This window comes from Gymnoscopelus braueri (assembly GCF_963280865.1).
Source record: "Gymnoscopelus braueri genome assembly, chromosome: 18".
NCBI lineage: Eukaryota > Metazoa > Chordata > Actinopteri > Myctophiformes > Myctophidae > Gymnoscopelus > Gymnoscopelus braueri.
The window spans coordinates 7,761,088-7,888,093 of record NC_137618.1 but is presented as its reverse complement, the minus strand read 5'-3'; the positions used below and the strand labels follow the sequence as shown (position 1 = coordinate 7,888,093).

Sequence of the window (127,006 nt, the reverse complement as noted above, 5' to 3'; positions counted from 1 at the left end):
GCGGAGCCGCTGCTACTAGTGTAACAGAGTGGTTCACTACCTCAGCTACCTAACCTGATGGCGTGAAAGTCTAATATCTCCTCCGAGTAATTAAGATATCCCTTTGGCTTAGCGGTTAAGATGTTGGCTTTCCACGCGGGAGACCCGGGTTCGAAACCCGGGCGTTACAATGGTGCCGTGACCCGGATCGGGTTTCCCTGTGGTAGGATGTCAAAAGGGGGGTGAGTGTAACAGAGTGGTTCACTACCTCAGTAGCTTCGATCTCCAGGCTTTTATTGTTTAGTTTTGCTAAAAAATAAAAGCCTGGAGGAGTGCGTCGGTGTACCCGGTATAGGAAGTGTTTCATTCAACCAGAGTGCAGTGGGCGTCGCTCGTAATGTTGTGTTAACGGGGCGGGGGTTGACGGACAGATCGGTGAACCAATGGGATCAGGCGCAATCTCTCCGCGCCTCTATACACCCGCCCCTCTATACACGAAAACAGGAGCGCTAGTGCAGCCTACTACCTCAGCCTGATGGCCTGAAAGCGTGCGTGCGTGCGTGCGTGCGTGCGTGCGTGCGTGCGTGCGTGCGTGCGTGCGTGCGTGCGTGCGTGCGTGCGTGCGTGCGTGCGCTCTGTCAACTCTCCAGCCGTCACCAAGTTCATATCAGCCTCGGCACAGAGGACGCTCTCACGTCATATCAAGTGTTCCTGCTGATGGACACACACACACACACACACACACACACACACACACACACACACACACACACACACACACACTGCCTATCAGCCTCAACGGAATGTGATGAAATTCCTGCCGCATGATCCTTCTATGAACAGTACATGTTGTGGTGTATGTGCATGTGCGCGTGCACACTCACACACACCACAGCGCGCTTGCGTGAGTAAAATTCTACTATGCTGCCACCAAAATGTGGAATGACCTACCAAAAGACAAAGGTTCTCCACTCCCTACGCAAACTCAAAACTAACATAAAATAATTCCTGTCCTCAAAATACAAGTGAACATAGTTTAACAATTAAACTATGTTCAAGGAGTTAAACTTAAACTCCTTGAACAACTTGATAGTAGAATCCTCAGCCCCCCCCCCCCCCCCCCCCCCCACCCAGCTGTTTCTCGCTAGCCTGGGACCAGAAGAATCTGCCAGTGCAAAAAAAAAATTGTCCTCTGCGATTTGGGTCTGGCACCGCTTCGTTGTGAATCCATATCCTGCTCCCGAAGTCTGGGGTGACAAATCAGGGCCCAGTATTCAAATATGGGAGACTGTAATTGGTAGTTGGTTGTAGGTCTAACCAATTGCGTCCAGAGCCATTCTTTTGATCCCGCCCCTTGGAAAGAAAACGTCCTCATAGAAGCACCAGACTCATATCCACGCAGTGATATGGTCTGGCCACGCGAGTCTAGTTTCTCGCCCCTCCCGTTTTTATGCGAGAACTTCTGGGAACTCAGACTACTCCACCCCTTTTCTCTTTGCAGATGAGTAAGGCTGGGAACGAGGCTACCCCCCCCCCCCCACCCCGTCTTTCTCTGTAAAAAAATACAACATTTACTGGTATGTTCTACATTTACAAAGGAGGGAGTACATGGCACGTGAGGCCTGCTTACACAACTCTTCAATAGCAATCTTAAATGAACCATTATAATTCACAATAACTCTAAGGTATTTAAAACTATGAACGACCTCTAGGTTGTCTCCATTACAAACCAACTGTAGTTTACTGGTCAGCTTTTCTACGTCTAAAGACTGTGACCTTTTTTTCACTGTTGATCTTCAGTTTCCATTTTTCACAAAAAACACACATAAGGTACCAAATTGCTCAAATTGTCACATAAGAAAGAGGCAAACATTGTGAGTCGTTGTGAGCAAACTAAATGTAATGCCTACACTTCCAAGTACTTGTTAGGATTCAAATAGGATTACTTTGGGGGGGTCGCGGCCTGAAAGGTTTAGGAACCCTTGCCTTTAATGACCCCCGTCCCTCGTCAACCCCCTTGCAAAATCATCTTGACTTTTTCACCGTATTCTGTGGCAGCAGTAAGGTGCTGCGTTATCACGGCCTGCAAAGCCTTTTGTCCCTTTATTACACAACACCCAATTCAGTGGGTCTGTTGTCTGCAGCCCACTGCTCACAATAGCAGATATACAAGCTCATAGTGCGGCACGAAGTGACACGCTATGAGCTTGTATATCTGCTATTTAAAAACAATCTTAATTTTTTTGTAAATCTTTGAATATATATATTTTTTTTTAAAGCGAACCTTTTAACTCAAATCTTTGCTTTTAGAGGTCAATGGCACAAAACATTTTCAGATGGGGGTCCGCGGGCAACTGTGTATACATTTGGGGGTCCTTGACATGAAAACGTTTGAGAACCACTGTCTTAGAGAACTGGACTTCAGTTACAACTGTACTTTGACCACTTTTCCTGTCTACACCGAATCTCTCCCCCCAAAAAATAGCTGATCTACAAGCTCACAATGCGTCGCAATGCGACCAGGTGTCATCACCATGGCAGCTTGTGATGGACATTTTCATCAATATTTCATTTTTGCCACGGACATGCAAAATAATCATTTTACCAAAAACACATTGGCCTAGCCTTAAATGTATACTAATGGACTGGTGTCATAGGGTCTATTCCAACATTTTAAAACATTAGTACAGTATGTCTGCATTAACTACTGAGCCACTTAACCACCCAAAAAAAGAATTCTATTTATCATCGCAAAAGGGCCACTTAGCTCCAAAGGTGAGTGGGTGCTTGTGTACATCAGTGGCGGCAGTGGCTCAGGGGTAGAGTGGACAGTAGAGAGGCCGGATGGCAACCGTGAGGTTCCCAGTTTGATCCCGCGCTCCCCAAAAGTTAGTGTCGAAGTGTCCTTGAGCAAGACACTGAACCCTTAATTGCTCCCGACGAGCAGGATGGTGCCTTGCATGGTTTCCTCCGCCTTCGGTGTGTGAATTTAATGCACAATCTATGTAAAGCTCTTTGGATAAAAGCGCTATGTAAATTTACTATTTATATGGCTATTATAGAGATTGCTGGCTTTTCAAATGACAGTGTTTCTTGAGGACAGAAGGAGATCAAGTTCTACCAGCTGAACCTTGTTTGGTTTAGTTTGGCAAGGTAGCTTCAATAGTTGTGGTTTCCCTTAAGGTGTATCAGGTATTCTCTGTTGATGAGAAAGTCCAAGGCATGCACATGTAACAATGGAAAAAAGGCACACACTACAAGCTACACTTGATTTGATTTGATTTATTAGACATAATAATTAAATGCTTCCCACGGAAACGTCAAGAATAAAATGCCAATGGAACACTGGAACAAGGAAACTTGAGAGACAAAAAAGATATGCACAATATGAGTGATTAATGAAGGGCATGCCAGGATTTTTTATTGAATGCAGTGTCACAATAGTTTAATGCGAAGGCACCTAACTTTGATCAGAGGTGAGATAACTTTTAGGTTGGAGGAGGTCATAGGCTGTGGGTGGAGGGTTACCATGGATTATGATGGTGGAGTGTTATTATAGTTGTTATTGTCATTATTGGACACTTTGAAACACTGTCTCTCAACTAACGGCAACCAGCTTTACTTGTCCAATTCTGCCCTCCTTTGCCGGGGTAGCAAATAGCTTCTTCTGAACAGATGACATGCCTTCTGTTTTTGCTCTTTTCCTGCACCATTTTTTTCACTGTGGTCTCTCGCATGGCGTTGACTTTAATTATTTCCCTATCTGACGACACCACATACACTCCATGAATCTGTTGTCTTAAAAAAAAGAAGAAGAAGAAAAAAAAATACAAATACACGTAGTGGAGTAAAAGTACAATATTTGGATCCGAGATGTAGTGGAGTAGAAGTAAAAGTATTGGAAATTGGAAATACTCAAGTAAAAGTACAAATACCTCAAAATTGTACTTAAGTACAGTACTTAAGTAAATGTACTTAAGTACATACTTTATGTTACTTTCCACCACTGGGAATAGAGAATGTTTGAGCCATTCATTCACAGAGGCACCACACAGTGAGTTTGTTGCTCTTAATGTTACTGCGTAGGAGCAGCATGGTTGCCAGGATACCGGGCCCATCAGAGAAAGTCCTTCACCAATTATACACGCGCAGCTTGGAAAGGAAGAACGAGGACAGGAATTTATATGGTCACATAATGACACTGAACACCATTATATCAGCTAGCTTGTTATGTATGGTCACGTAATGAGACTGAACACCATTATATCAGCTAGCTTGTTATGTATGGTCACGTAATGAGACTGAACACCATTATATCAGCTAGCTTGTTATGTATGGTCACGTAATGAGACTGAACACCATTATATCAGCTAGCTTGTTATGTATGGTCACGTAATGAGACTGAACACCATTATATCAGCTAGCTTGTTATGTATGGTCACGTAATGAGACTGAACACCATTATATCAGCTAGCTTGTTATGTATGGTCACGTAATGAGACTGAACACCATTATATCAGTATAGCTTGTTGTTCTAATTCACTCATCTCTCCGCCAGATGCGCTGCATGGAATGACAATTGTATTTGTATACGTGCATATCGTCACTGTCAGGGTGGAAACCTTATATGTCTTTTAAGGAAATGGGGGAAAAAATATATTTCCAATTCCAATGCAGTGGTTCTTCATGTCAAGGACCCAAAAATGTATATGCATTTGGCCACAGTATCGACCCCCATCTGAAACGGTTTGGTGTCAGGGGCCCTCATAAGGGAAGATTTACGTTAAAACAAATTATACATTTAAGAAAAAACATTTTCAATATTTTTTAAAATAGCAGCTGTACAAGCTCGCGCAGTGACGCGCTGAGAGCTTGTAGATCTGCTATTTTTGAATAGCCAACATATAAATGGATAAAGTGGTTAAAATGACTAATATACTGTATATAATCACATTAGACTCTAATGTAATTACTCTGGTGGTTAGAATTCATCGCCATAGCAATGACTCCAGCTGAATATTTCATTTTACAGTATGTGTGTGCAATGTGCAGTATACAGTCTATGTTTATCAACTATGACGTATCAAAAGACTAAAACAGAGGCCTTTGAAGATAAAAGAACCATTTTGTGAGGAAAATACATGAGCTAAACATGTTGATGGAGGCCTGTGTACTGTTGGCCACACACAACAGGTAGTTTGGTTGCATGGCTCAAATGATGGCTATTTTATCTGCTAGTGTCATGGTGTATTTTAAGTGAAATTCATGACCCTGATAGACAAAGAGCACTGGATATCCTGAAACCTCGGAACCCCTGATCACCGAACACGTATCTATACAAGTACATTATGAAATGTATTCGTCGCTGTCATGCAGAAGCCTCTTATCTCCATATTTTACTTTTTGTGTTCTTTTTTTTCTTCAATTAACCTACTTGATCATACTACAGGGTCACACAAAATAATCCAAAATAGCAGATCTGCAAGCTCGAAACGCGACGAAAGCGAAGCGACGAGTTTCAAGCTTGTAGATCTGCTACTTTTTTACTTTGAATCCTAGTTTTGGACTTATGAGGTTTCCACCCGACAGAGACAATAATTATGTCCAAAACTGTTACTTTTCAGGAAAAGGAATAAAAGAACCTGTGGTTCCAATGGATCCAGATTCCAGTCTAGTTATTATTTAGTCACAAGCGCTTGTTAATACTTTTCATCGGTTAAACATAAAACACACAGACAAACTTAAAGGTAGGGTAAGTGATTTGCTTTGGTTAAAATAAGTGTTAAATAGCTCTATATTCTGATAGTACTCATTGCTATAGAGTGTTTGTTCAGTAGTGTAGTGTACAGGAGTGTCCTTGTCTCTCCACCTCTTTATTAAACAGAAAATGCATTTTCGTTTCAGTTTCAGTTTCATTTCCAATTTTATCCAACCAGGACAGAGAACTCAATCAGGATACAGATTAAACAAGTGAAATTGGAAGTGATGACACTAAGAAATGAGCAGCCAAAATTTGAACTGGAACACTATACAAATTAAGCTTAAAAATTGGTACTTTCTCCTGATTGGCTGAGATTTTGACACCTACCAGAAAATGTATTTTCTGTTTATTAAAGAGCTGGAGAGACAGGGAGACATCTGTTACTGAAAAAACACTCTATAGCAATGATTACTATCAGAATATAGTGTTTTAACCTTTTAACAAAATACTTTTTGTTTTAACCAAAAAATATCACTTGCTGTCAGGACCACTGGTTAAAAACCACTGCACTATTATAGGCATTTCCAATGGCTGTTCTCACAGTTTCTTTGTTTGTTTTTTCAGTTGGGAGACAGACATGGCATCTAAAGGCGCTTAAAAATCTTTGAAAGCGTTCGCAGTGCACCCATCTGACCACTTACTGTATAAGACGGCAGCCGGATGGACTTTTGATGTACCCCCCCCCCGTGTTTCAGCTGGGTTTCATCCTGGGTTTCATCCAAAGGTTTCATCCCACCCCAGAACACATACTGCTGGAACTGAGATCTAGGGTGCTGGGCGTCATTTTGCACTTTGCTGATCCGGTCTCTAGAGTGGATATAACTTTGCGCCATCAGGCGGAAACCAAGAGAGCCTGACCTCCTCCTAAATGATTCTCCTCGGCCAGCCAGAGGCGTCATCATTTATTTATCCATCCATCCATCCATCTTCGGGTTGCGGGGGGGGCAGCAGTTCCAGCAGAGAGCTCCAGACTTCCCTTTCCAGAGCAACGTTAGCCTGGTGACGCGAGGTTAGGTGACTCTCAGTAGGGCTGTCACGATTACACATTTAAGTTGACAATAAATTTTCACTCAAATAATTGTGATTTAACGATTTAATTGTGTGTTTGGCACTGAACATTGGAACATAAGAATACAAAATTATCTTCTGTTTACCTTTTAGGCTTCATAATCAAGAATTGCACAGGCCAGATATGACAAATAACTTGATAAAGACATTATTGACATATTTAATAATTTTATAAATTTGAAAATAGCAGAAATAGCTGATCTACAAGCTTTCAACGGGTCACCGTTGTAAGCTTGTAGATCTGCTATTTCTGTTTTTTTTATATTTGAAAATGTGTGAACATTTGTCAACATGGAAACAATTATGATGATTATGCAAAAATAATTGCGATTATCGCAAATAATTGCAATTAGGCGAATAATATTGTGTGCACCTGTATCATGGTGGAGCAGTGGTTAAGATACAGGCCTTGCAACCTCTGGGTTGTTGGTTCAAATCCAGCAGGGATATTTATCCAAGTTTTATCTGACTCTTGTGGTCTGTATCTAATCTTTCACTGAAGAGCGTGCAAGAGACCAGAGAAAATATGAACCATGGTGGAGCAGTGGTTAAGATACAGGCCTTGCATAGAAGGTTCTGAGATCAAAAGCAGCAAGGACATCTTTCCAACTTTTACCTGGGGCTTTTACCTTTATCTAATCTTTCACTGTAGACCAAGAGAATAAATAGCAACAGAATAAGTAAGAACCACTGTGGTGCAGTGGTTTAGATACAGGGCTTGCAACCGGGACTTTCCCAGTTCAAACTCAGCCAGAATGATTTTCTAACTTTTACCTGGAGCTTTTACCTTTATCTAATCTTTAGTGAATAGCACGCAAGTGAGCAGAATAAGTAAGAATCACTGTGGTGCAGTGGTTTAGATACAGTGCTTGTAACCAGAAGGTTCCTGGTTCAAATCCACCCAGGACATTTTTCCAACTTTAACCTGACTTTTGCACCTTTATCTAATCTTTCACTGAAGAGTGTGTAAGAGACCAGAGAAGGTATGAATTGTGGTGGAGCAGTGGTTAAGAAAAAGGACTTGCAACCTGTGGGTTATTGGTTCAAATCCAACAGGGATATTTTCCAAGTTTTATCTGACTCTTGTGGTCTGTATCTAATCTTTTACTGAAGAGCGTGCAAGAGAATGAATTCAACATGAACCACAGTGGTGCAGTGCTTAAGATATGGATCTTCCAAAACAGAAGGTTCTGGGTTCAAAACCGACAGGCGTTTTGTAATAATTGGGACAGGCCTAACTGTCACTGCTCCTAGCAGTTAGGAAGGGTAAAATGCAGGAGGAGGAATTTGACCCACAGGGGTCAATAAAGCAGAACTCGGTTTATGCCAGTGGTTCTCAACCTGTTCAAGTGGGGGGCCCACTTGAACATCATGAAAGCGTTCGCGGCCCACCCATCAGACCACTTAACACGGCAGCCTTGGGCCGTGTGCATTTTCAGAGCCTCTTTATTTGAATGATCGCTGTATTAGACAACGACAAGTTTCCAGTGGCAGTTCTCTGCAGTTCCTTGTTTTCGGCGGAGGAAGACAGACGTGGCATCTATAAGGTTACTGTTTGGATTCATTCATTCGTGATTCTTTATTTCCTGCGGGGACAAAAGAAAGATTATTTATCCAGGAAAGGTTTCCTGAACATGTACTGCTCTGTTTTTCTAATTCAGAGCTGGAAGCTTCCCAAACTAGACAACCACAAAGTTATGGAGCTGTTTTGAGGGAATGTGAATTTGACTGCTGACTGACTATTAAAACTTTTATACGTCATTGACCTTTGCTCTATGCTTGGTCCCCTCCTTGTTTCCCTCTACATCAAATATGTTTGCCGAAAAAAGAGGCTGTGAACTTGTCGACTTGGCTATTTTCACGAGTTGCCTTAGTATGACATGCAGAGGCCTTTCTAGTTTCCTCTTCCTTACTTCCTTCACAGGTCTTACCAATGATACTAATGAAGGCTCTGTTCCATTCTGGTCAAACAGAGTCAGGGTGCTGATATTGTGCATGTGGGCTCACTGGGAACACTCTGCTACACCAGTGGGTCACAAAGTGTGGTCCAGGGACTCTCGTGGTTTCTTGGGGGGGGTTCCTTAAATGGCCCCTTATGAGTGTGTAACTCGAGTTATGGGGGTCCTTGAAATTAAACAGTTTATTGTTCATTGGTAACACCTGTTAAGGAAGTAAGAAAGAGGCCCAATTTCTTTCCAATATGGCTACTGTGCATTATGTGTACAGTATAGAGCCTATTTCATTTTTTTGCTGTATACTGCTCCGTTACTGAGAGTCTGTGGGCTTTCCTGAGCGTGGATGTGCTGAGGATATTTCCAAGAACAAAGTTGAGCCTGCCAGTCGAACAGGAACACTAATGTTAACACACAGCTCTCTCACATAGAGAGAGTATGCCCTCAGGCCCTCATGCAACTGGAAGGCTAAACAAACACATCACTTAAAGGTTATGTCATAACCTATAAATTCACATTGTACACATAAAGGTTATGTCTAACCTACATAATATCCACATTGTACATGACAGCTTCTGTCTTGTTTAAAGGTTTGGGAACCCCTGTTTTAACCTACGCTGCAGGAACATGAAACAAGACAATCTCACACTGCATGCTGGAACCTGTTGCATTAAAAATAAACTCTCTCTGCACTTTTAAGGAAAACGACAGATAATAAATCAAAGAAACATGACTGAGTCATTGATCTGGATAGTATTAATGCATGGCCTAAGGCAGGGCTGGGCAACTTTGATGATGGAGGGCCACTATATACTTTGATACAGCGAGGGCCACTATATTTCCACACTCACTCCAGAGGGCCACATTGCATATACTGTCGGGCCATTCTATGTCACAAAAAAATAGCAAAAATAGCCGATCTACAAGCTCAAAACGCATCGCACTGCGACACGGTTTGAGCTTGTAGATCGGCTATTTTTGCTATTTCTGAATTGCAATCCTGAAAAGTAAAAATGTTATGTAATTTCAAATGCATTTAGTTATTCTTATGTTAGCTTTATAAACTTAAATCAATATTCCGATATTAACATGCGGGCCGCATTAAGTGAAGGTGGCCGGCCGCATGTGGCCCCCGGGCCGCCAGTTGCCCATGTATGGCCTAAGGCAGTGTTTATCAACCCTGGCAAACGTCCCAATTTTGGGCCGGGGCTACTGCTGAGGTGTGCCGCGCCGTTTGAAGGTGGTTTGAAAAAATATCATTTTGAAAATAAAAAAGGACTTTTTATTTATTTTTATTTTTTTATTTTTTTTTAACAATAATAATAATCAGGCATGCAAACAGCCCCGAGGTGAAAAGGGTGACAACATGCTGTTTTTTTTCGGGTCAGGTGTCACACTATTGCCCTATTTGGATTCAAAACGGCTAGTGGAAGCTGAAAAGCTACAAGTTTGCATGTCTGAATAATGCAAAAACAGAAATATTTGTTTGCATTTGCTTTTTTTCTCCCCCATATATTTTCATGATAAAAAAGTGCGTATCGTATCGAAATCGTATCGAAGTTGTGTGCCCATCGTATCGTTTCGTGAAATTAGTGTATCGGCACACCCCTAGTGTGTGTATATAGATATACCGTATATATATAAATAATTATATATATATATATATAATATATACCGTATATCTAGGTGTGCCCTGGGATTTTTTGGCTATGCCAGGTGTGCCTTGGCACAAAAAAGGTTGATAAACACTGGCCTAAGGTGAGAACGGTAATTCGACCTGCATGTCTTTGGGGTGAGGGGTGCAGCCTATATAAGTTAAAGGTGCAGTTCACCCCCAAAAAATCTTATTTTCTATCAATTACACACCCCATGATGCCTTCAATTCATGGATTTCTTTTGCATTCCTGAGCCAAAAATGTGATGACCGGCGAAGTTCCCGATAGAAGTTCCCGATAGGAGAGAATTTGGGAATAATTTGAACCAGTGTTCTTATTATCAGCTGGTCTGGTGGGCTGCAGTATTATACGTGTGGGAAGAAAAAACGGTGAATAACTATTTGTGGGGTGCTTGTAAAAAGCTGCTCCAACACACAGCACTTCTCTGCTAGCATGATGGCCGTCCAACAAAAATAAAGCCGGCATCCCAGCCTGACTTCCATTCAGAGTGTGGAAGGCTCCGGCCAAATTTATGCTCCGTTCCGCCACAGTGCCGCGCGGCGGTATAACGGCAGAGCTACAAAGCTCACAACGCGTTGCGGATGCGACGTGTTTGGGAGTTTGTAGATCTGCTGTTTCCGGCGCGCGGCACAGTGGAGCGACGAAGCATGAATGGGGTTGAGTGGACACAAGGCCCAGACAGAGGGCCTGGGAGCGGCACACACACGCTGCCCGCATCACTGGGCATGGCACTGCACTCTCCCATGGGACTAAGCCTTTGTTATTTCAGGGGATTATTATTTATTTTTTTACAGTGGTGGACAAAGTACTCGACCCCCCTGTACTTCAGTCAAAAGTATATAGATATACTCCCTGGTCAAATATTATTACTCAACTGCAAAGGCTTCACAGTTAAATTTGTACTTGAGTTAAAGTACCGGAGTACTTGCTTTAGTATTCAAAAGTACAAAGTACAAATTACCAAGTACAAAGACATATCAATATCGATAATAGTGCAAAATAGAAGATCTACTGGCTCACGGTTGTGAGCTTATAGATCTTCTATTTTCTTCTATTTTCACTATATTTGAAATAGGGCTCAAGTGGTTAATACATGTACTTGTCCCCTTCCTAGTGGAGTCAAAAGTACAATATTTGTCTTTGAAATGTAGTGGAGTGAAGTATCCAAAAATACAAATACTCAAGTACAGTACAGACACAGACATATTTACTTAAGTATAGTACTCAAGTACTGTTCACAACTGGAATTTTACTGTTACTGTATGCCATTGCCACTCTACTGTTTAATAGCTCCATTCCTCTCTGTTCAAAAGTCATATTTCAGCTTATATGACAATTTCAGAGTCATGTTAGCAGGGGAAACAAATGATTGTTTTAAGTAGGCTTAAGTTTTGAGTTACATAATTATACCCCTCAGACACAATTACTCCTGTTTTCCTTTTATGCTTGTGCACAGTAATGGCACACAGCATGGCCAATTCATGGCTCACTCATGCAGATAACTTGACCCATGTACATTTCAAAGTTGCAGACAGTTGCTGCATTTACGTATATGTTAAGAATGGCTGGAAGTGGAACTGAAGGAACATCCTAGTGTATCCTAGTGTTTACTCGTCACAAGTTACGATTAAAAACTGTATAACTACAATAACCTTGGTATCAATTGAACATGATTGTTGTAATATTGGGGGTACAATGGTCCTGTTCTGTGTGTGTGTGTGTGTGTGTGTGTGTGTGTGTGTGTGTGTGTGTGTGTGTGTGTGTGTGTGTGTGTGTGTGTGTGTGTGTGTGTGTGTGTGTGTGTGTGTGTGTGTGTGTGTGTGTGTGTGTTTTGTTGTAGAGTGACAGTGTGGTTTAAAGCTGCTGACAGGACCAGACGCTTACAGTGCACTGCAGGGCTCTCTCTCTCTCTGTCTGTCTGTCTGTCTGTCTGTCTGTCTGTCTGTCTGTCTGTCTGTCTGTCTGTCTGTCTGTCTGTCTGTCTGTCTGTCTGTCTGTCTGTCTGTCTGTCTGTCTGTCTGTCTGTCTGTTGGTTGGCCTGTCTGTCTGTCTGTCTGTCTGTCTGTTGGTTGGCCTGTCTGTCTGTCTGTCTGTCTGTCTGTCTGTCTGTCTGTCTGTCTGTCTGTCTGTCTGTCTGTCTGGGCTGGACTGGACTGGCTACTGTCTATGTATGGGTATGGGTATATGCTTCATCGTGTCCCCCTCTTTCTCACTGTCACTCTTATATATACTCAAAATATCTCTCAAATATTACTCACTGAGGAAGGCTTGACGCCAAAACCCTTTATTTTTTTTCCCCTTCCTTGAAATGTAGAAGAGTCAGTGGAGTCAAAAATATCAAGTACAGATGCTCTGATACTCTAAAATGTACTTAAGTACAGTAGGTCTACTCAAGTAAATGTATTTTGTTACTGTCCAACACAGATTGTCAGTAACTTTTTTAGTGAAACAGAAATCCTTTTATTGCCAGTATGCCTACACAGAATGTGTCTTGGCGAGGTTGGTACATGATAGTGATAGCGACACTGAAATATAGAGATAAGCATAAAGGGGCTAGAAACTATGTGTGATATGCAATATATATTGTACACTATAAACAATAGAAGCTGTTATAGCACCATAGATAGATAGATAAATATTGATTATTGCACACAGAGGGTAGCAGCATAGTACAGTACATTCCACAATGTATTGCATGAATAAACAAAAGTGATTGTATTGGGACTTGTCAGGTGTAGAAACACTGAGGGAAGCAGCATGTACGCTCCTCACATTCTGCTCTATTCCTGGAAAAAAGCTTCTTCCTCTCCCGTCTTTCTCCTGTCTTGTAATGTTGTCTGCTATATTGACCCTTATTTTTTTCATGTATCTTTTTCATGTATCTTTTTTCTCTTTTTTTTTCTCTCTTCTGCATTCTCTCATCCCCGCGCCAGTGGCTCAGGTGTAGAGCGGCCGGTAAAGCAGCCTGATGGGAACAGCAAGGTTCTCAGTTCGATCCCGGGCTCCCCCAGAGTCAGTGTCCAAGTGTCCTTGAGCAAGACGCTGAACCCCTAATTGCTCCCGATGCGCAGGTTGGTGCCTTGCATGGTTTCCTCCGCCATCGGTGTATGAATGTGTGTGTGTGAATGTAATGCACGATCTGTAAAGCGCTACATAAATGCACCATTTAACATTTTACCCCTGTCTGTCTCTTTCTCTCTGTCTCTCTCTCTAGAGAGCCTTGTCAGTGTGGAGCGCTCCTGTGGGGCCCTTGTCGTTTTAATTAATAGGCAGGTGGTTGTGACTGTGCCAAATAAGCACTGACTGCAGGAGAGGAGAGGAGAGGAGAGGAGAGGAGAGGAGAGGAGAGGAGAGGAGAGGAGAGGAGAGGAGAGGAGAGGAGACGAGAGAGGAGAGTGCAGAGGAGAGGAGAGGAGAGGAGAGGAGAGGAGAACTACTGTAGTATTTGTTGTTGAAAAAGGTCTTTACAAAACAGAATCTGGACTCTATAGTGGAACAGAAAATGCCAGACAGATCGTTGAGGTGTCGATAGACAAGCCCGTCTCTTTTCCATGTGGAAGTTCAATGACCTGTAGTGGAAACTGTTTGGACAACATTAACAGGCTCACAAATCTGTTGTAGATCGGCTATTTTCAAATGGCCTAAATGTATACAGGGCTGAAGTGGCTAATGTATATTTTGTAATAATAATCTAAATCTACAAAGTAACTAGTAACTAAAGTTTTCAAATACTTGTACTGGAGTAAAAGTACAATATTTGCCTCTGAGATGAGTAGTTGAGTAGAAGTAAAAGTACTGAAAATTGGAAGTACTCCTGTAAAGTAAAAGTACCTCAAAATTGTACTTAAGTATAGTACAGTACTTGAGTAAATGTACTTAGTTACTTTACACCACTGCTTTACACAATACCTGCGTGTAGAATAATCCTCAGTACAGTCTGGTCTCTCGCTCCATTCTGTCTGCAGAGAGATCTAGCACCTCTGTGTTGCCCACAACACAACACTGTGTTGTGATGTTGACATCCAAAACATCCATTTTAGGTCAAAAACCTTTTGTTTCATTTGCATTATTTTTTGCTAAACAATCAGTCTTTAACTATATATATATGTATTTCCCCCAAATAGTTGTGTTATTTGAAAACTGCTTGAAACTACTACTCCTGTGGCATTTATCATAGGTTATAGTATTTATCATATGGTTAAACTAATAATTTCACATAGGGTTTCACGTAGGGTAAGTGATTTACTTTGGTTAAAATAAGTGTTAAATAGCTCTATATTCTGATAGTACTCATTGCTATAGAGTGTTTGTTCAGTAAAAGGAGTCTCTCATGTCTCTCCAGCTCTTTATTATACAGAAAATGCATTTTCAGTGCTCTCTCCTGATTGGCTTAAATTGTGTCACCTACCTGAAAATGTACTATATTCTGTTTACTAAAGAGCTGGAGAGACCCCTGTGACCGAACAAACGCTCTGTAGCAATGATTACTATCAGAATATAGTACTTTAACCTTTTTAAAGGTAGGGTAAGTGATTTGCGTTGGTTAAAATAAGTGTTAAATAGCTCTATATTCTGATAGTACTCATTGCTATAGAGTGTTTGTTCAGTATTAGGAGTCTCCTTGTCTCTCCACCTCTTTATTAAACAGAAAATGCATTTTCGTTTCAGTTTCAGTTTCATTTCCAATTTTATCCAACCAGGACAGAGAACTCAATCAGGATACAGATTAAACAAGTGCAATTGGAAGTGATGACACTAAGAAATGAGCAGGCAAAATTGGAACTGGAACACTATACAAATTAAGCTTAAAAATGGGTACTTTCTCCTGATTGGCTGAGATTTTGACACCTACTGAAAAATGTATTTTCTGTTTATTATGAGCTGGAGAGACAGGGAGACATCTGTTACTGAAAAAACACTCTATAGCAATGATTACTATCAGAATATAGTACTTTAACCTTTTAACAAAATACTTTTTGTTTTAACCAAAAAATATCACTACCCTACCAAAAAACAAATTACCAAAAAATATCACTTACCCTACCTTAATTAATAGATTATAATAATATCATCAAGTTGGTAGAATTGTCAATCTCTGTAAATTTAAGAGAAGGTCTTGACCTGTTCTAAATTGTCAGGATTATTTGAAACTATATAAATACATTAAATGATTGATTGATTGATTGATTGATTGACCAATTAAAGGCAGGGTAGGTGATATTTTGGGGTTCAAAAAGGTTAAAGCACTATTATTCTCATATAAACATTGCTCTATGTGTTTATAAGGGTCTCCCCGTCTCTCCAGCTCTTTAATAAACAGAAAATACATTTTCAATGGGTTGCCAATTTCAGCCAATCATGAGATAGCCTATAGTACCCATTTATCAGCTTCAATTGTATAGTGTTCCAGTTCCAGTTTTGTCTGCTCATTTCTCTGTGTCATCACTTCCAATTTCCCTTGTTTATCCTGTATCCTGTATGAGTTCCTCTCCTGATTGGATAAAATTGGTATCCTGACCTGAAAATGCATTTGTTTGTCTAGGCTACTAAAAAGCTGGAGACAAGGATACTCCTGTTACTGAACAAACACTCTATACAGTCTATAGCAGGGGTCTTCAACAGGGGGTCCGGGACCCCTAGGGCTCCTCAGAGTTACTACAGGGGGTCCGCCAAATCTTTGTGTAATGATGGGGAACATTAGCCAAAAATAGCAGATCTACAAGCTCACAACGCCCTGCGCTGCGAGGAATTGTGAGCTTGTAGATCTGCTATTTTGGAGAGTTGGTGTGGGAAAAAAATAAAATTAAAAGGTTAACTGTCTGAAAATACACATTAACATGAAGCCAACATATTAATAGAAAAGATAATGTATGTCAAACAAGTCTATGAAAAGGTTTAATATGCAATACAGTTTTATTTGTTGTGGGGGCTCCTGCTTCATCTCTCTCTCTCTGCTAAGGGGTCCTTCCTTGACCTGAAAAACCTTGAAGACCCCTGGTCTATTGCAATGAATACTATCAGAATATAGAACAATGTGACACTTATTTGAACAACAACAACAACAACACAAATCCCTTACCCTACCTTTAATTGATTAATTGATAAGTAATTGATACAATGCAATGCTGTCCCCTCGCCTTTGCGGTTGGCCTGACAACCAACCAACCAACCAACCAACCAAAGCCAATCACATGTGACCATTCCTCCAGGCTATGGGAGATATATCGCCTCCCCCACCCTCAGACTGCTTTATGTCTGTCTGTCTGGCTGGCTGGCTGTGCTCTCCTCTCCTGGCTCATGCGCGTGCCGTCCGTCGCCATGTTACCGAGCCCGAGCCCGCGCGTGCGTGTGAATGTGTGTGTGTGTGTGTGGTTGTGTCGGTGTGTGTGACGGGACTGGAGGGGAGGGGAGGTGAGCGCGCGCCGCCGTCTCACAGACACACGCGCGCGCACACACACACACACACACACACACACACACACACACACACACACACACACACACACACACACACACACACACACACACACACACACACACACACACACACACACACACACACACACACACACAGAATACAAGAAAGCTCGCCCCAAAACACGCTCGCCCCGGGTCTAATCCATGCAGCGACCTAGGAACGGTTACCATTACACCATGGGCAGAGGAATTCCTAAACGTAACCTCAGTTAAACTATGCCTAATAAACTTAACCTTATTCCTCAACGTAAACCTTATTCCTCAACGTAAACCTTATTCCTAAACGTAACCTTATTCCTCAACGTAAACCTTATTCCTAAACGTAACCTTATTCCTCAACGTAACCTTATTCCTCAACGTAAACCTTATTCCTCAACGTAACCTTATTCCTCAACGTAACCTTATTCCTCAACGTAAACCTTATTCCTAAACGTAACCTTATTCCTCAACGTAAACCTTATTCCTAAACGTAACCTTATTCCTCAACGTAAACCTTATTCCTAAACGTAACCTCAGTAAAACAAATACCCTAATACAAGAACTGCTGGGGGCGAGTGAGCGGTCCACGGGAAAATGGAGAGGTTCTAAATGGGGCTAGGGCAAGCCCCCAGAGTTGCTGAGAAACATTGAAGCTGCCACCCCAGTGGCCAAAGCTGGAACTGCAGGCGGGGAGAAATACATGCACGCGCAAAACATGCTGAGAGATATTTATATATATAGATATAAATATGTAAACATATTATACATAAACACATATGCATTTAGTTATACATAGGCATCTCGAGTGTATTTAATAAATATATCGCGTTCAATCCTTGACACACGGGCTGCCGTAGAACGCAAAAAGGACACTAGTGCGCATGCTCATAACTCTATGGGGGTACAAAATCAAACCAATAATTCTACTTCCGGCAGGTTTCCGGGTGCTTCAAAACGCCACTGAGCACATTCATTGAAATGATAGCTGGGGGCGGGGCAATCCGCCCTCTAGTTATATTATACCTCTATGGGCTAGGGGCGAGTGTGTTTTGGGGCGAGCGTTCCGGTTACCCACACACACACACACACACACACGCACGTGTCAGGGCTCGCGCACAGCGTCGCTGCTGGGTAAGGCTAGCTCCAGGCAGAGGGAGGAGGGAGGTGGAGAGCAGCAGCACAGTGATACAGCAAAGATTGGACTAAAAAGGAGAGAGATAACACAACAAAGTGGATTAAATTAAAAGCTTTTCTTCTATCACGGACGACACGTATACCTGTCTGTCGGACCCACCAACCGGGCCTCTGGATAATAAGGACTTTATTTATTTAGTTTTTTCCCCTTCTTTTCCCCCTTCGATAGATAATAATAATACTAATACTAATCTTCTAGTGTTGGTTCCACACTTCCACCACACGGGGGGATGGAGAGTGTTGTGGCGGCGGCGGCAGCGGGAGCCACATAGCAGACCCTGACGTTACTTTTGCTGTCACTGGCGTCGTTTCCCACACTGCCATTCATGGTAAATTCCCCCTTTATGTCTTTGCCTTTTGTCTTGTTTTAACGCTCGTTAACTCTGGATATATAATAACGGTTTATTTCTTTCCCCCCCCTCCCTGGTTGACAAAGAGGAGGATGATGGTGTGTGTTTGGGTGTAGCAGAGGAAGAGGCAGCAGCAGCAGCAGACAGCGACGCTAAAGCAGGTAGCTTCTTTTAGCCCAGCTAACATCTATATAACGTCTGGCATCAGCCCTGAACACCCTGGGCTGGCATCAGCTGACGTTAGCCTAGCTATAGAGCTACTGGTAAGCCGAGCCAACAGCAACACTACTTTATTTATCCCTCTGCATTGTACGGTGTACCGTTTTCTCTTCTCTACTGGATCCGATCGATCTGCCATGATGCACATGCACATGCTATACTGAGCGATACCCCCGATCCACCCAACACGGGGGGTCCATAACCGAGGAGAAAGTCTCTCTCTCTACCCCCGGCCGGGAGGAGGAGAGGGATATAGGGATTAAATACTTTTTTTTTTGATCCGAGTAACGTGACGTAAATTACACGTTATCGTTATTTATTGAGGTCGTTTTTGTTTGGTTCTTGGGGGTTTACATCGCAAGCTTTGTCAAAACGGCGTCGCTAACGGACTGCAACGTTACCCCCGACCGTCAGAGAGGAGGAAGTGCCGCCGCCGCCGCCGCGACCCCCCGGATTTTACCGAAATGCATCATCCGGATCCTGAAGGAGACTCTGGCGGCAGCGGCAGCGTCGGGAAGATGGCGATGTTCCCCAGGACGGGGAGCGTCGGCACGGGCGGCGGGAGTGGCCCCGTGGCCACGCTGTCCACACAGGCTGCGAACGCGGTTGTTAACAATGTCAACAACAGCCACGTCCCGGCGGTCGACGACTATCAGTCGTCGCTGCTGTTCCAGAGCCAGAGCCAGACCCCGGCCGGCTCGTCCTCCCCCGTTCCCCAGCAGCAGCAGCACCCCCCGCCTCCCCAGAGCCTTAACCTGCTGCCCCCGTCGGCGGGGGTTCAGATGAAGAAGAAGAGCGGCTTCCAGATTACCAGTGTGACTCCGGCTCAGATCTCCGTGAGCACCAACAACAGCATCGCGGAGGACACGGAGAGCTACGACGACCTGGATGAATCCCACACGGAGGACCTGTCCTCCTCCGAAATCCTGGACGTGTCTCTGTCCCGGGCCAACGACATCGGCGGGGCTGACCGGAGCTCCTCCGAGGAGACTTTGAATAACTTTCACGAGGCGGAGACCCCCGGGGCGATTTCTCCCAACCAGTCCTCGCACCCCCACGCCTTGAACCAGGTCTCCCAGCACGGAGGGACTCTGGTGAATGGGACTGTGCACCACCTCCACCACCAACATCAACAACAGTATCATCATCCTCATATTCCCCAAGCCCAGAGGCACCCTGGCTCTTATGGGCACGGTGTCGCCCCTGCTGCCCTCCCATCCGGAGCTATACATAGCGTTGCCCAGAAAATGCCTTCTAACTTGGGGGCCGGCAAGGAGAATATCTCAGTTGGCCCTCTGAATGTCACTGCTCAGCCTGTGGGGGCCCTGGCCCCCGGATCTGTCCCTGGAATGCACAGCGCTGCCACAGGCACCACCATTAGCATAGTTAATCCCCTGACCAGCAATGTTAGTAATGTGAATATGTTGAGCTCTGCCAATGTGCCTATGAAGGGGGCAGTCGGCACCAGCGCTAGCAGTGGCAGCGGTGGTGCGCCCCCCAGCGTGATCAGCAGAAGTGGGGTGGGTGGAAGCGTTGCGATGTGGGGCGCCCTCACTAGTAATCCTCAAGTCAACTCCGGCATCACCGCTGCTGCCAGTGCCTCTGGGGTCATGGGTCCCTCCGCCGCGACACAGGGAGGAGTAGGATCTGCGTTGACCCATCCCGGGGGTCCCTCTGCACCGTGTGTGGCCCCAACCCCTATATCATCAACTTCGTCCCAGCCCGCCCCGGCTCCCACCACCACCACCACCACCACCACCACCAGCTCTCGCTTCAGGGTGGTGAAGCTGGACGCCAGCTCTGAGCCCTTTAAGAAGGGCAGGTGGCTGTGTACCGAGTATTACGACAAGGTGGAGAGCACGCCTAACGTCCCTACGTCTCTGTCGTCGGAGGCTGCGTGTCCTCCTCCCGGCCCGCGGCCCGGGGAAAGCGTGAGGCAGTTTAATCATGAGACTTTCGTCGGGGGCTCGGGGAGGGAGAGCACCAGCGGGGGCTCTGTGAGTAGCACCGTCAGTACGTTGAGCCATTACACAGAGAGCGTGGGCAGCGGCGAGGCTGGGGGGGGCACCGTAGTGCACCAACAACAACCCCAGGATTACGCCCCTGCTCCTCAGGGCTTTCAAGCGCAGCTCGCCAGTGGCCTAAGTATGGGAGTGTCCCACAGCCAGCCTCACATGCACGGCCAGACCACCATGGCCCCCTCCGCTCCTGGAAGCATCCACCACCAGTCTGTCTCGATGACAGGCCACCAGACCACCGTGGGCTACCCTCTGCCCGGTGTGGCCCCGCAGCAGCTCACCTATGCCCAGGCGGTTGCTAGTCCACCCCCAGATACCACCCATGGCCTGGTGGGGGTCCAGCATCAACAACAGCAGCAGCAGCAGCAGCACATGGGCTACACGTCTCTCCCCCAGCAGCCGTGTGCCACCCCTCAGGCGGCGCAGGTGAGACCTCCAGAGTACACACATGCTCACCCTGGAGTCCCCCAGCCCGCTGCTTCCCAGCAGACTCTCTCCCACCAGGCTGGAATGATGCCCGCTGGCCCTGGCAACGGAGCCGGCCACATGATGGCGGTTCTTCAGCAGCAGGCTGTGAACTCACAGCAGCAGCAGCCACAGGTCCTGCTCCAGGCTCATCTCCAGCAGATCTCCTCTCTTCAGGGCACCACCTCCGCCATGGTCCCTCAGATGGGGGTAGCGGGTCTCAGCCAGCCACTCCCGAGCCACTCTGTCGCCCTGGATCAGCAGCAGTCGCTCCAAGCCCAAATCCAGTCCGGTCCAGTCCACCAGGTAGCAGCGCCTCCCAACACGCCGAGTGACCCCCAGGCCCAAGCCCACAACGGGGCGAATAGTGGCGGGATAGGAATAGCCCTGTCTGTCGGTCAGATCCAGCCGCCCCACGTCAGCATGTTCCAGGACTTCGCCAGTGCCCACGTCCACACTCAGACAGCGCAGGCCCTCTACGCCAACCTGCCCAACTTCACCACCACTCAGCTGGTGGACGCCCAGCGTCTGCTCCTGCAGCACCAGTCGGCCCTGTTGGGGCTCCCCATCATCTCTGGGGGCGGCGCCATCCAGGGTCACGGCGCCGAGGGCAGCGCCGCCGCGGTCAGTGCCTTAACCGCCACAGCCGGCCTCCTCAAGACTGTCGACGGAGAGGAAGACAGGTAAGACTACTTCATTATCATTATTGTTATTTTTTTTTAACCTTTCTTCAGGTGATTGGCTGATTTGTTTGACTGCTGAATGGGGTAAAAGGCTAGGTCCTGACTTATAACACGCCCACTATGCACTGTACAAAGTACAGTATTATTGAACAAGTCATAATCTAACCCGTCTCACTCTGAAATAGCAATAGGTACTGATGTATCTTTCCCATCTATATACAAATTGTAATGAAGGCCTAGGTGTTCGTTGTTTTTATTTGAACCATTTTGTTCATGTGTATTTCTGCCGTGACTGTATGCAACCCGTTGCTTTGTACCTCTTGGTCCTTGAGTCTGTTATATTGTTGTGTTTCAGTCAGTGGTAAGGACTGTACATATCACAAGCGGAGTGCGCCTTTTATGGGAAACGTCCAGAGTCAAATGACATTACTAACAGACAGCTGGTTGCTCTCAGCAGCACTGTCTGAAAAAGCTTCAGGCTGTGTAGTGTAACTGTGTGCGTGCATGTGTGTGTGTGTGTGTGTCAGAGTGAGAGACAGCAGCGATAAATGGAAGACAACTGTTGTTTTTCTCTTCTGACGGTGTCCACGTCAGGTGGTCTGTTCTCTCTCAGAGGGACATGATGCAGGCCTCAGCTGGATGCGACTTGTTTCGTCTTCATCAAAGAGGCTGCAGTCAGTGACTCGGCATTTAGCCTAGCAGACTGTCTCTACCCCCCTCCTCCGTCTGCTGTACGGTGCACAAAATTGTGCTGGGGCACACAAGCTCGCCGTAACACTCTCTCAGCACATTGAAACAGTTGAAACAAGGGTTTAAGTTGCATTGAACGTGTAGTGCAACTCTGGTTTTGGCGCACAGCAGCTGAACTCTTTCGTTGGAAGTCTCATGTCACTTTTAGGCCAAATATTTCGTGTTGGGTTTTACAGTTTGCCTGAGCCAAGTGAACAATTAGGCGAGGTCCCGCCACAGCTTTGCATGATTTAATCCCATAATGCTTCATTTCCATCATGAGGACCTAAGCGTCAGCTCAGCTGTTACCTTGTTCAAGCCGTATTTCCTCCTTTGCGCTAAAGCCTATTGATTTCTAAAGTGGTCACTGTTTCTCTCTCCTTATCCTTTCTGAACTGGGTTGATGGTTAATGCTGTGAAGAAAAGGGGAAAAGCCAATGGAATTTCCTTGTCTTATTAAGTTTCAAGTGCCGGTTTTGAGGTTACCGGTGAAAGAATTTTAATCACGTTGCAGCAACATGAAATTACAAACTTTTGAGTTAGCTCTTACAAACCTAAGCTATAACTTTGTCTCCCTTGAGAACATTTTTTTGTAATAACCTAATAACAAGGCTCTTCACCAAGTGTGGTTTATGAGTTACAGTCGAGTACTGACTGAGTAGGAGAAACTAGACGGGTTGATAACTTTACTGTATAATTGTTCCTGCTGTATGAGGCTTAACGATGAAGACGGCAAGGAGGACAGTTGACGGGTCCATTGATCATATTACGCTCGGCGGCCATTTTGCTCTTACATCATACTCAATTTACTCAATTACTCGAGTGGTAGTTGTGTTTCTTTAGCGGGCCACTTAGGTCGGGAAAACGGAAAGGATGTCTTTCTTGTATTATTATCACGTGTCAATGCCGGCTCCGAGGAATGTCTAATCTACGGGGGGATCAGTTGGATTATGTCCCTTTGATAATAAAAAGGCAGCGTTTGAGCCCCATTCCCCTGCAAATGAGACCGTTGTCTGGCCGAGTTAGTGTCTGGGCCCTCACCACCACCACCACTGTGGCACTAAGCCTGTCGTCTGAGGGTGCTATCCCTGGCACAGAGGCCGTTGCTGGCCTCGTCTCCACTGATGAATGGAGCCGTGACAAGGCTGGATGGAGCCCAGGCTGGCCAGCATGCTGTAGCTACTGGTCCCTTTCCACATCACTGTCCTGGTCTCTGCAACTAGGCCTGTCACAGTTATTACATTATCATCTAATCGCAATTATTTGAGATAATTAATCACACTTATTTTTGCATAATCGTCATAATCGTTTCACACCTTTTAAAAAATATTAAAAAAAGCAGAAATAGCAGTTCTACAAGCTTACAACGCGTCACTTCGTGAGGCGTTGTAAGCTTGCAGATCAGCTATTTCTGCAATTTTTACGACGACATCCGCTTGATTTTCGATGCACAGACTGTTAGTATCTGAAATTTGTGTGAGCTAAAAATCTGTCTCGAGAGGGCCCGGGCGGCAAGGGTAGCGGTCCGGGCACCTGTGTCGTGGGTTCGAATCCCGATCCCGACGACCTTTGCTGCGTGTCACTCTAGTGCTGCACGATTCTTGCTCAAATGTGAATCACGATTTTCCTCCATAAGAATTGAGATCACGATTCTCACACGATTCTCACACAATTCTCTTGTAAATATAAATTTAATTTTAATTGAAAAAAAAATCGTCATAATTTAAAATCGAGATCGTGTCTGAATCGAGATCACGATCTTTTTTCGATTAATCGTGCAGCACTATGTCACTCCCCATCTCTCTCTCCCCATTTCCTGTCAGACTAAAGTACTATCTAATAAAGGCAGAAAAAGCCAAAAGAATATCTGTCTCAAGAGACTACTGTCCTAGTGTCCTACTATCAAGCAAGCAGGGACTCTCCTCTGCCTCCAGACATAAAGAATGAAGGTTGTCTGTGACTGTAAACTGGTTCATACCCTCCCTCCCTCTCTCAGCTGTAAGGCAAAAAAGCTCATAGTGCCTGTGTTCTGTAGCTAAGCCAAAATGTGATGGATCACATTAAAGAGCTGAATGGGAATAGCAGATATCGAGAACATTTCCACATAATTGCGAGAAAAAAACTCTTATGCTCACTTGAGGTGGAAAAAATGTTTGTCGTTAAAGGAATTAAGCGATACAATTGTGATAGAAAAGCTTGTAACTTGGTGCTGTTGACATTTTGACCAATAATATGTTTTTCTGGTTAATTTCTGTGTTTGGTCGGTACAAAACAAGGGTTCCATTCCCGGCCCGGCCGGAGCATTTTCTGGATGTCATTCCCCTACATTCTCTCTCCACATTTCCTGTGTCTCTCTTCACTCTCACCGGCACCTCATAAAGGCTAAAAATACCTCCCCAAAACAACGTTTTAATGACAGAATGAATTACAGTGGTATTGGATGGCATTTATAAGACCCCCTGGTGTTGGCATCTTCGCTCATGCGCCCAGTGGACATTTCCTACTCGGCCTCAGATGTCTTGATTACTGGTTGCTAGTTATTGCTTATAGGTATTCGTTACTTTACCCCTTTACACGTTTTAATAGGTCTCATGTGGCTCCACTTTTATTGGCACAATATGCAAAATGTAACCAAAAAGTCATTCATTGACTTTGGTGTGTTGAACATTGTGAGATATTAAGCTGTGTCACCATTTTTTCTTTATTAATCCTCCATAACCTCCTCACAACGTGGCGCACCGACACGTTGTGACTGAAGTTGTACTTCTGCTATTTTCACAATTTCTTTTTTAACCCATTGAGACCTGAAGCCGATTCTACATGTCTCCTAAATCTCAACAGTATTCTGAAAAACGTATGTTTCTATATCAGTGGTGCTCAATCTTTTTCATGTCAAGGACCCCCAAACTTATATGTATTTGGCCGCGGACCCCCATCAAAATATTTTGTTCCAGGGACCCCCAGAAGCAAAGATTTTAGTTAAAAATGTTTGCTTTAAAAATATATATATTCAAAGATTTGCACACATTTTCACAATTTTTCAAAAATAGCAGATCTACAACATGAGCTTGTATATCTGCTATTTTTGAATAGCCCAAAGTGTAAAATAATGCTTTTTGTGTGTGTGTGTGTTTTTAGCTCAAATTTTTAAATGACACAGTTCTAGGTCTTAATGGGTTAATAATCACTAACCAAGGCAGAAGTTTGAAATGACCGTGATACTGATTTGAAGTCATTGGGGGCTTGGGGGGACATGGTGTTTGAGAAAGGGGGACGTGTGTGTGTGTGTGTGTGTGTGTGTGTGAGAGAGCACATCCCAGGAATGCCTCTCGTTTCCAGGGTGGTGGTGGGGGGGATGGGGGCAAGCAGTAGACGCCACCGGGGAACAAAGAAGGTCAACTGCCAGTGACCCTGCTCGCTGTGGAACATTGTAGCAGTCCATGTACCCTAGGCCATAAATTCACTTTTTTTTATTGTTGCCTCTGCTAATATGTTTGGGCTTTTGTCCTTTGTGTTTTAATTGCATAGGAGTCAGCCTCTTAACCCCCCCCCCTCTGTATTAGCTGACTTGGTTCTTTGTCCTTGTAGGAAATTACGAGCGTGTTCTGACCAAGCAGGCCGTGTCCCATATAGTTTTTGTCGGGCAGAAACCTTGTATCTTCATATTTCCACTTTTCATCTTTAAAATGTTAAAATTTTATTAGTATTTTATTTGGAAAATGAATGCCCTACTTTGTCGTACAACAGTGTCTCGCAAAAGTAGTGAAAATAGCTCACCGACAAGCTCACAAGCTTGTAGATAGGCTATTTTCTAGATCCAAACGCGTCGCTTTGTGCCGCGTTTTGAGCCGTGTTTTGAGCTTGCAGATCTGCTACTTTTGATGCTGTTGTATGATAGCCTGGCTCCAGCCCCTGTGTGTGTGTGTGTGTGTGTGTGTGTGTGTGTGTGTGTGTGTGTCCTCTGAATCCGCTGTGGTTCCTGTCGCCATGTTGTCTTGTGGTGTGGGAAGAACCCCCCCCCCCCCCCCTCCATCAATCAGTGCCCCCAGCAGAGTTGTAAAACGCCCCACCAGAGGATAGAGCAGTTCTCTCTGGAATGGATGTGTGTGTGTGTGTGTTTCTGAGTGCATGTGCATATATGGCTGACACAGACCCTATGGTATGTTTCTTTGGCTGCTGTTAATGGAATCTTTTTTTCTAAAAGATGTGTGTGTGTGTGTGTGTGTGTGTGTGTGTGTGTATACACTTGTTTTACTACACTTCTGAGGGCCATACGTCTCCACAAACATAGTAGAATTTGAGAAATAGATAATAGGACAGTTTTACTGGTCCTCACTTTGAGAAATGGTTGTTTAATGGGTTAAAACAAAAGGTTGGTGGAGGTGAGGCTTTACAATTAGGAAAAGATTCAGGTGTAGCTGGGGTTAAGATGAGGTCATTTAGAGTGGTGGTTTTCAACCTTTTTCATGCCAAGGACCCCTATAGCAGATCTACAAGCTGACGCACTGCAAGCTTGTATATCTGCTATTGTTTTAACAGCCAATGTATACAATATGGATAAAGGGGTGAAAATGTATTAACACCTTTTGCTGCGGACCCCCTGTAGCCCCCTCAAGGACCACTGGTGGTCCCCGGACCACTGGTTGAGAACCACTTAGAGGTTAAGCTCAAGGTTTAGGGCGGGAGTTATGCCTGATTTTTGCTCAGTTTCACACAGTTGTCACACACCGAAGATAACTGATCTACAAGCTCACAGCGTGTCTCTGCGACACGCTGTGAGTTTGCACCGGCGTAGATCAGCTGTTTTCAGCTTTAGTGGCGTTCATAAAATTGCTGTCCTAAAACGTTCCTGTCCTCACAAGTATAGTAATGCATACCTGTGTGTCTTTCCCTGGAATCGCATACTGGTGTGTGCAGGCAAATGTGCGTGTGTGTGTGTGTGTGTGTGTGTGTGTGTGCAACAGGTTGTTGTATGTGAAGTGGAGATACGCTAACTATTGTGTACTTATAGACAGACACTAAGTATGTTATTTATAGATGGATAAGTACATGTGTTGTTTACTTGCAGACATACAGTACCATATGCTAAGATGTGATTTACATACCATATGCTAAGATGTGATTTACATACATGTAGGCCTGTCACAATTATTACATAATCGTCTCATCGCAATTCATTTGGCATAATCGTCATTATCGTTTCCATGTTGAAATTTCACACATTTTAATAATATTAAAAAAGCAGAAATAGCAGATCTACAAGCTTAGATCGGCTATTTCTGCTATTTTTACATGCATACCATTATTAAATATGTCAATAATCTCTTTGCATATTTCAGTTATTTGTCATATCTGCCCTGTGCAAATCTTTGATTACGAAGCCTAAAATGCTTCATAATGTTCCAATGTTCAATGCCAAACACACAATTTAATCGTTAATCGCAGTGATTAACGATTAAATTGACAATTAATTTAAGTTGACAATTAATTGTCAACTTAAATTTGTAATCGGGACAGCCCTACATACATGCAGTGGTGGAAAGTAACTAAGTACATTTACTTAAGTACTGTACTTAAGTACAATTTTGAAGTATTTGTACTTTACTTGAGTATTTCCAATTTCCAATACTTTTACTTCTACTCCACTACATCTCAGAGGCAAATATTGTACTTTTACTCCATTACAATTATTTGAAAACTTTAGTTACTAGTTACTTTGCAGATATAAAGTATGATATTATGAAACATACATTAACCACTTTAGCCCTATTTTATACCTAGGCTATTTGAAAATAGCCGATCTACAAGCTCACAACGCGTCGCATCGCGACGCGTTGTGAGCTTGTAGATCTGCTATTTTCAAATATTTAGTACTTTTACTTTTGGTACTTTAAGTACATTTTGATGCCATTACTTTTGTACTTTTACTCAAGTAATTTTTCAATTCTGGACTTTTACTTGTAACAGAGTATTTTTATATTGCAGTATTGGTACTTTTACTTAAGTAAAGAATTTTAGTACTTTTTCCACCACTGCATACATGCCAGGTTTGCGCCTACTTGTATCCTAGTTATTTTGTCGCCCATTCTGTGCTTTCAATTGCAGTCTTATATATTGGAACTTTTAGGCAAGCCTATTGTTTCTGTTTAGCCTACTGTACATGATATGAGGAAACAATTGACAGTTTCCCTGTTATCATAGCTGATGCCGTGCTAATATGTTCCATACCAAAGATGACACCATTTCGGCTCGAGTCCATGACAACCGATACTGTATTCCCCCCCCCCCCCCCCCCCCCGCCCCCCATATCTTTGGCCCCTAGGCTATCGAACGCTAACATTGGCAAACCGGGCTAAATTATTAACACTGTTTTTTTAGCCAGCGTTTTCAATTACCTGTTGTCCTCGACGAAGGAAGAGTGGCACTCGTGACAATAAACCTTGTCATTAATCGGTTATCAATTCACACAGTACTTTCCCCTGTGTGTGCCTCTCCTCCAAAACGCTCAGACTTGTTGTGCTCCTGCTTGTACAATGACTTTGCAAAATGTGTCAAAATCTCAGTAAGTCGGTATATCGTCTCTGTCGGGTGGAAACGTCATTATGTCGCTTCGCGCCGCGTTTCGAGCTTGTAGATCTGCTACTTTTGATGCCTTTTGTGTGACGCTGTAGTGTGATCAAGTAGGGCGTTAACCCATTACGACCGGTAACGCATCTGTGTGTTTAGAATTCCTTGGCTATTCAATCAAAAAAATTGCAGATATACATTTGTGCAAATCTTTGAATGTATACTTTTTAAAGCGATTTGTAACTCAAATCTTTGCTTCTGGAGGTCCCTGGAACAAAATATTTGACAAATGTTCGGTTTAAAATATATATATATATATATATATTCAAAGATTTGCACACATTTTCATGATTTTTCAAAAATAGCAGATCTACAAGCTCATAGCGCGGCACTCGGTACCACGCTATGAGCTTGTAGATCTGCTATTTTGTAATAGCCAAAGAAATCTATAAAATTACACCGATGCGTTCCCGGTCTTAACTCATTAAGTGCCAATGACGTCGCAGACGTCACGTTTTTCATAAGCCCAGAGTGCCAATGACGTCTGAGACGTCATGAAAAAAAAAAAAAAAAAAAAAAAAAAAAACTCAAAAAATAATCTTTTTTTTTTTTTTTTTTTTTTTTTTGAAAAAAAAGGTTCAGAACCCAAGATATGATGATTTGAAGATTTGCTGCTCCATTCACTTCTTGTTTAACTTCTTACTGAAAAGGCTGTATCTCGGCTCCAAAGCACTTTTTTTTTACAATGTTTTTTTGGCCTTGGCACAGGGGTGATATAGCCAGAAATATTTTTGGCACTGAATGAGTTAATGGGTTAATTTACGAAAAAAAACACAAAGTTAGAACATGGATATAAAAGGTTTCTGCCCGACAGCAACGATATGATATGTACTTTGCTGTAGTTCTGAAGTTGATATTCCTGCCATGGATCAGCCATGCTGTATGTACAGTATGTGATTCCCTCTTGAAGCATGAATGTACCGTGACATTTGACCTAAAAGGTTAACCTAAAGGTTTTTTTGGTCGATAAGTGGAAGGGACCTTGTACTTATAAAACCCTCTAGGCTAGTGGTTCTTTAAAGTGGGGTCTGGGGACCATTTGGGTTCCTTGATTGTGTTCCAAATTGACCCTTTCTAGTAACTCTGAGAGTTATGGGGAGGGTCTTTGAAATTAAAACGTTTTGAGAACCACTGCAGCGCCAGACCTCATAAAGAAACTGTACCCAGAATCAATTTGGGAATGACCTTGGTCTCAGTCACAAAGCAAAGCATTCTCTATCCTACAATTGTGTCGAGTGCCGCGCTATGAGCTTTGTAGATCTGCTATTTTTTTTTAATCGTGAAAATGTGTGCAAATCTTTGAATAGATTTATTTTTTTTTAAGCGAAGATTTTTAACTCAAATCTTTGTTTCTGGGGAGGTCCCTGGAACAACATATTTTGAGATGGGGGGGGGTCCGCGGCCAAATACATATAATTTTGGGGGTCCTTGACATGAAAAAGTTTGAGAACCACTGATTATAGCAACGTAAGTGTTTCAGAAGGATTTAGTCAGAAGACATTTGTAGAATCGGCCTCAGGTCTTAATGGGTTAAGTTTGAGGCCATTAACATTAGAGAGAGAGAGAGAATGTTGAAAGTTCCTATAAAGATGCCAAAAGAGATTAAAAGGCAGTTAGTGAAATAGATAAAACATGTACAAATAAAGAATAAAAGCTAATAAAAAGACACACATCACATAAAAGTAACTTAAGTCTATAAAAATCTGTTTTAAGAAGTGATTTCAAAGAAGTCAGTGATTTTGCAACTCTCATGCCTCAGGCAGGTCATTCCAAACAGCCGAGGGGCTCTGGCAGTAAAAGTAGCTGACTGTGTGCGCTTTGTACATGTGTAGGCCTTTATTTATCTATTACATTATTACATAATCGCAATTATTTAGCATAATAGTCAGAATCGTTTACGTCTGTATCTGTATGAATCAATCGATTCGGTTGAAAAATGCTCACACATTTTAAAACATTAATAATAGCGGAAAGCTCTCGATCGGATATTTCCACTTTTTTTGTTGTTGAAAGTATAGAATGATTGAATAATGTAAAACCACTTTAGCAGCAATGGGAAATGTGCAGAATATGGGGGGGGGGGGTGCTTACTCTGCTTAGTATCTGGATTTATAGAATGTGCGGCAAAGTATTCTATATACATAAATACATTTAACCCATTAAGACCTGGAATTTGAGCCAAAAAGCATTATTTTACACTTGGGCTATTCAAAAATAGCAGATCTACAAGCTCATAGCGCGGCACCGAGTGCCGCGCTACGAGCTTGTAGATCTGCTATTTTTGAAAAATCGAGAAAATTTGTGCAAATTTATATATTTATATTATTTTAAAGCGAACATTTTTTACTCAAATCTTTGCTTCTGGGGGTCCCTGGAACAACATATTTTAGATGGGGGTCTGCGGTCAAATACATTTAATTTTGGGGATCCTTGACATGAAAAAGTTTGAGAACCACTGAAATGAAACCAAATGGACCCCGTTTCACACTGTCAGAGTTATGGGTGCGTCTGTGGTCTAAATGAATACCAAACTAGGTGTTTTTCAGGCCAAGAACCCCTTAGCTGAGAAAGAGATGAAGCAGGGACCCCCCACCACTGCATGTTGTATTGGATTGTGTTGCAGATTAAACATAGATTTCATAGATGGCTTCATAGACTTGTTTGACAGCACTATCATCAGTGTTGTGTTGGATTCATGTTAATTATTGTATATACTCTGGCATTTAAAGAGTTAATGTGTATTTTCACCAAACCTCTCTGCCGGAAATAGCAGATCTACAGGCTCGTAGATCTGCTATGTTCGGCTAATGTTCTGCTCCTCAGAATGGGCATGCTAGGGTTCAAGTGGCGGTTAATGTAAACAAAACAAAGTTCCTATCGCACAAAGTAGTAACTCTGAGGAGCCCCTAGGGGTCCCGGACCCCCTGTTGACCCCTGCTATAAGGATCTCATGTGTATATTACAGTAAGTGTACTGTATATATATATACTATAGAATGTAATATATAATGTGTATATATAATGACGTGTTACAGGCTGGTATATAGTCTGATGGCTATCTGTGCTGCTGGATGTATTTTATATGCAGTGGTGCCCTCAGGCAGTGGTGTAAAGTAACTAAGTACATTTACTGTACTAACATTTCAAGGTATTTTTTACTTTACTGGAGTATTTCCAATTTTCAGTATTTTAACTACTCTTGCTACACTTTTTCTACTCCACTACATCTCAGAGGCAAATATTTCACTTTTACTTCAGATATAAACTATTATATTATAACACATACATAAACCACCTCAGCCCTATTTTATACATAGGCTATTTGAAAATAGCCGATCTACAAGCTCACAATGCGTCGCATTGTGAGCTTGTAGATCTGCTATTTTCAAACATTTTACTACTTTTACTTTTGGTACTTTAAGTATGTTTTACTCAAGTAACATTTTGAACACAGGCCTTTTACTTGTAACAGAGTATTTCTACTTTGCAGTATTGATACTTTTACTTAAGTAAAACATTTGAGTACTTTTCCCACCACTGCCCTCAGGCTGTGTGTGTGTGAGTGTCTCGTTGTGCAGGGATCGGGCAGATCCACACGGTCGACAACATCAAAGATTTGCACAAATCTTCACGATTTGTGAATAGCCAAAGTATAAAATATAAGTTATAGTGGTTACATTTTTTGCGATGAACAACTTTTGCTGGACCTGATGGAGCCAGACTGACTGAACCCACTTGTGATTATGACATAATCATCTGATTATGTCATTTAATATCTGTCGCAATTATTTATGTGAGATATTTTTGCATAATCATCAGATTTGTTTCAATTTGTGGAAAGAAGGGCAGTCAGTCCGCACACCGTTTCTTAGCTCCCAGTAGAAAACGTTTCAACCCATGTGGGTCTTCATCATTTCTATTGTTTCAATTTGTCTACATAAATCCATCAGCTGAAAATTCATGTTTTGTGTGTGTGCGCGTAGGTTTTGTTGTTTTTGTGGGTGCGGCGGTGTGTCTGGACACTCACCATGCGCTTTTAAAATGGTTCTGTTTGGATAATGGAATATGAGAACCATTACGTTGGGAGTGAATGTGGCTGTTTCAGAGCAGCCTGCAGTATGAGACAGAGTACAGACGCAGACATGGTAACAGTGGTGGAAAGTAACTAAGTACATTTACTCAAGTACTGTACTTAAGTAAATGTTTGAGGTATTTGTACTTTACTTGAGTGTTTCCAATTTCCAATACTTTTACTTCTACTCCACTACATCTCAGAGGCACATATTGTACTTTTACTCCACTACAATTATTTGAAAACTTTAGTTACTAGTTACTTTGAAGATATAAATTATTATATTATGAAACATACATTAACCACTTTAGCCCTATTTTGTACCTAGGCTATTTTCAAACATTAGTACTTTTACTTTTGGTACTTTAAGTATATTTTCATACCAATACTTTTTTACTTTTACTCAAGTAACATGTTGAACACAGGCCTTTTACTTGTAACAGAGTATTTTCATATTGTGGTATTGCTACTTTTACTTAAAATATCCGAGTACTTCTTCCACCACTGCATGGTAACAATCCTAATCATTGGCCCAATTGTTTGTTTTGTTGTTGGTTCAATAAGAAAAAAGAAAAAAAAATCTCACAGTGAGACCAAACAGTGTGTCCGCATAGAAAGTGCTTTATGAGTGGAGGAGCGCCACTGCCACTTTTGATGCTTTTGAATTTTTATTTGAAACCTAGCTGAAACGACGGTAAACATCAGGCCGTAAATGACCGGGTTGTCGTCAGACACTGCCAGGAGGATCAAAAACCTGGCACTTTAACTTTAACTATTTTATGAAGAAGACATCATCATGAAATGGCTTTATTGCTAAACTCAAATGTTTTCAGACACATATTTGAATGTGCTGTTTAAAGCTGATACAAGTAGTTTTCTGCTGACATAAGCCGATTTTTTGGGCGATTGTTTATTTTTATTTTTTATTGTATTATATTCAGACAGCCAACAATGCCTAAAGAAATCTAGTCTCTGTGACACTTCTAGGGGCCGCAGTCTGCCTCCAAAACTATGCTGTTATCTGTGAAAAGTGTCACAGAGACTAGATTTCTTTAGGGAGCATTGTTAGCTGTCTGAATAGAATACAATAAAATTAAGCAATCGCCCTGCTTATGTCAGCAGAAAACCGCTTATATCAGTTTTAAGTTTAAAACGAGTAATGCACTGGCCGTCATCTTGAGTTGTCAAAAGAACTAATGAATATCAGGTGCGAGTGGAGAAACGTGAGCTGTGGAAAAATCACTGAGGTGAATGAAATAGTCATTCATATTATAAGGGCTTGCCTGTGTCATCACACAGTACATTTACGTTTGACAGGAAATAATTCAAATTTGACTTTTAGGGACTTTAGTCATAAGAATACACACACACATGTGTTTTCTTTAACCCTTTAAGACCAGGAACGCATCTGTGTGTCATTTTAAGATTTATTTGGCTATTCAAAAATAGGAGATCTACAAGCTCATGCCGGGCTGTGAACTTTTGAAAAATCTTGAACATTTTTGCAAATCTTTGAATAAATATTTAAAAGATATATTGATATTATAGCAACATACGTTTTTTCAAAAAACATTTAGGATTTAGAATACATTTATAGAATGCCCAGAAGCAAAGCACTCGGTGCCACGCTATGAGCTTGTAGATCTGCTATTTTTGAATAGCCCAAAGAAATCTAAAAATGATAGAGATGCGTTCCCGGTTTGAATGGGTTAAAATGATTTGGCATCTAATGTGATGGTATGTTCTCATTATGACCACAGCTCTCTGCCAAAAAAACCTGGACTCTGAATTGCACTCAAGCGCTTCTTTTACCATAGAAAAATGCATGACAGAAAGTATGTACCATAGACTTGCATGGCAGAAAGGTGCTGACAGCTCATAAAATGCATTCTGTAGACACGGCCCCTAACTGGGTTAGCAGCTGCTCGATGAAAGTTGAGGAAATGCAGTCAGGTGATGGGCAGCAGCGTTTTGGGCCAAGTGGTCATACTATTCTGTCACCAACATGTCATAAGTTCAGGCTACACAATGGACCGCATTTTCATCAGTCAGTCCTCTCACGGTGTCCCTTTTATTGGTTGCTTGACCTTGCCTCCAGGCTATGGGATCTACGCTCACCAATGGAGATGATAAAAGGACAAAACAGCAATGTTTATTTCTCAATAATTTTGCCCAATAATATCGGTCCCCACCCAGCTAAATTTGTGATAATTACGAACCAAATGGACCCTTACCCTTTCAGGTCTGTAACTCAGAGTTTGTAAGGTTCCATTTCTACACTCTCCGAGTTATGGGGGAGTCCATGGCTTATCAATGCATATAGTTTCATTGAAATGAAAAAAGTGCTTGAGAACCACTGCTAATGTTGAATCTAACCGAACTAGTAAAACCGCCATGTTTGACTGCTTGGCCACAGTATGGGTGCAGGATGACAGGCTATACTGTTACTGTTTGTTGTGTTTGTTTAGCTGAGCGCCTACAGCTTCTGTTGGCAGTTGTTTGCTTGTCGGGAGCTTCTTTCATGTATTTGGGACAGGATGTCAACGTGAAGCCTGTGTGTCTGGTTTCCACCTGAAATGTCAGCCCTGCCTGCTCTGCACTGGGCCCAGCCCAGGGATTACATCAAAGGCCAGGGCCTGGTCAGAAGTCATCACCCTGGTCGCACGCGCCTCACAACATACACCCAGTGGTTCTCAAATCTTTTCCATGTCAAGGACCACTCAAAATGACATGTATTTGTCCGCGGACCCCCCCCCCCCCCATCTCAAAATATTTTGTTCCAGGGACCCCCAGAAGTATAGATTTGAGTTAAAAATGTATATGTTACAGTATGATTGGAGAACCAGTACGATTGAAGAAAGCGCGCTCGTTTTTACCACCCACCCAGCAATTCTGTAGAAGCAACACTAGAGCACTAGAGGGAGCCACAAGCCAGGCTTGTGCACAAACATATATGGCCACGACCACACACACACACACACACGCACACAAGCGCACACACACGCGCACAAGCGCACACACACGCGCACAAGCGCATGCGCACGCGCACGCGCACGCGCACGCGCTCATGCTTTTTTTGGTTTATTGAAAGCAGGACTGTTAAGATACTTTTATTGTGTTCTGGCTTTTGTTTTACTTTCTCCCTGACACGCGCGCACACACACACACACACACACACACACACACACACACACACACACACACACACACACACACACACACACACACACACACACACACACACACACACACACACACACACACACACACACACACACACACACACACACACACACACACACACACACACACACACACACACACACACACAGTGATCCATGAAAAGAACTATTCTGTCCCATCGGTTTACAACTCAAACGGCGCTGAGTCGACTAGTAGAGCATCGGCCGGTCAGCGCGGGCACTCGCGCGCGCGCTTCCTCGGCCTCAAGCTCTACTGAGTCGGCGCGCCTCCGTCGTGGACAAGCGTGTGCGTGTGTTCCTGGTTGCTATGTGGGGGGGAACAACAAAAGACAGGTCTGCGTCGGCACATCAAAGCCCCGCCTCTCCGCGTTCTCCTTCTCCTCCTCGGAGGAGGAGAAGGAGGACGGTTTATTACGCGAGGCTCGCGAGGAGGAGCGCGAGCCTCGCGTAATAAACCCCCGCCTCGCAGCGCCGCGTCCTCCTTCTCCTCGCAAGCCTGGCTAATAAACCCTGTCTCAAAGTCCCGCCTCGCCCCGAAGCCCCGTGCCTAAAAACGAACGCTCTGTCTTCAATCGTACTGGTTCTCCAATCGTACTGTGACATATATACTGTATAACTAGAAAATGTGGAGGTGGTAAAAGAAAGTACTGTTCCTGATTAATCCTGTCTTACCTATTTATATTACATATTGTGATGTCACGTGAAGCTTGACCAATGTTAGCTGTGAGTGGACGGACACACACACACGGACGGACAGACAGAGGGTAAAACATACTCTCCACCATGCCTTCGGCCTGGCGGAGACAATAATTGCCCTCGGCAGATCTGGTCTGGCCCCAGCTCGGTTGTGATTGGATTTTGCTGCCCCCTAGGTTGTGGGTTACCAATCAGGGCCCAATATGCAAATGTGGGGCTGTACCATTATTTGTAGTTTTTTGTCATGGCTGCCAGTTCCCACCTGATGTCGTGTGGGAGTTCTGACTGCTCCAGACCGTACTGAATAACTGCTAGATTGCATAGCGTCTTAAGACTAGGACTCAAGTCTAAGATGAACAGGTCATCGTCGGGTGTGTCTTCTCCTTTACATCCTCCAAAGACGATGACCCGGTTTCCCACCATGCAACAGCAGCCGTCATTCATCCAAAACGAGTCATTCACCTTGGGCTTAACCTCCTTCCAGGAAAGGGTCTCTGGACTGAATCTCCACATATCCGTCCAGGTCACTGTATTAAATGCATCATCCATGATGTGCTCACCACCAAATATGTACAACTCTCCATTGTAGGCAAAAGCTGAATGTGACTCACGTCCTTCTGTAGGAAGCTGTGCAGAAGGTCTGCTCAACCAATAGTTGGTCTCTATTTCAAACACACTGACATTGCTGCATCTCTCCTCGTCCCCACAACCCCCGAATACAAACATCTTTGTCCCGATGATGGTGGCAGAGTGACCTGATGAAACAGGCGGCGGACTGCCTCTGGTAATAATTACAGACCAGACCATTGTGCTGGTGTCCAGCTTGTAGATGTCATTAGTGCGTCCAGTCAGCTTGGTCGATCCTCCGTAGACATACATGACCTTCCCCAAGGCACAGGCTGAGTGGTACCACCTCGCCTCTGGAGGGGTCCCAGAAACGTCAGAATTGATCCATCTGTGGGTGTCGACGTCAAACGCATAAAGCACGTTGTCGCAAAGTCCATGCACATTCTCTCCTCCCCAGATGTAGACGATATCTTCAATGAGCACAGCTGTTTGGTAATAGCGACTACAGGGAACCCTAGGGGGAAGTTCTCCTCTTGTAGTTGTCACTGGGGGCAACGCAATCCATCTCAGAGACACTGTGTTGAAGACGCACACATTGATATAATCTTCTTCAGTTTCCATAGCGTTCTCATCGTAACCTCCAAAAGTGTACACTTTGGGTCCAACTGCTACAGCAACATCACCATAGTTGATATGTGGATATCCTCGCAGCTTCACTGTACAGTAAAACATTTTAACACACCAGCACCACACTGCATAAAATCAGATTTGCACGTAATGTTCTGTAAAACAGTCTTACTGCACACGCCTACACTTATATTGGAGGCCAGTCTATGACGTCAGTACTATGATGTCAGTAGGGTGGCGTCATAGCATCTGGAAAGGTTTCGGCCCAGAAATTGACCATTACGGGTCCGTTTTTGTACACTCTCAGAGTTAAATAAGCATTTAAAAGTTTAGATTGGGCTTCCAATACAGTTTAGTTAAGTGATTCTCAAACGGAAGGATCCTCAGTTCGATACGCATCAATCCATGGACCTGCATTTGATATAATTTAAAAATGTTCTGATGTTGAGAAACAATGCAATACTAAGACTATTTATTGTCTAGTATTGCTGTTTGTTTAAGTCACAGGGGCCTCCCTGTCTCTCCAGCTCTTTAATAAACAGCAAATACATTGTCAAGTAGTACCAGTCGTGGAAAAAAATACTCAATTGTTTTACTTAACTCATTCACTGCCAGAATACATAAATAAAGAAATCATCCACTCTACAATTTTCTTACCTTTTCATGTAGTCACAGAATATTTATCTCCAGTATGATCGTTCGCCTGATGGTTGCTAATCACGGAGGGTTTCACTGTGCTTCCGCGGGGAAAAAATGTCATCGCGACCTCACGTTCGCTGTTTTACGCCGTTGAAAATAGCATGTCCCGCCAAAAACACATAGTAAAAGCAAGTCAGTGAAGCAGTAAATCTTTGGATCACGTTATCTCCTGGTTCTGTGTGCAAAAAAAGTTTAAAAAAAACACAGATCGTCGTCAAAGTCGTCCTTGGCAGTCTGGGCCTTTTGGAAAAAAAGTTGTCAAAGTCGGCCAGTGAATGCGTAGGGTCTTCGTGTTTTAGTCACACACAGGGCCTTCGGGTCACTTTGACCCGAAGGCCCTGTGTGAAAATTTTCATTTTCATGAAAATGAAAATTTTCATTTTCATATCACATGTTTAGTACAGTAAATAAGGCAAATAGAAGAAGTTTCATAGAGAACAAAAAATGTTTACATACTTTTAATTAATGTTGAAAATGTTAAACCGGGTCAAAAGGACCCGAGGACCCTACGAGGGTTAAGAAAAAGTATCAATACTGCAATTGGAATACTCTGTTACAAGTAAAAATTGTACGGAATTCAAAATGTACTTGCGTAAAAGTACGAAAGTATCAAAATTAAAAGTACTAGTTACCCAGAGTTTTTTCACAAGTTTTTAAATGTATACAATTCACACAAATCCTTTGAAAATAGCCGATATACAAGCTCACAATATGTTGCATCGCGACGCATTGTGACCTTGTAGATCGGCTATTTTCAGATGGCCGAAATGTATATATGGGCTGAAGTGGTTAATGTACAGTATATATTCAAAGATTTGCACACATTTTCACGATATATTTTAAAAAATAGTAGATCTACAAGCTCAAGCATGGCACTCAGTGCCGTGCTATGAGCTTGTATATCTGCTATTTTGGAATGGAAATCTTGAAATGTTTCTGGATTGAATGGGTTAAAAGCATAAAAATTATTCCAATAATTTTTTCCAAACAAAAACAATCTAAAATAGCAGATGTACAAGCTCGCAGAGCGCCAGGAAGTGACGCGCTGTGGGCTTGTCAGTGTTGGGTAACGTGCGTTAGTAAGGTAACGCCGTTACGTAATATATTACCGAATTGCGGTAACGGGTAATATAACGCATACTACAAGGAGAAGCTGTAATATATTATTAAAATGACACTACGTTACTTTGTGCGTTACCCACCAAAGTGAAGGTGTTTTTTTTTATCCACCCACAAAGCCGCAGCCTACAGCAAAGGCCCTGTTAAAACTAAGCGTGCACCTCTCTCTAGGCTATCATTGTCAACAAATCTCTGTGATTCTAATTTTACTATAATCAGCTGAAGGGAGAGTGTCAATTCCTTGTGCCAATTGTGTTTATATAAGATGGTAGTCTATTTAATTTATTTAAAGAAGGCAAGTTAAGCATCGCACAATGCAATGTTCCAATTTACACACGTCAGTTTTATTCATCGATTACGCAGGAAATAATGAACTGATTACAAAAATATAAAATAATCTCTGATCAGTAACATGTAGGTGATATTTATGTCTATTAAATGTGGTTTTATTGAAAGGCAATTAAAGTCCAGAGCTAAGTTAGAAGCCAAACATCGGGTGTGTGTGCTCAATGTAAAATACCCACGGTGCGGCTGCAGAGTTCATGTCAGAACTCGGAACGTGAGCAGTGTTGCCAGATTGTGCGAGAGGAATAAGCAACTAGGTCTATGAAAACAAGGCCAAAAGAAGCGACTATAATAGGCCACATGAGCACTTCAAACCTATATATATGTCGTCCATTAACACATTGAATGCCAATCGCGTAGATCTACGCGAACCTATTTAAAGCCGCAGCGTGCCAGTCGCGTAGATCTACGCGAACCGCCGATTCCCATGTTAATCGCCCAAGGTGCACTTTCCGAATTTTTTTGATCCATTTCCGTTTCCGGTTTTCGGTCGGAAACGGAATTATTCGGGTTCCGGTTTTTTCGATCGTATCCGCTTCCTGTCTGGGATCCTGTTTAAAACTCGATTTTCTCGGTTTGTTGTTTTTCTCCTCGCTGATCACTGTTTAGCGTGTATCGGCTGTAGCTTCAAGATGGCGGCTCGCATTTGGAAACTGTTTTCGCTGGACGTTTCTCACGGATCCGCTGTGTGTTTAGAACCAAATGAACGCGCACTTTTAACTTATTTAGCGAGGTCTGTGGCGACATGATAAAAACAAAAAAACAACAATAAAACGCTGGCACTGGTGAGTACATTATGAGATTAAACTCTGGCATGGAATGTGTTAAACAATGTGCATATTTATATATGTTGGCTATTTGAAAATAGACGACCTACAAGCTCACAACCGTTCTACCATTATTTACAAGCAACTTCAGAAAAACAAGCCCAATGTGGCTTATAATAATCAGACCAAGCAACACTGCAGACAGGGAGATAGGAGAGCATAATATGCAATATAATATATTATATTATATTGGATTGGGGATAAATGGCTAGCGCAGTCTATTTTTATTTAAAGAGTAGCCTACGGTATAAATATAATTGTATAGAGCTGAGTTCTTTGTAGACCATATAAATGAGTCTTAACTAACTGTCTAGTCAATTTTTTAAACTCATGCCATGTCTATCTAAATGAGTGTCGGCTGGGAATGTCAAAATGCTGTGTTAAGAGATTTTATTTGCCACTTTGACCACACATGGATGGAGTTTAGATCCCATAGGGATGGTTGTGTTACTTAAAATTGGCTAGTTGTTGGTTGTCAAACAATCAAAGTGGTACTGTAGGTCAAAATGCATGTTGTTATGATGTGTTATTGGTTGACACAATGACACTACAGTAATATAACTGTTCACTGTTCAGAGAGGTCAAATTTTGAACAATTAAATGACCTTAACTATATTTCTATGTCCTTATCTTAATTTCATAGGCTCAACATTCTATGCTGCTCATGCAGTCCTTGTTCTGTGGACTTTAATAAAAAAAAAAGGTATACAAAAGAGGCTTGTGTCTTGTCATGTCATTATAGGCTACATTATAAGATAATCCTATCTTATAATTTAAATGCCTGCCCATCTGCCATCTCTGTGTCCCAAAAATAATTTGTGGGCTAATAATAATACAAAATATAGATTGTTCAATTTTAGCTTAAAAAAAAAAAAGTAACTAAAAAGTCATATGTAATATTAATATATTACTGTTGCTCAGACAGTAATATGTAACGAAATGTATTACTTTAAAATGAAGGTAATAAGTAATAGTAATATATTACTAAAATAAAGTAACTTGCCCAACACTGGGGCTTGTAGATCTGCTATTTTTGAAATAACTGCCGACACGTGCGTGCATGTGTGTGTGCGCGCGAGTGCTTGTATTGCTATTCTCGTGAGGGCCAAATGTCCCCAGACCATTTGTTTCCTGGTCCTCACGAGGAATTTATTATGGTTTAAAAAAAGATTTTTGGACTTAGGCTTACAATTAGGATAAGATTCAGGTTGTGGTTAGGATCAGGCATTTAGGGGTTAGCTTCAGTGTGTTTGTGGTTACTTAGAGTTATGCCTGACTCATGCTTAGTTCGCGCGACGACAGTGTCGTGCACCAAAAATATAACCCTCGTTTCGGTTCACGACGACTGCCGCCATCTAAGTATGAATCAGGCTTTACAGTTGGTCGTTTAGAAATGGTAAAGAAAATGGTCAAAATGGCATTTATAAAAACGATGTCCTCACAAGTATAGTAACTGTGTATGTGAGGGTGGGCACTGCTACAGGATGTGTGGATCAGTGAATGATGATGAAAGGAGGTGTATAATCTCTGGTGTCCAGCGTTTTGTCATGACATCATGGGGTGTGTGTGTGTGTGTGTGTGTGTGTGTGTGTGTTCCCACGCCCGTTTTCCCTCCTCTTCTTTCCTCCTCGATCTTCCCAGGAGGCACATGATGTCACCACCATTAGATCCTCTTCTTTCTCTCTGTCTCCCTCTTTCTTCTATCTGTCTCTGTCTCCCCCCCCCCAAGCCTTTTGTTGTTTCCTCCATTCTTTTTAGAGACAGATTTTTGGGTGCGATGCCGATTAGAATTTTGGAGAGTCCTTGACCAGTGGTACTCAAAACATGTTTTAATTTCAAGGACCCCATAACTCTTGAGAGTGTGCACTGCAGTTTCAGATCTGTGAGGGACCATTTGGACCCCACTCTGAGAACCACTGTCCTAGACCACCAATTACCCATGTTTTTTTTACCCATATTTTGTCAAGAAGTGCAACATTTTCGAATCAATTTGAAAAACTCAAAGAAGTTTCTATTTAATTAACGTTAACTTATAATGTAAAAAAAAATAGCTGACGCGTAGATGTCCTATTTTTGACAATTTTTACAAACTTTTTGAAGTTTTTCCCTAAATAGGGTCGTCAGGTTGAAAGTGGAACAACTATTCAGAACACATCGACTGCAGATAACGATGTCGTTATAAAAAGTGAAATAATGGCCCGATATATATATCAGCCAAAACTGTTACATATCGGTGTGTTTTCTTTTTGTCCTGTTTTTTTCTTCTTTTCTAAATGAGAATGAGATAGAGTGAGGTCAGACAGAGAGTGGAACAACAAACAAGGAGCTTCAGTACTCGGTACCTCTGAAACGTGAGAGCACAAATAAATCTCTTGTCTCTCAATCACCTAGGCTACCTCTGTCTCTCTCTCCTCGCTTGACCTCGCTAGCTCTCCTGTCTGGACGACACGGTCGGAACAGAACGGTCACTTATCCGCACCGGCGTGCAGTGATGGAAAAAGTGAAGTAAAAGTATCAATACTGCATGTATGTAGAAATACTCTTGTTACAAGCAAAAGTCCGGAATTGTAATGTTATCAAAATGTACTTAAAGTACCAGAAGTAAAAGTACTCATTAGGCAGAATGTCCGATTTCACAAGTTTTCAAATGTATAAAATCTTTTGAAAATAGCAGATCTACAAGCTCACAACGCGTCACGATGAGCTTGTAGATCAGTTATTTTCAAATGGCCGAAATGTATACATACTAATAATACTTAATGTGGTTAATGTATGTTTAGTAATAATACTCAAAATCTACTAAGTAAGTAAGTAAAGTTTTCAAATAATTGTAGTGGAGTAAAAGTACAATATTTTGATCCGAGATGTAGTGGAGTAGAAGTAAAAGTACTGGAAATACTCCAGTAAAAGTACAAATACCTCAACATTGTACTTAAGTACAGTACTTGAGTAGATGTACTTAGTTACTTTACACCACTGCCGGCGTTTGTCTTCTCTTAGATTGGTTCACAAATACAGTCTTCAAGAAGAAGGCCATTGTTTGTCCTGTTGTGCGGTTTGCTGCTGTCTGCTGCGTGCATGTAGGCCCAACTCTGGTCATTATTACAAAGTGGAGTGGGGATGCTTGTTGGGGAGAATGTTCTCCCTTCCTGCATAAAAAAAACAAAACACATTGCCTTCCTTTCTCTGCTCCTGTGCTTGTAAAATAATTGTCAATGGCTTCAATCAGTGGGCTGTCAGTCGCTCGCTTGGGAAGGGTTCCTTGGTTCGAGGCCCAGCTTCCCTGTGTTAGCGTCGAAGTGTCCTTGAGCAAGATGTGTAACCCCCTAACTGAGCCCGATAAGCAGGTTAGTGCCTTGGCATGGTTTTCCTCTGCCGTCGGGTGTGTGAATGTGTTCGAATCTTGTAGGAAGAAACATTTTAATTAACCCTCCGGACATTACAGTGCAGAACAGTATAGTTGGTAAGACCTGTGAAGGAAGTAAGGAAGAGGCCCAATTTCATTCCAATATGGCTGCTGTGCATAGAGCCTATTAACTCATTCAGTGCCTGACTTATTTATGGCAGTTTGGCTCTGAGTGCCAGAGCCAAAAATACATTGTAAAAAAAAAGTGCTTGGGAAGTGAGATACAGCCTTTTCAGTAAGATGTTAAACAAGAAGTGAATGGAGCAGCAAATCTTCAAATCATAATATCTTGGGTTCTGAACATTTAAAAAAAGAAAAAAGATTAGATTATATATATTCTTTTTTTTTCATGACGTCTGCGACGTCATTGGCACCCTGGGCTTATAAAAACGTGACGTCGGTGACGTCAATGGCACTGAATGAGTTAAGCTGCCTGTAGTCAGACTATAGCCTGTTTTTTTTCTTCGTAATTGACTTTTTAAGAATTGAATGTATTCATTTTGATTCATTCTTTGAAATATCTTGCCTATACATGATGCCCAAAATGGGGGACGGACGGCCACGTTGAAAGTGGTTGAAAATGTTGCTAGTTTCCAAAGTGGAACTAAAGCTGTTGTAGTGTTTTATGTGTGTGTCTAAGCCAGAGTGTGTGTGTGTGTGTGTGTGTTGCCTGTCATCGTGTGTGTGTGTGTGTGTGTGTGTGTGTGTGTGTGTGCTGCAGTTGGCTGCCTTTGGCACAGCGTTTGGCTAAAAAGGTAAACAACATTCGTTGTGCTGACACCCCACGCCCCTCCCTTCCCACATCCCACACACACACACACACAGACCCTGCCAGAGAACACCAGAACACAGTACACACACACACACACACACACACACACACACACACACACACACACACACACACACACACACACACACACACACACAGCCGCCCCACGTGTGTGTGTGTTTGTACTTGTAATACTATATTGTGAGGGCCAAATGTTACATATACGTGTTCCCACACGTATAGTATTTTTTTTTTTAAATACACACCATTTTCCTCACAAAGAGCAGTGGTTGTTTTATGGATGAAAAAACTATTTGTGGAGCTAGGCTTTACATTTCAGGAAAAGATTCAGGTTGTGGTTAGTGTTATGATTTAGACATTTAGAGGTTAGGTTTGTATGTTTTTGTCGCATTTTGTCGCATTCCTAAAATACTTTTTTTCCATCATGGAGACTTGAATTCATGGATATCTTTTATGTTTTTGTCGCATTCCTAAGCCAATGATTTGATGACCAGCGGACCGGTAGACAGCGGTTCCGGTAGGAGACACAAAGGAGACTCTTTGTGTCTCCTACCGGAACCGCTGCCGGTCATCTAAGTGACTAATAGATAGAAACTATCGATAGAACGATAGAACTATCCCTTTAGATTGAGTGAGGAGGGGGCGTGGCCGAGGTTCCTTGTGTCCAGGCTGTGCACGTGTACAGTTAGTGTCATTAAACGCACGCACACGCACACGCACGTTTGTGTTATTCTTGTGAGGGCATCGACATTTTGGGAAGGCAATTTGACGAATTACATTAATTTTTTTAATAATTCTTTAACCCTAACGTGGAAATTAGAAGATTTACAAGCTGTGAGCTTGTAGTTTGGTTATTTCCAGTGTGTGACAAAAGTATAAATCAGGTACAACTCTTAACCCCAACCCCCTTAACTAAACCTCTAAATGCCTGATCCTAACCCCAAACTGAATATTTTCATAATTGTATCAAGCCTAACTCTAAAAATCTATTCTTCACACACACACACACACACGCACACGCACACGCACACGCACACACACACACACACTCTTCATCTCTCATTATTATGCTTCAAAGGCAGCTGTGTGTCACAGATAGATTAGTCTCTGTCCTCCTCCTCTGCGATGATGCGTTTTTCTGTCGATAAACGGGATTGATTCACTTAGTGTGCGTAGAAAAGCTAATGGTTCGTAATGGACCCTCTAATGGCATTGGTGTTTTAAGACTAGGCTACCTTTCATGTGCAAGAGAATATCCCCTCCCCCAACACACACACACACACACACACACACACACACACACACACACACACACACACACACACACACACACAATATACTGTATGGCATACAGCACTATGATTGTGTAACCTCATCCACTGCTTCTGTTATTTTGTAAATTGTATTTACTCATTTGGTTGGTTGACATACTACTGTATTGCCATATATTTTCATTTGCACTGCTATAGAGTTGAACAATATGACTCAAAAGTGTCATCATGTCTAGAGACCAAACATTTGACATTTCCAAAAAATATTTATATAAATTAATTTAAGCGTAGAATCAAGCCCTCCAGGGTCCTGGTGAATCATGACCATAAAACGTTTGATTCTGTGAAAACTTTTTTGAAAACGGCAAAACAAAGGGTATTTATTAAATATAGTATATCATATAATTAAATATAAAATAAAATAAAATAAAATCACAGAATCAAACGTTTTATGGTCATGATTCACCAGGACCCTGGATGGCTTGATTCTAGGCTTAAATGAATTGATATAAATATTTTTGGAAATGTCAATGGGAAAAATGCATTGAATATTTTGAAGTGGAACCAGAAAATGGCCGCCACTGCTATGCCCTATAGAAGTACGCGCAGTGACAAATATCACCCTCCCTGCCCGGCTTCCCTCCCACGAACACGGGCCAATTGTGTTCGTGTAGACGCTCGACAAAGCCGCTGTGTTTCTAATGTAGATCCCAAGATCCACATGATTTCCTATATTTTCATGTCTGAATGTCTATATTACTGTCAGGTAATTTTGCACATCTTAGAATTTTGCACTTGCGTTGGAGTAGGTTTAAGTGCTTTGGTGCGATTTAAGAGATCACTCTTAATCTCATGGATTAAACTCTTGAGATAATAGAGATCACACGTGTTCACTTCTTGCTTCAAACCTTTTTTTCTAGAGAGATAGAAATGTCTTTACATTTTTGTGGTCACCCACACATACACATTGGAATTAAATAGTGCAATGCTCAACAATAATCCACATGCAAAACCACAATTATTTTGTCAGCAACTTAACTGGCTTAACGCTGCCAGCGGGCGAGAGAGAGAGAGAGAGACGGAGAGAGTCAGGTTGATCGTCATACAATCCATCATCATACAATATTCTTGTCAGGGAGCAATTGAGCTTCCCAGTTAAATTATAATGATGACAGGAAAGGATTAGACAAAACAGTCACGTAGTAACGTGTTCCTTAGCAAAATTGGAGTGCAGCAGTCCTTTGGAAGTGAAGCATTTACCACTGGCTCCTCCATAGTCTACTGCAGCGGTTCTCAAGGTTTTTCAAGGACCCCCCAAATCAATATGTATTTGGACACACACTCCCATCTGACACACCCCCCCCCCCCCGTCATATTTATTCTGCCAAGTGAAGAACATAAAAAATTAAATTACATTTTTAAAAATGTTTGAATAGCCGTAATATAAAATAGGGTTGAAGTGGTTAAATTGATTGCTGATTGATTGGTGATGCTATATGAAACTAAATTGCTGGGGACCCCTTGGACCCTTGGGGGTCCTCGAACCCCACCTTGAGAACCTCTGGTCTATTGGATAAACTAGCAGCCAATATACCGTATACGCAAAAGGAACCAAATGGGTCCATAAATGGCTCCTTTAGCACACTCTTAAGGCCCTTACACACTGGGGCGAATTCTTCATGCGAATAAATACGTTTTTTTTTTAAACCTTATAAAGTCAATGCAAGCGTCCACATCAGTTTCGCGAAGGGAAAAAGCGTCTTTTAATTATTCGGAACGAGTCAGAATTTTGCGTATATTCGCATAATCACCGGTGTGTAATGACCTTTAGAGTTTTGGGGGTCAGTGGCCTAATGCGTAGTAGACTGGGGGTCCTTGAATTGAAAACGTTTAATTGCACTTTAACTTTAGTATTATTTCAGTATTTTGCTTATTGACCAGGGGCAGGCGTCTGTTAGTTCTGCTTCTTATGCTGTTCCTTAATGACTTCATAGCGAGTCGAGATGCGAAGATGACGGAAAGCAATTTCATTACGTAACATTTCTATACTTAATTACCACTGCTGTGTAACAGATTCTCATAATGGCATCTTGCTCAGCCAGTGTGTTTGTGTTTAAATGCTGTAGCGGTCCACTAGCTAACCGTAGCTCTCCGCTGAGCAATGCCGACAATTTGCTGAATCATGGCGGGCATTCTTGTGAACAGCGGGCTGTCCAGTGAGGTCCAGGAATGTAACAACAAACACACACACACACACACACACACACACACACACACACACACACACACACACACACACACACACACACACACACACACACACACACACACACACACACACACACACAGAAATACAGAGAGAGGGAGAGAGAGAGAATGCTGGGGATGACATTGCACATCAGACAAGTGCTGCTATCACTGTCAGCTCAGTGTGTGCCGTCTGTCTGTCTGCCTGTCTGCCTGTCTGCCCGTCTGCCCGCCTGCCTGTCTGTCTGCCTTTCTTTCTCTTTCTCTGCCCATCTATTCTCTTATCACTCTGTTACTTACTCTGTTTATTCATTCTCCATATCATGTCATAGAATTTACCGTTTACTCTTGCCTCACACACCTTTTGTTCCCCATTACCGTCACCACAAAAAAAAAACTATATACTGAGTTATTATGAAGCAAGGCCAAATAAGCAACACTTTAGAAACAAGCCCCAAAAAAACGCAACCCCCGCAACTTTACAGAAAAACAAGCCCCAAAGTCGCTTATCGGGGAGGGAAACCTCATGATGTTTGAAACTGTTACTTTTCAGGCTTCAATTTCAAAAGTAGCAGATCCACAAGCTCAAAACACTTCGCGCCGCGTTGTGAGCTTGTGGATCTGCTACTTTTGATGCTTTTGCGTGCCGCTGTAGTAGGATCAAGTAGGGTGTTCATTTCAGTAGTGTAAAGTAACTACATTTTGCGGGATTTTTTTACTTTACAGGATTATTTAAACTTTTCAGTACTTTTACTTCTACTCCACTACATCTCAGAGGCAAATATTGTACTTTTACTCCACTACAATTATTTGAAAACTTTAGTTACTAGTTACTTTGAAGATATAAATTATCATATTATAAAACATACATTGACCATTTCAGCCCTATTTAGACTATTTGAAAATAGCCGATCTACAAGTTCACAACGCACAACTTCTCCCAAAAAAAGTAAAAAAATACGGAGATAATAGGTTTCTGCCCCCGACAGCCAGCGGACGTTTATAATATAAGCAGACATGGCAACGCTGCCAGCGGCAGAGTGTTGTTGGGTGAGTGCCACGGTGTGAGCAGACACAATGACATTTCCCCTCCTTGTGTGACCCGCCGCTCGGCTCCGCGGCGGCAGCGGCCGTATGAAAAGAAGGTCAGCCTCTCAGACGCATCGCAGGCCCCGCCACAAAGGAAGTCAACCCCCCCCCCCCCCCCACACACACACACACACACACACCCCACCCAACCCATCAACCCTGCCCCTTTTTGTCCAAAATAAGAAACTTTGGTATTAGCGGTTTAGGAAGTGCAACAGTTAAATCAAACTCATCACTTTAATCATGTTGAATTAAAAAGAAATGTGATTTCAGGGGAAGATTTATCTGCTATTTTTTTTAATAGCAGATCTGCAAGCTCACAAAGTCTCATTGCGACACATTGTTCTATTTTTGTTTTGTTGTATTAGGAAGTTAGATTAATCTATCAGGAATTGCAGTTTTTAGCCCGTTTTATGCTTTTATCTAATCTCCCTTTCTTGTTTGTTTGTTTTTTTATTGACCTGGTTCAGCACTTTGGTCGACCTTTGGTCGTTGTAAATGTGCTCTATAGATCAAGTTTGAGTGTCACATGACCCTTTCACTCGTAAACAATATACCGTATTTTCAGCAGAAAAACGCCGGTCGTGTGACTAAATGAAGCCTTATATCGGGTTAAAACCTACATACTAGGTTGACCGGGGACCCCTAGGGGTCTGTACTCGGCCCTCTCCTATTTCCCCCCGCTCTACATCGAATCTGACAGCCGATCTACAAGCTCACAACGGTGGCAAAGTCCTCTGTTTTCGTCGAATGTTTGCCTGTCTTAGCCCAATGTTCACCTGCAGCAGTGCGGTTCTCAAACCTTTTTGGCTTCAGTAGTATATCATATCAGATATACTAATTCACATTCATTTGGGGGTCCTTTGACATGAAAATGTTTGAGAACCACCGCGCTGGGGGGTTCATGTCCCAGAATATGGACGCTAGGGTTCATGTGGTTAATCCATTCAATCTGGGAACGCATCTGTGTCGTTTTAAGATTGCTTTGGCTATTGTTTTGAAAAATCGTGAAAATCTTTGAATATATATATTTTAAAGGGAACATTTGTCATTTGTCAAACATTTGACAAATGTCTTCTAAATCCTAACAGTTTTCTGAAAAACTATTGTTGCTATATCAGTGGCGCTCAAACTTTTTCTTGTCAAGGACCCCCAAAATGATATGTCTTTGGCCGCCGAACCCCATCAAGATATGTTGTTCCAGGGACCCCCCCAGAAGCAAAGATTTGAGTAAAAAAATGTGTTTAAAAAAATATATGTATTTAAAGATTTGCACAAATGTTCAAGATTTTTTAAAAATAGCAGATCTACAAGCTCGAGCTTGTAGATCTGCTATTTTTGAATAACCCAAAGTATAAAATAATGGTATTAGCAAAAAATCTAAAATGACAACAGATGCGTCCCCGGATTGAATGGGTTAAAAAAAGTGTGTATTTTCTGTGGGTTGTTCAGCTTGTTGGACTCATATGTGTGGAGCTGCTCTGTCATGGTGGTGATGATGATGATGATGAGGGAGGGGACATCCAGCCCAGGGTCTTTCTTGTCCGGCTGGGTTTGATAGCCATTCACACTCACTTTGTTGGCGCTAATCCCCCTCCTCTATGCCGCGTGGTGCTCCGCCAGAGGCTTTGTCTCCTCAATAGCACGGCCGCTACGCTGCTTCATGTGCTAGCGTATAGCGTACATCTCACAGCTTTGCTTTATCATTCATTTATAGCAGTATATATGTCACAGGGAAATTGGCATTCCAGGGAAATTGAAAGGGGAGCGCTTGTTTTTAGGCGCGAGGCGGGGCTTTGATGCGAGGACGACGACGACAACATGAATATACATACATACCGGCCTCAGTGGCGCACTTCGATAATCATTGGACTCCCCATCCACTACCACTGGGAGTCTGGGTTTGACTCCCGCTTGGGACATTACTTTTTCAAACAACCGCGGACTTTTTTTCGCCGATAAAGTATAGTTTTGGACCATGACGGAGGCGCGCCGACTCAGCAGACCTTGAGGCAGAGGAGTCGCGCCCGAGCGCCTCCAGGCGCGAGTGCCCGCGCCGACCGGCCGATGGTCTGCTAGTCGACTAAGTGCCGTCCGAGTTATGTACCGATAGGCACAGAATCGTAAATGATGTTGTGGGGACTGCGTTTGCCCCTCTATGGTTTGCCCCAACTGCCACTCACTGCACTAACATAGCCCGCCAGCCCCGCCCCCTCGCCCCCTTGTGCTTCAACTGCATGGAATAAGGCTGTTCGCGGGTGTGTGTGTGTGCTCGCGCGTGTGCGCATGCGTGTGTTCGTTTGTGCGCGTGTGCATGCGTGCGTGTGTGGTGTGGGGCTCATGTCTGGCTTGCATTGCCCTCTAGCGTTGGTTCTACAGAATTGCCTGGGGGGCGGTGAAAACAAGCGCTCCCCTTTCAATTTCCCTGGAATGCCAATTTCCCTGTAACATATATATATCGTTGCTGTCGGGCATATATGAACTTTTTCATTTTTTTTTCACGTACATTAGTGCCCTACTTGATACTACAGCGTCGCACAAAGCAGATCCACAAGCTGGAAATGTTGCTGGAAATGTGTCGCGAAGCGACGCATTTTGAGCTTGTAGATCTGCTACTTTTGCTATTTTGGAATTTGAATCCTGAAAAGTAACAGTTTTGGACGTATGAGGTTTCCACCCGACAGAGACGATATTTATTTATCTGTCAACCTTTGTATTTTCAAGGACCCCCAGTTTGATATGCATCAGGCCCCATCTGATACAATTTGTATCTGGCCCAATCTATAATACTGCACAATCCTCAGTGTTAATTTAACTCTGATAAGACCTAACTGGTCCATTTGCTTCCGTTTATACACTCCTGAAGTTACAGCCACATAAAGGGGTCCATTTGGTTCCTGAACAATCAAGTCATTTAGCTGAGGGGACCCCTGGGGGTCCTGGCCCCTGGTCTAAATGTGTGTGAAGCCCAATTTGTCCCAATTTGATAAACAATTCTCATCACTACTTCTCCTTAAAACCGCCTCCATATAGTACCTGGCTTTCTGTGCCAGTGTCACTGTCAAAGTCAAACCAACCTGTATATCTGGCCTCCTTGCTCTAAAGTGGCCAGTCATTAAATAGAGATGTAACTGGCCCTATTTAATTTAGTTTGTCATTGACTCCTCGTTTCCTTGTGAGTTCAGATTACAGTTAGATCTAGAGAAGGCTGAGACGTATTCCTGTCTGTCTGTCTGTCTGCGTACCTGTCATCAAGTCAGTGTCATTTCTCTCCAGTCTAGTGGAAACACATGAGCGACACGTTGTGAGCTTGTGGATCTGCTATCTGCGTTTTTGGAGAGAGAGAGATAAAATGTATTCATGTTTTTGTGGTCAACCACATTGGAATTAAAAAGTGCAATGCTCAACAACGATCTGCATGCTAACCACAATTATTTTGTCAGCGGGCGACCAAGTGAAAAAGACCTCGAAAACTCTCCATCAGCTTTTTAGATATGCTATTTTATGGGATGTTCAAGTGGTTATGGTGGCTCCTTGCTTAAATAGGCTAGAACAGTGGTTCTCAAAGTGGGGTCTGTGGACCCCCCCCCAGGGGCACTTGAGGGGGTTCCAGGGGGTCCCCACCTAAATGATTGATAGTAGTTTGGAACTGTAGTCTCTCTGTCTGTCTGCCTGCATGCCTGTCTGTCTGTGTGTCTGTCTGTCTGTCTGTCTGTCTGTCTGTCTGTCTGTCTGTCTGTCAGCCTGTTAGAACGCGTGACTGGCTGCTTGGCTGGCATAAAGCTCCTAGCACAGCCATTCCACAGCCAAGAGTGACTACATCACCGCTCAATGAAACTCTCTCTCTCTCTCTCACACACACACACACGCACACACACACATAGAGAGCACACACACAGAGCACAACACGCAAGACACACACGCGCGCACGCGCGCGCGCGCGCGCGCACACACACACACACACACACACACACACACACACACACACACACACACACACACACACACACACACACACACACACACACACACACACACACACACACACACACACACACACACACACACAGAGAATAATGGAATAGGCCCAGCTGACAACCTTTTGCACTTGTGGTGTAAGCAGTGGTGGAAGAAGTACTCAGATTCTTTTACCAAAGAAAGTAAAATTGTTCTTTTGAAAACAGCAGTGGTACAAGTCCAGTGATAGGGCTCTGTGTTCTGATAGTAAGCATTGCTATAGAGTGTTTGTTCAGTAACAGGAGTCTCCCCATCTCTCCAGCTCTTTGATAAACAGAAAATACATTTTCAGGTCGGGAGAGAGAACTCCTACAGGATAAACAAGTGAAACTGGATAAAGAAAATTGACTAAATTGACACTGTTGACTCTATAAAATCGACGCCGATGAATGGCTTCTCTCTCAGGACTGCATCTGATTGGCTACCCAACTGAACATGTATTTTTCTGTTTCATTAAAGAGCCGAAGGGAGTTGTGTGAACTCGCAGAGAAGGGTTCAGGTGGTTAAGTTTGTCAAATGAGCCGACAAACAAATACATTAATGTTGCAATGCTCCCAGGAATACATTTGTGTCTGCCTTGTAGCTCTGCTTGTATCCAACGCAGAGGTAGTGGAAGTCAGTGTTGCCAGACTTTGTGAGAGAAACAAGCAACCAGGTCTATGAAAACAAGCCCAAATGAAGCGACTATTGGCCACATAAGCATGCACACACACGCACGCGTGTGTGTGTATGTATATATATATATATATATATATATATATATATATATATATATATATATATATATATATATAGCGGCTATTTGAAAACGGATTGAGCTTGTAGATCTTCTATCTAAAAAAAAGAAAATGCGAATAAATCTTGTATGGGGGTCCATAGCACAAAACATACTTTCAGATGGGGGTCTGTAGACAAATACATATTAATCTGGGGGTCCTTGACATGAAAATGTTGCTTTGAGAACCACTGGTTTAAGTAACATTAGGAATAGAAAGGAAGCCCAAATAAGCAACTACACTTTAAAAGCAAACGGCAACTCCCAATATTTAGAGACTTAACAGAAAAACGAGGCCGAAGTCGCTTATAATAGGCGGACATGGCAACAGTGATTGAAGTGTCGGTGCAGTAATGGGGAGCAACATGCTGTTGGCTGTAGTTGTGACAGCGTTCAGTGTTTGCCTGGAGGGCTAGCTTACCTGGGCTCCATGCCCTAGCACAGCTCTGCTCTGCTCTCCAAGCTGTCAGCTGACTCTTAGGGCTGTCCTCTTCTCTCCACTCTGGGTTATAATATGTACTAATTACTTAGGCCATGCGTTAATTCCACCGTGTAAAGTTTTAGTAACTGAATAACATCTTAATTAAAGGAGCACTTCAACCCATTTGAAAACGGGCAAATGCTCATTCTTACAATGCTCATTATTATAAGATGGCACAATTTCCGTCTACTCACTCTTGTGTCTCATTGGTGCGCTGTGGACAGTTCAGAAACCTGTCTGCCAATGACGTCATCGATGGGGATTCCACGCGAATAGAAACTATACATACAATACTGTATGTGTGTGTGTGTGTGTACATATAAACATCGCACAACAAGTGTGTGTTTACTAGATTATTTCTCTTTTAACGCTACTTGGCAATAATGTTTATACTGTTGGAAAGCCTGTTTGTTTACCTTTTTAAATGGTGCCCCATTTGTGGGTTGAGAAGCACAGCTGAGTATGTGGGTTGCGCCCATGTGGTTTGCCAATGCCAAACAGCTTGTTTTGAGCTTCCTACCCCAGGTTTACCATGGGGTACATAGGGTACCTGGGGGGGCGGCTCCGTGTCTCCCCATACTAGGATCCCACTCTAACAGACCTCCAGTCCACTAATGTCATCCGAGGGACAGGCCTTCATTGTCCCATACACCTGCTGGCCTGAGTCCCTCTGTTTTCATGGAGGTTTTTTCCCCTGAGAGGGGAGAGGGGAACAGCCCGTGCTCTGTCTCTCCCCATAGGATCCCACTCTAAACAGACCTCTGTTAGAGTGGGATACTCTGGGGAGACATGGAGTCTCCATTTACTCCTCAGGTACCATGGGTAACTGGGGAACCTGGGGTAGTAAGCTGAAAACGAGTCAATAGCAACAGCAGATTAATTGTTTTCCCCACATTTTTCATGGGTGCAACCCACATACTCAGCTGCACTGCTCATCCCACAAATGCATGTTCCCTACAAATACGGCACCATTTAAATGAAAAATCACACCCAGTGTGAAGTGGGCGGTGTGGTCATCACAGTGGTCATCATAGTGATGGAAGCTCACTTTTAAAAAATGGATTTTTGGAAGTGCATAATCCTATTTATAGGTTATTAATGTCATCATGTGTCTCGCTAGCCAATCACAGTGCTGAATAGAGTCAGCCAATAGAGTCAGCCAATCACAGTACAGGAAAGTGGGCCAAGTGGGCCAATCACAGTGCAGGAAACTAATACTAATGAGGTGTCCCAACCCCACTTATAGGGGCGGCTACACCGCCCAAAAATAAATATACTGTTTCCAACAGTATATGGATAAATAACGCTTGCCATTCCAGTGTTGAACCCTCTGAATAGGTGTTGATGAAGCACGCTCGCCACATGAGCCACGTGACCGCATGGCGGTAAGATCACAGAACTCTCTCAACGGCTCTATAACTACACCAAGTAGGCTAATGGGAAAGCTGTAGGATACAATGGAGCTAGTGTCATTTGAGACGCAGTATGTATGGTACCTGCCTGGTGGCTGATGACAGATCCAGCCACCACACTGTCATATAGGCCAGTGGTTCTCAAAGCAGGGCCTGTGGAGGACCTCCCAGGGGTCCTTGAGGGGGTCCCCAGCTACATTGGTTAATGTAGCATCAAAATCAGTTGAACCACTTTAAACCTACATACAGTACATTGGCTATTTGAAAATAGCTGATCTACAAGCTCTCAACGCATCACGACACGTGATGCTTGTAGATCTTCAAAAAAAAAAATCTAGTCAAATAATTATTACATTTTAGAATATTTTTGAAACTTTTTAACAACACAAATCTTGTATTGGGTTCCCTGGCACAAACTATTTTCAGATGGCGGGGTCCACAGCCAAAATACATATTCATTTGGGCGTCCTTGGACATTAAAAAGTTAGAGAACCACTGCTGTAGACCCTAGTAAATGGTGCATTTATATAGCGCCTTTATCCAAAGCGCTTTACAATTTTCATTATGTTCACCCATTCACACATTCATACACCGACGGCGGAGGAAACCATGCATCGGGAGCATTTAGGCGTTCAGTCAGTGTCTTGCTTGAACTGATTGAACTATGTCACTTTGTAGTCACTATGGGAACCTTCCGTTTCCTAAGCGGGCGGTCGCTCTACCTCCTGAGCCACTCTGCCGCCCTGTGCTAGTGTCATTTGTAGAAGCAGGCGGCTGTGCATTCACTTCTATACCGTATGTACCTGCCTAGTGGGTGATGACAGATCCAGCCACCACTGTGTCATATAGGCCAGTGGTTCTCAAAGTGGGGTCCGGGGACCAAATTAACTTGGGAGTCTTTGACATCATCAGTTTACAATTCAGGCATTTAGCAGACGCTCTTCGTCTTATCCAGAGCCACTTACAATAAGCAAGGTAAACACTTGGATCAAATGCAGAGAGACAGTGTAGTGCCTCAGTAAACTAGGATCACACTGGTAAACCATGAACCTAGCATCAGTCTAAACAATATTCTATCAAAATAATAATCTGTACATTGAAACTATAGGATACCAGGTAAACAATGGACCTAGCGTCAGTCTAAATAACATGCTATATCAACAACAACAAAAATTCATTTTAACATGTAGTCAAACGTGAAAGAGACATGAAAAAAAGTTTGAGAAGCACTGCAATAGAGCTGGGGCCCTATTTTCGCCGGTGCCTTTATCCATTATCCCTAAACTTCTTTGCCAATTTTTACAATTTTTTAAAACATTTTCAAATGGTACAACTAGCCGATCTACATCGACACGTTGTGAGCTTGTAGATTGGCTATTTGAACTATTTGAAAATGTTTAAAAAAACTTTCGCAGGAAAGTAGCAGATCAACAAGCTCACAACGTGTCGCAGCGTGACGCGTTGTGAGCTTGTCGATCGGCTATTTTCCTGCGAAACCTTTCCCCACACAATAACCCGAAAACAGAAAAGACACTAGCATCGAGCCCAGAGGGACTCCAGTGCTCAACCATACGAGGGTTCAAGTGGTTTAAGAAGCAAGCGGGCTGCGCATTCACCTCTACAGCGTACAATATGTACCTGTCTGGTGGGTCTGTGCAGCAGAAGGTGATGACAGATCCTCAGCCACCACGGTGTCACATATATAGGCTACACACTAACAGTATGTGCTGATGGGTCATGGAAACATGCCATCCACTCGTAACAGAGCTGTGTTTGTTTTCTTTAGTTTGACATCATGTACACACACTACAAGTACACCATGTACAACACACTGGTGGAAAGTAGCTACGTACATTTACTCAAGTACTGTGCTTATACACAGTGAGTACAGTTTTGAGGTCCTTTTACTTTACTTGAGTATGTCCGTTTTTCAATACTTTATGCTGCTACTATCTCTGAGGAATATTATTTGAAAACTTCGCTCGCAAGTTGCTTTGTGGATTTAGATTATTATTACAAAAGCCCTATTTTACATTTAGTCTGTTGCAAAATAGCGGCTCTACAAGCTCTCAGCACGTTGCATCTCAAGCTTGTAGAGAGGTAAAGATTCTTTTAAGATTTTGACAAATTAGCACTAGTACTTTAACTTGTTGAACTGTAAGTATATTGTTATGCCAATCCTTTTGTACTTTAACTCACGTGAAGTTCTATATTGTAGAATCGCTACTTTCACTTAAAAGTCAAAACAAAAACCAAACAAATCTTGAGTACTTTCTTCCACCGCTTGAGTTGTGTTTGCTTTTCCGTTGACATCATGTACACATTGAGTACATGATGTATGCGCCGTAGTGTATTTGCTGACATACTGTACACAGGCGTGTACCGTACATACATCAACAGCCGACATACTCCTCTGACACCTATATAGTGGTCGGCTCTATTGATAGTTTGTCACCAGGCTGACCGCTCCCATGCAAATGACTAGAGCTGACATTTTATTTATGCCTCAGCAAGCTCACTGCTTCTCAAGGTGCGGTCCGCGGACCAACCGGGGGTCCAAATGGATCCCTGGGTTGGGTCCATACAATGCTGTACCACCTCCAACAGTACATGCTGTATAAGAAATCAATGGGTTTTCACAGTGGACTGCTGGACCCAAAATCCAGTATCCACATCAAAAGTAGGAATGAAAAAAAAATCCAAAAAGGTAGCACATCCAAAAATCTATTGGCACACACCAGTGGTGGAAAGTGAGTACAATATATTTGTACTTAAGTACAGTATTTTTACTTTACTTGAGCATTTCCAATACTTTTACTTCTACTCCACTACATCTCGGAGGCAAATATTGTACTTTTACTCCACTACAAGTATTTGAAAACTTTAAGTTACTAGCTACTTTTCAGATATAAATGATGATATCATGAAACATACATTAGCCCTATTTTACACACAGGCTATTTGAAAATAGCCGATCTACAAGCTCACAACGCGTCGCATCGCGACGCTTTGTGAGCTTGTAGATCTGCTATTTTCAAACATTTTAGTACTTTTACTTTTGGTACTTTTGTACTTTTACTCAAGTCAATTTTGAATTCTGGACTTTTCCTTCTAACGGAGTATTTCTATATTGCAGTATTGGTACTTTTACTTAAGTGAAGAATTTGAGTACTTTTTCCACCACTGGCACACACCAATGAACGAACGCTTACGCGTTTCGGCTGTGAGCCTCCATCAGAGAGCATTAGTACATACTGTACTTTCCCCATTTGTTTTTCGTGTTATGTTTTGACACGTGCTTTGGCAATGTAAAACGTATGTTTTCTCATGCCAATAAAGCTCCTTTGAATTGAACATTTAAATTGGGTGTGTAACTCCCATTTGGTTCCATTTGTACACTCAGAGAGAGAGAGTACCGATGCGTATTTTCAGATGGGCGTCCGCGGCCAAATATATATCATTTTGGGGGTCCTTGACATGAGAAGGTTTGAGAACCACCGTTCTAAACAAGCCAACCTATTTATGTATCACACTTATGGGTCCTTATTTAGTTCCATTTGTACACTCTCAGAGTTAACCCATTTAGACCAGATTTCTTTGGCTGTTAAAAAATAGCAGATATACAAGCTCATAGCGCGGCACCGAGTGCCGCGCTATGAGCTTGTAGATCTGCTATTTTTTTTAGTTTTTTTGTGAAAATGTGTGCAAATCTTTGAATATATGTTTTTTAAAGTGAACATTTGTAACTCAAATCTTTGCTTCTGGAGATTCTACAAATGTCTTCTAAATCCTACAGTTTTTTAAATAAAACGTATGTTTCTATATCAGTGGTTCTTTTTCATGTCAAGGACCCTCAGAATTATATGGCGCGGCACTCTCTATTTTTGAATAGCCAAAGAATTTAAAGATGACCCCCAGATGCGTTCCCGGTCTTAATGGGTTAAATAAACAATGTAGATTGGCGTTACCAGAGGGGGGTTACCAATCTTCTGAGCAAGTTGATTTAGATTTTTTTTACAGTCAGCCTAAGGTTGTAGCTGTTTGCAGTGCAACAGTGATAATATACTGCTTGTGCATTCCTGCTGTCATGTCTCATGTTTACTGCTTATTAGCCTTAAACATGATTTACAGTGCTGTCGGCTTAGGCAGAGATTCTGTCACTACAGTGTTTTTATTGGTATTTAGTGGTGAAAGACTCAAGATTATACATTCACCCTTTGTTCACCAAATGGTATTTATTGTTCATGGATCGGTTATTGTCAGTCAATTCAATGGACTTGTCCAATGGGTTTGAATTATGCTCCACATCAGGGACCTAAATGGTTCATAATTATGGTCTTGCCTATTTTTACATTCTACAAGCTGACAATGCATGGCATCACAGCGTTGTGAGCTTGTACATCTGCTATTTTTTGTTAGTGTTAGCAGTGGAGTAAAGTACATTTACTCAAGTACTGTACTGTACTTAAGTACAAATTTGAGGAATTTTTACTTTACTGAAGTATGTACAATACAATTTATACATTTAACTTGTGAAATGAGACGTTCTGCATAATGAGTACTTTCTACTTTTGGTACTTTTAAGTAGATTTTGATACCATGCTTTTGTACTTTTACTCATACATTTTGAATTCCGGACTTTTCCTTGTAACGGAGTACTTCTACATTGCAGCATTGATACCGTAATTTTCGCACTATAAGCCGCACCTGAATATAAGCCGCAGCAGCTAAATTGAATGATTTGTACATATATAAGCCGCACTGGACTATAAGCCGCGGGTGTAAAATCCATAGATTTAGGAGGTCCCCTAGTGGCCGTTAGCTGTAAAAATCCATAGATAAGCCGCACCGTTATATAAGCCGCAGGGTCGAAAAATGGGAAAAAAGTCGCGGCTTATAGTCCGAAATTTACGGTACTTATACTTAAGTAAAAAATGTGAGTACTTTTTTCACCACTGGGTGTTATATTCCGGGGTATAAACTGGACTAGCCCAGAATATATAAATTATATATAATACAGTCCAGCTGGGGGTATATTTTGGGCTGTAGGGAACCAGTGTGACAGACATATAGTTTCGCTGACAGCCAGTTGGACAGGCAGGAGGTGTGTGAGGTCAGCAGAGCTGCTACTGTGCTGTCCTGCTTGTAATATGCACTTTACTTAAGTATTTATTTACATTTGCTTACATACTGAAGCAAATGTTATGCTTTGTTTTTACTCCACTACAATTATTTGAAAGCTGAAGTTACTGGTTACTTTTTTAGTTGTAGATCATTATTACAAAACATAAATTAACCAATTATTAAGCCCTAATTTATACGTTGGCTATTTGAATAATTGCCGATCTACAAGCTTGTGAGCTTTTAAGATCTGATATTTTCGAAAGGTTTACTTTAGACACATTTTGACACATTCTGTAATCTGCATATTGAGTGCCTTTACTTTTGATACAGAGAAAGCATCTGCATCATTTTAGATTTTAGCGTTGGCTATGAAAAGATAGCAGATCTACAAGCTCACAGCACTTGACGTCACTTCGTGCCCAGCTGCCTGTGAGCTTGTACATCTGCTATTTTTGAAAAAAAATGAAAAATCTTGAAAGTGTTTGAAAAATGTGGAATAATTCTCTTCTGGAGGGTCCCTGGCACAAAACATTTTCAGACGGGGGTCCTCGGCCAAATGCATATCGTTTTGGGGGTCCTTGGCACGGAAAAGTTTTGAGAACTACTGAGGCGTTTGTAGAATCGGCCTCAGGTCTTAATTTCGATGCCAATACTTTTGTATTGTTTTGCCGGTGGACAAACTGGACATCACATCACATCAATAGACATTTATTTTTGCTGACAACCAGTCGGACAGGCTTGAGTGTGTGAGGCGAGGTCAGCAGAGCTGCTGCTGTGCTGTTCCTGCTTGTAATAATATGCAGACCTGACTGCAAGGTAATGGAGCTATTGATTTCAGCCATTTCATACACTGGCTTTGAAAGGCTTGGCTGTTAGCACCATCTGCTGGCCAGTGGGAGGTAGTGCGGGTGATACATAAATGGGTTGGCTTGTTTAGAACAGTAGTTAATCAAACTTTTTCGTGCCAAGGACCCCCAAAATTATATATATTTGGCCTTGGACCCCCATCTGAAAATGCTTTGTGCCAGGGACCCCCAGAAGAGAAGATTTGCGTTAAAAAAAACACTTTCAAGATTGTTCTAAAATAACCTTGAGAATATATCTGCCATTTTTAAATAGCCACGGTAACACCTTTTGCTGGGGACCGACTGATACCCCCTGGAACCCCCCAAGGACCCCCACTTTGAGAACCATTGGTTTAGAACAGTGTCACAAAAAGGTTTGTTCTGGCAGTGGTTCTCAGCAAAAAAAAAATGTGAAGAACTAAATGGTTATAAGTATGCAACCATGATTTATCGTATTACAAGTTTTCTGAAATTGTATATTTAAATATGCAAATTAGGCATTTAGTCCATGAGCCAGAGCCCCAAAATTGAGCCAGATATTGAATATTCCCTCGTTAAAAACCTTTGACTCCAACATCTTAACAAAATGAAATAAGAATGTTGACTCTGGCTTTGTCCAATGTTCCAATGTTGATTCTGGAAAGTTATGCAAATTTGGTCATATTTTCCTAATGCCTAATTTGCATATTTAAATATACAATTTCAGAAAACTTGTAATACGATAAATCATTGTCTTCATGTAAGTAATCAAACGGGGGAAGTTTCATTATGATAACTATTTTTTAAATTTTGTAATTTTTTCACCTGTCATGTATGTATGGGGAAAATAACAAAATGTGTGATAAATATGAAAAAGCTGCTCCTGTGGAAAGGTTATCATATATTTATTTACTTATATTGACCCTATAAACAATTTAATATAGGTATGGTTTTGCCAACTCTTTCGATAATGAAATCTTGTCTGGCTCATGGACTAAAAAGGTTGAGAATCATTTTTTTTTAGGATTTTTGTGGCTATTTTTGGGGCGGCCATAGCTGAGTGGTTAGTGAGCCCGCCTAGGGAACCAGCTGGCCCTGGTTGCCCCAGGTTCGATTCCAGGCTATCCCAGCATATGTGCCGATGATATGAAATTTGTCCCTGAGCAAGACTCTTAACCCCAATTGCTCACAGGTTCTCATTGGAAACAAGACCGCAAGGACTTTCATGAACGACCTGTTAAAAGGAATTATCCTTATCCTTATTCTTGTACAAAGCCACTTGAGCAAGGGAAGCTTGATTTGATGAGAGGTTATGATGACAGAGGGCCACCTAGTGCCTATTAAGAAACATTACACATTATAACAATGACTCTAGTACAGGGGTCTTTTAGTTTTTTTTCAGGCCAAGAACCCCTCAGCTGAGAGAGGAACCCCTACTACATATTGTATAAAATTGTGTTGCAGACAGTTGAAACCTTTTCATAGATTTCATAGACTTGCTTCATAGACCTGTTTGACAGCACTGTCATCAGTGTTGATTAAATTAATTAAGCTTTGTTCGTTCATAATTTTTTCGCATTGGCCACAATGCTAATTCAACGATGAATGTGAGTGATGGAAATGCATCAAGTCTCCATGTGAACACTTAAACCCCTGCATCCTTACTGTGGGGAAGGCTTTTGCAGAAAATAGCAGATCGACAAGCTCACAACGTGTCGCATTGTGAGCTTGTCGATCGGCTATTTTCAGCGTAAACTGAAAATACACTAGTATAGATCCCTGAGGGACTCCGATCAACCATATTGGGGTTCAAGTGGTTAAGTCTATGGGGATCTATGGGGTGTCAGATAACACGCGACGGAATTGGTTGGAGTCGGATGTCGGTAGGGAAACACACCGACCAATGACAGGACATCAGCCTTGCAATGTCAACGTCGCAACCAGGTCACACGACCAATGACAGGCGAAAGCTCAGCCTTCCCAACGATGGGTAAATAAACCCAGTTTAATGTTGGGCAAAAATAGACACCTTCAGCGATGGGACGATACAGACTCCGCAAGTAGGCTACTACAGTGCAGCGTTTACTGCCATAACAACTCATACAATGCAAACGGCATGTTATTTGACCGCCTCGTAGTCGTGACAGAGACAGATGCGTTGAATAAAACGTTTAAAAACATAACCAGACTGTCTTTTCCAGCTGAAGTGGTATTAACGTATCCCCTGCCAGGTTCACATTCAGATCTTAGTTGGAAAGACCCATCACTTGTTGCCAGAGCTGTTGACTTCATTAGTTAATCGTTGCTGTTGGGCAGAAAGCTCTTATTTCCGTACTTTAACTTTTTGTGTTTTTTCTTGAATTAATGCCCTACGTGATCACACTACAGCGGCACTCAAAAGTAGCAGATCTATACGTTTGAAACGTGGTGCAAAGCGATGCGTTTTGAGCTTGTGGATCTGCTACTTTTAACTTTTTTTTTTTGTTGAATCCTGAAAAGTAAGATTTCTACCCGACAGACGTTATATTCCATGAACATGAAGGGCATGTGAACACAACAGTGGAGCTAAAAAACTGAAAACTTTTGGAAGAGATGTATTTTGTTCTTTAATAAAGTTGTGCACGGCTTTTACACAAGTATGAGCTCCCCCATCACTGTCATAAGCCCAGAGGTTTCATTCTCCAAATTACAACTTATTAAAAACTCGGGACAAGGGGATAAACAAGATGTTGACCATTGACCATCTTATAAAAATGATGATGATGATGTTGGATGAATGTAGTATGGATGACTTCGCAGAGCGCAAACGTCTGTTGTCCAGACGGTGGTGAGTAGCCTATAGCCTTCATGACCAGGACTATATAATCATTATACTGTAGCTTACTGTACATAGCCTATTGATAAAGAGACGTTGCTCATGAAAATGATGGCTCCAGTGGTCTTGTGCTTTGTGTGTGTATGTCTTGTAGCCCTGCTGTACAGTTGTCATCTGTATATTTTGCTATGCATCTCAAATGATTTTGAATGTACAGTATCAATGCTTGTAAGCCCCGCAGTTAACCATGTGGGCATGTTAATGTGTTTGTAACGTCAAGTACTATTTACCAACATAACGAAAATATTGTCGTCATGCATTGAAAATGGATATGGCAATTTTTTTATACTAAAACGTCTGACAAACACATAGCTAATCATTCCATACATTCTGTCTTGGCAGCAAAAAATCCTAGTGCCACCTCATGCTGGTGATATTATGAAAATGAGATTTGCGCACTTGAGAGAGAGAGATGTGATTTGTTTTGGGATAAATTCCATACCATATGATGAAAGTCACTATGCTAAACCTGTTCAAGTTAACATTTTTGCCTTGTGTGGCTGGCTACTGGTTTTGAATGCCTCAAAGTGAAAAGCATTCAATTATTATCAGTTTCAGGACTACAATATCACATATCCTCATTGTGCAAATATAAAGACCGTACAAACGTCACTGGACATGCTGATGGTACTATTTATTTGTTGCATTATGTTATCTGAATGCAGTTTTAATCAGTGGAGGAAAGTAGCTAAGTACATTAACTTAAGTACTGTACTTAAGTACAATTTTGAGGTATTTGTTCTTTACTTGAGTATTTCCAATTTCCAATACTTTTACTTCTACTCCACTACATCTCGGATCCAAATATTGTACTTTTAGCACATGCTTGCTCAAGCTTATGCAGATTGGCGATTGGTTGGATTAGATTGCATATGACTATTATATTCTGTTTGTTTGTCCTAAATGTGGTTGAACATCATTCTCATTGACCGTGGCAAACAGCTTGGATGAGAATTGTTAGCTTGCAATCGTGCATGCCTGTTATGTTGTGAGATACCAGTAGGCAGAGAAATGTCACATTTTCTGGCTTTGTGTAGACCTTATTAATCCCACTGTTTCAGCATCACCCAGCTGATGGCTGTCATATTGAGCGCTCCGGTGGGGGGAGGGGGGTGGTTGGCTGGGGGGAGCAGTATAGGGGTTAAGTATCTTGCTCATGGACACCTCGACACGTAGCCGGGGGCTAGGAATCGAACCTGGGAGCTTCTGTTTCACATGTGGCCTCTCTACCCACAGGATGATTGTGTAGGGTAGGGTGTATACGTCTGTATACTTTTATTAATAATTATAATAATAATAATAATAATAATAAAGCTTTATTTATATAGCACCTTTCGAAACAAAGTTACAAAGTGCTTCACATATATAAAATGCATCATACAGTAGGAGAGCAGAAAAATATGAAAACATTAAAAGCAAAAACAGAAAAAAGAAATTATGCGACAATACAGTAGGACACGATGGGTAAAAGTCTTTAGGTAATAAAAGCGACTCTATATAAGTGGGTTTTCAGGAGGGCTTTGAACCGGGGGCACAGACTCCGCAAGCCTGATCTCTAAGGGAAGGGCATTCCAGAGACTCTAAAAGCGAAGGCCCGATCACCTTTTAGTTTTTTTATTGGAGAATGGGATTTCGAGTAGAGCTTTGTCTGAGGACCTCAAATTGCGCTCTAGTTTATATGGCTCGAGTAGGTCGGAGATGTATGAAGGGGCCAGACCAGAGATGGCCTTAAAGGTAATTAATAACATTTTAAAGTCAATTCTAAAATTGATTGGGACGCCAGTGTAGGGATGCTAGAATTGGTGAAATTATGATCGTACTTTCTAGTGCCGTACTTTCTAATTAGATTGAGGGTGTCTTGGTGATGTTACTCTATCTATCATCTATCATCTATCTCTATCATCTATCAATCTATCTATCTATCAAAAAAATCCAGTATAAGACTATTCCAAAGTCTTCTGAAAAGTTGTGTTAATTTATGTACTCAATATTTGGCCGGGGGTTCTTTCTTTTTGCACGAATGAGCGTGTCAATGCGGCATAGCAGGGAGGAGACCAGCCCTGTGCTGAGGTACAGAAGCCCAGGTTGCTGTGAATAGAGCAGCCTTCAGCTGGTCTGTATTGATGGGTCTGGTGTCTCATCTCCCTGTTTTAAAATAGCCCACATTCTCTCTAATGGGGTTCAGCACCACCATGGCACTTCATGTGTCTGCATCTGCTGACAAGCTTTATGGGAAGATCGATGCTGGTTTTCTTTTCCAGCAGGACTTAGCACCTCTCTCCACAGTGCCAGAATGACTTGTAACTGCTTTGCTGGCCATGATATTAATGTGCTTGATTATGCCATTAACCCATTAAGACCTGAGGCGATTCTACAAAATGTTTTCTAAATCCTAACAGTTTTTTGAGAAAGAAATCAGATTTCTTTTTTCTTCCAAGATTTTTCAAAAATAGCAGATATACAAGCTCATAGCGCGGCACCGAGTGCCGCGCTATGAGCTTGTATATCTGCTATTTTTGAATAGCAAAATAAATCGAAAGTGACACAAATGCGTTCCAGGTCTTCTAAGACCTGAGGCCGATTCTACAAAAGTCTTCTAAATCCTAACAGTTTTCTGAAAAACCTATGTTTCTATATCAGTTGGTTCTCAAACGTTTTCATGTCAAGGACCCCCAAAATTATATGCATCCCCCATCTCAAAATATTTAGTTGCAGGGACACCCCCAGAAGCAAAGATATGAGTTACATATGTTCACTTTAAAAATGCGCAATGCGATGGCTTTGTGAGCTCGTAGAGCTATTTTCACTGAATGTTCTCCCCAGAAGAGGGACGCCAGGGTTTATGTTTTGCTTTATAATTTTCATACTTGCAACTGTCCGCTTCAATCATTTAAAACAAATCACATGACAAAGTTTCCAATACAATCTTTGGTTGCCCATGACACATCTGTGCCAATCAACTGATCGTTTTAGACATCAAAATAAAACGTTGTTTAAAATGTTAAATCCAATCAAATGGGTAGTTGACCACAGAAACTGTGCCAAGCAGACCAGATAACTCAATTTGTCCGGAAATGGCTGGTAAATGAGTAGCTCATGCTTTTTTTTGTGTCTGGCTTTATTTTAACATCACATGTCTGTGGTGTGACACACATTACAACCTGGCTCACTGTTAGTTTTATTCAGAGGACAATCTGAGGTGACTGATATGTGTCAGCTCACAGAGAGGAGAGAAAGAGCTGGTCCTTCCACTAAAGCAACTTAAAGCGTGACCTTTTTTTAAATGAATACAATTAAAATGTTGTCCAATCTGTATGGTAGAGTATGTTGATACAATATAACTTATACAATTGGGGTGGTTTCATTTTGTGTCCCTGCTCTTCTATTGAGACATTTAGATCCTATGTCTAGGTTTGACATGACGTTTGACACGATCCTGTTTCTGGTTTGACATAAATTTTGACCTGAATCCCCTGAGCAAGCAGGCAGGCTCTATTAGCTCAATGGTAAAAAATGTCAGCACTTGCGCAGGAGCCCCGGGTTCAAATCTGGGGTAGAAGGGGAAAGCTACATAGTGCAGCTTTAACCCAACTTGACTTAACTCTTCAAGGACCCCCAGTTTGTTATGCATCATTAAGCCACGGACCCCCATTTAATCTATCTATCTTCTTTTTTTAATATCCGGGACCCTAGTCTACACTCTAAAATCCTCAGTGATTATTTAACTCAGAGTGTACAAATGGAACCAAACTGTCAAACACTCAATAACTAATGGAACCTCCTCAAGGCCCCCTGGGGGTCCCCGGACCCCACTTTGAGAACCACTGACTTAAGCCAAGGGAATACCTGCTTGCAAGCGACCAAGGGGTTTAATAAAATCCCACTAGTTGTATTAAAAAACAACAATAAAAAAAACACATTAACCAACAATTGTTCATGTCATTTCTGACATTCACCAGCAGATGGCACCATGACACCTCTCTCTGTCCGCAGTGTGGCTGCTGAACGTCTAAGCCTATCAGGTGATGTTATTGAGCTCCTCAAGGCTGTAGTAATAGTTAATAATGTATACAACTTTTTGTCATGTCACCTACCCTAAAATGGACGTTCATTAGGTCCCATTTTAAATGGTCCTTCTGTCCAAGAGACCCTGATATCGTTGCTGTTGTTTTGAGCTTGTAGATCTGCTATTTTTAGAAATTTTAATTTAAATTTTTAATTATTTGAAAATAGCAGATCTACAAGCTCACAACGCGTCGCATCATGACGCATTGTGAGCTTGTAGATCTGCTATTTTCCAACATTTTAGTACTTTTACTTTTGGTACTTTAAGTACATTTTGATACCAATACTTTTGTACTTTTACTCCAGTCAATCTTTAATTCCGGACTTTTACTTGTAACGGAGTACTTCTACATTGCAGTATTGGTACTTTTCCTTAAGTAAAACATTTGAGTACTGTTTCCTCCACTGTCTACAGTACTTACTACTTATACATTATGCATAACCTGACCAGCGGGGGCAGCGCAGAGGGCCTGATGCCATGTTAACGGTGGTGTGAGTGTTTGCATTAGTTCAGTAACAGGGGCCTCCCTGTCTCTTCATGCGGGAACACATCTCTGTCATTTTAGATTTCATTGGCTATTCAAAAATAGCAGATATACAAGCTCATAGCGCGGCACCGAGTGCATATGAGCTTGTAGATCTGCTATTTTTTTTAAATCGTGAAAATGTGTGCAAATCTTTGAATATATATTTTTTTAAAGCGACCATTTGTGAAATATTTTGTTCCATGGGCAGGGACCTCCAGAAACAAAGATTTGAGTTACAAATGCTCGCTTAAAGAAAAAATATATATATTCAAAGATTTGCACACATTTTCACGATTTTTCGAAAGCGCTATGAGCTTTGTATATCTGCTACTTTTGAATAGCCAAAAGAGATCTAAAAATGACACTGATGCGTTCCCGGATTGAATGAGTTAATAAACTGAACATACACTTTGATGTTGTGGGACACACATTTCAGCCAATCAGGAGAGAGTACACATTTATCAGCTTCAATTTCGTAGCGTTCCAGTTCCAATTTAGTCTGGCGTCTCTGAATTAACTGCTTCATCCTGTGTATCCTCTCCTGTATGACTACTCTCTCCTAAATGGATGAAATTAGTATCACGACCTGAAATTGTATTTTCTGTTTACTAAAGAGCTGGAGAGAGACGGTGAATCCCCCTGTTACTGAACAAACACTCTGTAGCAATGATTACAATAAGCTATTTTATAAGCTTTTTTTAACAAAAAGAAATCACTTTTAAGTCATCTTTTTGTTGTCCTTTCTGTTGTTTGCTATTTATTCTGTACTTGTTCTCTGTCCTTACGTCCGTGTTTATTCCTTACTGCAGTTCTGCTATGGCGACTGAATTAAGCTCAATAATATAAAGGTCTATCTGTCTGTTTCTCTATGAATGACTGATCTTTCTGTCTGTATATCTGTTTATCTATCTACTGTATGTATGAATGATTGATCTAAAGAATGCAGATGTCTGTGTTTGTTTACTCCTTACTGCAGTGCTGCTATGACGACTGAATTAAACTCAATAAAGGTCTGTCTTTCTCTTTATGAATGATTGATCTGTCTGTCTCTATGAATGATCTATCTGTCTGTCTGTCTCTCTGTATATCTGTCTCTCTGTATGTATGTATGAATGATTGATCTAAAGAATGCAGATGTCTCTATTTAGTTCCTTAAATGACTCACAGCATTGAAATACAACGAGTCATTGTTGTCTGCCCACTGGGTAAAGGTACTGTAAGTGATATTGTTTTCTTAAACAGTATATAATAAGTGTTAAAAAGCTCTATATTCTGCTATAGAGTGTTTGTTCAGTAACAGCTCTGTCTCTCCAGCTCTTGAGTAAACAGAAAATGCATTTTCAGATCAGGATAGCAATTTCATCCAATCAGGAGGAAAAACTTTTTTAAAGATTTATTTCGCTATTCAAAAATAGCAGATCTACAAACTTGTTGAACATACAGGATGTGGAATGTTGTCATTCATCTTTTCTGCCCCCCCCCCCCCTCTCCCCCTCTTTGTTTTCCTGCTGTCTTGACGTCCGGCCACGCACGTCACTACACACGCACACACGTGGTAAATAAAATAAATCGTTGCTGTCGGGCAGAAACCTTTTATCTCCATATTCTAACTTTATGGGGGGTTTTCCGTAAATTAACGGCCTACTTGATCACACTAACAGTGTCACACAAAAGCATCAAAAGTAGCAGATCTACAAGCTCGAAACGCGGCGCGAAGCGACGCGTTTCGAGCTTGTAGATCTGCTACTTTTGCTATTTTTGGATTTGAATCCTAAAAAAGTAACAGTTTTGGACATACAGTATGAGGTTTCCACCCGACAACGACAAAATGGTAAATGGTGCATTCATATAGCGCCTTTATCCAAAGCGCATTACAATGTAAATTACATTACACCCACACACCCGCACACACACACACACACACACACACACACACACACACACACACACACACACACACACACACACACACACACACACACACACACTGACGGTGGCGTTAACGATGCCATGCACCGACCTGCTCATCAGTGTCTTGCTCAAGGACACTTGGACAGTATAACCCTATGGGGAGCCGGGGATCATCAAACCCGAGAACCTTTCCCGTTTCCCTGAGCGGTCCGCTCTTAACCTCCTGAGACCACTTCCTGTTTTGATCAAAGTGGGTGTGACTGTAGAACATTGTACATAATAACCTCCTGGTTTATGTTAGAAGGACAGGTTTGGTCCACCCTTCCTTTGTTGATATAGGGTCTTTAAAAGCCCAGAGGACGGTGAAACGTCTTTGTTTATGGTTTGTTGTGAGTAGAAGTAGTTAAAGGTGGGGTAAGTGATATGTTTTGGTTAAAACTAAAGGTTTTCTGGTAGTAATCATTGCTTTGTGTTCAGTCACAGGGATCTCCCTGTCTCTCCAGCTCTATAATTAACAAAACATAGATTTTCAGGTAGGTGACAAGATTTCAGCCAATCAGGAGAGAGTACCCATTCATCAGCTTCATTTTTTTAATAGTGCTCCAATTGTGTCTGCTCATTTCTTTGCGTCATCACTTCCATTTTCTCTTGTTTAATCTGTATCCTGACTTGAGTTCTCTATCCTGTTTTGCTAGAATTGGAAATACATTTTCTGTTTATTAAAGAGCTGGAGAGACATGGAGACTCCTGTTACTGAATAAACACTCTATAACTATGAGCACTATGAGAATATAGAGCTATTCAACACTCATTTTAACCAAAGAAAATCACTTACCCTACCTTAAGTGTGTGTCTGTGATGCCATACTTCGAGTGTCTGTCTCCTCTTTTTGGAGATATTTGGAGTTCTAACATTGGATTTATTTGGATGCTGCATCGTTGCTTGTTATTATTACACATTGATACCATTGGTTGTGTTCATGGTGTGTTCTAGTAGTTCATTCAGGTCTAGGTGATGTCTTTGAGTTTGTCAAGCTTACAAAATACTAGCGGAACTACTATAGAGCCCTTGGGGTCAAATAAGTATACAGGGTTTAAGTGGATAAAGCACAAGAGGGTCTGGTTAGAGGGTCTGGGTTGTGTAGTTACCGTGTCATGATGTCACTAGCTCAATTGGCGAGACGTCTCGCTCCGTTGTTCCATTGATTAGAAATGGATATTCCAAAAGTCTCCACAAATAGCTCCCAATAGCTATTTGTGGAATATATATAACACCCCAAAAATGGCTTCTTTTTCTTTTTTTCTTGTTTTATCCTGTAGATTTTACTATGTGAAGATCCGGATCTGTAGTAGTAGTAGTAGTAGTACATTTTATTTCGGTCCATTTAAAAGAGCAAATATACATACATACAGTTAAATCCACTAATGCTAGTGGCACCGAACTAAGGTTTGAAAAAATACATTTTAAATTCACAAAATCTGTGGATCCAGTCCTGGTCTTCTTCCTAATACAACAAATAACTAAATCAACATGAAGTTGAATTTTTTTCTTACTTTACTTTTAGAGCAGTTTCACCGTGCAATGTACTGTAAGTCAATGAGGAGACAATGTTTGGAATATCACTTTCTAATCTACGGTGCATCAGAGCAAGATATCTGGCCAACTGGACTAATTACATCATGAAAAGGTAACGACACAACCCAAACCTCTACTTAAGTGTACATTGACCTTTAACCTTTTGTATATTGAATCCAGAGTGACAGTGGTCCACCCCGCACATGAGCTGTGGTCAATATGTGATGAGATAAGTCTTTGTTTTATTCTTGAGGGGGAATTTCCAACAACAGTAATATAAACGACACAAGAAAGACATTATATTGGCATAAGGGAAGTCAACTATTTGAAATGTTGACACGGGATGAGTGGGGCAAAAAAAAAAATAGCACATTTGTCAGTCTGTCTGTCGCGGCCTCTTTATGTTCGTATCTAATTGAATGAAGTGAAGACAGTAAACATGTTCTGCAATGTGTTTATTGATGTTTAGGATGGCCTCTCTTTTTAATGAAGTCGGCAGCAGCCAGCTGCGCTCTACGCTGGTGGATTGATGGTGACATCATGATGTGTCCCTAGGTGACACAGACTGTTCTCTGCTAACATCCGTGCATCGTGAAATCCTCAGATACTAGTACAGATGGACAAATGAACACCCATGATTTTAGCATGTGGTCATGGCTGGAGATAGACCAGTTCCAGCCACTATACATACGTGTGTGTGTGTGTGTGTGTGTGTGTGTGTGTGTGTGTGTGTGTGTGTGTGTGTGCGTGTGTGTGTGTGTGTGGGGGTGTGTGTGTGTGTGTGTGTGTGTGCGAGAGAAGCTGTGCCCCTGATAGCCTTGCTGTTGTAACAGATTTAGTCTTCACAATCAATTCATCTACATACGCACACACACAGGAAAAGTGTTAGGGCTTAGTAGGTTCAGTGGTAGTAGTTTAAGGGTCTTGTTGTGTCCCAGCTCTGTGATGTAACTGTTTTTAGGTACGCATTTTCTTCCAAAAATACATTTTCTTCCCTAAATCTACAAACCAACACAATAATGTCATCATTCACTGTCAATGGAAGTGACCGTCATACTAAATCACATTAGTAGTTCAAACCATAATGACTGTGAGTGCTTGAATACGGTACAGTACATTGATTGATTGGTTGATTGATTGAATACTAGCACGTGATACAGTTACATTAAGGCTAAAAGGATGACACAAAAAGGTCCCGGGGACTTGTTTCCATTGTGGTCCTATGTGCAGTGGTGGTTCTCACTGCTGTACCACATTCTTGCAGTATGTCAAAGACCACCAAAATTGATCTGTACATTTGGCCGTGGACCCCCATTTGAAAAGATGTTGTGCCAGGGACCCGCGTTAAGAGAGCATTTGTTAAAAATGTTCTAAAATACCCGAGTTCACAACACGCCGCGGATGCGACACGTTGTGAACTTGTTGATCTGCTGCTTTTCGGCGCGCGATACCCTAAATCAGGGGTCTTCAACGTTTTTAAGGCCAAGGACCCCCTAGCTGAGAGAGTGATCAAGCAGGGACCCCCATTATATATTGTATAAAATTGTTTCAGATTCAACTTTTTCCCTCTACACCCATACCTCTTTGCCAAAAATAGCAGATCTACAAGCTCACAACGCCTCGCAGTGCGAGGCGTTGTGAGCTTGTAGATCGGCTATTTTTGGCTAAAGTTCTCCTCAGAAAAGAGATGCTAGGTTCAAGTGGTTAATGTAAAAAAAAAAAACGATCACACAACTATTTGGCGGACTCCCCATAGTAACTCTGAGGACCCCCTAGGGGTCCCGCACCCCCTGTTGAAGACCCCTGCCCTAAATAAAGGGCTTACAGCAGGCCAGTGTCTTCTTGGTGAGGGCTATAGCACAATGTAACATCCTCCTGAATATCACTTTCCCCTCCTCTGTCTCAGACACTGTCTCTCGCCCATCTCTCTCTCTGTCTGCCAGGATAAAGACGACACAAAGTAATGGACAGCCTATTGAAATCATGTGCTTTCAACTAGGTGCGGTACCTCCCGATCATTCAGCCAGTTATCAACCCATCTCTATAGCTTGTATGAATGTGTTTAGTTTGACGCAGCCAACCTGTCCTTTAATCCGGCCAAGACGTCACAGTCTTCTTTGCAGGCTGGAGTGTCAGTGTAGGGAGTTCAGCTTGGCAGCAGACTGGATGAACTGAAGACTTGAGACTGCTCCACATAACCCATTCAATCCGGGAAGTAGGCCTGTCCCCGACTAAGGATTTGTTTAGACTAATCTAATTGGTGACTAATTGCCAATAGTCGACTGGCAGTCGACTAATGCAAATTTGCATTTTTTTTTAAATTTTTTTTTTAGGGCCAAAATACATTTTATTTCAAAGGGCCAAGTCTACACAGTTTGTTTTGTGTCTCCAGCAGAGTTTCTAGTGTCTCTATCTCTCTCTGGAAGAGGTTGCACATGAACTCTGCAGCCGCACTGAGGCGCTCCAACACAAACAATACCAATACAAAGACGAGGAATAAGAAGAATAAAGTGGAAGTTACGTGTGGTTGCAGGTGTAGACTTGGCCAAAAAACGATTAAAAACATTTTTGGCCCTTAAAAAAAAAAAAAGATATATATATATAAATATATATATATATATATATATATATATATATATTATTTTTTTTCTCGACTAGATTCGACTAAGAGACACGCAGTCGACTCGGACCCCCCGCGACTAACCAGTCGACTATTCGACTTAGTCGAGGTCAGGCCTACCGGGAAGTGGGAACGCATCTGTTATTTTAGATTTCTTTGGCCTATTAAAAAATAGCAGATCTACAAGCTCATAGCGCGGCACTGAGTGCCGCGCTATGAGCTTGTAGATACATGCTAGTTTTGAAAAAAATTTTAGATTTGTGAAAATCTTTGAAGATATATATTGTTAAAGCGAACATTTGTAACTGTCAAATGTCTAAACATTTTTCTGAAAATCTATTGTTGCTATATCAGTGGTGCTCAAACATTTTCTTGTCAAGGACCCCCAATATTATATGTTTTTGCCCGCTGACCCCCATCAAAAATATTTTGTTCCAGGAACCCCCAGAAGCAAAGATTTGAGTTAGAAATTTTAAAAATATATGTATTCAAAGATTTGCACAAATGTCAAAAATAGCCAAAGTATAAAAATCATGGTTACAGCTAAATTCTAAAATGTACACAGATGCGTTCCCGGTCTTAATGGTTTAATACTGATGTGGCTGAGATAACGCTGTCATTGAAGTCACAGGGAAAGACGCCCAGAACCACAACAATCCAGCTTGATATCAGAGCAAACACATCTCGGTTTGTCCTTTTTGACAGATTTCTTTCTTTATTTAAACGTTCACAGGGTTGTACTTAAAACTGAGAGGGGCGACCAAACCAACCCAGACTGTCTTACTCTGTGTGAAAATGAATGAATGTGTTTTGGTTCATTTCTTTTGTATTCATGAAAATCCATGTGAAACATGCTTTGAGAAACAACGACCTTGAGGTGGTTGAGGTGAGACTGCAGCTGAATACAAAGCCACACTCTGACAGTACATCAACACAAGGACACACACACTCAAAACCGAATTGAACCGTTATGAGTTCCATTTGTACACTCTAATTGAACACACTAACACTTATTAAGTTATGATGGTCCTTGAAATTAAAACGTTTTAGAACCGCAGATATCGTCATTTTAAAATATGTATTAGGCCCACGGACCCCCATCTCAAAATGTTTTGTTCCAGGGACCCCAAGAAGTAAAGATTTGAGTTACAAATGTTCGCTTTAAAAATATATGTATTCAAAGACTTGCACACATTTTCTAGATTTTTTACATTCAGATGTCCGGTTCCGGAAACGGTTCCAAATATGATGGAACCGATTCCGCTTCCTCAATGTTGGATTGGATCTGGTCCCTATGGGTCCGGATCCCAACCCTATTAGAAGAGAACCGGGTAGAGGTGATGAAGGTCAGGGGTTTAGTTGTACATTTAAGTGGGATGGTTCCAGATAGATTTCCACCCACCCCGTCCCCACTCCCTTCTCCCATTACCACACACTGCTCTCCATCCTCCCATCTGCCATCTCAGCTGATGACCTGTGTGTGTGTGTGTGTGTGTGTGTGTGTTTGTGTGTGTGTGTGTGTGTATGTGTGTGTGCGTGCGTGAGTGTGAGAGAGAGTTCTGTATGTGTGCATATGTTCCCTTGCTCTGCTATATATTTCATATTGGGACACTGACACGACATAGAAGAACATCAGATGTGTACACAGTACACACGCATATGGATGCATGGGAACGTAATCAACGTATGAAATGTATGTCTGTGCAAAGATGAGCCAATGAACCCTATAGGAATGGAATCCACCGACATGAGATGTTCAGATGCTGACAGATTCACGCTGCTGCTTCGTTCTGCTCCGTCCTGCGTGTTAACTTAACACACTGACCCAATGAACACGGGTCATTTTGTGTCGTGTTGTGTCTGTGATTGTGTGACATTGAGATGGTTACATAAGTCCTCAGCGTGTCTCTCATCTCGTGACGTCCAGGCTTACTGTACGTGCTGTTACTGTCCAGCTTGAATCTCATCCCATCCCCCACTGCCTGCGCGCGCGCACACACACACACACACACACACACACACACACACACACACACACACACACACACACACACACACACACACACACACACACACACTTACACACACAGCCTGCATGCCGTTTTCACATGCATGCATTTTAAGGTCGCACTCAGAAACGAACAGCTCTTTTCACTTATATATATATTCAGAAATACCGATGTCAGATTTTTTTTAACCACTTTTAAGCCCTAAAAGCCCTATTTAGTTTAAAAAACATCAGATCTACATGCTCCCAACGTGTCGCATTACAACGCGTTGGTAGCATGTAGATCAGCAAAAAAAAAATCTGTTGGGCTCGAGCCCATTTAGACCTGAGGCCGATTCAAAAAATGCCTTCTAAATCTAACAGTTTTCTGAAAAACATTTTTATACAAAAGAAAATATGTATAATGACTCAGATGCTGTCCTTGATTGAAAGTTATAAAGACATATAGATTACCACAGGTCTAAACAGGCTAGTCAGAAGACCACTAGGAAAAACAATCAATGGCAAAGTATTGAAGAGAAATCCACAGTCGCACACACACACACACACACACACACACACACACACACACACACACACACACACACACACACACACACACACACACACACACACACACACACACACACACACACACACACTGGTCAGTAGGTCACACTGACCTACTTATGTCACACACACCCTGGCCAGAAGCAGACATAACAAGCAGGGCTTGTTCCTTGATAAACCAAAAAGTAATTGTATAATACACGTTCTTTGCATATTTTTATGCGCCAACAAAATGTCACTGTAACCTCACATATAATTCTGTATATCAATACAGAATTGAAAAACAACGTGGTTTTGCACGTTGTATTATTGGTAGCACGGGGATGCAGCGCAAACACACAAAATGTTCTGTGTCGCTCTATGAGCTTGTATATCTATTTTTGAATAGCCAAAGACATCTAAAATGACACAGATGCGTTCCCGGATTGAATGGCTATTAAGCACTATTTCACAGATAGTGATTGCTAATCGTCACACAGTTTGACAAAGTACAGTATATACTGTAAGGGACTTAAAGGAGTATTTCACTTTTCACTTCATGTCATTTTAACATCTACTCTGGCTTTTGTGCGCACAGTTTTGTTGTTATCAGACACGGCCCCCTCCTATATCGACGAATCCACAGAGCGCTCCCCTGGCGCAATCATAACTGCGGCGTCAGAATGCACGCAGGAGTCTGACACCGCAGCGCTCTGTGGATTCGTCTATTTAAGCCTATTCAACTTTAATCTCCATTTTAACAATATTGGAGTGATTGAAAACACGTGTCCGTGGTTCTGGTGACTGATATTGTCCTTCTAATGCCTTTTTCTTTTTTTTTTGAAAATGAAAAAAAGAGAAAAAGTAATGGGAAAACCACGGCCAAAAGACAGAATAGACGTTAAAATGACCCCCAGAAGTGTTTTAAAGTGACATTTGAAAAACTTTAGGTGCTGAAAGCAACATGCCAAACCATCCAGCATATGTCTATTATGACAGAGCTAGCAGATGTCTTCTTGGTGGTAAACATGTACATCATGTGGCCAGCTCAGTCATGTGACTGGTGATGGCTCTGTATAATGGAAAATGTGAATATCCAGTCAGGGTGAAGTGTTGACCATTCATCAGGAAGATTCAGGCAGAGTAACAGCATACAGATCGGGGCACAAGCCTCTTGAGCACCAATCTCAGACCGTTCTGATGGTGTCCACTCTACCAGAGATACTATTCTAAATGGTCTTACAAGGATCTATGCTAAAGATAAAGGACACACAAATAGTTGCAGAAGTCTTCCATAGATGGTACTGTGATGTACTATAGACAGATTATGCTGACAGAGGGTAGGAGTAGCAGTCTGTGGGGGATGTCACCTGTTGAGATGGACAGCTGTAGTAGATTTAGATTTAGACTCCAATCCACCTCCTGGTTAACTTATGACTTCAAAAACCTGTATCTCGGCTCCTGTGCACTTTTTTTTTTTACAATGTTAATTTAACTATTTTCAACTGGCTGCAACTATGGAATGGATTTCCGAATGTTTTAAATTTTTTCCCCCCGATTGTACGAGACCTGTATGTGTGTAATGAGGGGATCACCGTGAGGACGGTGATCACTGAAAATGTTTTGTGACTACTTGAAAAAGGTTCAAAATGTTTAAAAAGTCCTGGCACTCAAAGTATAATATTTTAATAAACCTCTGGCACCCAATGTGTTAAGCACAATATCTGGGCCAAACCTCACCACCAAGCTGGAGTCACTGAGGTGAACCCACAATGGCAGAAAATTGTGGTATTTTGAATAAGTATTACCATAACCTTATGAAGCACCATATAAAGTTATTTGTGAGAGGAGCCGCATGTTTTTGTAAGGGTACCACTACCTACCCTAGGGGACACGGCGAGAACATGCAAACTCCACACAGAAAGGCCCTTTCACCAACCCCACCTAGGGTATGGGCACTGATGACGCGGGTGGATCTGCTACTTTTGATGCGTTTGTGTGTTGTAGTGTAGTATGATCAAGTAGGGCGTTAATTTATGAAAAAACACAAAAAGTTTGAATATGGAGATGTTTCTGCCCGACGGCAACGATATGAGGCTTTAGTGTGCAGGAGTGTTTACACACAGTGGAGAGATCATACGAGCAGCAGAGCAGAATGTGAGGCATGGCTCGCTGGCCCCGCCCACCGCAAGGCGGAGTCACAGACATGCCAGGCACACACTGCACACTCCACAAGCATTCTTTTTTTTTTAACCCATTAAGACTTGAGGCCGATTATTAGATTTTTTTTCTAAATCCTAACGCTTAAAAAGATATATGTATTCAAAGATTTGCAAAAAAAAATATTCAAAAATAGCAGATCTACAAGCTCATAGTGCGGCACTCGGTGCCGCGCTATGAGCTTGTAGATCTGTTAAATACGCTCTTAAATACGATCTGTTAAATACGCACTAGATTGATACATTTTATACTTTATTAGCAGGATTGTTAACAGTTACACGTAGTACGGTCAAAGGTTATGTTTTAAAAGGATAACACAAAAAGCCCACGGGGGATTGTTTCCATTGTGGTCCATTGTACTCAATTCATCAGTAATACATACAATACAATACGATACAATAGATCGGCTATTTTTGGCGAAGAGGTTTGGTGTTAGAGCAGAACAAGTACCGGGCCAAAGGTCAACTTTACAAAGTATCAAGGGTTTTAAGTCGTTAAATGTCTGAAAACACACATTTAACATGAATCCATGATGTAGTGTAGTGGGGGGGTCCCTGCTTCATCTCTCTCTCAGCTAAGGGGTCCTTGGCCTGAAATACGTTGAAGACCCCTGCTCTAGAGAAGAAGCAAAGGATTTTAGAGCGTAAGCTCTTTCTTCAGTTTATACAGCTCTGCCTGGACGCAATATTACGTTCAACAAACCTTGCTAATGCTTTGATTTTGCTTCGTTTGAGTGAAATGAAAGATTTCCGCGTGCAACATGATTTGTAGGCCTGTACCAAAACTGGAATCCCTTGTTTTTTGGGCAGCTGCCTGAAACGTCTGTTCCCCTCTATAAATATTGTAGCGCCCCCTCTCGCAAAGGAAATCGCATTAAGCGATATTGCAAAAATAAATTGGGTCATTATTGACGAGCAGAGAATTTGTCCGCAACATAAATATATAAAGTATATGCAGGCTGTAAAGTTAAATCGTTACTCTTAATGCATTTAGATTTACCTAAATACACAGAGAGCCGAACATTAAAATCCTCAGCATTCATTTAATCATTTGCAGATCGTCTGGTTATCAGCATAGCGTATGGGGACCTCGGGGGTCCTTGAGGGGGTTCCAGGGGGTCCCCAGCTAAATGGTTGATAGATAGAAACCAAATGGACCCTTACAGATGAGAGTGTACAAATGGAACTGAGTGTACAAATGGAACCAAATGGACCCTTACGGGTCGATTTGGTTCCATTTGTACAAACCTCTCATCTCCATATTCTTAAATTACCACTATTGATTGATTGAATACTTAACAGTTTGCAAACAGTACAGCAAGTACAATTACGCAAGCAATGCTTGAAAGATAACACCAAAAAAAGCCTTGTTGTGATGATGGCTTGTTTCCATGGTTGCCCTATGTGTTCAATTCATAATCAAGACATACATTACAATACAAATCATCAATACCAGGAGCAATAAAAGGTACATATAGACATCTAGGTCCTGTTGTAAATTGCGAACAGGTGCTCTTTTAATGGTGGATTTGAATGAGGAGAGGGAGTCACACCGTTTGATGGCTGGTGTTAGGGCGTTCCACATTCAGTAGTGGACTTAAGGATTTTTACCGAGCAACCCTCTCCTCTATGTTTTTCTGTTTCTTGCTCATGTGTGCACTTTTCACTGTCCTGTGTGCTTTCTTAATGTGCGACGGCCGGCACGTCTCTTTGTCTCTGCTCATTGTTCCATTCTTCGCCTCCCTCCTACTTACTCATCTCCCTCTCTCTCTCTCTCTCTCTCTCTCTCTCTCTCTCTGTCCCACCCTTCTACCCCTCTCTCTCTCCTTCTCTGTGCTTTCTGCTCCACTGTCCGTCCCTGTGTCTTTCATGGTGGTGTCAGTGTGTTTGTGTGCAGCCCAGCAGAGGCTCCAGGTCTCTGCTTTCAGAGTGCCATCGTGTGTTCTTTGTCCGCTTAATCCCGCTAATGCCGGGCTTCAGCCCGCATTACTGCGAACTGCTGCTCAAACACACACACACACACACACACACACACACACTCTTATGTAACATCCATCCCGTGTGTGTTTGCACATTTGTGTGCAGTGCACATGTAGCCATGGTTTTGAAACGGGCTGTATTTTGTTATGGTCTCATATCGTACACGATGGTCTCTCCACGACGCTTTACTCATACAGTACGTGTTGTGAGCTTGTAGGTCTGCTGTTATTGACCAGCAACACCGTCGTGCGACGAACCCAGCATAGCATCTTGTGTGTTACCAAGTTGACATACTTACATACACACTAACATACAGTACATACATACATACTAACATACAGTACATACACACTAACATACAGTACATACATATCGTCGCTGTTGGGCAGAAATCTCTTATCTCCATGTTCTAACTCTTTGTGTTTTTTTCGTAAATGAACGCCCTACGACGTGATCATACTACAGCGTCACACAAAAGCATCAAAAGTAGCAGATCTACAAGCTTTGTGATGTGTTTTGAGCTTGTAGATCTGCCTACTTTTGAATTTGAATCCTGCAACGTAACAGTTTTGGTTTTTGGACATATGAGGTTTCCACCCGACAGGCGATCTGTTCCTTTCTCTCTCTCTCAGTCCATCTGTGTGTCCTAAAGACCGTATTGGTGCTGAGGCGGTGGATCTGGGCCATTCTAACTGTGTGTGTGTGTGTGTGTGTGTGTGTGTTTGTGAGGGCCAAATGTCCCCACAAGTGTAGTAGAATTTGAGATCTAGACATTGAGGACAATAATTGTCCCGATCCTTACTAGAGAAAATGGTCTTATGGTTTAAAAGAATATTGTTAGAGTTAAGCTTCCAAAATGATACTCCTCGTTTTAAAATGTGTTTAGTTTGGTATAATCGTTTCGTTTATAATAATCATTTGGTATATCTTATGTTTTATTCTAACTCGCATTGCGACTAGCGATACTAAAACTGAACGATTCGCATTATGCGGGGGAACGAAAACAATGCGCCCCCCAACCGGAAACCACCAATTTCTTTCCTCTCTTCTAGACCGGATCACGCGGCTCAGTTTTAGAATGAAAGCCTGGTGACGCGAGGTTACCCAACCCCAAAAAAAGAAAAAGGGTAATGGCATTCATTAAATTGCCATCCTAAAAAATGCTGAGGTCCTCACAAGTATAGTTATACAAACACGTGTGTGTGACACATCTCCCCTGCTGTGCGGTGAGGTGAGTATACAGAGAGAGAGAGAGAGAGAGAGAGAGAGAGAGACTGTGGACTTGCTGCTGTCAGCCCAAATGCTCCAATGGCACTCTCTCTCTCTCTCTCTCTCTCTTATGCAAGGTCAAAATGGCTACTCATCAATCCTCCTCCCTGTGACTCCATCATCACTCCACTCAGTCAGTGGGTCCCTGTGTCATTCTCTAGTCACGGTCAGTAGCTATAAATGCCCTGCCAGGTGCTACTGGTAGCGTCTACGTGGGCTCTGGTCTACACACTATCAAACTATGGGCTCGGCCCAAAAGCCTTTACAATTCAACTCAATAGAGACAAGCCCCTTTTTTCTTTTTTCTCCCCCGCAGGCAGCACAGAGATAGAGAGATGGATGGATGCCCCCCCCCCCGGTGGGGGGGGGGGCATCCATCCATCTCTCTATCTGGGCAGTTGCTGGACAAAAGTACTCAAACCCACCAGTACTTGAGTCAAAAGTATACATACTCCAGGTCAAATATCGGTGCGGGTCAGAAACCTCTCATCTCCATATTCTAACGTTTTTTCCTTTTTGTAAATTAGCGCCCTATACCCCCATACTACAGTGTCACACAAAAGCATCAAAAGTAGCAGATCTTCAAGCTCGAAACGCGGCACGAATTGAGCTTGTAGATCTGCTTCTTTTGATACTTGAATCCTGAAAAGTAACAGTTTAGGACATATGAGGTTTCCTCCCGACAGAGACTATAGATTGAGTAACTTCAATAACCCGGCGATGGACTCGTTACGCCCCCCCCCACCCAGGCTGTTACTGTAGATTTCATACTGAATACTAAGCAACTAAATCCACGTTCATCAAACTATTGGCTTAGGAATGCGACAAAAACAAAAACAAATCCATGAATTCAAGTGTCCATGGGGTGACTAATCGATAGAAAAAAAAGTCATTTTGGGGGTGAACTATGCCTTTAACCTCGTCAACCGTTTTTTTTTAAATGACCGGAAGTCCCACAGGGGTCAATACTTAGTCTCCGCTCCTTTTTCCCCCTCAATCTATAAGCTCACTCTATGAGCTTGTAGATCGGCTGTTCGCCTATTTTCACTGAATGTTAACCTATTATGGTCGGGGTTCATGGGGTTAGCCACTCTCAATTTGGCATCCCTATTTTAGGCGTGGCATTATAGGTGATTGGCTATTCAAAAATAGCTGATATACAAGCTCACAGCTGCGAGCTTGTACATCTTCTATTCTTGAAAGTGTGAGAACTAATGCAGAAGGCACTTGTCATGTCTTAATGGGCTGAGGCTGAAAGGATAACACAAAAACGTCCCACAATCTCACAACGCTTTGTTTGTCTACATGTTTCACTGTGATTGTATAAGGATGTCATTTAATGGGAGATTACTGAAGGAGGCGTGTCATTAACGGAACACTCATAGTGGCTTTCACCCAGTTGCATCATTGTTGTGGGAAACTTGATGGTTAGTTTCTATGGTGTAAGCTGGAAAATTTGCTTCGTATACAGGACACGCATCAAGATATTTCCTAAGACGACACACACACACACACACACACACACACGCACGAGAAAATATGACAATATGTTGGGAGTAAATATTGACGTTCAAACACTGATATAAGTCATGTCACCCAGCTCTTAATTGTGTGTGTGTGTGTGTGTGTGTGTGTGTGTGTGTGTGTGTGTGTGTGTGTGTGTGTGTGTGTGTGTGTGTGTGTGTGTGTGTGTGTGTGTGTGTGTGTGTGTGTGTGTGTGTGTGTGTGTGTGTGTGTGTGTGTGTGTGTGTGTGTGTGTGTGTGTGTGTGTGTGTGTGAAACTAAGAGTGAAATTGCTTTTTATCCCCATAGTAATCATTCAGTAACAGGATTATCCCTGTCTCTCCAGCTGTTAAGTAAACAGAAAAATACATTTTCAACTTGGGATAACAAGTGTATCCAATTAGGAGAGAGAACTCATACAGGATAAACAAGTGAAATTGGAATTGATGACACAAAGAAATGAGCAGACTAAATTTGAACTGGAACACAAGCTTATATGATCTTTGTGATTGGATGAAATTTGTAACCCACCTGAAACTGTATTTTCTGTTAACTAAAGAGCTTGAGAGACAGGGAGACCCCTGTTACTGAACAAACACACTGAGTCTATAGCAATGATTACTATCATAATATTATAGAGCTTTTAACTTATTTTTAACAAAAGCCTTAGTTTTAACCAAGAGATATAACTTATAGAGCACCTTTAACTTGCAATATCTGTAAAGTTATAGTGTGTGTGCCAGTGGTGGAAAAAGTACTCACATTTTTTACTTAAGTAAAAGTACCAATACTGCAATATAAAAATACTCAGTTACAAGTAAAAGTCCAGAATTAAAAAATTACTTGAGTAAAAGTACAAAAGTATTGGCATCAAAATGTACTTAAAGTACCAAAAGTAAAAGTACTAAATATTTGAAAATAGCAGATCTACAAGCTCACAACGCGTCGCCATGCGACGCGTTGTGAGCTTGTAGATCGGCTATTTTCAAATTGCCTAGGTATAAAATAGGGCTGAAGTGGTTAATGTATGTTTTATAATATAATAATTTATATCTGAAAAGTAACTAGTAACTAAAGATTTCAAATAATTGTAGTGGAGTAAAAGTACAATATTTGCCTCTGAGATGTAGTGGAGTAGAAGTAAAAGTATTGGAAATTGGAAATATTCAAGTAAAGTTCAAATACCTCAACATTGTACTTAAGTACAGTACTCAAGTAAATGTACATAGTTACTTTCCACCACTGGTGTGTGCTGAACTAAGATTCAGAGCTAGTGATCACATCAAAGATGTTGAGACAGCGGCAGACTTTAGGGATTCTTGTGAAGGGCCTTTGACACCCTCTCTGCCCGGAACCTCAGCACCCACAAGCAGGTTGTTTGGACTGGCGAGATCCCTCCTGCATTGTGGCCGAGGGTCCCTAAGCCCCCGGGTGTGTGTGTGTGTGCTTTCTGCACGCCCGGGGCTCTAAGCCGTCGCGAGGCGGCCCCTGTGATGGGAAGTGACAGGATAAGACCCCGTTTCGGGGCAAGCGGAGGGGCCGCCGTCCATCCCGTTAACCTACGGTACTACTCCCTAAAAAAATGCGCGCGGTGGAGCGCAAGGAGGCTGGCACCCACAAACCACTGGACAACCGACGCTGGACGCTGATTGGTTTAGGCTCTCCAGACGCTAATCTCTGTTGACGCTTTATGTAACTCCCCAAGGTCACGTGACCCTGACGTCACAGGCTCTCCCTTGGTCTCGTCACAACGCACACACTCAATCACACACACACACACACACACACACACACACACACACACACACACACACACTCATTCCCCCAGTTAGCCTCAGAAACACAAAGGACGTTACAGTGAGGTCTTACAAATAAGAGGCGATGACATTAGCGCACTGACTCTTCAAACGTGATATATATCCACGCAGCCATTCCCCTTCCTTTCATCCACCATCTGATCTGTATGCGCTGCTAAGACACATCTAGACGAGGATCTATAAGTCTAAAGAAGAAAGGGACACACAGAGAGAGAGAGAGAGAGAGAGAGAGAGAGCACTACCAGAGTGCAGAAAGGAAGGAGAGAAAGAGAGGGGGGATACTGTCCCATAATTTATAGTTTTTATGTTTCCTGCTGACCGGCAGCTCAATGAGAGAGCTGAGGGGGGTCCGAGTTCGAGGCCACGACGAGATGGCTGTGAAGCTATTGTTCTGGGAACTGGAGCAGCATCTCAAGAGGTAAAACAAAAACAAAAGGAAGACAAGTAGAATCGGGGGGACTCTTTTATTTTTTCAGCCGTGCAACTGTACATCTTGGAACAGACGTCTCATCCATTCACTACAGTAGCCGCCGGAGATGCAGACAAAGGGGGCTCCCCCCCCCCCTCATCCCCATCCCCAACCCCGGGCCGCATTGTCTCCCCTCACCGGGCGAAACCATTCACTGGTTCTTCGGTTTGCATGAGGGGAATGTTTTCACTGACTTTTCAGTGAAGCTTCTTTTTTTTCTTTTGGTATAGATGTGAGTTGTAGTGGAGTCTCCCACTTCACAACAGAGGCAGTGTACTGTATAAAGCCTGATTTATGCTTAGTAGCGTGCCGGCGGTTGTGCTCATAAATAGCAGATCTACGTGACAAGCGTTGTGAGCTTGTATATCTGCTATTTACAGCATGCAAAAGTATAAATCAGGCTTACGCCCGGCCCATGCTCGCTTCGTTGTTGTGTCCACGTTTGTCAGGCGTGGGAACGCTTTCACGGTGGGCAGATGCCCACTTGTTTTGGCGTTCGGCCAAACTTGGCGTCTTCACCCTCCTACTGTGATGGTTGTTTTGAGATAAACGAATATGATATCCTATTTTTGTGACGGAGTGATTTAGCGAGAAGCCTTAACCCATTGAGACCTGAAGCCGATTCTACATGTCTCCTAAATCTCAACAGTTTTCTGAAAAACGTATGTTTCTATATCAGTGGTGTTCAATCTTTTTCATGTCAAGGACCCCCAAAATTATATGTATTTGGCCGCGGACCCCCATCAAAATATGTTGTTCCAGGGACCCCCAGAAGCAAAGATTTGAGTTACAAATGTTCGCTTTAAAAAATATATATTCAAAGATTTGCACACATTTTCACGATTTTTCAAAAATAGCAGATCTACAAGCTCATAGCGCGGCACTCGGTGCCGCGCTATGAGCTTGTATATCTGCTATTTTTGAATAGCCAAAGTGTAAAATAATGCTTTTTAGCTCAAATCTAAAAATGACACAGTTCCAGGTCTTAATGGGTTAAGGGCAGAGAGGTTGAGCATGAGTCACTGTAAACACTGCTTTTATTTAGTTTGAACATTATGTTGCGTGACATGGATGAGCAGTTGTAATGACTTGCCATCCCTCTGCCAACACAGTTATTCCCACTGCAGTCTTCTTGTCCTTTATTCTTGTCACCGTGTTGACCACATTAACCTTAAGCGTTTTGTTTGGGCCACTTTTAACTTTGCGTCCCTATTTTTGTCCATGCCTGTTATTATAGGCAAAAAACGGCACAAATAGCCTACAAGCTCTCGTTGTGAGCTTGTAGATGTAATTAGAACCGTGAAAGCATCTTGTGTCATTTTATATTTTAGCTATCATCTCATCAAGGTGGAAACCTCATACATGTATGTCCAAAACTGTTACTTTTTAGGATAAAAAATTCAAAAGTAGCAAAAGTAGCAGATCGACGAGCTCAAAGCGTGTCGCTTTTGTGTGAAGCTGTAGTGTGAAGTAGGGCGCTAATTTACCAAAAAACACAAAATATGGAGATAAGAGGTTTCTGCCCAGACAGCAACGATATATAGCAATAATAGGTTTTTAAGAGAACTGTTAGGATTTAGAAGACATTTTGTAAAGAATCGGTTAAGTGGTGAAGTTAGTTTGACTCCCAATTGTGACAGATTTTGTGACATCTAACTTCTTCCAGGTGTGTGTGTGTGTGTGTGTGTGTGTGTGTGTGTGTGTGTGTGTGTGTGTGTGTGTGTGTGTGTGTGTGTGTGTGTGTGTGTGTGTGTGTGTGTGTGTGTGTGTGTGTGTGTGTGTGTGTGTGTGTGTGTGTGTGTGTGTGTGTGTGTGTGTGTGCAGATATTAACATACGCGCTGCATTAGTTGCAAACATGTGGAACGAGACGGACCGACTTAATTCGCCCCCAAGGGCTGAAAATAGACCGTAAATAGTTAAGCCTTAGTAGTCAGACATTGAGCTGGAGATAACAGTGACTCATCTAACGTGACCTCAATCACAAATGTCACGCTCTACACACTCTGCCAACGCTGTGTTGTTTTGGTTTGGAAGTTATGTTGGTTGTGAGATTGGCACCAGGGTTGCCATGTCTGCTTATTATGAGTGACTTTGGGCTCGTTTTTATATAAAGTTGCTTGTAAATATTGGTAGTTGCGGGTTGCGTTTTTTGGGGGGATTCTAAAGTGTGGTTGCTTATTCTGGCTTGTTTCCTAATGTTGTTTAAACCAGTGGTTCTCAAACATTTTCATGTCAAAGGGCCCCCATAATTAATGTTTTTGTCCTGCGGACCCCCATCTGAAAATATTTTGTACCAGATTTGTGTTGTTAAAATGTTCATCAAAAATATTCCACATTTGTCCATTTTTTTCAAGATTTATTTGGAAAATAGCAGATCTACAAGCTCACAATGCACCACATTGCGACGCGTTGTGAGCTTGTAGATTGGCTTTTTAGATTAGATTTTCAAGTAGTCATGTGGCCTACAGTCGCTTCTTTTGGGCTTGTTTTCATGGACCCTTGTTGCTTGTTTTTCTCGCAGAATCTGGCAACACTGATTGGGACGTGTCAGTGGTCAAGTGTAAACTCAAACCCACGTATGAATACTGATGCCATAGTTGCATTTTAGTGCAACCTCACCAGAAATGAGTGCTCTTACCACACAACAGTTGACAGTGCGTGGTTTTTGTTTTGATTAAGTATCTCACTTCTGTATGGTGGTTTTCACGTTGGGATTGTGTCTGTGGTCAAGTGTAACCTGTATGTAAGCATCTATGTAAGGTTACTATCTGACATGGTGACTGTTGTGTATTCATTTATTATTATTATTATTTATTTTGTCCTGTATAATTAGGGTTGGGATCTTTTAGGATTCTAACGATTCGGGTTCCCTAAGGGTTCCCTCTTAAACGGTCGTGATTTCCCTAACGGTTCCCTTTTATATATATTAAAAAAATCAATATCATTTGGCCTTCATACAGTATTGCATAAATATAATTGTAGTGGTTCTCGAAGTGAGGTCCAGGGACCATCTGGGTTACTTGAGGAGGTTCTCCAAATGGACCCATACAGGTCTGTAACTCTTGAGAGTGTAAGGGTCCATTTGGTTCCATTTGTACACTCTCAGAGTTATGGTGTGATGTCTTTTACCCTTGCTATATCTACAGTACCTTTGCCTGCCTTCGGTGACTGAATGTCCCTGGCGGGATCAATAAAAGACGAGGAAGGGGGGAAAGTGCAACCTTTACCTCACTCAAAAATGATCTTCACTGAGTGCTTTAAGCACATAACACATTATAGACTTTTCTCTTCACCAAAAAATAGCAGATGTACCAGCTCACAGCGTTGCGTAGTGAGGTTGTACATTGGCTATCTTCGGCCAAAGTTTGCCTTACTATCTATCTATCTATCTATCTATCTTCTTTTTTTCCGCTTCCCTCCCTCCGAACACGGGCCAATTAGTGATATGTCGCTCATGATCGATTCGTTAAAAAGAACTAGTTCATTTGCCGTGAACGCGAACAAGCTCGTTCACTTTCTGAAACTGTTACGTTCACGCGCGACATAAAAAAACGCTCCCGCGATGTTGTTTTACACACATTATAAAAACACACATTAACCACTTTAGCCCTATTTTATACCTAGGCTATTTGAAAATAGCAGATCTACAAGCTCACAACGCGTCGCATCGCGACGCGTTGTGAGCTTGTAGATCGGCTATTTTCAAATATGTTGGTACTTTTACTTTTGGTTCTTTAAGTATATTTTGATGCCAATACTATTGTACTTTTACTCGAGTACATTTTGAACACTAGAATTAGCGCTACTGAACGAGAACGTGAACGAATCATTTGAACGAATCATTGCCGTGAACAAAATCGTTCGTTCACTGAAATGAACTTTTTTCCCCACCACTAGGGCCAATTGTGTTGGTATATAGAGCTCGACAAAGCCGGATGCACCTCGGTGGATTCGAACCCCCAGACTCCTTTAGCACATTCTCTGAGTCATACTGTACAGACCTGTAACTCCTCAAGGGCCCCTGTCGGGTCCCCGGACGCCACGTTGAGAGCCACTGGATTAGACGACAGAGGGGAGAGGTGGGGTGTTGTGTTGTGTTGCTAGGTAAGGTAGGTTCTGGGTGGAGGAGTTGGCAAGGTTGTGGTTGGAGACACTGTTGATCTCTGATACAGTCAGATGGAAACAATAACACTTGTAATGCTTTTCCTAGCGCTGGGCCATGTATCAACATTAATAATTTAGGGTGTAACATGGTTATCAGATTGTAGACAATCGGCTATTAGGGTTGAAGCTAATACACAAAAAAAGGCATTCATAAATTCGCCGTCCTAAAATGTTGACGTCCTCACAAGTATAGTAATACAAACGTGTGTGTGTGTGTGTGTGTGTGTGTGTGACAGGTGTGTAACTTGAGCGGAGTCCGACAGGCTCTATACTAGTGTCTTTTCTGTTTTCTGTTATTGTGGAGAAAGCTTTCGCTGAAAATAATGCAGATCGGCTATTTTCATGCGAAAGCTTTCCCCACAATACAGATGCTGAGTAAGTGGTTAAGTCAATGAATTAGTGAGTCGGGTCGAAGACAGTTTCCATCCTAAGAGCCGCCGCGGCCGTAGTGTTTATTTGATTCTGGGTAATGAGTTAAACCCACTTCCCGACAAAGAAGGGAAAGTACAGATGAGCTCTGCCTTGAGCCTCATTAGCGACCTCTTAAACTCGTCCCGCAGTCTGAGTCGCGTCACAGGTGATCCACATATATACCGTCTAGGAAGTCCATATTAGGGCGTTGATTTACAATACTGAATATGCATAGCCCTACAATGCAGGGGTGGGCAGCCTTCTCTGCTGACCGGTGTGTGTCCCCGGTGGTCTATTGGGCCCCCTCCTTTTTTCCCTCAACACCCCCACGTCTTCACCAAGAATAGCTGATCTGCAAGCTCACACAACGTGTCGCGTTGTTGTGAGCTTGTAGATGTTTGCTTTTTGCCAAGTGTTTGCCAAATAATTTGTGCTGCATGTTCCCCAATGTGTCATCATGCCCAGCCCAGAATAGGGACTATAGGGCCTCGTAGTGCAGTACTTAACAGCTTACACACCTCATTGATATGCGAGCCAGGGCCATTCATGTTAATTTGTATTTCACCCCTCCCTCCCCCCTATGATTTGTTCACATGAAGACCACCAGGCCTGAGTGTGAAAAAGCACACAAAAAAGCACATTGTTCTCTTTGCACTGTACTTAACTATTAAGCCTTTCCATTTGTTGACTAGGGTTCATGCCATTTACTGGGATTCTGAACTTCGTAGCTGTCGGGCAGAAACCTTTTTTATGTTTTCTCATAAATTAAACACCCTACTTCATCACGTCAACATAATATCATTGCTATTTACAGTATATGTTGTTCATTGTGTATCCTTGTTTTCGTGTAGAACGAAGTAATATAACGCTGTCTTTTACAAAGTTCTGTGTTTGTAATTTGTTTCCTTTTAAATAAATACAGTTCAGACTGTAGGCATAATAAGTCTTCTCTTCTCTGTCAAACATATATTTTGCTTCCTTTAAAAGGACGAAGCACATGCGCTCCTGTATGCTCCTGGGCTGCATGTAAAGCTTGACTTGACCGTGAACTCCTGGCCCTAGAAGCGCTGAAGGTCTCATGGATTAAAGTTCTCAGTCGGCGCGACCGATTTCAGTGAATTAGATTCCATAGAAGCCAGCGTGTCTTCAAACACTGCTAGTGTGTGTGTGTGTGTGTGTGTGTGTGTGTGTGTGTGTGTGTGTGTGTGTGTGTGGTGTTTCACAAATCACACATAAGGACTTTTTCAGTCATGAGCTTTTATTTTTGCTTTAATAATCCATGAGGTCTCAAAGACATGAGGACGGGTGTTATCCATGTCACACTGTCAACCACAGTCTGACCTTCAGGGGGTGTAATCAGGACCTGTGGCATGTGACATCACAGACAGGAATGTCAGCGGTTTGCGTGTGTGTGTAAGTGCGTGCACGTGTGTGTGTGTACAGGCTTTGAGGTGTGTGTATGGAATGTGTTAGAGTTGGCTTTTGGGGTGTGTAGCAGCGAGTCATGTATGGTCTGTGTGTCTGGCTGGCTCTGTGAGGTGGGTTTGGGTGTGTTTCAGAGGTGTGTGTGTGTGGAGGGGGGGTGCTTTTAGGTGTGTCTGGACTATGAATAACTGTTCTACTTGAGACGCACTCCTCATTGAAATGCTGAAAGGGTTCAACTGTGTGTGTGTTTGTGCGCTTGTGCATGTTGGTAAGGATTTTGGTAGTAATAATATTTCTATTATTAACCGTTAGCAGAATTATCTGCATAGATATAGCCAACATCATGAGCCATACCATGTATGTTCACCATATCAAGGCTACTAAGATACGCCAGTTGATCTGACCACCAGCACCTACTGACATACACAACGTATGAAATGAAACGTATCAAACTCCCTGTGGTAAAAAAAAAAATACCCTGGGAACCAACCAACCCACACAGATCCAACACAAGCCTCTAGCTTTTACTACTGCCTATGGGCTGTAATGTTGGTGGAAACTTAGTTAATATGGACCGTGGGTGCTGCTGGGCTACAGAGGCTTCCGTTCAAAAACGGTAGAGCCCGCACCCCAAAGCAGGTAAAAGATACTTCTCTATTAAAGTAGCTCTCACACCGCACCGACGTCGGCGGTGGTTAAAAGTGTTGGAAAGCGCTTGTTGCCGAAAACATGCCGTTGAATGGGCAGTGGGTACGCCGACAGTGTCGGGTCGCAAGTTGTAAGGAAGCGTCGAAAGCTTTCGACCAATCGGATAGCAGCAGGCTTGTTGTTGAAAAAGACATCAAGCCAATAGGCTATTATTTCTTCAGGTCATATCATGTGACCTGAAAAAGATCCACAGCGGATCGAAACGCCAGAAACCTCTTATCTCCATATTCTAACTCTTTGTGTTTTTTCGTAAATTAACGCCCTACTACATACTACAGCGTCGCACAAAAGTAGCAGATCCACAAGCTCGCGACGCGTTTTGAGCTTGTAGATCTGCTGCTTTTGCTACTTTTGAATTTGAATCCTGAAAAGTAACAGTTTTCCAGCTGACAGAGACGATATATATAACGGTTGTAATTTTGTTGTAATTTATTCTTTGCTAAATACCACCGTTTGACCACAAGTGTCATCATCAACACTTTGTGGTCAAACAACCGCGATGAGAAGGCAAGACGAGACACACCACCGCCTTCACAACCACAAGCTGTTGATGAACACAGTACGTGTAAGTGTTTCTGTTGTCAAGGTGGTGGCCAGAGGAAAGGAACTTAAACTGTTGTTCTTCATCAGCCATTTCTCCTTAACCACATAAAGGCAGGGCAGCAGATGATTTAAAATGCTGAATATTCAAATAATGTGGGAAACTTGCACTTGCAAGATAAAACACCAAACCCTCTAAAAAAAACATCATTAAAAGACCAAAAGTAAAGCACTAGCTAGCTGCTATCTCTCCCCGGCTCGTTGTGGGTACTTAGTAAACAATAGCCGGTAGTTAACCCCCCATTGTGGCTGACTCATCACCCCCCCCCCACCCACACACAGTCTGTCCAGCACCTCCACAAGGTGCTTCATGTTAACATTAACATATAAACCCACAACAAAACTGACTCAAGGCGCCAGCCAGTCAAGACACAATACACAATCAGTGTTGCCATGTCTGCTTATTATAAGCGACGTTGGGCTTGTTTTTCTGTAAAGTTGCTTGTAAATATTGGTAGTTGTGTTTTTTTTTTGGGGGGGGGGGGCTTGTTTTTAAAGTGTAGTTGCTTATTTGGGCTTTCCTCCTAAGGTTGTTTAAACCAGTGGTTCTCAAACCTTTTCACGTCCTGGACCCCCAAATATAATAACATAATATGTATTTGTCCATCTCTAACCCCCATCTGAAAATATTCTGTGGCAGGGAGCCCCGTAGGCCTACCAGATTTGTGTATTCAAAAAATCTTCCAAATAATATACATTTTATTTCAAGATTTTAAAAAGAAATGGCAGATCTACAAGCTCACAACGCGTCGCATTGCAAGCTTGTAGATCGGCCATTTTCAAATAGAGATAATAGTCTCTTCTTTTGGGCTTGTTTTCATAGACCAGGTTGCTTATTTCTCTCTCAAAATCTGGCAACACTGTGTACACAATGTTGGTCAGTCAGGTCAATCAAGGTGACGGGTCATGGCCAAAAACTCAAAGCCCCGTCCCGCACTGAATGAATGAATGAATGGTTATGCATAGAGGAGGAGAGGAGATGCCCTTCCCCTGCTAAACTTATTTTATTGCAGTTATTATAGCTATACTCTACCTGCTATTATGTGAAACAGAAATCGCCAAAAGTGAAAGTTGCTGCCAAAGGACGACGTTGTTACTATTGTGAAATCCTGGGGCTTTCTTAGTGGGTGTAGTAAGTAGGGCATAGCATGTAAACTACACAGTGCTCTCTTGGGGCATCCTTTTGTACTATAGAACTGTACTTTCTGTGCTTTTTTTGGAAACTGTTTGTACAGTATTCAATCAGTCAATCAAGCATATGATATCATAAAGCCTTGTGTATTTGTACCAGGTAGAATACACACTTGAAACCTGTGTAACTTGTAGCTACTGTACCTCTGTTGACTGCAGTGCTGTTTACAGCCAGAAGGGGGCAACATATAAACATAACATCAGTCAAAGCCGTTTTTTTTCCTTGCACCTGCAATGAAGCCATTGTACTTTTATTCAGCTTGACTTTAAAAGTTAGAAGCATGTATTATACTCTTAATACCTGCTATTTGGTAGCCTACTGAGCTTGTTTTTTTTCCTAAAGTTGTCAAATAATTGTAGTTGAGTAAAAGTATCATATTTGCCTCTGAGATGTAGTGGAGTAGAAGTATTGGAAACACTCAAGTAAAGTAAAAAATATGTAAAAAGTACTCAGTTACTTTACACCACTGCTTGGAAGTAAATGTTTTCCTTTCCTCTCCTTCCCATCCGGTTTCCCCCAGTTTTCGTTTGTCGTCAGCCCCCCCCCCCCGCCCCACACACACTGCATAGATTATGCAGATGATGTCGGCTGAGCCGCAGGTAGGGGCGGTCCGCATAAATTAGTCAGATTCTCCGCGGCCTCTCAGCCAATGGTGGGGGCTGGTCTGGGGGCTGTTATTCCCGGGATAAGTTATGCGTGGTGGTTCATCCAGGCTGCAGTCAGTCCGATTCCACACAGTGCGGAGCAGAGAGAGAGAGAGAGAGAGAGACAGGAGATGAGCTGACCTTGGATTTTTAGGATTTTTTTTGTTTTTGTTCCGCGCGGGGTTGTTGTTGGATGTACAGGCTTTCTCCCCGGGAAACGGTGCTTGTGTTGTCGGACAAGCAAGAGCGATCGGGACCCGGTGGTGTGGTGGATCATCGGTGGAAAGAGATTGAAAGCTTTAGCGGGGATTCTGTCGTCGTTCTCCGGGGCAGATCTTTTAGCATGACTACTCCATCGTGCCTCACAGCAGTGGCCATGGATCTAGGCGTTTGTCAGCTGAGGAATTTCTCCATCTCGTTTTTGTCGTCGCTGTTGAGCGCGGAGAGCTCGCATGTCAAACTCGACAATAGGTAAAAAAAATAATACGTATATATTAGATTGATTGATTGAATACTTTATTTACAGTTTGCCAGGGGGAAAAAGAGCACAGAAAGTACAGTTCAATACAAAAGGATGCTACAAGGATTAAAACCCAAGACAGCTCTATGGCTTGTTTCCATTGAGGTCCTGTGTATTCAATTCACCGAAACATTTAAAGACAAACAAATATACAATAGGCCTACTGTGCGAAAATAATATGTATATATCATATAAACAAGTAGTAATCAAGAACAAAAAGTAATAATTAATGTATTTGGGAAGGGCATCCTCACTGCAGGAGACCCCTCTCTGTCCACCTTTTTTTTTTGCTGCAATAATAGCCTCCTCCAATATTTTTTTTGACACGATTGCACATATTGAATTATTGTTATTTGACATTTTTTGGTTGGCGAGTGTGAGGATAACATTGCAGTATCAGTATGTCAATGAAAAGGAATATATTGGAATGGAGTTTTTTTTTTTGCAAGGGTGGCAGTGGATGGATGCTACAATATTCTCACACACACACACACACACAGAGGGAGAGAATTGGCCGGTTGGCTACTGTAGTGGTTCTGAACCTTTTTTTATTTTATTTCAAGCACCCCCATAATAACTCTCGGTTACAGAACCGTAAAGGGTCCATTTGTGGAAGTTTAAAGCCTCCTAATTAGTAATAACGTTATTATGAAAGGATAATAATGCACAGTTTTGTATCCAATTTTCTCCATTGTGTCTTTGTTTGAACCAACATTCCCTTTGATGCAGCTCAGTTCTAACTATTATACTATAGTATAATAACAATGTTTTTCTTTTGTTTCATTTTCAGTTCATCTGGAGCCAGTGTTGTGGCCATAGACAACAAGATTGAGCAGGCAATGGTAAGTTTAACCATCTGTTTCTATTATGGAACAATTGTTTCATGGAAATAAGTACATTAATCCTATCTGTACTGTATGTGAAAGAAGGATTTGAACCATATGGGATTGCATGCATCATGCAGGCAATCCCATATGGTTAAAAAAAAAGACAAAGACAGACCGAAGGCAGTTGTAATAATATGTTTATTATTGTGTTGATTTACTTGGCTTTGCAACGAGTTGTGAGCTTGTCGATCTGTTATTTTCAGAGAAAGCTTTTTAAGTGGTTAATAATATAGTTAATTTTATGCTCTGTCGTGTAAAGGTGTTGTGGGGCGAAATTAGCAGATCTAGCCTACATATCCACATCGTGAGCTTGTAGATCTGCTATTTTCGACGGTCTTAATAATACAGTATGACACAGGTGACGTCACCGTGGGAAAAACCATTTGTTTGACTGTACTAGCTCTAACCATTTGGGAACTAAAATCAATCCCCCCTTTCACCCTTCTGCTTCCATTACCTCTAGAATTGATTATTTCTATTATTGATTATTTAGAAATGCATGCAAAAGGCCATTCCTAAAGAGACGGTTTTATTTTCTCTTTCATTGTCTCTATTGTTATTGGAGCCCAGCCTAGATACAGTGTTGCCAGATTTTGTGAGAGAAATAAGCAACCAGGTCTATGAAAACAAACGCAAAAGAAGCTAGCCCTTTGCCCTTTTAGTACATTGGAAATAGCCGATCTACAAGCTTGTAGATCTGCCATTCCCCCCCCCCCCCCCCCCAAATTTAAAAAACGTGGAATATTTTTTTTTTTTAACAACACAAATGTTGTATGGGGGTCCCTGGCATAAAATATTTTCAGATGGGGGTCTGCAGACAAATACATGTTAATTTGGGTCTCCTTGACTTGAACATGTTTGAGAACAACTGGTTTAAACAACATTAGGAAGCAAGCCCAAAAAAGCAACTACACTTTAGAAACAAGCCCAAATAAGCAACTACACGGGAAGCCTTAAGTCGCTTATAATATGCAGACATGGCAACACTGCCTAGATACCGTGCACACTGTTGGCTTGTTAGGAACTGTTGCTAGGCAAACTCGCAGGCCTTGACACGCAGTTATAAATATCTCGCGCTCCGATTGGCTGAGGGGGGGAATAGGGGCGGGGCCACTTTGTCTTGTTTTTTGAGTCACTGCAGCGTCAGAGGAAGAGAGAGAGCCTGGGAATATCGCATAGGGTATTTTTGTGCCCTGTGGTGATCACGCTAGGCACACTTGCATTGTGGCTGTTGAAATGCTAATGTTTATTTTATATACAAGCCATTGAATTGTGCCTAAAAACGACACAAACGCTATAATTTTGTAAAGCATATGTTTAAGTTTATGGAAGAAACCACCCTTACAGGCATGCAAATGCCATACAAGATTAATACAAATTCTTATTTGTATTCTGTGATATTATAACAGCTTCTTTGTTTCACAACAAAAACAAATATAATGCCGAAAGTTTAGTATACAGTACTGTGTAGTAGTGTGTTAATACAACATAACTAGTACATCTAGATGTAAATACATAAAAAAATAATAGGTTGCAGAATGGAGATGGTCTCTGAGTCCCCACTCTACCATTGAGACATTTAGAGCCTGGTGTTAGGTAGGACACGTAGTACTGCCCGAAGCTCATATGATTAATATCTCCTTCAATATGAAAATCCTGTGTTGTCCATATTGTGAAATTGGGGTCCGATGGGGTTCCAGGGGGTCCCAAGATAAATTAGTTAATATAGCATCAAAATCATTTTGACCACTTAAACCCTATTTTATTCTTCAGCTATTTGAAAATAGCAGCGACCTTGTAGATCTGCTATTATAAAACCAATTGTTGAAAAATGCTGAATTTTTTAAACGTTCAACAACACAAATCTTCTCTAATGGGAGTCTGTGGCCAAATACACATTAACCCATTAAGACCTGGAACGCATCGGTGTCACTTTAGATTTCTTTGGCTATTCAAAAATAGCAGATATACAAGCTCATAGCGCGGCACCGAGTGCCGCGCTATGAGCTTGTAGATCTGCTATTTTTGAAAAATCGTGAAAAAATATTTGTTTGATTTTTTTTCAAAAAACTGTTAGGATTTAGATTGTTTTAAAGAATTGCCTCAGGTCTTAATTATGGAGGTCCTTGACATGAACATGTTTGAGAAGCACTGTGTTAACCATGTGTGTGTGTGTGTGTGTGTGTGTGTGTCTCAGGACCTGGTGAAGAGCCACCTGATGTACGCGGTGCGCGAGGAGGTGGAGGTGCTCAAGGAGCAGATCAAGGAGCTGATCGAGCGCAACGCCCAGCTGGAGCAGGAGAACACGCTGCTGAAGACGCTGGCCAGCCCCGAGCAGATGGCCCAGTTCCAGGCCCAGGTGCAGCAGACCACCAGCTCCCCGCCCGCCGCCACGGGGGCGCCGGCGCCGGTGGGCGCCGGAGGAGCCCCGCAGCAGGGCGCCCTACCGACCGCCGCCGTGCCCCTGCAGCAGCAGCCCGTTTCGCACAGTTCGGGCGCCTCGGCATAGCGTCCCCTCCCCCACACACACACACACACACTCCTTCCCTGTCCGCTTCCGCCGAAGCAGAGAACGAACGGAGGAGGAGGAGGGCTGGCTTTCGGTGTGGCGGAAGGACGGACGGACGGACAGTGAATCTGCTACCTTTGCGGCAGAGCTTTATAAAACCTTCGACGCCTCCGACGCCGACGAAAAAGCAGAGGAAGTCGACGCTGTTACAAGACAAAGAATTTTGCACATACAAGTATTTTGAAAGTCTTGGGGAGGGGGTGGGATGTTTGGGGGGGGAGGGGGGGGCTCCCTACTTTGGGCATGTGATAAGTGAAAATCTTCCCCCCAAAAAAGCGGAAATAGACGATCTTTAAAGCTTATACCAGATCGTCAATTTCCGTTGTCCGTCGTATGGCGGAAGTATACAGGGCTTTAAGTGGCTTACGGCGATAATACAAAGAGACAATCTTGAAGACGGGCGAACGAACGAACATTTTTTTTGCCAAACGCCTGCTCCCCCCATCCCCCCCCCCCCGCGTTGGACATATCGACGAGAATGTCTGACGAAGCGACGAGTCATGGCGGACTGTTACACCCGCATATAAGAAAATACAAAAAAATAAAATAATCACTGTGCCTGTGTCAATGGATTTCAAGTGATGTCGAGTTTCTATGATGATGATGATGATGGTGACGAGAGGGGGTCGCGTTGGCGGTCGGCCATGCTTGGCTAAACGCCCCCTTTTACTGTAAATAATGAATAGTGGTTCTCTCTCTAGGCTAGGCGTTGACGTTCCGAGGTTGAGAGATTTTTCGGGGATGGAGGGTGGGGTGGGACTGAAGCCTTTTGGGGGAGGGAAGGGGGAGGCGCAAAAAAAAAAGCGAATGAATGTGAGCATCTCGGGGAGAGAGACGAGGCGGTACGGCCTTCTCTCTCTTCGGGGCAAGAAAACAAAACAAAACTTAAAGAATGTGAGCATTTATTCTAGTTCTTCTATCATCACAGTGTCCCCATCCGGCATGGGGTGGTGGTGGTGAGGGGGGGGAGGGGGGCTTGTTGAGTCCGGCAGAGGAAAAACGGAAGGTGGTCTCGAGCTGAGGCGACAAGATGTAATTTTAAGCGGGTTTCGACGGGAGTCGAAAGCGTCTCGCTTTATTAAAAGAGAAAAGATGTCGATATTCTTCTATTTTCAGTATTTAAAGTTGAGAGAGCCCCTCTGTTTTTTTTTGCCCTGGACTTGAAGCTCATCACGGCTGTAATCTCAAACCCCTGCGGACGGCATGTAAAATAATAATAAGACGTGAAAAAAAAAGCGGGGTTGAGACATTGAGCTAAGCTGCAAATCATGTTTTTTTTTCTTTTTCCCAAAAGGAGATTGTTTGACGGGCGGGAGGATGATGTATATTTCTGTATAGTGTAAGTATGTGTAAAGTTAGACGGGTTGAATGAGAACAGATGCTTATCTAGGTTTGCACAGATTTGGAGAGAAAAAAAGACGGGCGGGCTAGTAATGAGCTCGCTCGCTTTATTCCAATGACGACGGCCTCTTTTTAAAAATGCTGTAATTTCTGGAACTTATGGCTTATCTTCCATGAACTTGAGATTTTAACTCGCTGGTTTCTCAACGTGGAATGCGATAAAGAACCACCCGGGAGGTCCACAAAATGGACCCTATACATACAGGGTCTACAAATGGAACCCAATTCTATTTGTATGCCCTCAAGAGTTAATTAAAGCACTGCGGATTCTACAGTGTACATTGGGGGTCCCAGTAAAGTTTCAGTTCAGTGATTCTCAACCTTTTTTTAATTTCTAGGACCCCCCGCAGTTGAAGGGGTCCCCCCCATCGCCTCTGTTGGGTGGAAACCAAATCCACTCTGTCAAAACTTTCAAATGCAGAAGTAGCAAAAAGTAGCAGATCTACAAGCTCGAAACGCGTTGCTTCGCGCCACGTTTCGAGCTTGTAGATCTGCTACTTTTGATGCTTTTGTGTGACGCTGTTAGTATGATCCGAGTTACAGACCCCAATAAGGGTCCGTTTGGACCCCCGTGGTGGTCCCCCGGTACCCCCACGTTGAGAACCACTGATTTAAGTGACCGACAAAACAAAAGACAAAGCAACAAACTGTCTATCCCTCGACATCCCATAATAACAATACTGTAACCCAACTGTTCACTTGCAATGTTTTTTTCTTTTCTTTTTTTTCTGAAGTATTGCATCACCCCTGTGCCCCACCCCCCCCCCCCCCCACCCCCTCCTCTTTTATTTGGTTGACAGTGAAGTAGTACTCGACCATCAAATGATTATAATGACAATAAAACGAAACGTTATCACTTTAGTCTGAAATATATATCATAAAAAAATGCAGAACTGTCACGCAAAATAGATTTTTTTTGGCAATCCTACCTATGTATAAGTTGTATGCTCACGTTCTTCTGTGCATGTTTTCTCTGAAGAAAAAAATACAAAAGAAAAAAAGCAGATGAGAAATTGTAAACATTACATAAACACAATTGCACTTGACAGTTGCACATCACAACTTTCAATAAAACTGTTAACGGATGAATAAGTTATTGTTTTGCCTTGAAGTCTTTATTTCTTTATGATGTTCATTCTACGGAAGGGGAAGCAGCCTGTATGTTCTCAATAACTTACTAGGCAGGTTTTGTTTGGTCTGTTTATGGTATAAAAATCCGAAGACATGGTGAATGTAGTTGATACATGATGCCCCACTGTCTGATGACATGGTGAATGTAGTTGATACATGATGCCCCATAGACAGTGGTGGAAAGTAAACTTAAGTACATTTACTCTGTACAATTTTGACGTACTTTTACTTTACAGAGGAATTTTCAATACTCCACTACATTTCAGAGGCAAATCTTTTTGATTATTATTACAAAACATACATTAACCACTTCTGCTATTTTCAAAAGATTTGTATACATTTTAGACATTTGAAAACTTGTGAAACAGGACATGCATTTTAAGTATATTTTGATGCCAATACTTTTCTTCTTTCACTCAAGTACATTTTGAATACCGGACTTTAACTTGTAGAGTATTTGTAATAAAAAAAGATTTGAGTGCCCATAGACAAATCAAGGCAAAAACCCTAATCCAATCTGTCACCCTTCAAGGTGGCTGGCCAGGGTTGATCTGTGTGGGAATATTGCAGGTGCAAGATGCTTATATAACTAGAAAGAACAGTGTGGGGTTGATAGTGTAAGCAAAGGTTTTTGATTGAATATTTTATTGGGGGGGGTCGTCTGTCTAACAGGAAAATGGTACTACCTCCTCTTTTGGCCTCCAGAAAGGTGAGTTTTCAAGGCTGTTTTAAATGAGGGATGGGGTACTATTTCAAACCTGGGTGGCAGTGCTGTAGAAGGAGAATTTGCCCATGTTTGTTTTATGGGTGGGTGCTACCAGATTGTTGTTAACAACTTTTTGGAGGTATTTAGATGGGTATAGGGGGGGCATTTTCCAATTTTTTGTTGTTTAACCCGGTCTTCTACCCTGAGCCAGCTGCCAAAATGAGTGGGAGAGAGGTGAGTTGTTTTGGGAGGTTTAAAGCTTAGTCTTCTTCAGTGACAAAGGTCTAAGGTATTTTTAGCAATTAAAAGTGAAATATCTCTAAAATTACAATTGTTCAAATGGTAGCCGAAAGTTGTGGAGTTTGTAGCTAAAAGTACTAGTTAGGGGTCATAAAACGGGTGGAATAAATAGTGGCAATAACATTAGTGTGGTCGCTAAGTATATATACTGTTATGCACATACGTAGCAGCCTCAAATCAATCTTAGGCAGCCTCAAATCAATCACACTGCCACATTGTTGACCTGACCCCGAAATCGTACCCAGGACCTCTGGTTTACCAGGCAGGCCCACTCAGCTATGGCACTCTGATTAAATTAATAATGTCAAGAAAGGAAACAAAAGGCAGACTATACTAAGTCAGAGTTGTTAAAAAGTCAGTCTAAGTTATTAGTCTGTTATTATTATTAAGAAAAATTAAGTCCTACTATACTCAGAGTCATAAGTACAAAATGTACAGAATGTCTGTGCGGTTTGTCTCCATCACTGAAAATAACATACAAACATAAAACTGCTGTCCTGTGCAGTTAGGGTGATCACTCCTAACAACAATAATACTTACTCCTAACAATAATACTTGCAGCTAGTTGATGTCTGCCCTCAGAGGAGCAGTTAAATGTCTTGTCTTGTGATGGGCCTGGAACCTCTGGCTCACTAGTCAGTCACTATCCATTCACCTACAAATGTCTCTGTTGAAAGGACCCCCCAAATTGACATCTATTTGGCAGTGGACCCCCATGAGAAAGATGTATATGTAAAACATAAAAAGAATATGTATGTTTATTTCAAATTTGTCAAGCTGTTGGGGATACTTTCACACCATGTCAGGGATAGGAATTGAACCTGTAGCCTTCTGTGTCTCGGACAAGGCTCTTAATCCAGCGAGCCACCAAGTCTCACTGTGAATTGAAGGTCAAACGGTTAATGACAAAAAAGCCTCGTTTCCATTGTGGTTCACACACATTCAAACATCTAGACAGCACAACAAACCATAGACAAAATATTATGCTGTTCAACGTTTTTTTTTTTTCTTCTTTTTTTGTGTTGTGAAGACCATGTCGCAGTAAGAGGTTGGGCGGCCAATCGCGGTCCTCCATCCATTCACTGCTTGGGCATCCCGGTCCTGGATTTTTTATTATCATGATCATAGACATATAAAGGTAGACGCCTCCTCTGGCTCTGAAGCGTCGGCATCTCGGACGCACTTCCGCTTCCTCTATGCTTCTGGGGGGCAGCTGGAAATTTCAGTGTGCGTCACAGAAGGGGGCGTTCAGTAGGCCAATCAGACGCAGGTGGGGGCGGGACAACTAGATTCTGACAAGTCCTGGAAAAGACGCGCTGTGGTTGGCCAGTAGTCAACACGCTGTGATTGGCCAGTGCCCGTTCCCCCCGGAAATATGGTGGCCACCATACCAAGCATGTCGCTCCAATGAACTGCAGAGGCCAATGAGGTATCTAGGTTTCTATATCTGTGATCATGATGGTCAACAGACGACCATGATGGCTAGAGTACTTGTTTACGTTCTCATAAGACCGCATGGCTCATTTGCATACACTGGCGGCAGTGGTGGAAACAGGAAAGTAACTAAGTACATTTACTCAAGTACAATTTTTAGGTATGTTTAATACTTTATTGGAGTATTTTCAAATGTCAGTACTTTAACTTCTACTCGACTACATCTCAGAGGCAAATATTATACTTTTACTCCACTACAATTATTTGAAAACTTTAGTCACAAGTTACTTTGTAGATTTCGATTACAAAACATACATTAACCACTTCAGCCATAGCAGATGCAGATCTAAGCTCACGATGAGCTTGTAGATCTGCTATTTTAAAGGATATTTGTTTACATTTGAAAACTTGAAATGGGACATTCTGCATAATGAGTACTTTAAGTACACTTTGAATTTACTTGTCACAGAATATTGCAGTATTGATACTTTTACTTTGAGTACTTTTTTCACCGATGATTAAATGCAAGTAACTTGGATAACAATGACATGACTGAAAAATGTAGGCTATTTTATTAGTTATGGGAAACAAGAGTTTGTCACATTATCTACATTATATTATTCTGTGTGTGTGTGTGTGTGTGTGTGTGTGTGTGTGTGTGTGTGTGTGTGTGTGTGTGTGTGTGTGTGTGTGTGTGTGTGTGTGTGTGTGTGTGTGTGTGTGTGTGTGTGGCCTCTAGGCGTGGTGAGCAGCCATTAATTAGGTATAAATAGAGCTCAGGTCAGTGGCGGAACAACTCAAAGCCAGGCCGGGAGGCACAGCGCAGTGATCAGGCCCCCCCTGCGCATGCACGCGCGCGCAGCAACGCGCGTGCGTGGGTGCACATCCTGCGCGCGCGCAGGTTTTTTGCGGGTTTTCCGCGGATTCGGTCACTTTTTGGGGGGCTTTTTGTCACTTTATTTCGGGGTTAGGGTAGGGTTAGGTTAGGGTTATGTTGTTTAATTCGTATTTTTGCCTGATTTTACCGATTTATTATCTGATGGCCCGGGCCCTCCTGGGTCGCGGGCCCGGAGGCGGCCGCCTCCCTGGCCTCCCCGGACGCTCCGCCACTGGCTCAGCTCAGGTGTGAAATAGACTCCAGGTGTAGGTTTGGTTCAGTTGAGATGGAACTCCAGCAGCTCTCCACACTTGCAAACAGGTAACTGAACATTATTATTAACCACCAACTTTTAACAGCTTTGTTTACAAGAATTCAGTTTGGGGAACTAGTCTGTGAATTAATGACATTAAAATGGACACAATGAGGCATTATATTTTATAACAGATTGAAGGAAACTCTTTCAAACTACACTCTGTTCCAATGGCTCATAGTGTCATCTAAACCAATGGTTCTTAAACTTTTACATTTCAACTCTGACCGTACAACTGGAACCAAATGGACCTGTTAGGGATGGGTCCATTTGGTTCCTTTTAGACCTGTACACCAATGCAAGGGTCTATTTGAGAGTGTACAAATTGTAACCAAATGGACCCTTACCGGTCTAACTCTGGTTACAATTTGTACACTCTCAGAGTTAGACCGGTAAGGGTCCATTTGGTTACATTTGGGGGGTAATTAGAAGTGTGGGTGGGGCTGACATGGCTACATCCACAAGGGCCCATAAATGTTTTCCTAAATGTGACCATGGTCATGTAGGCCTACACAACTAGACAGTGGTGTAAAGTAACCAAGTACATTTACTCTTATCTACTTAAGTACAACTTTGACATGTAGTGTAGAGCTTGTAGATCTGCTATTTTCAAAAGATTTTGAGTCATTTTACATATTTGAAACCTTGTGAAATGGGACATTTTGCATAGTGAGTACTGTAGTGGTACTTTAAGTACATTTTGTTACCAATACTTTTGTACTTTTACTCAAGTACATTTTGAATTCCAGACTCTTACTTGTAACAGAGTCTTTTTTACATTGTTGCAGTATTGATACTTTTACTTAAGTAAAAAAAATAGTACTTTTTCCACCACTGCCGGTAAGGGTCCATTTGGTTACAAGTTGTACACTCTCAGAGTTAGACCGGTAAGGGTCCATTTGGTTACATTTGGGGGTAATTAGAAATGTGGGCGGGGCTGACAAAGCTGGTAGCAAAGTGGGTTAAGTCCCTGCCAATATGTTCCAGAGTTTGTGGGTCCAAACCCCGCTCACTCTTTACCCCGAAACCTTCCTTTAAATGTCCATTGACAATGCATTGGGCGCTTAAAGTTAAATATTTCAAAAACTACAAATCATTTCAAAGTAAAACATCTCAAGGATGCATGTCCACAGTAAGGTGGAATTTTTGAACTGTGAATGGAGTTTCTAGGCGGAAGTGTTTTTTTGAGGTCCCAAAATCTTCCATCGGCCTCCATTATAAATCTCTGAACTTTTAAAGGAGTACAATTCTAAAACTATGAAACATTTCAAAGATTCCTTTTCAGGCAAACATGTCCACATTAAGATGAACATTTTAAAGTTTGAATGGGGGTTCCCAATTCAAATGGGCCGCGGACCCCCATCTCAAAATGTTTTGTTCCAGGGACCCCCAGAAGCAAAGATTTGAGTTACAAATGTTCGCTTTAATGACTATAAGATATGATGACAATAACGGATTTGTATTTTGATGACATTAAACATCCCTCTGTTTGCTCTCAATGAAAGAGTAAATCTGGGCGCAGAGAAAAAAAATCCAACAGATGTTTTTTAACAATAACTGTTGTGTTTTCTTGTTGTGTTCCTTGTTTCTTAGTTATACTTGGTGTTTTACAATACAGTTGTGTTTCTTTACATATTTTAGAAATATATCTTCTTAGTTCTAGTTTTAATTGACACTTGTGTACCTTTTGTTTTGCAGTGATGTCTGAGTGTTTCCTGTTTGCTGCTACCTGTCTTGTCTCACCATGTCATTTGCAAATGTTGTTCACCTGTGTCTTGTTTAGCCCTAGCCAATCGTGTGTTGATTGTCCATAGATAAGCACCTGTGTCTCCAGTGTGTTTCTGTTTGCCCTTCACTGCCAGTGCCAGTCTGTTTGTTGTATGTAGTTGTCTGTGAGTGAGTATCTTAGTGTTTGATCTAGTCTCCTGATTCGGTGTATCATGTAGGCTTTCTTCTTGTGCTTTTACAAGTGAAACTTGCAAGTGCCCTCCTCGTCCTTCTCGTGCTCCTTGTGTTCCCTGGTTTTTGTCATAATAAAAACAAGAAAACTCCTTGTATCTGAACTAGTCTGCCTTGGTCTTTCTGTCCTGCACTCCCTCCTGACTCGCATAGTGACAGCAGTCTTCATTACTTTTGGAGTCTCTCATTCTCCCCTCTCACATTTTGGCTTGTTTGTCTTTTGGTTTGCATCCATCATCCAACTCCTTACTTCTAAGACATTTTAATTTCAATGACCCCCATATCTCTGAGAGTGTACAAATGGACCATTAGGGGTCCATTTGGTTCCATTTTGTACACTCTCGGGAGTTACAGAAATGTAAGGGGACATTCAGAACCCCCTCAAGAAACCATGAGGGTCCCCTGGACCCCACTTTGAAAACCACTGCTTTACACAAATCCACTACAGATTCTGCAGACTAACTCACTCATAAACAATTAGTTAATTAGCCTTTGTCTTTATATTCATAATCAATTCTGTGTTTAAGTGTATTGCTCTTATTTTGTTTGAACTCTGAGCCAGGTTCACACTCTTGATGAAAACTGCTAGTTTTGGTCTTCTGAAATTGATAAATGACTTTAAGATATGACAATAACGAATATGTGTTTTGATAACATTAAACATCCCTCTGTTTGCTCTCCAACCATCTGTTGCATCTTTTTTTTTCAACAGATGGTTTTTAACAATAACCTAAAACTCAAAAAAGTTGTGTCATAATGAACCCTGATCATCAGTGAATCTAGTAGATTCAGTCATTCTGTCAGGGGGAGAGGTGTTTGCTGTAGACTTTCAACTTTTGACCTGCCACCTCTCCCTTAAACTTCAAATATTACCTCGAGTTTCTAATTAGTGTGAAAAGCCTGGTGGCGCAAGAGAAAAGGAGAGGCCTCGCAGGTGGAAGGTTGGGGGTTTGAATCTTGGTCCTGGTAAATCTCTATCTTTGCTCTTTTTAAGGCGAGGAGTGTGGAATCAGCCCGCCTCCCTCCTCACGCCCTCTTTTAGCTCCGGTAGGAGGGGGAGGAGCATGGCTAAAGCCCACCTCCAGTGGGAGGAGCTTAATACATTTACATACTAAGCAAATAAATTTGTGTTGTATGTCATTGACAGTAATTAGTATTATAGCTGACTTATTTGTTATCTTTTTGACCACTGTTTTATGTTTTTTTTATTGAGGCACTTTGAAGTTTTGTATTGATTGTTGTTTTGGTTGTTTGAGATATTTTGTATTAGTTGTTGGAGTGGTCTTTTGTATTAGGTGAGTTTTGAACCCTGAACCTTTGGTTTACAAACCGCTGATTCATCTATTGAGCCACGCTGGCATAGAAGAAACAATTGGGAATGTAATACTTAACTCACCTTTTACAATTTAGATGGAAAGTGAAAAATTCTCTTTGGGAGTTTTGAACACAGAACTTTTGGATTATAAACCCCTGATTCTTCTATTGAGCCACGCTGGCATAGGAGATGTAATCGGGAATGTAATAGTTAACTAACATTTTACAATTTAGATGGAAAATGAAAAATGCTCTTTGGGAGCTTTGAACCCAGATCCTTCGGATTTTAAACCCCTGATTCATCTATTGAGCCATGCTAGCATGGAAGAAGCACACGGGAATGTAATAGTTAACTCACCTTTCACAATTTAGATGGAAAGTGAAAAATGCTCTTTGGGAGTTTTCAACCCAGAACCTTTGGATTATAAACCGCTGATTCTTCTATTGAGCCACGCTAGCATAGGAGATGTAATCGGGAATGTAATAGTTAACTCAACTTTCACAATTTAGATGGAAAGTGAAAAATGCTCTTTGGGAGCTATGAACCCAAAACCATTGGATTTGAAACCCTTGAGTTATCATTTGAGCCATGCTAGCATGGAAAAAGCAATTGGGAATGTAATAGTTAATACACCTTTCACAATTTAGAAGGAAAGTGAAAAATGCTCTTCGTAAGCTTTGAACCCAGAACCTTTGGAATATAAACCCCTGATTCATCTATTGAGCCACACTGACATAATTGATGTGAACGGGAATGTAATACTTAACTCACTTTTCACAATTTACATGGAAAGTGAAAAATGTTCTTCGGGAGTTTTGAACCCAGAATATTCAGATTATGAACCCCTGATTTATCATTTGAGCCATGGTTTGTACTCCTGACTCATGTGCCATGCTAGCATGCAACATGCAATTGAGAATGTAATGATTAAAAATGTATACATTCAAAAATAGCTGATCTACAATATCTGCTATTTTTGGATAGCCACAGAAATCTTAAAAAGACACAGATGCGTTCACGGATTGAATGGGTTAACTCAAACTGACCATAATATGATCGTATTGTATATTGTAAAAAACAGCATATCAACAATATTGTAAACCTTACACCACTTAGTCGTCAACATGGAAGGATACAGCCTGATCGATCAAAACAAGCACTGTTTTACTGCCTTTAACCCATTAAGACCTGAGGCCGAACTCTTTTGAGCCAATGAGGACCCCCAAATTGGCCGCGGAGCCCCATATGAAAATGTTTTGTGCCAGGCAGTGGCGTACCCACTGTAGACTGCCCAACTAAGATCTCGCCTCCCGAAAAAAAAACCCCGAAAAGGTGTCATTGCGTGCTTAATGTCCTCAAAGTCACGCATTCAACAAGCTTTAGTCTGAGCAGATTGGACCTTCCATTCCAGAGATAATGGCCAAAACATCTTGAAAACGTCCACTTCCGCCGGTTTTCGGTCGCCGATTTGTTGAAATTTCTTTTTGGGGGTAATAGAGGGGGAGGGTGAAAAATCTCGCCTGCCCTAAATGTAAATCCTGGGGACGCCACTGGTGCCAGGGACCCCCAGAAGAGAAGATTTGTGTTAAAACATTCTTTTTTTTAAAAAGTATTCAACATTTTTCAAACACTTTCAAAATTGTTCCAAAAATAGCATAATAATAATACTGAATTGCATTTTTATAGCGCTTTTCCAAGTGCTCAAAGCGCTTTACAATGGTTCATTCATTCATGCGGGGGTACAAGCATATGTACAAGTTCGCAGCTTGTCATTTTTACATGACCTAATAATTGTTCTTGTGTTTGGGAAAGCTGTGCTAGTGCAGCATGTTGTGAAAAGCAGAAGTAAAACCCAGACGCATCCCAAAGCTTCTTCACATTTATTTACAAAAAAAAACAATCTTCTCGCATGACAAAGATAAATATAGAAACGGTCGAGTGTGACACACTGTCCCCGACGGTCACACCCTGGCACTTGCACACACATACAGTACAAACACACACACACACACACACACACACACACACACACACACACACAGAGTACACACGTTTGTATTACTATAGTTGTGCGGACGTCAACATTTTAGGACGCCGATTTGATGAAAGACATTTTCACAATATTTTGCCATTTCTAACCCCTAATCATAGAGTCGAAAATAGGTGATATACAAGCTCACAAGCTCATAAATCAGGCCCTAACCTTAAACCTATAACCGTTTTTGAAATTATACTGGACATTTTGGCCCTCACAAGTATAGTAATTTAAGTACTGTACACACACACACGCACGCACACGGTCAAGTAAGTGATTAAAACAGTAAAACGTTGTGACTCTGTCCATATAGAAAAATGGCTGCGCGCGCGGTCGGCCCGACACACTGTAAACACTGATTGAAGAGGAGGGAGGAGGGAGAGAACACGGAGGAGAGGAGAGAAGAGGAGAGGAGGGGGTTTGTCCAGAGCTGGAGGGTCCTGCTACCGCTGCTGTGCCGTGTCCTCCTTCAGGCCTCCTCCGGGTGGGGGTGGGGGTGGGGGGGGGGGGGGAGGGGGACATGGGCTGTGAGTAGGACTGTCACGATAACAAAATCTAAGTCAGTGGCTCTCAAACTTTTTCATGTCAAGGACCCCCAAAATGATATGTATTTGGCTACGGACCCCTATTTTTCAAAAATAGCAGATCTACAAGCTCATAGCACGGCACTCAGTGCCGCACTATGAGCTTGTATATCTGCAGTTTTTTAATAGCAAAAGTATAAAATATGGTAAGCTGGGAACCCCCCCCCCCCAAGGACCCCTGGGGGTCCCCGGACCCCACTTTGAGAACCAATGATCTAAGTTGACCGTTAATTGTCACACAAATAATTGCGATTTAACAATTGAATTGTGTTATTTTTTTGGCATTGAGCATTGGAACATTATGAATACAATTTAGATTTCTGTTTGGCCTTTTAGGCCAAATCATATCTGCACAGGACAGATATGACAAAATATCTTAAATGTAAATATACAAAGGAATTACTGACACCTTTAGCTGAAATAACTGATCTACAAGCTTACAACGCGTCAAGCTTGTAGATCAGCTATTTCTGCCATTTCTGGAAAATGTTTGAAAACATATGAACATTTTCAACATGGAAACAATAAAGACGATTGTGCAAAATAATTGCGATTATCTCAAATAATTGGGATTAGGCGATTATGTAATAATTGTGACAGGCCTAGAGAGTAGGTGTGGGGGGTTTGGGGTTTAGGGGGTTACGGGGGTTTAGGGGGGAGGCACTCTTTGGATCACATCCCCATGCGGATACTCTGGATTATCTGAAAGATGGCTGCAGAGAGAGAGAGAGAGAGAGAGAGAGAGAAACACAAAATGACTTCTATAGTAACTAAAGCATTATTCTCAGAACCCCCCAGTTTAATATGCATTAAGCCATTAAGACCCCCATTCGATTCAAATATTTGAGAGTGCACGAATGGAACCAAATGGACTCCGTTCGGAGTTAAAGACCCGTAAGGGGAAACTGGTGGTTCCCCCTACACACACGCACAGTCCAGTGTTGATTTCGTCGACTAAAACTATGACAAAAAATGTCCATCAACTACCCTTTTTTCACTTACGAAAACGAGATAGACAAGTGGAGAAGAGATCCAGTAGAACTAAGACTAGTGGAGAAGAGATCAATAGAACTAAGACTAGTGGAGAAGAGATCCAGTAGAACTAAGACTAGTGGAGAAGAGATCCAGTAGAACTAAGACTAGTGGAGAAGAGATCAATAGAACTAAGACTAGTGGAGAAGAGATCCAGTAGAACTAAGACTAGTGGAGAAGAGATCCAATAGAACTAAGACTAGTGGAGAAGAGATCCAGTAGAACTAAGACTAGTGGAGAAGAGATCCAATAGAACTAAGACTAGTGGAGAAGAGATCCAGTAGAACTAAGACTAGTGGAGAAGAGATCCAGTAGAACTAAGACTAGTGGAGAAGAGATCCAATAGAACTAAGACTAGTGGAGAAGAGATCCAGTAGAACTAAGACTAGTGGAGAAGAGATCCAGTAGAACTAAGACTAGTGGAGAAGAGATCCAATAGAACTAAGACTAGTGGAGAAGAGATCCAGTAGAACTAAGACTAGTGGAGAAGAGATCCAATAGAACTAAGACTAGTGGAGAAGAGATCCAATAGAACTAAGACTAGTGGAGAAGAGATCCAGTAGAACTAAGACTAGTGGAGAAGAGATCCAATAGAACTAAGACTAGTGGAGAAGAGATCCAGTAGAACTAAGACTAGTGGAGAAGAGATCCAATAGAACTAAGACTAGTGGAGAAGAGATCCAATAGAACTAAGACTAGTGGAGAAGAGATCCAGTAGAACTAAGACTAGTGGAGAAGAGATCCAATAGAACTAAGACTAGTGGAGAAGAGATCCAGTAGAACTAAGACTAGTGGAGAAGAGATCCAGTAGAACTAAGACTAGTGGAGAAGAGATCCAGTAGAACTAAGACAAGTCATCATGGGTGCGCGGCTGCGCGCGGGTGTCACAGACCGAAAACAGTTGATCTACAAGCTCACAACGTGTCGCAGCGTGACGCGTTGTGAGCTTGCAGATCAGCTATTTTCGGCATGCAGCTAAGTGAAAATCATTTTGACGCCATCACAAACCGCGCCAAAAATACATTTTAGTCGACTAAATCAACTGTAGATTTAGTCGACTATAATCCTATGATATTTAGTCGACTAAAACTAGACTGAAAGTAAAACATTTCAGATGACTAAAATATGACTAAAACTAAACAGAATTGTATTCAAAAAGACTATGACTAAAACTAAATGAAAATTTGCTGTCAAAATCAACACTGACGCTCACATACATATGCAAACACACCTTAGGATGTCAAACATATTCACCTGATCCGCACACAACAAATACAAAGAGAGCCAGCAGCCAGGGCCCGACTGGATACTTCTCCTCCTGTGGCCGCTGTGAAGTGTGAAACACACACACATGCACACACACAAACACACACACACACACATGCACACACACATACACACACACACGTGTCGGTATTTGTGTCTGTATAAAGCAACATATTTTCAAGCCACATTTCCTTTTCCACACAAAAACAAAGTGCAGCTTTTTATTTAAAATTGAACGCAGGGACACAATAAAAAAAAAAGAAAGAACTGATTAGACATGAACTGAAGTCTGATATGTCCAAACTGTCAGACACAAACTGATTTCTGACCTCTAGACATTGGCATCAGATTGGGTTTTTATCAAGTCTGAACAGCATTAAAATCACACAGAAACCGATGTTTGAGTATCAGATTTGAACCACATTCCTCGGTTGGCATTGTGAAAAAAAAAAATCTGATTTCTAGTCCTGTACACTGAAGTGTGATTCATCAATACGATGGAATCATATGGATATTGGGAATCCACATGGGAACGACGGAGCCTGGCTGTGACGGGAGTCGTCTATGACATGTCTTTAAATATGATACAAAAAGTATACAACGTATGCGAAAAATTATAATAGTTAAGAAGAAATGTAGCGATCTCAAAATATATCGTCTCTGTCGGGTGGAAACCTCATATGTCCAAAACTGTTACTTTTCAGGATTCAAAAGCATCAAAAGTAGCAGATCTACAAGCTTGAAAGCTTGTAGATCTGCTACTTTTGATGCTTTTGTGTGAGGCTGTAGTATGATCAAGTAGGGCATTAATTTACGAAAGGTTTACGTCGGTTAAATGTCTGAAAGTACCAAAAGTTAAAGTACTAAAATGTTTGAAAATAGCAGATCTACAAGCTCACAACGCGTCGCGATGCGACGCATTGTGAGCTTGTAGATCTGCTATTTTCAGATAGCCTACGTATAAAATATGGTAACTAGTAACTAAAGTTTTCAAATAATTGCAATGGAGTAAAAGTACAATATTTGCCTCTGAGATGCAGTGGAGTGGAAGTAAAAGTATAGACAATTAGAAATACTCCAGTAAAGTACCTCAAAATTGTACTTCAGTACAGTACTTGAGTAAATGTACTTAGTTACTTTACACCACTGCCGACAGAGACGATGTGCTTTTCCACTCAGGGTTAGTCATCCTAGAGCCGTCACAATAACAAGGAAACAAACACAACACTGGTCTAAAAATAAACTGCAATGTGCTCAGTTAGCTCCACGGCCCATGTCTCTGTCAGCGCTGGACGCCAGCGGACGCTCCATATGGAAAACACACCGCCGCCGCCGCCGCCGCACCGCGGGGGGGGGAAACCACAACTAGAGTCTAGACCGACTTCCAGACCAGTCATCAGCACAGCGCCACGACCCACATGCAGTGGTGGGAAAGTAACTAAGTACATAATACTCAAGTACTACTAGACTTAAAACCCATTAAGACCGGGAACGCATCGGTGTCATTTTTAGATTTATTTGGCTATTCAAAAAATAGCAGATCTACAAGCTCGTATCACATCAAGTGCCGCGCTACGAGCTTGTAGATCGTGAAAATGTGCAAATCTTTGATATATATATTTTTTTTTTAAGCAAACATTTTTAACTCAAATCTTTGCTTCTGGGGATTCTACAAATGTCTCCTAAAGCCTAACACTTTTTTGAATAAAACGTATGTTGCTATAATATCAGTGGTTCTCAAACCTTTTTCGTCAAGGACCCCCAAAATGATATGTATTTGGCCACGGACCCCCATCTCAAAATATCTTGTTCCAGGGACCCCCAGAAGCAAAGATTTTAGTTAAAAATGTTCACTTTAAAAAAATTATATATATATATATATATATATATATATATATATATATATATATATATATATATATATATACATATTCATAGATTTGCACACATAAAAAACAAAAACAAAAACAAACAGATCTACAAGCTCATAGCTTGTATATCTGCTATTTTTGAATAGCCAAAGAAATAACAAATTACACAGATGCTTTCCCGGTCTTTATGGGTTAAAGGTAGGGTAAGTGACGTTTTTTGGTTTAAACTAAAAGTTGTTTGTTAAAAGGTTAAAGCATTATAATATGATAGCAATCATAGCTATAGAGCAGGGGTCTTCAACAGGGGATCCGGTACCCCTGGGGAGGAGGGGGGGTCCTCAGAGTTACTACAGGGGGGGGGGGGGGCGCCAAATCTTAATTTCTTTACATTAACCACTTGAACCCTAGCATCCCTATTCTGAGGAGAACTTTTAGCCAAAAAATAGCGCTTGTAGAGCTGCTATTTTCGGCAAAGAGGTTTGGTGTAGAGGGGAAAAAGAGCAGACCAAGTACAGAGTGAAGGGTCAGGTTTACGAAGTGGGGGGGGGGGGGGTCCCTGCTTCATCTCTCTCTCAGCAAAGGGGTCCTTGGCCTGAAAACGTTGAAGACCCCCTGCTATAGAGTGTTTGTTCAGACTTTGTCTTTCCAGCTCTTCGAGAAACAGAAATTTCATTTTCAGGTAGGTGGCAATATGCCAGCCAATCAGGAGAGGGTACCCATTTATGTGTTTCTGCATAGTAGTATTGTTACTTTTACTTAAAGTAAAAAATATCTGAGTTGAGTACTTCTTCTTCCACCCACTGCTGCTGTGCTGATGAGCTGGGCTGTTGGGGACAATTACATAATGGCTTTCTGATTGGATGCCGGGGGAAAATGGTAGGTTTTTGTCTTGAGACAATAACAGCGATCCGTCTCTGTCGCCGATCTGATGACATGACAGCACAGTGGAGGAGACAGAGAGAGAATCTGTTAGATTTTTGTCCAAGTAAAATCTGTATCGTCGTTGTCGGGCAGAACCCTTATACCTCCATATTTATGTTTTTTTTTGTGTGTAAATTAACGCCCAACTTGATCATACTACAGCGAAAAGGCATCAAAAGTAGCAGATGTACAAGCTCAACAACGCGTTTTGAGCTTGTAGATCTGCTACTTTTGATACTTTTGAATTTTAATCCTGAAAAGTAACAGTTTTGGACATATGAGGTTTCCATCCGTTAATAGCGGGCGGGTTTTCTACCCTACCAGGACCTCTAGTACTGCTGGTTTTCTATCCTACCAGGACCTCTAGTACTGCTGGTTTTATATCCTACCAGGACCTCTAGTACTGCTGGTTTTCTACCCTACCAGGACCTCTAGTACTGCTGGTTTTATATCCTACCAGGACCTCTAGTACTGCTGGTTTTATATCCTACCAGGACCTCTAGTACTGCTGGTTTTATATCCTACCAGGACCTCTAGTACTGCTGGTTTTCTACCCTACCAGGACCTCTAGTACTGCTGGTTTTATATCCTACCAGGACCTCTAGTACTGCTGGTTTTATATCCTACCAGGACCTCTAGTACTGCTGGTTTTATATCCTACCAGGACCTCTAGTACTGCTGGTTTTATATCCTACCAGGACCTCTAGTACTGCTGGTTTTATATCCTACCAGGACCTCTAGTACTGCTGGTTTTATGTCCTACCAGGACCTCTAGTACTGCTGGTTTTATGTCCTACCAGGACCTCTAGTACTGCTGGTTTTATATCCTACCAGGACCTCTAGTACTGCTGGTTTTATATCCTACCAGGACCTCTAGTACTGCTGGTTTTATATCCTACCAGGACCTCTAGTACTGCTGGTTTTATATCCTACCAGGACCTCTAGAACTGCTGGTTTTATATCCTACCAGGACCTCTAGTATGGCTGGTTTTATATCCTACCAGGACCTCTAGTACTGCTGGTTTTATGTCCTACCAGGACCTCTAGTACTGCTGGTTTTATATCCTACCAGGACCTCTAGTACTGCTGGTTTTATATCCTACCAGGACCTCTAGTACTGCTGGTTTTATATCCTACAACCAAGGTATGTGAACCACAGTACTGCAACATCCTCAACATCCTCAAATCTTTGCTTCTGGGGGTCCCTGGAACAACATATTTTGAGATGGGGGTCCGCAGCCAAATACTTTTAATTTTGGGGGTCCTTGACATGGAAAAGTTTGAGAACCAATAGGATTTAGAAGACATTTATAGAATCCCCAGAAGCAAAGATTTTAGTTACAAATGTTTGCTTTAAAAAAAAGATTTGCACATATTTTCACGATTTTTCAAAAATAGCAGATCTACAAGCTCGTAGCGCGAATGAGCTTGTAGATCTGCTATTTTTGAATAGCCAAAGAAATCTATAAATGACACAGATTCTGAAGACATAAGGGCCTCGTTGTCCAAAATAGTCGACATTTAAAAAAAAGAAAAAAGTGAAAATAGGCTTGTTTTTATACTGTGTGAGCTTGTAGATAGGTCAGTGTTTGCTAGTTTTCTTTCTTTCTTTCTTTTTCTCTTTTAAACAATTTTCACCTATAATGACTGATGCCCAAAATAGGGACAGCAGGTTGACAGTGGTTAAGTTTGAGAGTGTACAGATGAACCCACTCTCAGTCTGGGTTCAAATGAACAACTCTGGATTTTGAACAATATCAGGGTCCACCCTGGACCCCCTAGTGCATTGGTTCTCAAAGTGGGGTCCGGTATGGAGTTACATTTGTGTCTTTATTAACCAAACAAAAGAAAAACATTTGAGAGAGAAAAAATATAAACAGAGCAAAGAATAGTTTTGAATGAAAACAAATGAAAACAGCAAGCGAAAAATAATAATTTGTAAGCAAAGGAAATTATATAAACAGAACAAAAAAATATTTTTAATTAAAACAAATTAAAAACGCAATCAAAAAAAAATACTGCAAGCAAAAAAATATAAGATTTGAAAGAAAAGAAAAAATAATTGAGAACAAAACTTTTAAAATTCAAGAGTAAAGAAATAAGGAAAAACTGTTTAAACTACATAAAACAAAATACTTAGTAAAATGTTTGGGAAATAAAATGTTTTTAATGTTTTTTTTCCTCATTTGCGAATGAAAGTTGTTTTTTCTGATTGCAAAATGCCTTCTCTCTCAAAACCTATGTCTTTGGTCTCGATTTTTTTTTCTCTCTCTTGGATTTGTTTGTGTGAGGGGTTAAAGTTCAGAAGGCGGGTCCTACGCTGATAGATGTAAGACACCTCTCCATTGGTCACTTGGAATCTGAGTGACAGCTCCCCCTTCCTTATGTAGCTTGTTGAATGCAGGGATGGAGGTGTGTTACGGCCAGCATGGTTTTTTGATTGATTGAATTATTAGCAGTTTGCAAAAAAAAACTAAAAAACATGAAAGTATAATGCTAAGAGTATTTAAGTATTAAAACCCAAGAAAGATGACTTGTTTCCATTGGGGTCCTTTGTACTCAATTCATAGAGACATTTAATGACAGACAGATATACACTACTATGCAAAACATCATAAAAAACAAAAACAAAAAAAATATGTACAGTAAACAGTTTGAGTAAACAGATTGATGGAATACTTTATTAACAGTAGGATACAGAGGTACAATTGTACAATGATTGTTATAAGGATAACACAAAAAGGCTCGTTTCCATTGTGGTCCCATGGGACTGAGGTCAGAGCTCCATTCCAGCTCTGGACGCTACACTATTCGTTACAATATTGAGCATTTTAGGCTATTAGCAATTCAGATGATTCCCTAATGTTAGGTTTCTGTTCTACTACAGTTTGTGATCTGTATTTAAAATTGTTGTATTGTTGTTACTGTTATAGTAGGCCAGTGGTTCCCAAACTTGGGATCGGGACCCTCAGAGGGGGTCCCCAGATTAGCTTAATGGGCAACATTGGTTTCTCTCTCAACAATAAACAAACCAACCTATACAGTATAAGTGTATACAGGGTAACACATTTCTAAAGTGACAATTTAATGACTTTTAAGACCTTTTTAAGGCATTGTGCGCTTGTAGTTCGGCTATTTTCACAATATTTATCTGTGGAGTCAAACTAAATCTAATGTCTACAATTTCAAGTGCTTGTCAGGGTGGGTGGTCCCCAGTTCAAGTATGATTATTTTGGGGGGTCCCCAGTTCAAATATGATTATTTTAGGGATTCACAGCCTGAAGCACACTATCAGACGAAACGTTTCCAAAGCAGTCTATCTGGAATGGGCCTGGCCAATAGGCCAGTCACTTCAGCCTTGCCTTAATTAGAATAACGAATATAACATAAAATAATGTAGCTTTATTTTATAATTTCAAAGGGTTCCGAGGCTGTGAATCCCTAAAATAATCATATTTGAACTGGGGACCCCCCAAAATAATCATACTTGAAGTGGGGACCACCCACCCTGACCCAGGCATTAGATTTAGTTTGACTCAGTTCCACAGATAAATATTGTGAAAATAGCCGAACTACAAGCGCACAATGCCTTAAAAAGGTCTTAAAAGTCATTAAATTGTCACTTTAGAAATGTGTTACCCTGTATACACTTATACTGTATAGGTTGGTTTGTTTACTGTTGAGAGAGAAAACAATGTTGCCCATTAAGCTAATCTGGGGACCCCCTCTGAGGGTCCCGATCCCAAGTTTGGGAACCACTGGCCTACTATAACAGTAACAACAATACAACAATTTTAAATACAGATCACAAACTGTAGTAGAACAGAAACCTAACATTAGGGAATCATCTGAATTGCTAATAGCCTAAAATGCTCAATATTGTAACGAATAGTGTAGCGTCCAGAGCTGGAATGGAGCTCTGACCTCAGTCCCAGAGGACCACAATGGAAACAAGCCTTTTTGTGTTATCCTTATAACAATCATTGTACAATTGTACCTCTGTATCCTACTGTTAATAAAGTATTCCATCAATCTGTTTACTCAAACTGTTTACTGTACATATTTTTTTTGTTTGTGTTTTTATGATGTTTTGCATAGTAGTGTATATCTGTCTGTCATTAAATGTCTCTATGAATTGAGTACAAAGGACCCCAATGGAAACAAGTCATCTTTCTTAGGTTTTAAATACTCTTAGCTGACCTTGCATTATACTTTCATGTTTTTTTGTTTTTTTTGCAAACTGCTAATAATAATAATAATCAAAAAACCATGCTGGCCGTAACACACCTCCATCCCTGCATTCAACAAGCTACATAAGGAAGGGGGAGCTGTCACTCAGACTCCAAGTGACCAATGGAGAGGTGTCTTACATCTATCAGCATAGGACCCGCCTTCTGAACTTTAACCCCTCACACAAACAAATCCAAGAGAGAGAAAAAAAAATCGAGACCAAAGACATAGGTTTTGAGAGAGAAGGCATTTTGCAATCAGAAAAAACAACTTTCATTTGCAAATGAAGAAAAAAAACATTAAAAACATTTTATTTAGCACAACACATTTTATTACCCAAACATTTTACTAAGTATTTTGTTTTATGTAGTTTAAACCGTTTTTCCTTATTTTTTTACTCTTGAATTTTTAAAGTTTTGTTCTCAATTATTTTTTATTTTCTTTCAAATCTTATATTTTTTTGCTTGCAAATATATTTTTTTGATTGCGTTTTTAATTTGTTTTAATAAAAAATATTTTTTGTTCTGTTTATATAATTTCCTTTGCTTACAAATTATTATTTTTTGCTTGCTGTTTTAATTCGTTTTCTTTCAAAACTATTCTTTGCTCTGTTTATATTTTTTCTCTCTCAAATGTTTTTCTTTTGTTTGGTTAATAAAGACACAAATGTAACTCCATAGTCCGGGGACCCCCAGGGGTACTTGAGGGTGTTCCAGGGGGTACCCAGAAAAATGTGTAAATATAGCATCAGAATAATTATGACCTTTTATACTTTGGCTATTCAAAAATAGCAGATATACAAGCTCATAGCGCGGCACCGAGTGCCGCGCTATGAGCTTGTAGATCTGCTATTTTTGAAAAATCTTGAAAATTTGTGCAAATCTTTGAATATATATATATTTAAAGCGAACATTTGTAACTCAAATCTTTGCTTCTGGGGGTCCTTGGAATAACATATTTTTAGATGGGGGTCCGCGGCCAAATACTTATCATTTTGGGGGTCCTTGATATGAAAAAGTTTGAGAACCACTGCCCTAGTGGTCCCCGAACCTGACGTTGAGAACCACTGGTTTTTAACACATGCAAATTTACCCCGATATGGAGTGAAATAAAATAAGAGGTTGTGGCTTCTCTCTCCATCATCACGGCCAGCGGCTAAATGAGGTGATGACATGTAAACTAAAACATATTTATACTTAATTGGTTATAAAAAAAATGCAGATCTACAAGCTCATACCGCGCAGCGCTGAGCTTGTAGATCTGCTATTTTTTAATAAATCTTGAATTTGTTTTGCAAATTTTTGAATAAATATATTTTGATCAACATTCTAACCATGCAGTGGTTAGAATGTAAGGTAGCTATGGTGATAATAATAATAATAATAATAAGTTATAATATGATGTGATCATAAAAAATTTAATGAAAATAGCTGTCATGCAGTGGCTAGAATGAACGGTAGCTATGGTGATAATAATAATTATTATTAGATGTATAATAATTATAAAATAAAAATATAATAATAATAATAAAAATAAAAAATAAAAATAAAATAAAAATAATATTATGATAATAATAAAAATAGTATAATATATGTTCTAATATGATGTGATCTAACTCACCAGGGTCTTTGCAACGTTGCCTCTCTGTGTGATGTTCTTGCTGTGCTTCTCGTTGGCCATGCGGATCCGCTGCTTCGCCACCATCTTCACCAAGAGGACGACAATTTAGCAGTTTTTACCTATGAAATGATTTATTATAGTTTAATGTTTGTGATGCAGCAGCAGCCAGGCTGGCGATCATGGAGATGATGCCCCCCGACACCCCATGTGTTAGTTACACCGAGACGGGTGACCCGGCGAAGTGTGTGACTGACTTACTGACTGTCGGGGTTATGCATCTTAACATTTAATGTTAGATATTATATTGATTGGTATCTGTTAATTAATGATTAAAATATAATATTTTAGGTTAAACTGGTAGAGATGTTGTCACTGGTGGAAAAGGTACTCACATGTTTTACTTGAGTAGAAATAGGCTATCAATACCCTAATGTAGAAATACTAGTCTGTTAAAAAGTACAAGTCCGGTAATCAAAATTGACAAAATTGACTAACCCTTGTACTAAAAGTACAAAAGTATAGGCATAAAAAAATACTTACTCAAAAGTAAAAGTGCTCATTGTGCACAATGTCCCATTTCACAAATTCAATATAAATCTTTTGAAAATAGCAGATCTACAAGCTCACAACGCGTTGCATCGCGCTGTGAGCTTGTAGATCAGCTATTTTCAAATAGCTGAAGTATATAAGGCTGAAGTGGTTAATGTCTTGTAATAATAATCCAAATCTACAAAGTAATCAGTAACTAAAGTTTTAAAAATAATTGTAGTGGAGTAGCCTAGAAGTAAAAAAAAAAAAAACTCAATTGTACTTAAGCACAGTACAGTAAATGTACTTTCCACCACTGTTTGAACTTTATGCACAATGAATGTTTTCAGGTGACAAGCAGCGTGTCATTAACCTCTGGAGTCACACAATTCGATAGGTCACCCGTCGCGGTGTAACACCGGGCTCCTCACTGCTCCTCCACACCTGCTTCTGACGACGCTCCTCCCGCGGCCGGAAGTGCGCGTGCACGGCAGCAGGCGCGCGCGCCAAGACGTTTATTTAAAACACATTTGTCATCTTTGATTGATTGATTGATTGATTGATTGATTGATTGATTGATTGATTGAATAAATACTTTATTGCAAACAGTACATCACTCAAGCAATGCTAGAAGGATAACACAAAAAAAGCCTTGATGGCTTGTTTCCATTGTGGTCCTATCTTCTCAATCAATCAATCAATCAAACAATACATACATAAATAACTAAATAAATGGATGATTAAATATGAACACACATGTTTATCAGTGGTGCAAAAAGAACTCACAAGTATCAATACTGTAATGTAGAAATACTCTGTTACAAGTAGGCTTAAAAGTCGGGAATTCAAAATTTACTTGAGTAAAAGTACAAAAGTTTAGGTATCAACATTTACTTAAAGTACCACAAGTAGAGAGTACTCATTCCGCAGAATGTCCCATTTCATAAGTTTTCAAATGTATAAAATGTATTAAAATCTTTTGAAAATAGCAGATCTACAAGCTCAGAATGTGTTGCATATTGTGAGCTTGTAGATCTGCTATTTTCAAATGGCCAAAATGTATTTAGGGCTGAAGTGGTTAATGTATGTTTTGTTATAATAATCAAAATCTACAAAGTAACTAGTAACTAAAGTTGTGATCAAATAATTGTAGTGGAGTAAAAGTACAATATTTGCCTCTGAGACGTAGTGGAATAGAAGTAAAAGTACAGAAAAGTCCTCTCACCGCATTCCATAAACCTCCTCTTTGGCCTTCCTCTTCTGCTCTTACCTGGAAGTTCCATCTTCAGCATCCTTCTCCCAATGTACCCCTCATCTCTCCTCTGCATGTCCAAACCCATCTCAACCTTGCCTGGTCTTGCTTTGTCCCCAGACCTATAGGTCATTGGTTCTCAAAGTGGGGTCCGGGGACCCCCAGGGGTCCTTGAGGGAGTTCCAGGGGGTCCCCTGCTAAATGATAGATTAGGCACCAAATGGACCCTTATGGGTCTGTAACTCTGAGAGTGTCCAAATGGAACCATACACTCTCAGAGTTACATTAACATAGATTTTACAATATAAATTGCGGTCCAAGTGATAGAAATGCCATTAAATGGGGGTCTGTAGCCCTAATGCATGTCAAACTGGTGATCGTTGAAATTAAAATGGTTGAGAATCACTGCTAGAGCCGCAAAAATCTTCTCTTACGGGGGTCCCTGGCATATCTTTTGAAATGGGGGTCCGTGGGCTAATGAGTGTCAATTTGGGGGTCCTTGACATGAAAAAGTTTAAGAACCACTGACCTAGGTAACCTGGGCTGATCCTCTAATGTTGTAATTTCTGATCATGTCCCTCTTTGTCACTCCTAATGAGAATCGTAGCATCCTCAATTCTGCCACCTCCTGCTCCGCCTCCTGTCTTTTTGTCAGTGCCACCGTTTCCAAGCCGTTCAGCATGGCTGGTCTCACTGCTGACATGGTCTCGCTGCTGACATGGTCTCACTGCTGACATGGTCTCACTGCCCAGACCAGCCACTGTGCATCTCTACAAGTATATTCCTCCCATATCGTTGGTGTCGGGCAGAAACCTCTTTTTTAAAAATAAATTAACGCCCTACTTGATCATACTACAGCGTCCCACAAAAGTATCAAAAGTAGCAGATCTGTGAGCTCACAATGTGTCTTGGTGGGACGTGTTGTGGGCTTGTAGATCTGCTATTTTCCAAAAATCTTAAATCTGAACAAATAT

The 127,006-nt window shown here is 41.7% G+C and overlaps 2 protein-coding genes across 2 annotated transcripts in view; one reads left to right on the top strand and one right to left on the bottom strand.

Moving 5' to 3' along the window:
• Positions 1-18,051: 18,051 nt before the first annotated feature.
• tsc22d1 (TSC22 domain family, member 1) lies at positions 18,052-103,754 on the top strand. The gene is made up of 4 exons (XM_080412707.1): positions 18,052-18,415; positions 18,523-21,821; positions 98,592-98,643; positions 100,886-103,754. The coding sequence occupies exons 2-4, from the start codon at positions 19,120-19,122 to the stop codon at positions 101,195-101,197; spliced, it is 3,066 nt and encodes a 1,021-aa protein (XP_080268833.1). The 5' UTR covers positions 18,052-18,415; positions 18,523-19,119; the 3' UTR covers positions 101,198-103,754.
• A 20,504-nt stretch (positions 103,755-124,258) lies between these two features.
• lacc1 (laccase (multicopper oxidoreductase) domain containing 1) overlaps positions 124,259-127,006 on the bottom strand; it is a 63,113-nt gene continuing 60,365 nt past the window's right edge. The window contains exon 6 of the mRNA XM_080412710.1: positions 124,259-124,371. Within this exon, the coding sequence (XP_080268836.1) occupies positions 124,368-124,371 (4 nt within the window). The 3' untranslated portion in view covers positions 124,259-124,367. The remainder of the gene's footprint in view (positions 124,372-127,006) is intronic.

Bases quoted from the DNA above. Each gene is read 5' to 3' on its own strand.
- tsc22d1 (XM_080412707.1), top strand. From the start codon at position 19,120: ATGCATCATCCGGATCCTGAAGGAGACTCTGGCGGCAGCGGCAGCGTC. The intron at 21,822-98,591 runs GTAAGACTACTT...TTTCATTTTCAG, and splicing joins GTCGACGGAGAGGAAGACAG to TTCATCTGGAGCCAGTGTTG. The intron at 98,644-100,885 runs GTAAGTTTAACC...TGTGTGTCTCAG, and splicing joins ACAAGATTGAGCAGGCAATG to GACCTGGTGAAGAGCCACCT.